The sequence below is a fragment of the Silurus aristotelis genome, assembly GCF_946808225.1.
Source record: "Silurus aristotelis genome assembly, chromosome: 13".
NCBI classification, from domain to species: Eukaryota; Metazoa; Chordata; class Actinopteri; order Siluriformes; family Siluridae; genus Silurus; species Silurus aristotelis.
The window spans coordinates 10,379,075-10,484,202 of record NC_139586.1 but is presented as its reverse complement, the minus strand read 5'-3'; the positions used below and the strand labels follow the sequence as shown (position 1 = coordinate 10,484,202).

The following is a 105,128-nucleotide window of genomic DNA, read 5'->3' as shown; positions in this document are numbered from 1 at the left end:
ATTTGTGCTCATTCAGCCACAAGGGTGTTAGTAAAGGCAGGTAGTGATGTAGGGTAAGGGTCCTGGGGTGCAACCTGTGCTCCAATTCTTCCCAAAGCTGATCAGTAGGGTTGAGTTCAGAGATCTGTAGCAGGCCACTCAAGATCTTTTACTCCAAACCCATGTAACAAAGTGTCATGCTGGAAAAGCTGTGTCTATTAGTTCTAATAAAGGGAATATTTTATGCTACCACATCCATAGACATCCTCTATAATCATGTGCCTCCAACTTTGAGGTAACAGTTTGGAGAAGAACCACATATGCTTGAGAAAGTCAAGTTGTTCACCATTTTCTTTGATATAATCGATACCCCAGGCCCTGGCCCCAGGCCCTGCTTAATCGGTTTCTCAATGCAAGACACACACAAAAAGACAGCTTAAGTTAATTTATTTGAACAACCTGAAGTAGTCTGGAGTTTTTGACTTTGAATGTGGCACATGAAGAAACAGATACAGGATTGGAGAAACACTTTTTTTAAAAACAGGAAGTAACACTCTTACTTTTCAGACTTAAGACACAAGGTGACAAACAAACACAACAAATGGCAATTTTCATGACTTGCCAGTAAAGGGAATCAACAGGAAATGTGGCACATCAGTAAAGACATGAAACAACATAAAAAAAACTATGAAAATATGAAAAATTGCAACGTACAGTTGACTTTACTGAACAGCCTCGTGATGGCATCGGAGCGCTTTTCACTGTGCAAGTGTGTGAAATTTGTGCACATTTAATGCAGTTTAGTGGCACTGAAGGGACAACACTCCCTTAATCAACACATATGTGGAAAAAAAGGTTTTTAGTGCTTGCTCTACAACAGAAAAGTGGGATTTCTGTATTCACATTAGGTAATATACAGAAATACAGTAGACACCAAAAATGCTAACTCTAATAATAATGTCTTTAAATATTATAAAATATCTGTTTTTATTATTATTGGGTAATCATCTAGTTTATTCCAAAAAACATGTGGATTAAACCCTGAATGCAAATACTGTTAATGTTGTGTAAATGACAGAAAAAAAAGAATATCAGTGAACCTCAGGGACAGGATTTCAGTCAGATGTCTTGGTTACTAGTTTATCTCAAGCCCTTTAAATTGGCAAAATGAAATTCTGATATTTTGGGGGGGCTGTCTCAGGAGATCTGAGATCAAAATCACAATAATCGAAGCAGGAAATTGTGGCAGTTTGCAAGCTGTCAATAATATGTTGAAGATAATGGTGTTAAAATCAGTTTTATGTTAGGTAGAAAAAAAGAATACATTATACACTGTATTTTATGTTACAAACACGACTGGAATTGGTGATTTAAGTTAGGAAGTGGGTACCCCTGAATATTCTACCCAGCTAAACCTGTTCATTATATCCGGCTTCACACTGTATGAGTCGACTGTATAGTATATTTGCGCACCCAGACTTAGATTTCATGTAGTCATTAATTTTCTGACAGCAACATTAAAAAGAAAAGTCAGCTCATGAAATATGTTTCCGCTGAAACATTTGTGATGCTGCTTAGCAAAGTTTTGGTGCTGAATTTCTTTGTATTTTTCTGTTAGCATCGTCACGGTGGTGTTTAATATCACAGAAAAACATTTCCACTGATATCAGTGCTAACATAAAGGAAAAGATTTCACTGTTATCACCTACAAGTAACAGAGCATTAGATCCTGTTCTTACTCAATAAAAGTAGTGCATTCAGCAAATTTTAAGAAACATGTAGGATACAGTGAACCAAAGTAAAAATGGACTAATTTTTCAATGTTGGAAGCAAAAAAATAAAATAAAAAAGAAACCGACTTGTATATGAATCTCTAACATGAATGAACATGATGTTAATTATAAGCATTAATATGCAAATCATTGTGTGTGGATTTCACATTGGATAAATATTACGTTTTAAATAAAATGGGGCTATAAATAATTTTTTTTTTTTACTTTTAAATACGTTTTGCACAGGAAATAGATCAAAACCTCTGGTCCTACATTTACATTTATGGAATTTGTCAGAGCCACATATCCAGAGTAAACAGAAGCGATTTATTATTAGTCTATAATAAAGACTTGGGAAATATACAGGGGTACCGTTGCTACATTCAAATGAATAATTATTTATATCCTGAGGTTATTAGTGTCATCGTTGTATCTCAAGCTAATATTTGGCATGTCTGTCACTTGTTCATTCATCTGAACAAAATGACAAAAAAAATTTTTTTTTGAAAATACAAATGAATGCTAAATTAATTCTTTCAAAGATAAATGAAACTTGTCCTAAACTAATAGTATGGTGTGGGAAAAAAAAAGTTCATAGACCCTGTTAGCTTACTATAAATATTATAATTTCCTCTATTGACAACATGTACATAATTAGAAGGAAGACTCTCTTTCTCAGAAGATCTCCTTGCTTTGTTAATAGACCCTGAAAAGGCAGAGCCATCATCAGATCTCTCTACGGTCACTGAGTGATCATTTCAGCCACTTGTGTGCTAGACACAAATACTTAGAAAATCGTAAGAAGCTAGGATTCAAAGGCTTATCTGGCAGGGAAAAACAGGAAATGTGTGTCTAATAGGTGAAATGAGGAGTTATCTCATTAGCGGGTGTGAAACCTGCTACAGCCACACTTAAGTTCATCACAGATTTAGGAGCAAATTATCGCTGAGACATCATGTCATTAGGACAACAGTGCCATGCACCTAGCTATGCACATTTCCATCTCATTAGTCTCAATCTTTTGCAGTGTGCTTGTTTGTTGTTTCAGGAGATAACGTCCTTTGGCACCGAGTCACAGAGCACTCAGGCTCTTCCTGAGGGCTCTCGGAGTCCGACTCGCCCTCCTCCTCCAGCGTCAGCTCGAACTGAAACTTTTCACTTGTTGAGGCTCCAATGGCACCGTGCGAGTCCTGTTCCTCGGGCGGGGGCGAGGGACTGTGGCGAATCATGCTCTGGTACCACTCGCGGTTGTCCTCCAGAGTGTCAAGGATTTCTTGTGCGTCAGGGTGGACGAGGTCAGCCCATGTCTCCCACAGAGGGTGTACGATGTAGTCAATGAAGCCAACCTTAACAAGGAGGAAAAATAGTGGTTAGACAATAATAAAGCTATTACTATTACAACAACCACTAATATCTAGTATTATTAATAATAATTAAAATATTTTTCATAATGATAACTAAATAGCAATAGCAGTTATTATTGATATTAATAACATGTATTATAATTGTATGTATTCCATTATTTATTATTATTATCATTGTAATGTAATTACATTATTACATACTAATATAATTATTTAACATATTTTTTAGAATACTATCTTCGAACCCACACATGTTGACCCTTAACCGATTATACTATGCAACCTGAACTCAAATAACCGATTCATATATTTCAACAACACCATAATACCACAAATGTCATCATTTCTGTAAAGATGTTTTTGAAGATTACTGTTTATATTCAAGGACATAAAGCTATTTATTAGAGATCTTTTCCAGTATTGTTTCCTCTTGTTCCCACATTTCCCTCTTTTTTAAAAATAAATCTCTCTATTAACTTTTAAAGACATAATGCCATAAACATATTTCAATATAGTGATTATTTTACGCTTGCAGCATTCAGGAACTAAGAGTGGTAGCTAGCTAGCTAGCTAGCTAGCTAGCTAGATAGATAGATAGATAGATAGATAGATAGATAGATAGATAGAAAAAATGCTGTAGACCAGCCTATATATTAACCACTTCATTGACCATGTTGTATTGTTACCTGAGACTTCTCCACTGAAGCAGTGTGCTTGTCACACATGGGGCTAATCTCCATGCCTTTGTCACGCTCCCGGTCACCCTGTGTGAAATACTCCACCATGATGCGGTCTGTCCACTGCCTGTAGATCTCGAGGGGCTTTGTCGGGTTGCTTAGGTCGGCACAGTGGACCATGTTTTGGAGAACCTAAAACCAAAGGATGGTGGAAACATAACCTTTTTATTTAAATCAGTGGAAGAAAGCTTTAAAACAACCTGCAAAACCAGAACTGTATTTTAGACCTGTATTCTGTCTGAGTAGTTGTCCAGCAACAATACTCCGAGACTGGTCACTTTCTTTGTCTCAACCATGGTCTTTAGGTCTGCCAGGAAATTCATGTGCTTGGACATGTCTGTGGCTAATACCTGAAAAAAAAAAAAGGCATAAATTAGATCATTTCAAATAAGTGTTAAGGATGTCAGCACACCACACAATTACACAATCACCACAGACTTCAAACATGGCCCTCATGAACTCCATCTCCCACACTCAACAACACTTTCAGTTACTGACTGCACACACCTGTGCTTAATCTCACACACACACACACACACACACACACACACACACACACACACACACACACACACACACACACAGAAGCTAAAATTAGAATCTAGTCCATTCACAAATTTGCAAAGCATAGCTTTGTTCTTGTCCTTGTACTCCTGACAATACCAGCCTGTTTATACTGTGATTACCATAAATTCTGTTTAGGTTCATGTTTCTAACCCAAACCAAGTCTAGTGCTTTAGATTGCCTAAAACTGTTTTTTTTTAACAATGTTTCTGCCTTATAATTTGGGTTAATAATTATTTACTTAACAAAAAAGTGAAAATATTAAATGTTGGTTGGTGTTTGTGATGGTCTATAAAAGTTTTTGGCGAAAACAATGAACAAAAACATTTACCCAAAATAGATATTTCTTAATAATATCCAAGCAAGTGAAAGCATCTTTTACATATATGTATGTATTTATTCTTTTCTTCTGTATAATTACTATAAAAGAACCAATAATCACTGCACTTAATCAAATCATAATGCTTTTAAAGTAAAATAATCTGCCAGTGCAATAGAACAATTTGAATCGATAATATAAAGCAAAATGGTCAAAAGCTTGAATATTAGCTCTGTTAACTATTATATAATATTATCTAATTTCCTATATTGCCATTTACTATGCACTCTAGTCTATAAACTGACCACATTTTGTGGTAAGTAAAAAAAAAAATAGAAAGACCAAAATGTGTGCAATGTGTGCAGCATTTCTTTGTCTTTTTCATGCTGTGGTAAGGGTGCAAACATTTATGCAATCAAGGAAGCACCAAATACAAGAAACATATGCTCAAGGTAACATTATGTAGATCAAACCGAGTCAAGCTCAAATCGTAAATCCGAATCTCACCATGTCGATGACCATCGTGCGCAGTGACTGCCGCTGCTTCTTGCTCAGGTTCTGAAAGATGTCACAGTTTTCTTCCTGTAGTAGTTTAAAGCCCACAGCCAGGTGGTGGTTCTCCAGTACAGATGCATCATTATACATCAGAGCCAACTCAGAGTCTGAAAAGAAAAGAAAGATTAATCTGAAAAAACTGCACCACCAAGGTATACACACTAAAATTACCTATAATTAAGCTACTTAGATGTGACCCATGAAACAAGAACACACCTTAGTAAGTAAGGGACATCTATGCTAATGGAAAGTTATCACTGTCATTGATAACTGACTGAGTGATAATTGAATGGATGACTCAAAGGATAAAAACAACGATTGATTTTTATTATATACAGATCTAGAATTCTGCTTGCTTTATTCATCATACACAGCAAAAGAAAGTTGCAACAAGAATACATTTACTGGAATTAATTTCATAAATAAATGCTTAGAGTGAAAAAGAGATCGTGTGTGTATTAGTGTGTGTGTGTGTGAATTCCTTGTGTCTGCGCCTTCACTTATAAGTAAGCTGTTGATGTGCCATTTTAGTTATATTTCTCATTGTAATGTTTTTTTTCTCCAGTTCTCTAAATCTTTTTTGTACAACAGACCATTTTCACCAAATAAGTTAAAAATGACACACAGAAGTCACATTATATAAGGTCATTAGGAAATGTTTAAAATAGCTGTCTTACTTTGTAGTTGTTTATATTTGCATTTACACTTATAGAATTGTGGCAGACCCTTTTTCAAAGAGATTTACTATTGTCTCATTTATACAACTATATCAGTTGAGGGATGAGGGCCTTACCCAAGGGCCCAGCAGTGGCAGCTTGGTGGTGCTTGGATTGGAACTCACGACCTTCTGATTAGAAGTTAAACCACTGAGCTACCTAGTTCTTATATGTCACGGTATTAATATAGAACAGAGATTAAACTGACCACTACTACCTGTGCTGTCAACAGTTCAACCTTCCAGCCAATCAGAACAGAGTATTTTGACCGAAACTTATATACCTGATTATGAATAATGTATTTGGAAGTAATTGTGCAGAAACGTACTGGTGTTAATGAGGAATTGGTTTGACACTCCAGGATGATCAACATCATGTATGGCACTCGCGAACAAAGCAGCCATGATTTCAAGGTCGGTGAAGACATCCTGGAATAAAGATCAAGTTAATGCTTATTGTTATTATTATTATTATTATTATTATTATTATTATTATTCACTGCTAAAATCTCATCTCTTTTAGTTTGCTCAGGAATAAGAGCTGAACGGAACCTCTAAAGCAGGTGAGGAGAGAAGCACATGTGTGGATTGCACTACGTCAGCAGCATGGATGTTATTGTGATAGGCGACATCAGCGTGGTAGTGGCCCTCTAATGTCATCATGAAGGTGATAAATGTGTCCACTGGGATCTTAAAGCCCTTCAGGAGGTCTCGTTCCTAGAAGAAAACGATGACACAGTGATGTAATAATATACACTGTCACTATGTATAGAGCAGTCAGTCAAGGTACTCAGGGAAGAGTAAAGTTTCATACCTGGAATATTGTGTACATTATAACTGTTAGTGGCCGATTCCCTGAATGCTCAGCTATTTTAAAGATATCAAGGCCCCAGCGATTGATGTCTTCTATTTCCTAGAATTAAAAAAGTCTGTGTTTAAATTAAATCCTTCATCATGCATGCATTTTGTATCAGCTTCATTATAGCTTATTAAGCAAAAGTATTGCGATTGGTCAAGTCTATTTGATAGGACTGTAACATGTCATAAGAATAATTTATTACTGTTATACACATATCATGGCATAGAAATTAGTGTTATTTGAATGATATAACAGTGCCATGATGACCTTGGTGGAGAATATCTCGATATTTGTCCTAATTGTTAATTACACTCTGTTGATACTGAAGACACACATAGCGACCAGCACACCATTGACCACACACACACCTCACACACACTGCCGTCTGTATTTGCTTTTGAATGGACTTAAGTATCAAATGTGAGAATTATATTTTAATCATTTATGTGATTCAGTGTTCCAGTCTCCTGAGCATCAGGCAAAAAAACGCTGGTGAAAACCTTGGGGTTACGCTTCAGGTCTATAGCAGGTTTGCATTTAACTTACAAATTCACTTTAAAATAACAAGGAAGTCTATGTTGTTCTGAAATTTAATGAATAATATAGTACGCATTAAAATGTAGTCAAAAAATGAATGCAAAAAAAAATAATAATAATAATAAAATAAATAAAAAATTATAAATAAATAAAACTAGATAAAATACAGGTAACTTCATTGCAACAATTTTACCACTGGTTTTAGTTGATCAAGGAAGTCTCAAAACATTTAGTTATGTTTTCCAGTTCTATATATTGATATGGATGAATGAAATTTGTTCATGCATTTTTGCGATTGTTCCTAGGATGTAATCTACTGCTGTAACACTAAACTTTGTTAAAAAAGGGCACTCTAGTCAGGATGTATGTTATGGCAAAATTTATGACAAATGTAATAACTTTATGATGCTGTTATAAACTCAAGCATTAACAAGTCATAACAGCATTTATAGTAATATAACATTTTACTAGTAAAAACTCTAATCTAAACTTTATGTTTAAAGGCATATGACATAAAAGGGAATGACATTAAACAAAATATCTTGGTCATGGCAGATACTGATCACCATAACTGGAGACAAAGAAGGCATATGAGTTTATAACTGGTAAAGTACTACTAATTACTTTGTCTTAAATCCCTCATTTAGTTTTTATGTGTGTGAATGGACTGACTTTCGCTAGCAGGCTCTCGTGCTCAGTGTTGACCCCAAATCGAGGGATGCGACTGGGGGCCAGGCTCGGGCTGTGCGTCAACTTCTTAACTCCACTGATTTGAGACATGGGACGCCGCTTCTTCTCCTTCTCCTTGAGTGGTGGAGACAGAATCTCCACATCGTGTGGTTTCTCTACACACCAAAGCGAATATACAACAATAGTTTGTGTGCTTAATCAAACATACATATATATATATATATATATATATATATATATATATATATATATATATATATATATATATATATATATATATTACTCCTTATTAAACCAAATAATATTAATATCAATGTAGTACCTTGAAATGACTAAGAGGGTTTTATTTATCAAATATCCTATCACATTATGTACAGATGCTCATTTTTCAGCGCCGGGTCCTGTTTATCACAACGTTACTTAAACCCACGCTACACACACAACACAGCCCAATAGCAATACTGTAGTCCCCATAGCAACAACAGGCAATGTGTTTAGGATTGTTTCCAACTTTTCTTTTGTTTTCTCCATCTACATAATTTCAATGCTACTTCACTGTTACACTCAGAGCAAACACCCATTTATAAAGCTGTTTTTATTATTCATTCAATCTTTCTTTTCGGCTTCTCCCGTTAGGGGTCGCCACAGCGGATCCTCCGCACGTTTGATTTGGCACATGTTTTTACGCTGGATGCCCTTCCTAACGCAACCCTCCCCAATTTATCCGGGCTTGGGACCGGCACTAAGAGTGGCTGGGGATGGTTCCCTGACCGGGAATCGAACCCGGGTCGCAGCCGTGGGAGCGCTGCATCTTAACCACTAGACCACCAGGGGACATTCAATCAATGCATTCAAAACCATTCACACATAAATCCATTCACACAAATGTTTTTTATCTGAAACCCTGATTTTCGAATAAACGATTCGTGTATGATGTTCAGTGTCTTACATGCTGACTTACCTAAAAATGTGCTTGCTATGAACTCGGACACTTGGTTTCCCGAGCGGCTCGTCTCTGAGAGCTGAGTAAGTTCACGGTTCAGCATTCTTTTAAACTGCACACAGGACACACACACAATGAATCAGTTATCAGCAATTACTGTGATTATTATTTCAGATAACTCCCAAGTACAATAAATTAGAAACAGAAATAAAAACCATGTAAAATAATAAATCACAAGGGTTATGTAAGGTATGTGACAGGGTGTGAAGTTACAGAAAAAAATAAAAAACTTTAGGCTAATGTGTTACAGCTCATATGCCATCAACTGCTTTCATAAATACTATAAATACTATGATTACATCGGTGTTATCAGTACTTATCTGGAGGGTAAAAATTTTTTTCTTATGGTTTCTTTCTTTTTAGTACCTGACACACTACATTTGACATGCAAACGTAAAAAACAACTTTTTTTTATTCAGTAGTCATTTTCTAGCAGATTTTTTTTTAAGCCTAATGGCAAGTGCATTTGTTTAAAATGGGTGGTCTGGAACCTACTAAAAACCCTGTCACAATGTTGACATTAAAGTCAACAAAAAGAGAGTGGACTGAACACACACACACACACACACACACACACACACACACACACACACACACACACACACACACATTCAAATGACAACTTTTATTGCAATTTCTACACAAATAATCTCTGCTAAACCATCAACTGTCTGCTTGTTCTAGTTAGTTTTGTGTCGTCTAGTGTTTAATTATGTTTTATGCAGCACAATTCTCCTGGAGGAACCTCGTTTAATTTGTGTACTTTACCAACTGTATAAGGTTGAAATGTAATAATAATAATAATGCCATTTTATTTAAATTGTATGCATGATCATTGTGTGTTCTAAACATGCAACTTAAGCCATAATGAGACACATAGAGGACATACTGTAGGTAGGCATCTCCGGTGCCATCTAGAGGTGGTACAATTTCAAAAAGTATAAATATATTTTCTGAGGGCTTTGAAGAAGATATATTGTGAAGGAATGACATTTTACTATGCAGCCAAAAGTGCTAGGGAATGGCTCGTGCACCAGTTAGGAAATTGGCAAAAATATCTCAAGATATTTCATTTGGTCTTCAAAACTTCAACACTGATGTTCTGATCACAGGGTCACTTATTTCAGGTTCAGTTCTCCTAGAACCACCTTGAATCGAATGTCGACTAAATTGCCCGAGCGTTAATAAATTAAAAGCACTCACAAATTCCTTAATACAGAAACAGGAATTCGAGCCACACATTCTTTATGTAGAGTATGATTAAATTTTTGACCCTCAGGTCTGGACTTGTTTAACTGAGTTGGATCTGATGCGGTTTTCAGTGGCACTCTTGGAAACACCATACCACTTAACACACATGAATGTTTTGCAGTTGCAGTGGCAACGCAGGTAAACAATAGCAGCAGCTTTGTGTGAAAACAGGACCCTCCATTCAGACAATACGGGCATTTGAGAGGACGTTAACTGCTCAATGAAATCAACAAGATGCCTGCATCTCTGCAGAGACTGTTATGTAATCAGGCAAGTGTACTATGAAAGAAAAGTCAAGTGAGGCCAAAACGCACATGCACGCACGCAGTCACTGATGCACACACGTACAAGCATGGATTTCTATACCCTAGACCCTCCAACATAAAAAAAAAGAAACATTGGCTGGTCTTTTCTCAGTCTTTAACTGTGTTCTGTTCACACTGTAGCCTCAAATTTATGTTCTTATGTCATGTTAATGTACAGAAAACAGTTGGATCTGATGCGGTTTTCTGTTGTTTTAGTCATCCACGTTTTATTTTTACCGAGATGATTTTCTGCTCACCAGTCAAGTAAAGAGTTACCATAGCCTTCTTGTCACTCCAAAGAATTTTGGTCCTTGTTTTCGAACATCTTGACCTGCATGTGCAGGATTTAATGCACTGTGCTGATGCCACATAATTGGCTGATTGAATAATTGCGTTACAAACGCCCCTGATATATGATTACACATGTATCCAAACTCATAACTCATGAAAGTCTTTTTTACTTACTATACTTTCTATTTCTAACCTTGCATCTCATATTAGAAAAGGTGGCACAAGTATAATGACGAGTCGACTTACCATTATTCACTTCTGACTTATTAGAGCGAAAGTGGCATCCGTGACATAAGAACACGCAACAAGCCATGCTGAGACTCTAATACTAAACAAATCTTGTGGAAGAACAAGTGTTAACGTATTATCCAACACAATCCTTTATAGAACAGGGCATGCAATCATATCATTAGCAGCTCAGAATTCCACTGTAGTCTGACAGCACATGTAATCCAAGCTGAATAAGTCCGGCTGCTCCATGCAGCAAAAAACAGAACAGAAATATACAAATTCCATGTATCTGCATTGAGGCAGCACATGTTAATGCTGGTCTTCTGGCAGTATGTGTATATACAGAAAGATAAGAGAGTATGATGCTTCCACAAGCTACATCCCCCTCCCCGGATTGCAGCACGCGCTAGAACTTCCAATCAGCTACTCCTGACAACAGAGGTCGAGCCAATCTGATTGGCTGGTGTGTACAGAGGGAGGTGTTTACATGCACATGGGGTTAGAGATGTGTGTGCTTTGCATACATAATGTGCATGAAATGGGCAGAGGCATAAATATGAAGAAAAAATCAGGGTAATTCTGTTTGTGATGGTCTACAAAAGAAAAAAAAAAAGAATCCAAAGCAGCAGAAAGGATAAGAACGAGAGATTAAAAGATAAAAAAGATATTAAAAGTATGTTCAATGAAATCAGGAATTTGTGAATTGCTACATAAAAATGTAGAGCATGTTTTGTAAACTGAATGGATTAAATGTGAAAAATGTTACCTCACAGACACACAAATGGCAGAAAAGAATTTAAGAAAATATATATAAAAATTTATCAACAGTGGTGTACAATTCAACACATTAATGGATCTCAGAAGAATCCACACAAAACGGTTAAAGAAATAATAAAGTGTTGTTCAATACATGTAATAAATTGCAATATTTTTTTAGACACATATATAATATGCACTTTTTTTGTGGTACTGGATGCCACAAGCTGAGATCACGATACAGGCTGTCTATTTTTAGTCTGGGGCTATAAATAGCATTTTTAGTACTACAGACAGAAACGTCGTGAAGTGGTAGGCTTCCATGACATTAGCTCTATGTCGCCGCACATTCACATTTCCAAGCACGAAACTTGGGAGTGTGTGTGAAAGAGTAAGTGTGAGTGTGAATTTGCCAGTACGTCAAATGAGGTGCATGAAAGTGTAGGCTTTAGCCGATATGAATGTAAAAAAAAAAAAAAAGACAAAAAAAATGTGTGGTGTGTCTTTACTGAACAAAAATACCTCCAACTTCATCTTTTTTTATGTTTAAGTTTATCCCATGTTTTCTTCAGTTAGGCTAATTTCCAATTCTCACCATTAACAAACTCTTTCCAGGGTGAAGACTTGCATGTTCAATGGTCACTCATTGGTGAACTGCAGGATCACATGATGGTTCTAAGACACTAAATGCCCTTTTTTACATACATAAGCTCACAGATGCCCATAATAAAAAAAAAAGTAGGAAGAAAATGAAATAGAGGATATGATACCTTATTGGAGGCCATCTCGCTGACTGAGTGGCGTGTTTGCAGGGTCTCCAACTGGTCCAGACACCAGTCAAGTTCTTCCAGGGTTTCAATAGCCAATTTCTGGCATGCCTCATCTGCAAGAGAATGGTCTTTGAGCATGGGACATAAGGTAAATCACTATTCCTAGGTATTTTATTAAAGCAGTAACACTCTTCATAAGGTTTCCAATGGAAATGGGAATACATGGTTCACCACTGTAATGCTAATGTGAATCACAGGGCATATAGGACTTAGTCATGCAAGACTTCTGAATTCCTAAAGTGTCTTTGTGGAGGAAACAAAGCCATGTGTGTGTGTGTGTGTGTGTGTGTGTGTGTGTGTGTGTGTGTGTGTGTATAGTATGTATATTAAATGTATATATTTATATACACATCTGTATTACCCAAATGGGTTCTAACAAATGTAAACTATTTAATAGAAATTTTCCATTTATGAAATTTTATTTAATCAATTTAATTGTGCCAATATAATCAATTACTCAATTTAAACATTATAAAAAATTAGATTTATTTTATTTTGATATATAAAATTTTATATATTATAATTATACTTATATCATTATGTTATATTACAGCATTTTTTTAAATAAAAAAGTAAACTGTTGATGCCCACAAATGTTAATAATAATAATAATAATAATAATAATAAACAGCATTAATAAAGAACAATTTTAATATGTATTATATATATATATATATATATATATATATATATATATATATATATATATATATATATATATATATATATATATATATATATATATATATATATATATATAATATATATATATACAGTGTAAACTGTTGATGCCCACAAATGTTAATAATAATAATAATAATAATAATAATAATAAACAGCATTAATAAAGAACAATTTTAATATGTATTATAATATATATATATATATATATATATATATATATATATATATATATATATATATATATATATATATATATATATATTAATCGAAACGAAACAGCATGTTCAGCATGTCTTGTAATTTCAGTTCACAATGAGACTGCATCTGAATATATTTATGGTTATAATTCAGTGATGATTTAAAGTTATATTCATTCGTTTGTGATTTTATTATTACTTCAAAATTACAATGCTTGTTAAAGAGAATATTGAGTTATTTATTTAAAGCAGTGTATTTGAAAATAATACTTTGCAGCCCTTTAAATTATACGTATGGATGTCATTTATTATTTATTAAATATAATGAATTTAATGGCTCTTGTTGTGCATGTGTTTTAGCTTCACACACAGAGCAGAGGTGTGAAAAACCTGACGGTACTCAATCTTCTCTTTAGGATTCTTTCACTTTTGTATGCTGTGCAGTTCACTGCGGTCAATTACGGTGCAATATTTTTACTCAAACTTAGTGGGCTTGTTTTCAAAATATGCTGTTTCCTTTTATATCTAGAACTTCATGCGTATCTACTGACCTGGTACACCCTGCTTGCACACAGTGGGAGGATTACTCACTGATGGCCTTCTGGTGGAAAAAAAAGGAAGTAATATGTATGAATGTATGAAAAGCCTTTGATTGTGTAGGAATCTGAAAAAGGATACATCATAAAATAAAACCAGACAATTTCTCTTACTTGCAACTTCCCCGATCCTGCAGATGAGTCAGTGCGGCAAAGTTGCTCCGCACTGTTCGCAAACTTGCCAGGACCTATGTGGAGAAACATCTATATGTATCATGTGCTCTAAAACCAATGATACACTGCAGTGAAACAGAAGAGAATTTCACTAACCTGTGCAAACGGTGTTACAATCATGTCTTCATGTCTGAAACAAGAGGAAAATTTTTTTTTTTTTACATTTCTGGGAAAGTAAATAAGAACAAAGCCCAATTTTGGAGTATGTTCCGGATCTTTTATAGTGCAGTCAGTTCTTAATACTGTTTTGGGTAACAGATTATGCAGAACATTGTCTGGCTGAGGTCAACCTCTTGCAGAGTTTATGTTCTATACATGAGTAATTTAGTATTACAGGAGGCCGACTGAACGGTAGCAAACTGTGACGTGAAGGTGAGATATCTGAAACACTTCAGTTTACAAGACATGAGTATTTTTTTTATACGTAAATGTACATCACTAGTTGGTCTGGTATTAATATAGTATAGTGTAAGTCAATGATCATTTGTACAACTAGCAATATGTTTGAAATAAACTTAGGTATATCTGAATATCAGCCATGAAAACTGAAGCTTGTATTGTTCCATCGGTGGTTCATGCACATAGAAATTATTCTTTGTACAACTAGGACAGAGTGAAGGTGCATGCATCATATAAATTCAGGTCACACATCCTTGACTTTTGGTTAGGACACACGGAGTTGAGGAAAAGGAGCATGTGAGTGGGTCTTGGTGACCGGTGGGGATGTCAGTAGATGGGAAGACACGTTTTTTAAAAACAATTTTGTTAAAGGAAAAATAGAGTTGCCACACGCTTATCTCACCGAGGCAGGCAACTGACTTCCCACTGTTTCAAGCCCTCTTCCCTTGAGGAAAAAAAAACAAAACAAAACAAAACAAAAGGAGTCTCATGACCTCACTTGGATGTTTGTGCAAAAAAAAAAAAGAAAAAAAAAGACACGGACGTCAAACTCAATGTCAACAAGGAGGACGAATAGGACAACGGAACGACTGTAAAATAAAACAGTCATATCTATTTGTTGACATATGAGTGTTTTTTTATATTTTCTATATATTACCCAATGCAAATTGCAATGCAAAGCATCAGCAAAGAACTAAGCAGAGTATTAATACTCACAGCTCACTGGCAGTGGAGGAATTTCGAGACATGCCTTTTGGCGAGATGTCAAAGTCAGAATCGGAGCGGTACAAGAAAGACTCGCGCCGCTGGCTGTGGGGGAAGTTACCCTGCAGGACCAGGCCGGAGCTCGGGCTGACCTGGGAGTCCAGCGCTCGTCCCACTGATGGTCCATTTTCAACATCAAAACTGCAACAGAGACAAAAAAAACCCCCACAGATATTATTGCAAACATGATTTTTTTTAGTAAATCCACATGATATTTAGGATAAAGGGCTTCACAGAAGTTCTTTCATTAGCACTAAGGAACAAAAATGGTAAAAAGATGTTAATATTCTTGTTAAGACATTAAGTCAAATATTAGCCGGAAAAAGTTAGGATCTCACTTTCTATACTTTATGCAGTATAGTTATTCATTAAATGACTTGCACAACAAACACATTGATGAATTTGTAAAGCTGCTCCTATTTTGTTGTTACATAACACTGCCTTTTTTTAAACCAGGATGGGTCATGTTGGAGAGCATGATAAATCTGTACACCTGTACGTTTGTTCGTACTGTACACTTTATATCACTTTATATACTGTAAATGTTCTGAATCCATTCATTTTGAGTCTAATTGATTCGAATGCTATAAAGTCACATTGTGCTTCTTCTCCATTAATGATGAGACCACACATCTAATGTGTCTTTAACTCTCATGTATGATCCACTGCTGGTGCCTGAGGTTAATCAGTGTGATGATCTGTATGAGGCCACTTGATTCCTGAAGAAAGTGAATGGCAACTGAGGTGCAAGCGAGAATTTAGCAGGCGACTGAAAGGGGACAAAGCAGCTTCCTGGCCTGCAATCAAGTCTCTTCAAAGACCTTTCTTTTCCTCTTCCATGGGGATTCTAATATGGCATTTAGATGGAATGTTGATCAGTGTCTCCTTGCGATGTGAAAAGACACATGGAATAACAGTGAAAGTCACATGGTCCCCCTGACAGGAGGGCTATAAATAACTTGTACAGAAGCTTAGGCTATTTATAGTCACTCAGGTGATGCAGGTTACAATTGTATTTGCAATGCAGAGCATCTCCTGAGTTTACATACATCCCTGCATGCAGCTGCATCACAAATATAACCTTCTATTTTAATCCTGTTGCATATTAGAGAGAAGTAGATAAAAAACAACAATGCCTTGTCTTGTAGCAGTTCAATTCACATGAATGTGAAAACAATCGCAATCTTGATTCACTACACAAGTACTCATCCTCTATAAACACTTGGTTTATCCACAAGAAAGACCATGGATTACCCATCAGTGCTCAGTCCATCTTCAAACCAAGCTGCTGCGACTTGATTGGCTTATTGGATAATTACATGGAGTGCACTTCCACAATTTTTTACACACTTCCACAGATTTAACTTCCCATGACACCCAGCAATCATGTCTCCTTACTTAAGCCTTATGGACCTCAGAAATTAAATGGGAAGATATTTTATTTATTTATTTTGGTGGACTGAATAATATTTCACAGCATCATGTCTTGAAACGTTATGTTTTTCCAGAGAGTACCAATGACTGTTTTAATCTAAATTATTATTATTATTATACTTTTGATCTTTATATATTCTTAGTGACTTCCTCTGGACATAAAACATACACTTGCAGCATGCACTTTTTTCTCATGCAGGCAGAAGCAGCCAGTCAGATATGAAACATGTGGAACAAAAGAGAGATACAAAGCAATTGCATGACTATTAGCACAGCTTGAGAACTTTTGTTGAGTTACATTCAGAAACTGAAATGGACTTCACTAAGATTATATTCCACAGAGCTACACAAAATAACCCGGAATACTAAAATACCAATTACCAATTCTTAGCATCTTGGTTGCTAATGGCAGAGCTTTAATGGATATTTAAGGACCTGATGTGAGAAAATATAAAAAACAAACAGTTTGCCTGTAGGATAGTGCTTCAGACCTTTAAGCTTCATTAATAACTGTTCTTTTAATGTAATTGTATATTCAGATACTGTAATATGAATATTTTTTCATCTATTAGAGAGCAAAAATTATTAGTTAGGTCTAGCTTTTTTCCTCACATCACAGGAAGTCACACATCTGAAGACATATTTCCTGTGTTAAAGGTGTGAGTAAAGCTTTTTTTTTGCAGCCTAGTGTAGACAAATATACCATATTGTATAATTGTATTCCTGTAGTCTAGAATCGACACGCCATAAATAGCATTAAAGAATATTTAGAAAAACTAAAGTAAGAGAACTTGAGCAGGAATCCAACATTATTAGTCCTGGGAAAAATGTAGACTTAGGTTTTATCATGGTGGTTTGTGTAAGTGGGCTTTTGTGAAAGCTCTGGACTGTCTTTCTAATACACATTTCTAAAACATGTACCATTCAGTACTTATAATCAAATCACATTTATTTTTGGACAGCTAGCAGAAGTAAATGCTTTATTTGGTGTCTTGTTAAATGGTCATTCAACAGGGTCGTTTAATAAGTTTAATACAAATTCTTCATTACTGTACTTAAGTAGATTTTTCTGGCATCAACCTATTTCTTGTCATTGCGGGGCTTTTTTAGTCTATCACTGGTGTATTTTCTCCTGGCTCTCACACACTACAGACGTAGACTAGTTTACAAAGCTAACAATGAGCAAGACTGAAGGCAACAGGAAGTATGGGAGTAACGTGGATGAGACAGAGGGAGTCAGCGATGTAAACATGACCGAGAACAGAAACTTTCCTGATCATCATCTTCTTTTCTCTGCTTGTGTTCTATATGGTGGATGTGCAGCCTGGATACATTCATTGGGTAACAAAATTTAAAGTTCGTTTAGTATTAATATATTAATCAGGGCTGTCAAAATGAACGCGTTAACGTAAATTCATTTTAACGGCACTAATATTATTAATGCACGATTAATGCAGCGCGCATTTCTGTTTGACCATTTTTATTAAAAAATATTAATAAATAAATATAAAAAGAGGCAAAATTAAAGCCTTCAGAGCAACACGTGTTTATTCACGACGTCCTTTCCTTACTAAGACGAATACTGCTTGTGTAAAATAAAGAAAACAGACAGGGGGCGCACTCTGCCATCTCTGTCATCTTTCTTTACAGACACAATAAAACATCCCGAATCTCAGTGAATTACATAAATTACAACAGCATAATTACTTAAAAAAATGTACAAGAATTTTTTGTCTTCATCCTCTGTGTTGAGTATGGTTTCATTATTAATAAACAAATTATGACATTTGCATAGATAACAAAATTTACATTTTGCATTTGCATACAGCATCAATATTGATTGACTGAAAAGAGTAATTTTTGAGTTACTAGATTCTTTTCTAGCACCCAATATGCCCATTGTTCTCTAAGATTCTTTAACCAAAAATATGTTTTTAATGACTCTCTATATATGTTTTTAGTTTTTCCTCAACATTCTGTGTAAAGTATGGTGTATGGTGAGGTATGTTCAGTATGTTCAGTATGTTCAAGAGCATTACTACAGCAGTATTTGTTAACATTCAAGGCAATGCACAAGTGTCAACAAGCATGTAATGTAAGAAAACAGAGTCATGGCTAGAAAATGGCCTTTTAGACTCTAAACAAAATAATATGTTCCAGCATATCATGTTTTTTTATTGCAAATGATTTACAGATACCAATGATAAACTATCTGATCCAAAGTATAACAAAGCACTGAGACGTTTATAAAAATCTACCAAAAAGTACTACATCCAAGAGTTAGCCTGTGACCAAAACATATTTAAGATGGACTATAATCAGCTGAAACAGGACATGGTCACAAAGTGTTCCTCAAAATGATGTCATTCATAACTTTAGGGCAATCTCTGTCATCTCATACATTGATCCTCCCTGCCAAAAAAGATATGCCAATACACAAATAACAGACAGGATGCCAGAGCAAAGACATCTGCTGCTAGATCCTCCAGTACATACTATTACACCGTATAATTAATGGCTTGAAGACCCCTGGCCATTACACCACAAGTGCTTTTTGAATTCCCACTGCAGATTTGGCCCAATTTTTTCTGTTATAATAACCTCAAGTCATCTGAAAAAGCTTTCTCTTACATTTTAAAGTGTGGCTGTAAAGGTTTTGCTCAATCTACCTTAAGAGAAATAATGGTCCAATGAGAACATTAGTAAGTGTTTAGCAAGAAATTCTTCTCCATGCCATCATGGTGCTTGCTTTATACACAGGAGCACTGTCATGCTGGAACAGGTTTGGGCCTCTAAGACTGCTAGACTTTTCTAGTGTATATTCATCAAAACAAATTCATTTTGTTGACTTACTATGGGAAAAATCTGAGGATGGAAAAATGAATTACAAGTCATAATTAGCCTCTGTGTATCGGCTACATAAAGAAAGAAAGGATTGATAAGATGGCGCAATCAATACGTTCTCCAGTGGTGGTCTGAGAAAGCTGTTGCACCGAGCGTGGCATAATTGAGGGTAGCGCTCTTCAAAATGAAAAGCACACAGGGACTTGTCCAGAGCGCAACTTCTCTCCCGGTTCCACTAGCCCCACTGCTGGGACTGATTAAGCTCTCAGCAGATCCAGGCTTTATTTGGAACAGAGTATTGATCCCAATTGGACAGCGTGCATCACTTGTCGAGCAAAAGCAATTAAGTAGCAAAGTGCCTGCCATGAAGGCTTAATGCACAGGCTGGGGTAAGAGTCAAGAGTGGAAGGAAAAGGGGACTGGCCTTTGATTTGGCCTACAGATTTGCGTTTAATAAGCACATTTCAATAAACAAGTGATTGGGACCTGGGGTGAAGCAGGTTCTACCACTTCCCTTTTTAATGAAGCACTTATAAGAAAAGGTGAACATATTAGCAAGTATCGTATTAGCACAGTCTCAGATCGCAAGACCCTAAAGAGTATAGTGAGGACAGCAGAGAAGATCAGTGGAGTCTCTCTCTCCTCTAGCACGGACATATATACATCACACGCTTCATCCGCAAAGCTAATTGCATTGTGGACGGCCCCACACAACCCTCTACCATCAGGAAAGAGGTTTTGAAGCATTCGGTCTCACATCAAGGCTATGCAACAGTTCATTCCCTTATGCCACCAGGCTCCTTAACACACTGACCTGAACTGGTACTGAAACTCACTCGCACACACTCACTCAACTGTGTATTACTAAACTGTTACAACCTGAACTCAAACACACACTCAATACTCATTTCGATTCACACACATCCATGTCTTCGGCACCACCCATATTATATTATTTTATTATAACTGTTTACATGCTGTTTTGCACATCTACTTGACTGCTGCTGTTGCCACTTTGCACAACCTATTGTGTTTACATTTTCTGTGCTTATTTACAAGTACACTCATGTATATAGTTCTCTTTTGCACATTTTACTGTATAACACATTATACAGTACAGTAGGTTTACTGGTGGTGCTATTTTGTGTTTTGTGTATCTGTCCTACACTGTCTTGTGTTGTCTGTTTGCACTGTCTTTTGTCTGTACAGTTATGTGGCTAAGACAACTTTAGTCCTTATCTCTACGTTTTGTTATGTAGCTCTATGTTGTCTGATATATATGTTTAGAGATAGCATTAATATCAATAAAGACCATCATCGAGTAACAGGAAATTAGAAATGTAAAATGTCGTTGGAGTAGGCGTATGATTTTACTCAAAGCAACTTTTTGAATACACCAACAGGTTTATTTTAGTCATCTTGTTAGGGTTACCAGAAAAGATGATAAACACTCATAAATGTATGTGTCTTCTCAGGAATTGGGTTAGCTAGCTGGTATGCATTATCTGCAAATGTGTTACATTAGGAAAACTCTGACTTAGAAATCCTGTCAGGTTAGTCATTTTCGCTAGCAGGGTTGCATCAGCAGCAAAGATTATACAATTTTAAAAATTTGATTAAAAAATCCTCTCAGTAATCGTGTAAACACGCACATATTAGCCTGGTGGAGAGGTGTGGTAGCTCAGTGGTTAAGGTGTTGGGTTACTGTTCAGAAGGTTGGTGGTTCAAGCCCCGGTATCACCGAGCTGCCACTCTTGGGCTCCTGAGCAAGGCACTTAACCCTCTGTGCTCCAGGGGCGCCGTATCATGGTCGACCCTACGCTCTGACCCCAGCTTCTGACAAGCTAGGATAAGCGAAGAATGAATTTCACCGTGCTGTAATGTATATGTGACAAATAAAGACTATTCTATATTAGCTAGCTAGCCTGCATTAGCAGCAAAGTTGATCAACTTTTAAAAATCTGATTTATAACCCATCCGCTCAGTAATCCTGACACATTAGCTAGTTTACAGTAGCTAGCTTGCCTGCTTATCAATAAAAAACCTTCTAAGAAAATAATTGAATAAATTAAAAGTGCATTGAAGCTATTTTGGTGACTCATGATAGCTTCTAAGATAGTTAAGAAGTAGGCAGGGCATGACATCTGACCAAAAAAAATCTTGTAAGGTCATATCACCAACTTATCAGATCACATCCAAATATAGGTATTGTTAGTTATAAATGCAAAACAAGAGCATACAAGTCATGATAGAATCTTTACGTACAATTCATTAAGCAAGCTGGATGCAGATGTTTGCTTAAAGAGCATTGCACCTAAACCTACATGAAACCGCCATAACCTCTTTATAACAACTAACATAAACAAACCTACATAAAATGTCTATAAAGGCTGGGCTGATTGATCATTAAAATGTCATGAAAACAAAGTTTGCAACTCAGTATTGTTCTGACACATACTTTAATGGTGATTAAATAAAAGGTCAAACCTCAAAACCAAATGGATTCTTTTTTAAAGTCGGTGGAAACAAACATAAACCTATCATTACTGTTGTCTTAGAATTTAAAAAGATTTGTATAATAAAAAAAAATAGTTTGAAGGCAAATATGATCTCATTTATCCACCTCCATAATGTGACGCTGACATAGAGAGAGTATGCAAGGGTACTTAAAAAAAGCCTTAATTATACTTAATAAGTATCTTAGTCTAGAATGAGCCACAACGTAATTCCACCATGGAATCTTTTTAGTAACTTGACAGGAAAACCTTATAGCATGTGATACAATATTTAAAATCATGCAATGCATTTTCACAATGAACTTACTTATACAAGTGCATTACACTTTATAACAAAGGATACAATGCATTACGAAATGTACTGCATAGAACGTATTTGAATTAATATTTGTAAAAACAGATACATTAATCTGTCCTCATTTTTTTTTTCTGAAAGCATATACTCTTCATATATAAATTATATTATATATTATATAATTTGTTTAAGTTGTATTCATAACTATAAATAATGTGAGACCTACATTTAACTAAAAAAGGTTTATATACAGTACAGACCAAAAGTTTGGACACACCTTCTCATTCATAGAGTTTTCTTTATTTTCATGACTATGAAAATTGTAGAGTCACACTGAAGGCATCAAGGGCTATTTGACCAAGAAGGAGAGTGATGGGGTGCTGCGCCAGATGACCTGGCCTCCACAGTCACCGGACCTGAACCCAATCGAGATGGTTTAGGGGTGAGCTGGACCGCAGAGTGAAGGCAAAAGGGCCAACAAGTGCCAAGCATCTCTCTGGGAACTCCTTTAAAACTGTTGGAAGACCATTTCAGGTGACTACCTCTTGAAGCTCATCAAGAGAATGCCAAGAGTGTGCAAAGCAGTAATCAAAGCAAAAGGTGGCTACTTTGAAGAACCTAGAATATGACATTTTTCAGTTGTTTCACACTTTTTTGTTATGTATATAATTCCATATATAATTCCACATGTGTTAATTCATAGTTTTGATGCCTTCAGTGTGAATCTACAATTTTCATAGTCATAAAAATAAAGAAAACTCTTTATGAGAAGATGAATGAGAAGGTGTGTCCAAACTTTTGGTCTGTACTCTATATATATATATATATATATATATATATATATATATATATATATATATATATATATATATATATATATATATATATATATATATATATATATATATATATTAATACAAATACATTGTATAATGTAATAAAAATGCATTGTAACATCGATATAACAGAAGTCATTATGAAAGCTGATGCACTGTTGGAATAAAGCTTTATAACTGTTTATGTAGGTTTAAAATCCAATGTCACTAAGGACTTGTCATTTCGCGATTTTTAAAAGTAAAGGTGTGCAAAAAAAAAAAAAAGTAAAACCGTTTGCAGGAATCTGCACCTTGCATAAGCGTCCTCTTGTTAGTTTAGCTGTAAAACTCAGGGCAAACATAGTCTTTGACCAGTGGACTACATGAAATGGTAGATTAAAAAAAATGCCTATAACACTTACTCACACACACACACACACACACACACACACACACACACACACACACACACACACACACACACTTATTTTTTTGAAAGGCGGTAAGAAAAGCTGTGACCACAAACGCCCGTGTCACTATGCACAGCTCTTGGACTGACGTCAGTAGCGGTTCGGTTTGCACTCATATCAGAGATAAACGAGCACAGCAGCATTGGATGCGCAAGAGATAAAAGACTAATGTCCAAGTATCAGAAATAATGTTTTATCTATTACGTACAAAACAAACTTCAACGAGACATCTGGATATATTTAAAATGGAATATTATGCTGTGATAGTCTTGCATGATTTCAGTCGATGGCTCTTTGTACAATAGTTAGTTGGCACACAGCTTTGGCCTTGTTTGCAGCAAAAAAAAAAAAAAAGAAGCTGCACATGTACATGAATGAAGAAATTCCATCAGGACGGACGCAGACTGCAAATGAAAAAGACAATTCCTGGTGCTCGTTCCATTCGTTTCCTGCCATTGAAAACTTACAATCAGTTCTTAAGGAATCTGTTCCCAAATAGCTCCTCTCAGTGTCATATTTGTACAACTTGGGCACAGGCTTCTTCAACAACAGGAAATGACACAAATGTATTTATAAGAAACCTATGCATACATATACACACACACACACACACACACACACACACACACACACACACACACACACACACACACACACACACACACACACATTTAAAGCACTAGTGTCTCTTCTTCTGAAACATAAACTACAATATGTAATATATAAATTCCGCATAATCAAATGTGAGAACTGAGGTCATAATTAAAGGAACATATTAGTTTTATTTATTTCAGGGGAACTAATTTTTTGTGGTTTGCTTTTGGGCCACAAATCTAAAGTGCTATTTTAAGAAAAACACCTGAGTACTAAACAACACACTTATCATCCAACTTAGGTTTTACACCTCTTTTAGTAAACACTGTAAGGAGAGTGTGTAAGTGTGGGGTGCAGACTGGGGGTTAAAAAAAAAAAATCATGTTTAGTTACACAGGTGTTCATCAGAAATATTTGGCCTACATCAATAAATCTGTTCATCGAGACCATGCTAATCTCGAGGGTCTGAGATCAAAAGAAACCCAACAGACCGAATATCCAAAACGGCAGACCAGATGGACTTTAACTCTATGGAGAGGAAGACACAACACAAGGTTGTAAAATCTGGTTAGAAATGGCAGGATAAGTCTCACTTCCTGCTTGTCCCTGAGGTCTTAAATTATTAGCTTCTTTATTACCTTATACAAAGTATATTCATAATGTACAGCAAGAACATATTTATGAAATGTAATTAATATAATTAAACACATTTATGCATATGTATGGGTGTGAAACCCTATAAAGACCTTCAAGAATTATATAAAGAACGCTTCTTTAGATATTGTGCCCAAAATCATCAGGTGCATTTATTACTTTATTGTCAAACAGAATCAGACCTTTCTTCACATTTCATTCATACCGAAGTCAACAACGCGCAGGCACAACTTGTCCAGAGTAAAAAAAAAACTAAACAGGAAAGAAGGTGTCTGGTTTCTGTGATCACCTGCTGCACTGTGTGTAAAAGCATTTAGTTTGTGCCCTCAAACACTCAGCTTCTACATTACACCATTCACAGAAAGCAGAACCGGCACAGCATGCGGTGCCGACGTTTGACATTCCGTGAAAGGATATTACCAGCGTTGAACTGCACATGCATTGCATTATTTTTTTTTATCCTGTGGTTTCTTTGGTTGAAAAAAAAGGAAATTAGGTTTTTACCGCCTGCGTTTCTGCAAGATGTCGATTGGACGGTTGACTGCGCATGGAGATCCATAGATGTTTCCGTTTCGGACTTTGAAAGCCCGGTCAGCAGGAGCGAGAAAGACACAGTTGGTTGGCAAACTCATAGTTCCCTTGGATTTTCGCTTTCTAGCACTTCTCAGGGCTTTTGTCCTCTGCTTGCACTCTTTAGCTTTTCCTTTCGTGTGTCCATGCCCTCTTGAAACCGCACATGGCTCCCGTCTCTGACAAGTCACCAATGAAGAAGCCAAAGTCGCATGAGTAATCGACTCCCTTTGAGTCAGTCCAGAAGCCTTGACGACGCTGAAAGTCTCTCTTGGTTCCAGCATTCATCCCTCGTCAAGAAAACCAGCCCAAATCCCTCGAGCTGTGCTTGCTGTCCCGAGCTGTGCATGTCACATGCTTTTTCATTCTCTTCCTGAAATTCGGCTTTTCATGCGATTCCTGCAGTAAGCCTATTTTGCCCCAAGCACAGCCCACTGCTTTACGTATGCAGCATGACATGCAGAGCTTCACAGAAAGATCTAACACCATTCAGGCAGAAGGGGTGTAAAAAAAAAAAAAACTGGTTTTCCTCCTTGCCACCGCTCTTCCTGTGTTATTGTGCGGGTCCATAGCGTTCTTGATCTTCACTCCATTTTCATGCTATTTCCTGCGTCCCCCTCTTTATCTCTCGCTTTCTTTTGCAGTTCTTATTCCAAAGATCCCCCCACCCACCCTAGCCTTTTCCCTCTCGCAGCTCAACTCCCTGGGCTGACAGCTGAACTCTCCCTGCCTGATATAGCGTATATGTGTGTCTGTTTGCGGCTGTGTGCACGTGTTTTAGCGTTCTTGAACCAGTGCCAGTCGAACAGTGAGGTCACAGCACTGAAACAGGGGGGAGGACCCACAGGATGAGAGGCTCCAGCCTTCCTGGAAAGTCTCCAGTGTTAACTCTTTGAAGAAGAAAAAAACCCCTCCCTTTTCTACTGCTGGGTAGAAAAGAGAATACAACACACACACATAGACACACACTATACACCAAGCCTAAACAAACGGCTCCAACAAAGTTAGTCTATGACATGGCCGGCTGCTTAACTTGGATCAATTATAAATCGATGCCTTCATTAAAATAAAAACTAACACCCGAGGCAGGTCACCTTCATGCTCATGTAAAATCATTGACTGGCAAAGAGGGCAGAAGTTGTGCACAGGACTGACTGTTTAATTACATTATGAGATTTTAGTTCCCCCGGGGCCTGAAATGGAGCTCTGCTGAGATTAGAATAAATATTTGCTTAGTCGGAAGTGTTAGTGGGGACTTGAAGGGTCGTCTTTCTCTCCTGCAGCTCAAAGCCAAACACATACTGGAGAAGGCAGAATGAGCAGATTCATACAGACAGCACAATGAACATGCACACACCATACCTTACATTGCACAAATGCCTTAAGTAAATTAAGTAAATACGACCAGAATATATTTATTTATTTACTATACATCTATCTTTCTCTCTTGTTCTCTCAACCACCACCTCCATCATTTGTCTTTACACTTCCTATTTATGACATATATATCATTTTTTATCCTGCTTCAGTGCTTCACAATTTAATGTACAATTTCTGATCAGTTGGCGTCCTTTATACCTGTTCTTGAACACTGTTTATCCCTTTCCCAAATATAATTCCTGTAATTGTGCATCATTATTTAGTTTATTTCTCATTACTGTATCTCAGTTCTGATGCTTCAGGGGGCAATAAAGATTCATACATTACTCTAGGAAGTTGAAAAGGTAAAACTAAACATGGCCAGTGGATACGGGTGAGTGTTGTCTGAGTGTATACAACTCAAATGATTTAAAACCAGTCAGCAGAGCTGTACTGATTAATGAGAGCTGTAAAAACGTTTCAATGTCTAAGGGAATAACGCCACCCAGTGGTCATATCTACAGCATTTTTTTTGGATTAGCCAGCAGCTGGGTAAAAGTTAAGAAAAAATTATTATTGTTGTTGTTATTATAATTATCATGATTAATAATAATAAAAATAATAATAATAATAATAATAATAATAAGAAGAATAAGAAGAATTAAAATAAATTCTTACTAGAAATGTTAATCAACAGTTCAGCCAAATTATTCAGTTATTATTATTTTTTTTTTTTATATTTTCTTTAATTTCATTTTAATAATTTTTATATAAAACTTTCAAAATTAGTAATAAAAAGATTACTAATTACTACACTGCTAATTGCTTGGTAAACTCTGATACTATACTCATTCAAAAACTGGGCTGTTTAAACCCGTCACAATCATGACACAGTATAGGAGATCTATGAAAAAATCTAATTAAACAACCCTAATTATATTAAGCCTGAGGATTAAAAACACTACAGGGAATGAAAAAATGAAAAACGATCCATTTATTTAACTGAACATGATCCAACACATGAACAAAAATATCTGTCAAATATTGGTCTCTTCCTGTTCACCTGATTAAAGGAAGAGAAGATATTACACAGCTTTTGACAGCTAAAAAAATCTGCATGGAAGAAAGTATTTTCTCTACAATTCTGCAAGCAACAACATGCAAAATATATACCAAACATTTTAAACAATTACTTTATTATTTCTAAATAAAGATTTGGTGGTTGTGGGCGTGTTCAACTGCTAGGGGGAAGCAAGTAAAAATATCATTTCTGTTTTTAACCATCCAAAATGAGTTTATTTTAATCCCCAATCTTTATATACAGTGAATTGCAATTATTTCCATTTGGATGGGGATAATTAGAGGGTTTCACAGTAATGAAAATGAATAATTATTCATTCACAAACTTGTGATTTTTTTTTGTAAATACATTTCCCAGATATATTTATTTTTAATCTGAACTCAATGCATTGGGCTCTTTTGAGCATAATCCCAGTCTTCTGACCAGACAGAATGTGGTGTATATTTTAAAGAACATTAATAAATATTTGTTATATAAATCATGGGGAGAAATTTTAATTTTTTATGTTTCTATTTTTACCACTACTATAATGCATAACACACCGACAAACAGCATCATAAATTATACAGGAGACAAAGGTTTAATATAAAGAAGACAGACAATCGTTTGTGGAAACCTACATATTGGGACATGTGTTAGTCAAAAGGATGTCCCTGATTAGATTACAGAGGAAAGTGAAAAGTAAACATGATAGTGAAAAGTAAACCTGATAGCCCGCTCAGAAATTTGTGCATTACATAAAATGAATTATAAATATAAAATAAAAGAGAAAATAAAAGAAAATTGGAGCAGATTTTAGAAAATATATTATATAATGATAAAGTGGTATTTAAAAAAACTTATGAGGTAAAAACTTATGCAATTTCATTTTAGGATTTTGACTTTTTCATTATTCAAAATCCAAATATGTTTTCATTTACTAATTAATATATACATGGTTTTTAAAACCAACACTAAATAGACACATAAACAAGATGTTGAAATCCACTTATTATCAATCACAATTCAACCAGAAGAGGTCAGTCAAAAAAAGACAAGCCGTCCTCAAACCAATTAACAGCACGACAATGCTACTGTGCATTAAACCAGCTATATGAAAATATTGGTTTATGTACTATAGAGCTCTGACCTCAACCCTGTTAAACACCTTGGGGATAAAATGTAATGCTGATGGCACTCTCGGCCCCCTCAACCTAACACCCTTGTAGGTGAATGAGCACAAATCTCCACAAGCACACTCCAGAATCTAGTGAAACATTTGTCCATATAGTGTACTACAAAGAAAAAAGCATAACTCAAATTTGTTAAAATCCACTCATGTCAGTAATCTATTTATATATACAGTGTACAGAGAGAGAGAAAGAGAGAGAGAGAGAGAGAGAGAGAGAGAGAGAGAGAGAGAGAGAGAGAGAGAGAAAGAGAGAGAGAGAGAAAAAGAGAGCGAGAGAGAGTGAGAGAGCACAGAATAAATATAATGTACACTGGATTTGTTCATTAGGGATCAATTGGGAGGTCAACCATGCGGTGACCCGGGATGGAGCATTGACGCAGGCAGACGCTGTAATCACACTGCTGCCTGCACTCTGGGAACTGTTCCAGACACTGGAGGATATTTTGGGACCAGTCACACACTCTGTTATCGTTTTATTAATTGCCCCCCTCCAGTACATGCTAAGTACAAGAAAGCATGAAAGCATCTGTGTTTGAGCTCTCAGATGATATCAGAGCATGTTTTGTAATGTGAAACGATGCGAAAGCTGGAACTCAGGCTACCTATATATTAACATTTCAGTTACACAGAGAGAAAGCATTTTGTCTTTCTTATAAAGACATACAAATATTCCTTTATGTTCCTGCCAGAAATGAGAATAGAGTGTACAGTGGATCAGGTATGAGTCAGGTATGAAGCTTGCAGGATAAAGAAAGAATATGTTCTTTAAAATGAATGTTCATCAATCATTCATTCATCTTTAGTAACTGTCTGAAATGTAATGTTGATCTACCTCAGTTTTTTTCTCCAGAGTTTTTTCAGTTTTATACTAAATTCCAGGCCCACTTCAGGTTTAAATCTGAATTCAGATACGGATATTTGGAGCAATATTTTTTCCCCTGGTCATTCATGCATTTAGCAAAACAAAGTGGCTCAAACTGACAGAAAGCCTACACTAATTCAAATAACCACTAACACTAGCAACCAGGGTGAGCTAAGAAGCATGTCAGAAAGCACAAAACACTGAACCTTGAAAAAACCTTGAACCTTAAATGGAGATCATTTCTATTATATTATTAATGAATTTTTCCCAGGTAAAGATTGGACATAGTGTGATCCATGGCTTCCACATGATGTGATCTGTATTAATCTACTATTATTAATCTTAATATTTCATTTCATTATATGATTTTTGTAAATTAAACATAAACATGGATTTGTAGATAAGCCTTGAAAAAAGCCTAGAACAAACAGTACATTGCTATTTACAGCATGTATCCCTCCCCCTCAGTGTTAGTGCTGTACCTGATCCTGATCAAATCAATTATAGCTGGATTTATATTTGTCAAGCCACTATAAATTCTCCTTTTAGTTTGTAAACAATACAGACATCTGTAGACCATCCAGTGGGGACTATCCAAATAAAGTAGAACGTAATGTTCAGGAGGGTTTTTATCTGATAGAAGGGTAAACGTGCAGCCTTAAGATCTTTATAAGGACAGAGTCGAAGCATTTGAACAATGGTGTGGAAGAAAACAGAGGCTGCTATCTCTTGACTAACTGCTTTCTCCCTCTCTCCCTCTTTCATTTTTTTTTTTTACTCTCTCCCATTCTCTTCAGCCAGACAAATAATATGAATCACTGTTGAAATTTCCCTTGAAAAAGTTTGGAAATACTTAGTAACCCTTATGAGCCTTTAATTCATGTCTGAGCAACGCAGTATAAGACATAAAGTATGATCCGTAACAATTATTGTGCATATTTGCTTTCCACTTGCCTTTCTTCATTAGCTATGGGACGTTTTTGTAGCAGAAGCCTGATACTCTAACCATAGCAGCTCGGAAGAAATCACTGGGTAATTATGTCGGAAGCTTGTCGTGCGCAAGTTGGTACACTTTAAGGCCTCAAAGCTTTGATGCGTTTAAGTCTGTGACATCAGCACATCTGGAGAAGATTAGAGAAGGAAATGGGATCTGGAGATTGAGAGAGAGTGGGTCGGCCTTTCTCTAAAAAAGGCCACATCTAAGAATAACCCATCTGGCTGTGGCCAGATTTATTAATACGTTTGCCTGTTTTACTTCAGGAGGAATTGAAAGATGGGGTGTCTACTACACTCTACAAAGTGTTTTGGGATTCCAGGTGGTCTAAAAAAAAGTTACTTTTTCCAAAGTGTGTAAAAGTTAAGCTTTAAAGGATACTTCTCGCTCTGTGTCTGGCTGTATAAACCAGTTTTACCCTTAAGCACGAAACCTAGGCAACGTTCTCCTATTCACAAAAATAAACCGAATAATTCATTGAAGTCCCATTAAAATGGCTTGTTAGCCATGTTTTGTTTCAGCATGCTGACACATTTTCATTTTAGGATATACACCACTTAAGCTAAATATGGAGTGAAGGGTAATAACGGTAGTTCTTGCTAGGAATAAGCTAATAAAACACTACTGATGCTAACCAGCTAGCAAACTTCTGCTTAAGCTTATAAACTGCTATCTATCTATCTATCTATCTATCTATCTATCTATCTATCTATCTATCTATCTATCTATCTATCTATCTATCTATCTATCTATCTGATCTATCTATACATATTTATCTATCTGATCTATATGTGTCAGCTGAATTGCAATAAAAAAAACTACAGAGCGATTATCAAAAAAAATTTATTACTTTTTTTTTTTTACTCTTCCCATCACAGCTACCAGTCATGGATTGTAAAAGCTAACAAGGGTTTTCTCTGAGATACCTTCAGTAGTTCATCGCTATCTGCCGTCTTACGCATACATGAGCTCACAGATGAGCAATATTAGATTTAGATTAGATTTTTGTATTTTGTTTTAGTTAGATTGAAGGTCTAAACATCCTTGGTTCAATCCTGGGATTCGGCATAGGGATTCCCCTTTTGATTACAGCGGCTTAGTCTGTGATCCCTGGTAAACTTGCTGCTTGCCAGACGACCCATTGTGTTTTTTCTTATTGCTGCACTTATTGCAGAATATGATAGTTATCCGCTGATTAAAAGTTTGCTCTTTGCTGGTGTAGGTTCCATGGTGTAATATTTGAACTCTGAATCCAGCAATCTGTGTTCAAATCTAGGTGGAACCTGCTAATCATTCATGTTTATCTTTGTGGGTCCATTAAGATAAACTGACTCCCCCGTTGTTTTGTTACACTGTTACAAGGTACAATTTTAGAATTCAAACACTTGTGAAATTGGAGAGATTGTAAAACTTTTAGTCTTGGCAGTGACTGCATTCACTTGCCATCTGACCCATATAATTGTGCAGCTGTTTAGTTAACACTTCTTGGTTCCATGGTGTAATGGTTAGCACTCTGGACTTTGAATCCAGTGATCCGAGTTCAAATCTCGGTGGAACCTTCCAGCTACCATTTTCTTGTAAATATAACCAATTTCTTTAGAAGATGAATACAAATCTTTTTTGAAATGTTGAGTCTGTGCATTTAAGCCACTCGATTGAAAGTGTTGAAATTTTTTTGTCAAGATGTAGATTGAGTTTCTCATTTGTTTCCAATGCAGTCATTTTTTTTTTCATTGGTTTAGCTTGTATATTGCTAGACTTATTATAGACAAAGTATTAGTGAAAGCTGCAAAGTTTTTACTCAAGTTATTGTGGGAAGATAAAGGTCTCAAAGTCTCTTTTGCATCAGGATTTTCTAAGTCAGTTTCTGAAATAGCTCAGTAGGGGAGCAACTGAAGATGTAAAGGTCACTGTTCCACACAGTTAAAACCATGTGCACCTTGACAGGAACTGCACGGTTGGAGAGCGTTAGACTAGACTTGTGAAAGTTTGTAGCTTCTTGCTTTATGTAAGTTGTAGGCCAAAATTAATGTCAATATGTACATAGGAAGAGTTTCAAAATTTTGCTTTATAAACTACTGACATTGCTTTTGTCAAAATAGGTCACTTGGAAGAGCATTGTACAAACTAAGCTTCCTTGAAAACTGTATTAATTCAAGCTTCTGTTTTTTAGTGGATGGAAAAGAACAGTGCTCACTGTAAATAATTCAGAAAACTTTTGGATCAAATGGTATCTTAAGGTCCCTGGTTCAATCCTGGCTTTCAGAATTTTCCAGTTTGGACTCTGAATCAGCAATCCAAGTTTAAATCTTAATGGAACCTATTAAACATTTGTTCATCTTTATGAGTCTATTAAGACAAACGGATTCCCCCATTGTTCGCCCTGTTTAGGTACACTTTCCTAATTCAAATGCTCGTTAATGTGAAATTAGAGAGATTCTGCAACTTTCGGTCTTAGCGTTGACTGCAATCTGCATTTAAGATACACGATTTAAAGTGTTGCAGGCAAAACTTTTATAATATTTTTTGCATTGGCCCAATTAATTTTTTTAACTATAAAAAAACTACACATGACTACAAGAGAAAGACAAATAATTAAATAATTTAAATAAGCATTAAAAAATCGGAATCAGAAGATCAGTGTAGGAGGAAGTGAAGAATTAATTGCTCAGACCCTTTACATGCTGATTAAATCATAGGAAATAAGTGTGACAGTGATGCTGAGCTAACTCAAACCATCATATCTCGACAAAAACATGACTTTATGAAAAAAATAAAATAAAATACAAGTCCAAGAACAAATATTTTCTCCTCATGCTTGTACATTCTTTTTGCGTCATATTTTTATCAGTTTGCATGTTCCTCGAAGTACAACTGTGGCACTATGAGAACTTAAAACAAGGGAATGGGACAACACTGCGCTTTGTGTAAAAAACAAAAAAAAACAAAAAAAAAAACACGAGCGCATTGGATATTCTTTCTTCGAATCTGACATCACTGCTGTTTTTTTGTCTGTGCCAGGCTGATAGTGGCACCGTAGTGTGTGTGTGTGTGTGTGTGTGTGTGTGTGTCATTATCCTAAGCAAAACCCTTCCCCCAATACAGCCCCAGACCCACATGCACAAACACCACAGGCGCTGACAGTAGACAAGCATTGATCTCCATCTCCACACAACCCATAAGCAGTAGGCACACAAAGCAAATGCAACTCTATACCAATCATCAGGCACATTTTTTGTCATATTAGACTTGGTTAACCAAATTTTACAAATGCAGTTCCTGAATATACATATACATATGTTTCTATATCAAACTCTAAATTTATAATTACACGTAACCAAAAGAGAAAGTCCTTTGTCATTGTTTGACACACTTACAATGACATAATTTGATGAAGCCATTCATTCACTCATGTGATTGTTTCAATTTATATCCACTTCAACAAGAGGAAAAATGACTAGTGACAGACGCTTCAAACCGCTGATTAACTGACGAGAACATATCAGACAAAAACATATCCACTAATATAAAAACCTACCCAATGCAGGAGTGTCTTCTTCGTCCAGAGCTGAAGTTAAACAGAGAACCTTTGCGGAATAACCGGTGGTCTTTGTGCATTGTTTAAATTTTTAGGCAGCCGCACGGAGAAAGAGCTTTATTACCAAACAAGTACAGACGTGCACTTTGCAGTGGTCGCCTGATCGAGGCACATTTTGTGAAGCTTACCCACCCACCAGAAAACACAAGAGAAGCACAAGGTCAAAAGAAGAATCAGCCAGGTAGTGTTTCCAAGTCTAGCCCCAATGACCAGAAGTGTTTCAGTTGCACTTTCTGTTGTGCTCCAAGATTTGCATGATGGATTTTAGGCAACTCCAAATTGAAGCAGCGGTCTCACATCGTCTCGTAGCTGTTGCAGGGAACTTTCTCAATGCAGAGCCTTTCCTTGTACAAAAACTTGTCAAGAATCCTCTTTTTCTTTTTTTCTCCCTAGGCATGTGATAGTGATGGGACGAAAAAGGAAAACCAGTATTTTTTGCATGGAGCGTTGACCTTTTTTTTCCCTCAGCGCAGGGAATTGCGTGATCCCAAGAGACGTCTCCTTGGGGTATGAGGTCCTGATAAATTTCTATATTTGTTTAGCGATGGTTGTGTATCCAGAGTTGGAATAAGAGTGAAGGGTGAAAAGCCTTGGATTATATAATGACAGGAAGAGAAAGGAGAAAAGGAGGCAAACTCATCCAGGACCAGTTGGATGTATTTGACATTTACTAAACTGAAGAAACACAGTAAGCCTAAAGCTTAGTGACCAGTCACACTGTATCTGTGTCTGTGAGCGGGTGTGTGTGTAAGTGTGTGTGTGTCTGTGTTCTGACTTGTCGGAGCCAGCACTGGGTGTCTCCTCTCTGCCTGCCTACACTGGCCCAGCCTAACACACTAAAGCATGCTGCATCCCCACGAGGCACTAGCTAAACACACACACACTTTTGTTTTACTTTCACTGGTGTAACTGATACCATGCTATACATTGTGTGCAAAATTATTAGGCAAGTGATTATTTTGACCATATCATCATTCTATCCATAATTTTTCAAGTCCAAGCTAAATAAAATTGAATGCTTATTGGATGTAATGCTTATCAGGTGATGTGTATTTGTGTTATGATGGAGGGTATGGCCTAAGGAGATCAACACCCTATATCAAGGTGTGCATAATTATTAGGCAGATTCTTCTCCTCAGGAAAAATGGGCCCAAACAGAGATTTAACTGAATCTGAAAAGTCAAAAATTGTAAAAAGTCTTTCACGGGGATGCAACACTTTTGAAAGATATTGGGGCGTGATCACAGAACCATCAAACGTTTTGTAGCAAATAGTCAACAGGGTCACAAGAAACGAACAAGAAGAAAAGACTCAAATTAACCGCCAAAGATTTAAGAAGAATCAAACATCAAGCTACCAGGAACCTATTATCCTCCAGTGCTGCCAAATTCCACAACTGCAACCCACCTGAAGTGTCAAGAAGTACGAGGTGTTCAGTTCTCAGAGACATGGCCAAGGTAAGAAAGGCTGAAACCCGACCACCTCTGAACAAGACACATAAGTTGAAACATCAAGAATGGGCCAAGAAATATCTGAAGACATATTTTTTAAAGGTTTTGTGGACTGATGAGATGAGAGTGACTCTTGACGGACCAGATGGATGGGCCCGTGGATCAGTAACGGACACAGAGCTCCACTTCGACTCTGACACTTCGATGCCAGCAAGGTGGAGGTGGGGTTCTAGTATGGGCAGGTATTATTAAAGATGAGCGAGTTGGACCTTTTTGGGTTGAAAATGGACTCAAAATCAACTCTCAGACTTTTTAGAAGACACTTTCTTCAAGCAGTGGTACAGGAAAAAACTGCATCTTTCAGGAAGACTTTGCAAGACAACGCTCCATCACATGCATCAAAGTACTCCACTGCGTGGCTGGCAAGTAAAGGCCTTAAAAGATGAAAAACTAATGACATGGCCCCCTTCTTCACCTGACTTAAACCCTATTAAGAACTTTTGTCCCTTCTTAAGCAGGAAATCTACAGTGAAGGTAAACAGTGCACCTCTCTGAACAGTGTCTGGGAGGCCGTGATTGTGGCTGCACAAAAAGTTGATTCTGACCAGATCAAGAAACTGACTGACTCTGTGAATGGAAGGCTTGTGACTGTTATGGAAAAGAAGGGTGGCTATATTGGTCACTGAGGTTTTCTTTTTGAAATTTCAGAAATATTTATTTGTAAATTTTGAGTTTGTTTTTTTATTCTTAATTTAACAGGTGAAAATAAACAAGTGAGATGGAAAAATCTTTTTTTTTTTAATTTAGTTGCATAATAATTCTGCACACTAATTGTTGCCTAATAATGGTGTACATGTAGATATTCTCTTAAGAAAGCCAAAACTTCACTTTTACTACTTAAATGTTCAGGTTTGAGGGGTTGTTAACATTTTGGATTGACCAAGACCACTGTAGTTGTACAATAACAAAATTTATCCTCAAAAATACAACTTGCCTCAAATTGTGCACACAGTGTAGAGCTCTACTGTACTTGAAGAAGAATTTATGAAAAAAAGGAAATGTCATCAAAAATGTGTTGATGCCTTGACTTGACACAAAAAACTTAATATCTCAAACATTCAATAATTTTTTATTGCTTCTAACAATAGACATACACTGTATAGACATAGGTTTGTGGACACCTGGCCACAAGATCTGTATGTGTTTTTTGAACATCCACATTTAGTCGCTATTTGCTGCTATATTTATCCTCCACTCTTCTGGAAAAATTCAACAGCTCCAAAATTCTGCTAGATTTTGGAGTGTGGTTATGTTAGTGAGATGTCCAAAACCCCCTTTTGAATCTTATGATCAGGTGTCTGCAATTTTTGTCCATACAGTGTGCAAGTAATTTTTTTCACTCTACACTTAAACCTTAACTTAACCAACAGGAAACATTTTAACTCGTTCGGATTTCTATAAAAATTGGAAGATCGGAAATATCATAGACGCTTGAAATAAAGAACAAAGATAAAGATCTAAAGGAATGAACAGTGCCAAGAATCATGTGTTTGATCCCTTATAGTTCCCGCCAAAAATAATCAGCAAACAGCTTTCCTCTGACACACTGAGCACATCCCAATATTCTGCTTACTCATTCCATTGGCATTGCTTTCAACCCCCTCTGAATCATCCTGTGATCAGGAAAATGCGTTGTTCTTTCGTGTTTAACTTGACCGCAAGAATATTAGTCAGTTAAACAGGTTTGTTAATGAACTCCATCTGATACACATATCTGATCACATAGCTGTATTTCCAAAACTTCTTAGGAAAAACGAAGTCATTCATATCTATATATATATACACACACACACACACACACACACACACACACACACACACACACACACACACACACACACACACACACACACACACACACACACATCCCCACACTCGCACGCATGTAATGCAAAGTTAAAAACTAAATGGTGCCATTACAACAGAAAGAATTAGCACAAAGATTTAGGAAAATCAAATTCAAATTCAGCATTGGTTCTGGACGTTCTGGAAAATGAAAAGGTAAAGGTATTTAAATGTGAAAACACATTTTAATGTGTAAATAACAAAATTACAACATGAAAAATTATATAGCCACTGCATGATTCACATTCACAACCACATCCAAGGATGGGCAGTGTTTATGATACATGTTTTTCAAAAATTGTATGTCAACATAAAATAGGATTTTGTAAGAGTGAATTTGATAGGATTGATGAAAATGGCTTTATTTATTTATATTTTGTATCAATATACTTTAGTGTTTTGTATTTTTGTAGGTTACTGTATACTGTAAAATACTTTGTAAGAAGTCTACATGATGACTTCAGAAAAATGCAGCCTCTGATTATTATTATTTTTTTTGGTAATGATATTTTGCCCAGATCAGAACATAAAATTGAGAAAAAGGTGGTGAAGGTAAGAAACGTGCAGATTTGACCATTGCCTGACACATTAAATATTAATATATTAATGATTAACGATCAAATGATTAATAGTTAGAAACTAGTTGCTATGAATACAGATGCCATCAGTGTCTTCTTATGAATGACTTGTTTGTCATTGAGTCAGTAATGCTGATGCAAAGTAGGTCCTTCTTTACGAAACACCAAGTAACTAAATTAGGATACAATTATAGGTCATTCGCAAACTGTTAAACATTAAACTGTTAGTTAATTTAAAACTAACCTTCATTTAGGAGATCCCAGGGATTATGTACGTGAATCTGTTAACTGGTTGCATATGTCATATTTATTGCGTGACTCAGACAGAGAAAAGCTGTTGCTATCAAACATTGTTTACTTAATCAACTGAGTCAGTGTGATGGTGAAGGAGATCAAATAGGCCAATTAAAGGAAAGTTTTGCAAAGAAATTTTATGCTCCCTTGTAAAAGTATTTTTTTAGTATTTTGCTAATACACTTAAAGTTAAGGTATTTAGTATTATATTTTAAAATCATCAGTGTTCTTTTCATCAGTGTTCGTTTGAGTTTGTCTGAATTTTCATGAGCTCGACTTGAGTGAAACTGCAGTGAAACTTATGTTCTGTTATAGGAAATTAGTTTTTATTAGCACTTTGTTAATTATTTTTCTATAATGGAACTTCTTCTTTTGGCTTTTCCCATTAGGGGTCGCCACAGCGGATCATCCGTCCTCATACCCCCCTGTCCTCTACATCTGCCTCTTTAAAACCAAGTACATCCATGTCTTCCCTCACCACATCCATAAACCTCCTTCATGGCCTTTCTCTTTTCCTCCTTCCTGGTGGCTCCATCCTCCATCCCACCTTGTCCCTAAAACATCCGACATGTGCTGTCCATCTAATAAACTCATTTCTAATCCTGTCCATCCTCGTCAATTCCAATGAAAACCTCAACATCTTCAGCTCTGCTACCTCCAGCTCCACCTCCTGTCTTTTACTCAATGCCACTGTCTCTAATCCATACAACATCGCAGGTCTCACCACAGTCCTACAAACTTTCCCTTTCACTCTTGCAGATACTCTTCTATCACAAATCACTCCTGCTATCACTCTTCTCCACCCACTCCACCCTGCCTGCACTCCTTTCTTCACTTCTCTAACACACTCTCCATTAATTTGCACTATTGACCCAGGAACCTAAACTCCTCCACCTTCTCCACCTCTTCTCCTGCACTGCCCTTCTTCTCATTCACACACATGTACTCTGTCTTACTCCTACTGACTTTTATTCCCTTTCTCTTCAGCGTGTACCTCCACCCCTCCAGGCTCTTCTCAACCTGCTCACTACTCTCACCACAAATAACAATATCATTCGCAAACATCATAGTCCAGGAAAACTCCTGTCTGACCTCATCCGTCAACCTGTCCATCACCACTGCAAACAGGAAAGGGCTCAGAGTCGATCCATGATGCAGTCCAACCTCCAATTTGAACCAGTCCGTCGTTCCCACTGCACCCTTCACTCCTGTCACACTGTCCTCATACATGTCCTGTACCATCCTCACATACTTCTCCGCCACACCTGAATTCCTCATACAATACCACAACTCCTCTGCACCCTGTCATACGCTTTCTCTAAATCCAGAAACACACAATGTAACTCCTTCTGATCTTCTCTATACTTCTATACTTGAAACTGACCTGTAGTGTTGCTGAGAATAGACAAGCTATTTCTTCTAAAGGCAACACTTCATAGGACATAAGTAGAACATTGAAAGTAGCCAGCTACTGAAAGACACGTTTAGCATTACTACAAGAGGTTTATCTTTCAGCCGGCACCGTTCAGGTTTTCTCCTTAGGAAGCAAGCGCTGCCTTTATCTTTCCTGACACTTGAGCTAATCACTGATAATAAAAACACTCTATTCAGAGGAAACAGTCTGTTGAGTGATTCTCCGGACTCAACTTGTTTATCCTGTTCAGAACATTTTACACATATCTAGCATGTTGTGTGATTTATACATATGTGCATTTCACATGTTCGTGTTTTGCACTAATAACTCCAATTAACTCCCTCAGTGTTGAGTTATTGTTCATATAAACAAGCTTGAGAGGTTTTCTCTTTCAAGGTAAAAAGTAAAAAATGTGCTTTATTTTTTTTAACATTATAATTATTAAGCTTTAGATAAATAGATTTGAGCTCTGCCCTGTAATATCTCGACCAGCTCTCAGTGAAGTTTAGCAATTCAAGTCTCTACAATGATCTTCCCATTTAAAAACCTTTTCCTATTACTTCAACATCACTTGCACTCAAGAGAAGAATCATAGCACAAATATATCTATCTGACCCCACCCTTCATGTCAAATCCAGGCATTCAATAAGCAAATGACTGAGAGAATAAACAAACAAATCTGTAGGCCTGTCTGTCTTTCACCTTGAAAATGAATATGTTAATCATCCACTGATATTCTGTTAATTCACAACTAAAATCTCATTGATCTGAAAGCTCTAACCAGTTCCTAATGAGATCTACGAGATGAAATGGATTTGCTCAAATCTCAACACTGAAGGTTTTTTACTTTAAATCTTTTGGCTTTTTCATTTCAAATGTTTTTTCAGCCATGTCTCCGATGACTGATGAGGACACTTGTACATAAGAGTGTGTAGTTGATTTGTGTGAGAAAGGCTCGGGTAAGATTTGTGTGAGAATGAGTCTGTATCTAAAGCCTGCATTTCCACAGCAGGAGAAACTATTTGTTAGGTTTCTAGGCCAAAAAACATATTCAAAAGAGTCATGATACTGCATTGATGGAAAAGATAAGAGAAGTATTGTTTCTATTATATCTTACTTTGATATGTACACACATGTTGGGAAAGACAGAAAGTTGCGTTGTTGCGTTGATATGATTTGCATATAGTATTCTTCACAATTGGTCATGAAATCTATGGAAAAAACCCTCTTATATAAGTTTCCACAGATACAGTTTATGTATACAGTTTATGAACAATGTAAATGTTTATATAAGGATCCGAGGGATGTCTGTACAATTGTACTCATCTGTAAACTGTAAACTTACACTGTCTCCAAAGACTGATGATGAGCCGCTACATTTGTCATTTGTTCATCTGTTAAAAGGCATAATATGAATATGAGAAATGATGTGTGGCTTTGTGAAGTCCAGAAAGCTCTGGTAGATTTAAATGTTTCTTTTTTTTTTATGGGAGAAAGGCTAAAAGCGAGTGATGATCTCTAACACCTAAGGCAGAAAAAAGGTCTGAACCTAAGATAAAAACAAAAGGCTCTTTTCTTTGCGCCACATAACAAGCATGTTGCAGAAACACGTCTTCTGCTTTTTACCAGCAGATTACCTAAGCAACACCACAGAGCCTTGTGTCTGTGAGCTTCCTCGTGATGCTCAAAGTTGCCTGATATGCAGAAGCGGACTGGCAATGTGACGCTGATCGAAACAAGGGGCCTACATATTTCAAATCAAATGATAAAGGTAACCAGAGAACACCAGCAAGCCAGTACCTGGGTGTATGGGCCAGAGTGAAGCGTCTCTGGAGAACAATGCTACGGTTCATCAGAAGTTTCCTGAACAGCAGAGGAGAGTTGCGTGGAGAGTTACGTGGAGACTGTTTGGAGTTCGGGGTTTCACACGGAGAACCTCCTGAGGATCTCGACTTCAGCTTCATGGCATGGGCTGCCATTACACAGCTGTCTTCTTCTTGCATCTCACTCATGGTCCAGAAGTTCTTTGAACTCCTCCAGGCTAGTCTGAACTTGACAGATATCCGGTATTCCCTAATATAATTCCCAGAAAGCCTGCACAAACTCAAACACGAATCCGCTCATTCCCCTGAGCTCCCATTTAAGCCTCACGATGGTCTCACCTCACTAACAGAGCTGCTGAGGAGATCTGACAAACACTTAAAAAGTGTAACTCATCACCTCCAATCCATTCCCTGGTTTTATTTACATTACAAGAGTTTGCTCCCTCCCCTGCCTAAATATGGCTAGACGAATTACTGGCTGCAGTTAGAGAAATTTAGGGAGGAGAGATGGTGGACAAGGCGAAAGGGGTGGCTTGGCCTGGAAGCTCGCAAAGGACTGCACGGTCAGAGTAAAGGAAAGGAAAAAAGTTCACTGCATAATCATTTCCTTTCTCAGCCTGTCCGTATATAAACATTAACCACCCCCCCATCTCTTCAGGGCCTGTAGCACTGTACTTTCCAAACCGCTGATCTGTCTCTGTCCACGACACACACTTTCTCTCAGACTATGGTCTAATGTGCCAGTTTGCCAGCAACAGACACTCATTTATTTAAAAATTGGGGGAAAAAGGAAAAAAAAAAAAACAGCTGCAGAGTCACAATGAAGTCATGTAAAAAGCATTCCTCAATTTTGTATTTTGCTCATATACAGTCAGATGCTGTTTTCTAAACTATAAGGCTTGATAAATAAGTTTTTTTGTTTTTCCAAATAAAAACAGTTATCAATACCTCCAAGGAACGGAATCATATTGTATTTCTCTCAGCCCTGAAACATTTAAGTATAAATACAAAGTTACAAAGATAATTTTGTATTTTAAATTTCCTTCTCATTTATTGCCAAAGAATGTTCCCATTAAATAAACAAATGGTGCACCCCAGGAATTAGACGTTTTTGCCAGCAATGTTTTGAAATAGCCATCTTAATATCATTTAACAAATTTAACAAATTTTTTTGGATTTGGACATTTTGATTTGTCCAGCTTCAAGAATTTAGCTTAAAAGGAGAAAATCTTGACAATTCCACATATTGAGAAAGTTAATGTATGAAAGAAGGATGAAAGGACCAAAGATATTTGTTAAAGTATGCTGAAATAAGTAGAACAGTAAAGTAGATCATACCTTTATAAAATTAAATATTAAATGTAAAACACACACACACACACACACACACACACACACACACACACACACACACACACACACACACACACACACACATGATTATGCAATTTAATCAATATAATGGAAAAGTAGTATTTAATTAATTTGCTTCATTTTTTGTATTACTTAACCAATTTAAAATTGTTTTAAAAATGCATGTAGACTGTCAAATGTTGATGATCACAAATGTTAAAAATAATAAACTGTGTTAATAAAAATAAAAAAAAGGCAGTTTTATGTTTTGCATTTCTTCCCCCTAACCGTACCAATAATAAGCCAAACTGTGACTTAAAATTAAAACTATGCGCATTGATAGTTTTATATTCTATGCTGTAATTTAAATAGTTAGTGTAAGTTAATGGGTTAGTTTGTATTTATTGGTGCTGGAGATGCATGGATGCACAGTTACCCATGAGGCAATTCAGCAGTGCGCTTTGAAATTTCAGCTAAAGCAACAGAGATGTTTGAACTCCCATAAGACTTTACCACGAGATTACAATATCCTTAGAGTTGATATATACTCTGGCTACCCCCGAACCGCATATAAAATACTTTACTAAAAATTTAATACTTCACTGGAGTCATTAATTTTCACACCTGGTTTTGAATGAATGCCCCTATATACACTTCATATAAACATATAGAAGCCACACAGAATGTGTAATGCATGACTAACAATAATGTGCGTTCTGGTCATAAAAATATACATACTTTAATAAAATTAATGAAAAATAAAAATTAAAGGTTTAAAATGAACATAAACTATTAAAGAAATTGTCTATTTCTATGTACCTTTTCAAACACAGCTGTTATGTGTATGTTTGCCAAACCCAACCAGCAGATGGGGCTCCCAGAGAATATTCCCAGCCTTACATAAAGCTTAAACACGTACACCAGCTCTCAGACTTGGCAGTGTGCACATACAACACACACACACACACACACACACACACACACACACACACACACACACACACACACACACACACACACACTACAACAGGGAACACAGTTTGTAGAGGAGCAATATTAACACAAAAGCTTTACTGTCTGAAGAGATAAGAAGTTCAGCACATTCAATTTCAGGCTTCACTGAAGCCTTCTTCTCCAACAAATCATAATTATATTGAATTTCTTATCTTAATTTTTGGTAATATGATTTAAATTTCAAATCCAATTTAATATATTTATGCTCCCCACCGCCGCCCACCCCCAGCCCAGCACTTAACATTTTAATCCGATGAACAATGTACACACTCGTTCCGATTGTAAAACACATTGCTCAAGTAAGATGGCAATTTTATTATGTAATGTGTCAATACATGAATGCTGTTCCAATGTTTTTTTTTTACATTTTATATGTGAAAATAAAGCAAAGTAAATTGTATTAAATTTCAAACAGCTCTTTGAGTATCTACAAGATTCAGGTTTATTTTACTTTGCCATTTCAGTGTTGTGTATACATACCAGACCACATAATTATCAATATGCTCTTGACTCCTTTTCAGGTGCATTATGGACAGACCAGTAAAGAAAAATGAGAACACTGACTCAGCCAGAAGCTGTGATCTGATTGGTTTAGTATACTGAGTACTAAAGTTCAGTAGCTCGAACCAGGATTCTCAAGGCCATTGCCGTAGAAACGCATTCTTCCCACTGCACATAGCCTCTAATTCACCATGCATCACAATGACAGAGATTTAGTCGGCAACACGCCTGCTTATGAATGATTATAGCAAAATTATTTTAGTATCATACAAAATCCCACTCATTCTTTAGGAGCAGCAAATCGACACAACATTGGTGAACTGGAGGAAGAGAGATATTTAAAGATTCATGTTTGCAATACTTTTTGGATGAGCAATAACATCTAGTGGTCCCCAACTAATGTGTATTTGTTTCCTGCCTTCAAAATTGCTTTTCAATCAAAGATCTTTATTTAAGGAGAGCCCATGATGCTCAGTGACATACAGTTGATGTCTAAGAGACCTAGAATGATAAAAATAGATCTACAAGTACAACTATAAGAAAACTAGAAATACTGTTATCTATAAGGTTGACCTTCTTGACCTTAGGACTAATCTTCATAGAAGAGGTGATGCATCTGTGACACCTGGCTATTTGCAATCGCTTTTAAATGTAATTGTTTTATTGTACAAATGAAATAAGGTGGATCACTGGAAAACACTGCCCTCTTGTGTGTGATTGCAGCTAATTCACATAACATTTATTGCTTTGAAGAAGACTTGTGTATCACTAAACCCGAGTTACCCCCCTCAACACACACACACACACACACACACACACACACACACACACACACACACACACACACACACACACACACACACAAACACACACATAGGGGGAGAGGAATAAGGCAGACCTAAATCCGTGCCATGACAAATTTGCTGCTGAGAGCAAAAGATTGTAATCAATTAGTCTCGAGCCACGGCTTAACAAACAGGAGGTCAGTATCTCGAAAGAACATTATGTTGACTGAAGTCAAACAGTGCCGCTGTGAGGGGACAAATGACACATCGCTGATCATTGTGGATAAACAACAACAGCAACTTGGAAGACACATACAAGGAAAGTGTCTCTTTTTGAATGAAAGATGTACAAAAAAGGCTACGATGTCTGATATGTCAGTTTTACCAGATACCAAAGCACCTGTAACAATACACATGTAAAAAATAAAATAAAATAAAAAAATATAGCAAATTTCAGAATTGGATTGCATCAAAACCCAATATGGTGATTTTTACACTAGGAAGAGTAATATATGGAATTATTGTGATGACATTACATTGGAATAATAAAATGAGGAAACGTATAAGCAGCACAAAATACATGAACATTAGAACTATTAAGATTCCTGCTATATCTACAGCTGTAACTACTTAACACACCAAATGTAACCTTGACTTTAATAATGAAATTAAATGCAATTAGGATCCGAGAATGACCAAATAATTGGGTCTTTGAATACAAAGAACAATTTTGCCACAATTGATTTAGGATTCTCAACCTGTGGTGTGATGATGAAACTATAACCAAGAGTATACAAAACAGATATTTTTGACTTTTTAAAGGTAATGCAATATTCAACTCGATTCATGACTAACTCCTTTTTGTCTTTCGCTTTGCTTTCCAGCTGGCTGATGTGTTCTGCTCTCACACTGGGATTTCATGTGCTCCCTGTTGTTCTGTGGCACCACACTGCCCACCGTCCTATGAGTCAGGTGCCCATGGTAACTATCGGTATCCGTTGGGAAGCCGCTCCCAAACAGACTCCGTTTCTGACAAATGGCTTAAATCACTAACGTGTTAGAACTCGTGCCCCTGTTGCTGAGACAAACTCTGTTTTTAGTTTAGTTGCAGGCGGATAGCTCAAACTTATTTTCTGGATCAGAGCAGTAAATTTGACTGGGTCTGAAACTGCCATGAAATCAACAACATTATCGACCTAGGTGATGGTTAAGTGCAAGTTTAAGAAGCTTCACTGATTTCTAGTTTCTTCTCTTTAGTGCTGCTGAGACCTCAGGTGCAAAGAATAATCCTGGAACATTGGGTGGTTTTCGTAGAGTCGATTTACATTCATCAAGCTAAAAGTTTGACAGGGTATATAACAGGACATCCAATTATGGTCACTTCATGCATGTTTATGCATGTCACTTCTGTTCATGTTGGTACACTTCAGCTAACTTCTCAAGAATCATTCACCACGTAGTTATAGACCTGCAGGTCACAGATGGCTATGGAGATGGCAGGTGAGTGCCCTGCTCATCAGAACCCATATTTATATCAGACACTTCCACTTTTAAAAGTCACTTTTATTCACTTTTTAAAGACATTTTTTAAAAAAAAGAACTGACATGCATGTATATACACACCAGGTAATACTCACTATCTATGGAATAGAGCGAAACATTAGTAGAAGGTCTCAAGTATGTAGAACTCTTGAGTATGTTGAGTCTTTTTACGTCTCTAAAACCTAGCATTTAAGTCATTTATTCTTTATTGTAGAAATGATATAGGTCAGTGCTACACTTTTTCCCGCAGGCTACTGTACACTTTGCCTGAACAACAAACATATTCATAACTATACATGTCCAGCATACCTGACACATTTGTCAGTTTGTAACATATCTGTACATTCATTTAAACAATCTTTCTACTTCTGTATTTGTATTAATGCATTTTTAATTGTCTGTTTTACCTATATTTTGTTATGATCCATCTTTACTGTGTAATTCCTATGTATGTCTGCACTATGTCTATACTTTCTTCTGCACTGGAAGCTCCTGTCACCAAGTCAAATTCCTTGTGTGTGTAAACATACTTGGTAATAAAGCAATTTTTGTTTATTCTGATTCTGATTACTTTGCTGTTATAATAGACCAGACTGTTTAGCTATATGGTTAGAAGTTTGGAGACACCTGACCATAAAATTGTTAAAACAATGTGCTATATGAACAGTCCATTCCTTTTTAGTTGCTATTATAATAACCTCCACTCTTCTGAGAAGACGTTCCACTAGATTTTGGAGTGTGTCTGTGGAGATTTGTGCTTATCCAGCCACAAGGGTGTTAATAAAGTCAGGCACTGTTGTAGTATGAGGAGGCCTGAGGTTCAGTCAACGTTTCAATTCATTTAAAAGGTTTTCAGTAGGGTGAGCTCTAGAACAGCTTAAGAACAGGGCACACAAGATCCTCCAACCCAACACATATAAACTAAATCTTCCTAGAGCTGACGTATTTGCTTTAGGACATTGTCATGCTGGAACATTTTTGGATCTCCTAGTATAAGTGAAGGGAAAATTTTAAGCTACAGGATCCAAAGACAATTGAATCCTTTTCAGTTTTAGCCTCCATCTTTGTGGTAATAGTTTGGAGAAGAACCACATAGTGCTGGAAAAGTCAGGTGTCCTCAATACTTTTGTCTTTTTAATGTATGAGAGCCACATCTACAGTTTTCTGTCAAACAGGGTTGGATATAAATGTTGATCAGTGTTTATTGTGAAAATCAATGTCAAAGATTAAGTAACAATAAGTTTAGTAACTGACCTGTCACAGGAGCAAGACTAAACACAGACTATATTACTTATTTATTTAAAGGAAGTATGCTGGGTCCCTGGTGGTCTAGTGGTTAGGATGCGGCGCTCTCACCGCTGTGGCCCGGGTTCATTCCCCGGGCAGGGAACCAACTCCAGGCACTCTTAGTGCCTTTCCCAAGCCCGGATAAATAGGGAGGGTTGCGTTAGGAAGAGCATCCAGCGTAAAAACATGTGCCAAATCAAACATGAGGATGATCTGCTGTGGCGACCCCTAATAAGAGAAGCTAAAAGAAAGTATTTAAAGGAAGTATGCTGATTAAAAATTATGATACAGGGATACCCTGTACATTGAGTCACATTGGTGTTTGTATTATTAGACATTTTATTTGTTTGCAATGGAAAAAATCCAAGTGTAACATAAAAATTTCACTGTTTGATCTCATCAATTTTTGACAGATAATTATTCACAATGTTGCACAATCTATACAAAATAATGTTCCAGGTTTTTCTAGTCATTCTGAACAAACAACCGAGGTAAAAAATAAAATAAATAAGGTGCAGATTTATTTCTGAATACATGTGCTAAGTCCTGTTTCTTCATAAATTCCCCAGGCATGGACACATTGCATTAGCAGTAGGTAAACGTGTCTAATCCTCAGTTCCACACTAGAACACCTTCAAGCCCACCCTGGGAATTTTAAGCTCATTTACAAGCTGCCACAGATTGTTAGAGGAAGCTGAAGTGAGTGCTCAAAATGCATTGTATAATATACGAACAAACCAACCCAAATACAATAAACATAATCTGTGGAAACAAAGCAAAAACCTACAGACTACAAGTGATGCTTTGGCACACAATAAAAAAGAAAAACTACAACAATATCTTGAGCGTGACAAACTACATTGTATTAGATTTAGATATGACATGTTAAGAGTTGATGGGTAGTGAGCTTCTGACACAAACAATGTAAAAGTTGTCATAATATAGTGTTTTATTTAAGGATATTGAGGAAACTTTCACGTCAGGTTCTTGCAAATCCAAATGCACCACTAGTTATGCAAAATCCCCACGATCAAATTGACAAATAAGGCTAATTTAAGTTTTTGCCACTAACCGATGCTTTATATAAGCCTCGTGGGCTTTTTCTTCACAAAGCAGGATGTCTGGCATGCTCTTGATTCATTACCACTGCCTGTTCCCAGAGGCTCCGAGACACACAGATTGCTTTCAGCATTCCTGTCTGCGCCATGTGCTCATGCTTGTACTGCATTAACTCTAGTGTTATCCAGCAATCTAGATGGGATTCGAAGTAGATGCTGAAAGCATACGGGAAGTGTTCACAGCGGTTTGCCTTTCTTTTTATAACACTTACAACCTAATAACTGAACTTTTGCGACCTAATGCATAGGAAGGGCATCAGTTTTTCAGTTCCCATATTAGCTGATGCAGCTGCAATTATGTTAAAATGTCAAATATTCCACATTGTCTCATGCAATCCAATTATCTTAATATTATAATTAGATTTTCAGTGCAACTATCTCATGCTTTAGTCCTTTAACAAGGGTTTTATAATTCTATAGAAATGTACTACATGAGCTATAAAGTTGGTAAAGAAAACTTTTATCAAAAAATTACTAATTGAGATTAGTAAATAATAATATAAATAATAGTAAATACTGCCGAACGAATCAATGGCACTCAGCTACCCAACTTGGAGGACATTTACAATAAACGCTGTGTGCAAAAGGTGAGGGGCATTATTAAAGATACCTCTCACCCCAATCATGGACTATTCACCCTTCTCCTATCGGGCAGACGCTACAGGTGCCTCAGAGCCGCACAGACAGACTGAAGAATAGCTTTATTTTCCTGTGGCTGTTACTGCACTGAACAGCTGATCATCATACAATGTCAAAATACACAACTGCATTGTCATTTTTTTTTTTTTTGTACTGCTTATCCATTATGCATTTTTGCACCATCTATAACTTATCACTGCATTACTGTATATTCCATCCATATTTATTCTGTATATACACTGTATCATACAACATTCATACTTCTAAATAACTATATGGTCATTTGAGCACATTATCTCAAAATCTTTGCACAATATATAGTACATTACTATATATACATATATTATATATACCTATATATGTATATATAGTAATGTACTATATATTGTGCAAAGATTTTGAGATAATGTGCTCAAATGACGATATAGTTATGTAATATAATACATATATTATATATATACCTAGACCCTTACGAGGGAAATATTAAGGTCCGTGACATCGGAGTGACGTGGGGCCGCCTTCCTGTGGGCTCACCACCTGCAGGAGGGACCGTAAGGGACGGTGCTGTGAGGATTGGGCAGCAGTCGAAGGCGGGGGCCTGCTTAGACTGTTTCCCCATGCGACCCGAATTACGGATAAGCGGGAGAAAATTAATGAATAAATATATATATCTACTGCACCTTCTGTACATTATTCACCCTCACCCCTGTACATATGGACCCCATACCCTTATTTATTACACTACTATTTATTTATTGTAAATAGGCCACTTATGAACTTCTGGATAGATGCTAAATGCATTTCATTGGCTCTGCACATGTACCTTGCACAATGACATGTAAATGTAATATAATGTAATGTAATGTAAATACCACTAATAGTAATACTTCTACTATTAATTTTTCTTCTACTATTGCTGCTGCTGCTTTTCTAGTATTAATTCTACCAGGGTTTGCTGGCATATAAATGGTACATTAACACAATGTTTTATTATTTTTCACAAAATTTGCTACAGACAAAGATTAAGCCCAAAATACTTCAAAATTTGTTGTGACACTTGGTCTGATTATTTGGGTTTGAATTGTTTTCAACCCATGTCACTGACGCATCTGTTTCCACGGTGCTTGAAAAGACTGATGCGAATCATATTCAAAAGTCTAACGGATGCAAAAGTGAAAAATAAATCATCCATTTTCTCCTCCTCGACAGGCCTAAAATATAAGCACATGTTGGCCAATCAAATTTACTCAAAATGGCCAATCACAAACAAAGGTTTTTTTTTTTTTTTTTTTTTCATCATAGGCATTACTACTTTGTGAATTCTGTATAACATGCCTTTTTATTTATTATTATTATTATTTTTTTTTTTGGGGGGGGAATAATTTAACAAATTGTGGGTCTGTCTTGAAGTGGATGAAATGTAGGAAATATATGCTTTTATTTATGTGTCTCAAATTCTATCATCGTTCGCTAAAGCTTGTATTATTATATATAATATATTATTATGTTATGCAAGCTGCCTAATGCTTAGGCTAGTTCTTAAAGTTGTGTGTTTTGGTGCTCTGCATCACATTGATCAAGCACATCAAGATGAGGATCAGAGGTGATAGCACTCTCAGCATTAGACAGCATTAGGCCTGTTTCTCTCTCATATCTCGCTCCCTCACTTCACTTCTTTTCTGTACATAAGACAGTCTCTTTATTGTGAATATGAGTTGGTGAAACCTTTCTGGAAAAAACAACCCTAAAATATTGCAATAAACATTAGAGATTTACGAGCAACACAATGCTCTTGGTTCCTGAATTTCTAATAATAGTTCGGCTGTATATTTTATTATGCCACATATGATTGAGCATTGATCAACCTTAATAATTCAGTTGCTGAGCTACTGATAGATATTTTGGATACTACAGAATTTGAGTACAACAACAACTACTACTACTATGACAATCACTACAACTTTGACTACAACTTGCTACAACAGTAATGCATTTATGACAATAAGTAACACTACTATGACAACGCTACAGCTGTACTAGTTCTAATATTATATATTATAATAATTTTGAGTACTTGTACTACTACTATGACTACTACTGAATTTATGTCCACTAGTTCTAATACTACTATCGCTCTTGCTACAACTATACATACTAGAACTACTACTATTACAACTAATACATTTATGAATACTAATACTACTACTACTTGTACTATGAAAACCCTTAAAACTATGACTACTACTACTACTACTACTGTTTCTAATAATAAAAATAAAAATAATAATGTGTTATTATTATTATTATTTTACAAGTTCTAGTACTACTACTAAACTGATAAGTACTAATACTACTACTATGACAACCACTGCAATTACACAATGAGTACTACTACTAAAACTACTACTACTACTAATACTACTACTAATGAATGTATAACTACTAGTACTACTTCCATGGCTGCTACTAAATTCATGAAAACTAATATTACTACTATGACAACCACTGAGACTACGAGTACTACTATTATTACTACTACTATTACTACTACTAAATGTGCTAGCACTATTCATACTTCTGCTACTTATAATTCAATATAAAAATTTAAATAAGTATTTAAGTTTGTCATATTAGTCACCAGCAATTAAGTATAACTCTACCTTTTAGGACATACAAGCAGGAAATTAAAAGATCAATGAAGAGAAAAACTTTACAACTTCCATTAGTGGTTCTATTCCATAAAGCCTATTAATAAAAGATGGAAAGGTCCTGATAATATGTTCTGTTGGGTTCTACAAGTTAAAGTCCAATATGATTACATCTGGTACATGATGGTACACTTTGAGACCAAACAGTAAAATTACATAGTATCCTCAAGAAAATGTATTCTGTATAGTAAATATGAAGAGTTATATATATAAAAAAAAAAAAAAAAAACTGGATTTGAAATTTAAAGCTAAAAAAGTAAGAGTGGAAGTGTATAAATTTTATAATGTAATACAATGTGGTCTTATTGACAAATAACCCTCAAATTAATCATTAAAAATCGAACTTCAACAATGATTTTAGGTGCCTTTTATTGCCTTCTAAAAAAAAAAAAAGCACAGATTATTCATTTGGTTTCCAGCAAATAGTTTAATGAGATTAATACCCTTTTTTCCCCTAGCACAGTAAACAGACTCTAACAGACACATCCTCTCACTACAAGCTGCTTAGCTGATATGATCTCAATTAATCTCATTTACCCCCACAGGGTAAAATGTATCTTTCAGATCACACTGTAAAGACAATAAAACACACATTCGGCCAATGTCATATCATGTTCTAACTCCAGTCATGATTTTTCAATACATTGACAGACCATCACATTTATACAAGATAACAGCAGATGACAGGAAACACTGCGTGATGTATGTGGTGAGAGAGAACGAAGTGGCAAGATGATCTTTTTATGGCAGGGTGCAGCTGGCTCATTCAATTAAGCATGATCAGTTATCAAAAAATGAATGGTAATTGATGACTATGTCACTGGTCTTGCCATTCCAGTCTTGGCTGTATATCAAAGAAAAAGAATAAAATAGATGAGAAGTATCTTTTTAGATACAGGGCTCTAGCTGGCATGTTACAAGATGCAGAGGAGGAAAAGGAAGTGTTTTTTCTGTAGCGGAGGATGGGGATGTGGTACAAATGTTCAGATGGTTATCTTCATTGCAGCATTTATCAGTAGAAATCTTATACACTGCTGAAAAAGATTTCTCTTCTGTATTATCTGTCTGCAAATAGCCAGCCCAATATTGTACCATCCTGATTTACAACAAAGCAGCCTTTGCTTATTCTATTATGGCTCTATTTGACAGGCGTAGAAAACACATTTATGGAAGGAATGATGTCGGTGATGTATGTGAGAAATGAGGCTACATTTGTAATCTTGTGCATTTATAATTTACAAAATCTATTTTAAACTGCACACTCACTGACCTATTAGTTGGAATTCCTGCACACTTGCCCAATCATGCAATTATTCAATCAGCGGTGCATTACTTTGAAGCATGCAGGTCAAAAGCTTTAATTAATGGTCACAATGTTGTGATCTTAGTGACTTTCTTTCTTTCTTTCTTTCTTTTTTTCTTTCTTTCTTTCTTTCTTTCTTTCTTTCTTTCTATCTATCTATCTATCTATCTATCTATCTATCTATCTATCTATCTATCTATCTATCTATCTATCTATCTATCTATCTATCTATCTATCTATCTATCTATCTATCGCATTACAAATTGCTGACACATGATTGGATAATTTCACAAAAGTCAGAGCAGGTGTTCCTAATAAAACGGCCTGTGGGTGCAGCTGGTGTTGTTATTTTTCTTTTTTATTTATTTTTTTATAAAAGTCATGAAAAATATTCACTTCAACCAAAATAATGAAACTGTTTGCATGAGTGAAAGAACAGCAGGATAAAAAAAAAAAAAGTGTATAAAAAGCAAATAGGCTTTAAAAACGACTTGTGTACAGAGCAAAATGTTCTCTCAGTCTGTTGAATGCTTTGCACAGAAAAACAAAAGCCTTGCTGAAGTGTGCGACCTCACTACAGCATGAGGAAGAGTACAGGAAACGATATGAGGCTTTCATAACTCAGGAAATGTCTTGAACCAAGAGTTAATTTACATTGAGAAATTTAGAAATTTTTTTTCACATTTACTGAACACTGAAATACTCTGCTTCATATTTATGCATACACATGCAGAATATATGAATTTATTTATTATTAAAAGAGGTTTTTTTTTTTAACTATAACTCATAGTGGTAATTTTTGTAACTTGTGGAAAGGTGGGATTGTGTGAAGCTGATTGCTAATACCTATTTTAAGGAGTTGCTTATATTAGCAGATGCCAGCCATGATTCAAAACACTTTGTACCCTGAGAAGCATGATTAAGATGAAAGTGGAACAAACCCGGCTTGAGCAAACCAGAAACTTCTAGAAAAAATAATTCCTTTGACACAATGTTATATAAACCTAATAAACCAGATCTATTAGAATGAATATAGTACCCACAGTATTTGGCACAGTTATTGAAAAGCAAGGTAAGAGCAATTAAAGGTTAAAAGAAACAACAATTATTCAAATAAAGATCTACAAGCAAGCCATTTCCTCTTAGCAATCTGTATAAACGTCCATCTTCCTGCGTTCACACTGACCCTTAGTCACTGCAGTTCAAGTCAAGTCAGTTGTGAAGAATTGAGAATATGACTTTGAGAATATGACATTAATATGACATTACAACACGCAATATTAGAGGGCTAAAAGATCTGTGCAAGTTAACTCCCATCCAGTAGTCTTCATTTACACACTCCAAAGTAGTCCTCATTTACACACCCCAAATTACAATCACACACAACAAATGGACCAAAGTTTGTGGACAAACGACCATAAGATTTGTTTGTTGTTTTTGAAAACACTTTTCCATTTTTTCTTCTCAATTGCTTTTATAATAATCTCTATTCTTCTGAGATGTTCCACTAGATTTTGAAGTGTTCTTGTGGAGATTTGTGCTTATTCAGACATAAGAGTAATGAAGGGTGAAGAGGCCTGGCTGCAGTCAGACTTTCCATTCGCCCCAAAGGTGTTTAATATGACTGAGGTCAGCGTTCTAAAGCAGGCCACTCAAGCTCTTCCACTCCAACCTAGTTTTTTCATGGAGTTGGCTGAAACGAACAAAACTAAGAAATACTTTTGAACTTGTGTGTAGTTTTTCATCTTTTATAAGTTTTGGTTTGCTTGTGCGTAAGTATAAGATTCCCTGTGAAAAGGATTAATTGGACAGGCCCTGCTCAAGGCAGTGAAATAATTTTTTAAAACAAATCAGAAACATTTGTGCCTGTAACAATGTTGAATTGACTTTGAAGAAGTCGGATACATAATTGTTTGATGCAATTGTTTTTAGTTCACTCATTTACTCAGTTCTCAACTCTTCATTCTGTAAATTTGATATTTTTTGCTATGTGGCAACAAGTTACTATATATTATTTATATAACCTGCTCTGGAAAATGATTACCGTAATTTCCGGACTATAAAGCGCACCCATATACAGTGAGGAAAATAAGTATTTGAACACCCTGCTATTTTGCAAGTTCTCCCACTTAGAAATCATGGAGGGGTCTGAAATTGGCATCGTAGGTGCATGTCCACTGTGAGAGACATAATCTAAAAAAAAAATCCAGAAATCACAATATATGATTTTTAAACTATTTATTTGTATGATACAGCTGCAAATAAGTATTTGAACACCTGTCTATCAGCTAGAATTCTGACCCTCAAAGACCTGTTAGTCTGCCTTTAAAATGTCCACCTCCACTACATTTATTATCCTAAATTAGATGCACCTGTTTGAGGTCGTTAGCTGCATAAAGACACCTGTCCACCCCATACAATCAGTAAGAATCCAACTACTAACATGGCCAAGACCAAAGAGCTGTCCAAAGACACTAGAGACAAAATTGTACACCTCCACAAGGCTGGAAAGGGCTACGGGGAAATTGCCAAGCAGCTTGGTGAAAAAAAGGCCACTGTTGGAGCAATCATTAGAAAATGGAAGAAGGTAAACATGACTGTCAATCGCCTTCGGACTGGGGCTCCATGCAAGATCTCACCTCGTGGGGTCTCAATGATCCTAAGGAAGGTGAGAAATCAGCCCAGAACTACACGGGAGGAGCTGGTCAATGACCTGAAAAGAGCTGGGACCACCGTTTCCAAGGTTACTGTTGGTAATACACTAAGACGTCATGGTTTGAAATCATGCATGGCACGGAAGGTTCCCCTGCTTAAACCAGCACATGTTTAGGCACGTCTTAAGATGGCACGTCTTTGGATGATCCAGAGGAGTCATGGGAGAAAGTCATGTGGTCAGATGAGACCAAAATAGAACTTTTAGGTCTTAATTCCACTAAACGTGTTTGGAGGAAGAAGAATGATGAGTACAATCCCAAGAACACCATCCCTACTGTGAAGCATGGGGGTGGTAGCATCATGCTTTGGAGGTGTTTTTCTGCACATGGGACAGGGCGACTGCACTGTATTAAGGAGAGGATGACCGGGGCCATGTATTGCGAGATTTTGGGGAAAAACCTCCTACCCTCAGTTAGAGCATTGAAGATGGGTCGAGGCTGGGTCTTCCAACATGACAATGACCCGAAGCACACAGCCAGGATAACCAAGGAGTGGCTCTGTAAGAAGCATATCAAGGTTCTGGCATTGCCTAGACAGTCTCCAGACCTAAACCCAACAGAGAATCTTTGGAGGGAGCTCAAACTCCGTGTTTCTCAGTGACAGGCCAGAAACCTGACTGATCTAGAGAAGATCTGTGTGGAGGAGTGGGCTAAAATCCCTCCTGCAGTGTGTGCAAACCTGGTGAAAAACTACAGGAAACGTTTGACCTCTGTAATTGCAAACAAAGGCTACTGTACCAAATATTAACATTGACTTTCTTAGGTGTTCAAATACTTATTTGCAGCTGTATTATACAAATAAATAGTAAAAAAATCATACATTGTGATTTCTGGTTTTTTTTTTTAGATTATGTCTCTCACAGTGGACATGCACCTACGATGACAATTTCAGACCCCTCCATGATTTCTAAGTGGGAGAACTTGCAAAATAGCAGCATGTTCAAATACTTATTTTCCTCACTGTATATACCGCACTCACTGAATTTGACAAAGATTTTTATTTTGAACATAAATAAGCCGCACCTGTCTATAAGCCGCAGTCTAGACTGAAACTAATGAACTTTACAAAGGCTTTAACGAAAGACAGTGTCTGTTACACGGTGTAACGGGTGAAATATGTTGCGCTTTCTTTAGGAGCATAGCGGTATTTTGGGAATAGCCTGCCGTCGCATTTTTCCGCTATTACTGCATGTGTGCAAGACTGAGGATTATGTCCTTATTATTTTCTGATGCTCATTTCTAAGTTTCTTTGACTAACCCGTAACGCTGTTGCCAAAAAAAATAAAAAAGCACAAGTTTTGGAAACCTGTCTGCGCTTATATGATTTCATTTGCAACTGGAGTTAGCGAGCTCTCCCATGACCCAGACTGATCGCATTACAACAGCTTCTAATCCATCTATAATCTATAATATCTAAACAGTAGCCGACCAAGTAAGTCATTGTTCACTGTCTTCCTCCTTCCTTTCACAACTATTTCTCTCGGGAGTTTATCTTTTGGCATCGTTGTGCCAAAAATTTTTCTCCCGATGCCGTGCAGCTCAGAACACAGGTGAGGTGCGTTTTTTTTGTTTTCGTTCAGAAATGTAATTGGTCTAATGTTACAGGGCTCAGTTTTTTGGCTTGAAGTTTGTAAAACCGGGAAAAACCCAGGAAAAATTCATAAATTAGTAGCTTCTTTGTTTAAGCCGCGGGGTTCAAAACGTGGGAAAAAAGTAGCGGCTTATAGTCCGAAAAATACGGTAGGTAATTATTATTATTATTATTATTATTATTATTATTATTATTATTATTTTGTCATTCCAGAATAATAATCTAGTAAAACTCTAGCGCTATAAGGCTGTTGTGCCAAATTATAGTACTCTTTTTATATATATTCTGTAAAACATGTTTATTCTTAGTTTTGCTATTGTATTCTCTATTCACAATTGAAAAAAAATTAAATAAAAAGTAACTAGAAGTTATCCATTGTTAATTGTTTATATATTCAATAAATAAATTTTCTTTCCTTTACAAAAAATGAAAAATGAATGTGCATGTTGTTTTAAAGCAAGAATGTTGTAAGGGTAACCCAGCTGCGGGGTTTTACTGTAAATGTATGCAAAAGTTTTAGTGTATGCAAGAACTAAAGAACTTATATATATATATATATATATATATATATATATATATATATATATATATATATATATATATATATATATATATATATATATATATATATAGAGAGAGAGAGAGAGAGAGAGAGAGAGAGAGAGAGAGAGAGAGAGAGAGAGAGAGAGAGAGAGTAGTGTATATATAGGTTTTTTTTTTTTACTGCTTTTCATAAAACATGTCCGCTGTTGTTTGGGCTTTAAAAGTTGATTAGACAAAACAAATGCAGCTTTACATCTTGGTTTAAAATGTGAAAAAGGCACAAGTAAATCCAGCCTAAGATGATTGCTCTTCATCCACATCCTCTTGCTTTAAAGGACTAAATAAAATAATAACGATTGTATCCAGACTCACATTCTACACAACTTGTTGGCACTCTATTTCCTATATTACATGATAAGATCTTGAGATAGATTGCATTAATGCAGATCATTAATGTTACTCAGGTTGATCAAATTTGCACATTTCTATGCTCCATCCGAGATGTTCGATCGTACAAATACTGCAAACTGCTTGGTTTATTTTTCAGACTGCGATCACTAATAATGACTTAATTTCTTTTTTCAAAACATCTGAACAATGCTTTTTAATTAATATAATATATCATGTATGAAAAGCAAACACTAACCAATATTATATTATTAATAAAGTAATAACATTATTCATATCATATCACATGATCTATAGCTGCTTTTATTCTCTTTGTACAAACAAATAAACACCTTCATTGTAGTCAGTAAAAGATGGAGATTGATGCCATTTCCATTGTTTTGGCATTGTTCTTTGAGAAAGGTGAGGTTAAATGTAAACTATGAGGTTAAAATAACGGCTTTCAGTTTTGTTAACACGATTTATACCCTTACAGGAAATCGAAAATGATCAAAAGTGATTTACTATAAAACTCTTACATAATTCATAAAACTCATTCAAAACCGCCAAAAATATTTTGCCTTGGAATGATCAGCTTTTGCCTTCAATGCTATCATCAGTCTTTAAATAATAATACATTACAACGTGTTATACTGAATATTGGTCTTTTTTTAAATACAAATGCCATATAGTTTGTTCTTTTTTTATTTCAACATTGATTTAATCAACCCTATCAGTCTTTCTCTGTTCATCGTTTAGTAAAATAACCTAGAGGCATGTGTTTCTCTTTTATTCCACAATAAACAGAACAATATTTTGGATCTGAAGATGATACTCGACTTCAGTAAGCTTAATGCAAACTATAATTAGTCACTGTCCTCCACTCTGATTGTTGTTAGTAAACAGATCTATAGCAAAAAGAGATCCGTAGCAACATCGACTATACCTAATCATAAATATATTTTGCTAGATGTAGGTTGAGGAGTAGGGTTCGAGGAAAAGTATATGCCTTTCTGGAAATTTAGCCTCGCCTGAGGACCTCAAGTGGTGCCGCTGCTCAATACGTTATAGAACGAATGACAGCAGGGAACCAGGAGGCTTCTGCCTCTTCTACTGTGAACAATCTGAAAAGATCTGTCTTGCCTTATGTACACCAATGCAGTGCTTTCTTAAAGAATAGTACTCACAAACCTAAGGAAAATGGACATCCATATAAATCCAATCACTTACAGACATACCATAATTATATATAATAGGCTATTGATTATTTTAGTAATCGAGTATTTAAACAATTATTCCATCGATAAATCAAATAATCTGTTATAAGTACTTTTTCCTTTATTAAAAACCAATACTAAATAAGAGGGAAAAATAAGATGGTCTCTTAAAATGAACAACTAATTTGCTTTTCTCTTTTAGAAAAATTTTAATTTTAATTGTTGAACGTACACATTGCACAAGAGTATCGGTGAAAACTAAACCCATTAAGTGCAATTAATTGCCATATTACATCAAAATACAAAATTCAAAAAGCCCCTCTGCATTCAAAATGAAATGAATGAAACTCATAATTATTCTCACTCACGTATTTAGTTATTTAATATCGTACAGTATTGTGATGTGGAATTCCTGTCTCCTGGAAAAGCTCCTGGAAATTTTTCATGCACGAAATCCGTGAATTTTTTGGCAGCTTTAAAAAGGTCCTCCACTACCTGCTCTAAACGGCCACTGCTTTATATATAAAAATATAACAATTTATTTCAAATTACTTGAAAAACAGTAACTGTACGGTGTTTTCTTTATGTTTTAGTTTGAAAAACTTTCTGACGTTTTCTTTGGCCTAAATCTTCTCGCCCCTCACTGTTTTCTTCCCGTTCCTCCATTTTTCCTTCTGTGTTTGTAATCGAATAACTCGAGTTACTCGAGGAATTGTTACAGCCCTAATATATAACTAACACCAATACTGTATATTGTATATGAGATGGCTCATGTGTATGCCAATGACCTCAAAATATTTCCTACACTTGGCCATATAGGAACTTAGTCATCTAGTGTGGGGGACATAAATGCCATGGGACTATAGGAATTCAGCATTAATACAGTATCTATATACAGTATATAAAAATCAGAAATTACATAAATAAATGAAGACAGAGCACCATGAGTCATGTCCATACACCTACTTCTGGTTCTCTGTGATTCAATGCTATTCAAAACTCAATGCCAAACAATCAGCACACATTCTTGCAAAAAAAGAAAAAAAAAGGGAAAGAATGTGAGTGTCTCCAAGTGTCTAGATGCAACAAACTATTTTGAAGGTAAAGACAAACAGGTGTCTTTACGCTGTACTTTTACCAGGGTGCATAAACGATAAGCGCCACTTACAAATGTGAGTCACAACCAAATTTTGTGGCTGAGGTTGGCACACACTTCTATTGTACTCGCGTTCCTTTCCCCTATTCTCTTGTAATGTTCAAATATTGTCTCACTCTGTAATGATCAGCGCCAAATCAACCAGTGTCAAATTATCAGCCGCAGTGTTTGCGTCCAGCTGCACTCTCCTTAAATAAAATAAGGGGAGATATAAATAGTAGTTCTCCTTGCTGCTGTAGAGACACCTTTAAAAGTAAATCAAATCAAATCAAATTTAACTGTTCTCTCTCTCCCACATACACACACTCACGTGCAAACATAAGCAGGATGACATACGGTAAAATACTTTTCATGACTATTACAGATATAAAGAAGAAAAAAGGTGATTGACAATATAGTATCAGCTGCATGTGCTGAAAAGTTATATAGCCATAAAGATATGTGCAGTTGATCAGAATGTGCATGGATAAAATATTTATTTTTACGGAGAAAGACAGAGGTAGGACGTATTGTAAAAATGGATTAGGTGTCAAAATGTAAGATGGAATCAAGCAACAAGGAAAAGTAACATGTTCTGATTGAACCTTGGATGATCAAAGTGTAATCATCTAAAGTCATCAATATCATCATATGACCAGGGCAAAGAAAGAAAAAGAAAAGAATAGAAGTATATTGAAGCAATGATTAAATATCGAAAGGCGATAAGTAAAAGGTGTTGGATTAATGGACTTATGCGATCTCGATAAGACCTGATAAGACAAAGCACGCACGTGTGCAGTAAATTATTTAGGACTTTGGTGTAAAAGCTCTGTAAGCACGGGACACTGCAGAATTTACCGTTTGTGCAGAGTTGATGGCCAGGACATTCGTGGCTTTTTGAGTCCGGGCCGGTGATTCTCCACAGTTTTGTTTCGGCTCAGGTAGCGCTCGGTGTCGGAGTGATAGCGCTGTTTGATGCGGATGTGAGTCCGCGGTTGTCTCCACAAATGTTTGGGTGGTTTGGCGGAACCGGCGCCTTCTCGAGTAAGCGCCGCGCACTCCATCCTTATTTTCTCCTCTGGTTTTCTCTTATCACCTCACTAAACCAAAAACAATGTCCTATCTGCCCGAGATTAGACTGTAGATGTACCGAAACTTAAATGATCGCCGCAAACGGAGCTGTTCACACGCGGATGGTGCTGAACATAAAAATAGAATAATAGAAAAAGTTGTCCTTCTCCACCAAAAAACAAAACTCGAGCTGATCTGCAAACAAGTAGCGCGACTAATATTTTATCCGATGACAAGTCTTTTTTACAGATGATCCGATCATCGGAAAGGCTTATTCAGTCATTTATAAGCTCTCTACTATATATCTATAATACAGTATCTCTAAATCACAGAGTGATGACAGAGTAACTTAGTGTTCCGCTCGGGGCTGAAGTAAGTCCTGTGATCTGCTCAGCTGAGAAACAAGCAGAGAAACTGAATCAGTGTGATCAAACTGACGCCCAGTCTGCATTACATCAGCATACGCACTAGCCCCCATCTGTGTGTGTGTGTCCAAGTGTGCACGTGTGCAGTATAGTGGTCGAGGTTTGTGCGTTTATACAATGTCGGTGTGGTCATGCAAAGCAAAGCAAAGCAAAGTAAAAAAATAAAAAATAAAAAAAATAAAATAAATAACACAAGATGTTCAAGTTCACAGTTCAATAACAATCCTTCAAGGTTTCATCCCCTGGAAGAACCCTTAAAGTTCTATGTAGAACTCTGTGTAGAACAGTTTTTTCTCCAGAAAATTAAACACACACACACACACACACACACACACACACACACACACACACACACACACACACACACACACACACACACACACACACACACACAGTCTTTATATATTCAATGAAACTCTAATAAACTCCATGGGGGAAAAGCAAGGCATTGCAGGGGTATGCAGGGGTATTTATATAGTGCAAAAGCAAAAAATAAACAAAAAAGCCTTTTATTAAGTAAAAAGTCGAGGTAATTTAGATTTTCTGTAATTTGTCCATTATACTTTATTCATTTTGTTTGTTGCTACAAGAAATTGAATAATAATAATTCTGGAAAAGTAAAACATTCACGAAATCAAAAAGTTTATTGTAAAAAAAAAACAAAGAATCACTCATAAGAACCTTTTCTGGTGTGCTTACATTTGAGTTAAATGCTAAGGGTCAAGGTTGCTGTTGTGGTGGAAGTAAAATAACACTCTTTTGTGTAGTTTCTAAAGGTTATTTTGGCATGCTTAAGGGGCTCTTAAAAAGCTTACCAGACAATTAAGGTGGAGTCACTGCGTCCAAAAAGGGTTCTATCCTGTCCTGATAATGAAACACTGTATTAGGGTTCTACATAGGCCCTTCTGTCTATGACACTTTTTGAAATGATGTTTTATTATTGTAAATAAATAAATAATTCATCAAATAAAAACTAATATATAAGTAAGCAAATGAAATGTTGTTTTTTTCTGTTTAAAAATGAGGCATAAAATTATGACATTATAACATTATGAACTGTAAGTGAATAACATTGATTATCTCTTCATCATGGCACCTGTAAGTGGGTGGGAGCACCAAGTGAACATTTTGTCTTCTAAGTTGGTGTGTTAGAAGCAGGAAAAATAGGCAACTATAAGGATTTGAGGGTCAAATTGTCAAATTGGGGTGGCTGAATGACTGGGTTAGAGCATCTCCAAAACTGCAGCTCTTGCGGTGTGTTTCTGGTCTGCAGTGGTCAATATCTATCAAAAATAGTCCAAGGAAGGAACAGTGCGTGGGGAGCAAAGGCCCATGTAGTCCAATGCATCTAATGAGCTACTGTATCTCATTGCTGAAGAAATTAAAGCTGTAAACGCTTGACGGGTCAGGACTGTTTTGGCAGTTTTGTATTAACACAATATTAGGCAGGTGGTCATAATGTTATGCCTGAACGGTGGCCATAATGTTATGCCTTTTAAGGTGTATAAATAATAATGCAAGACTGTACCCTAGTCATTTGAGCCATTATGTCCAGATCATTGTCTGTGCTATAGATCTTATAGATCTTATAGATCTATTGCTATTAAACACTAAACCCAAACAGCTAAAACATTGCCCAAGTGGGGGAAAAAGCACCTGAGAGACATAGCCACACTGTAAACTGTCTTGCTGACATTTCTCCGACTTAATCTCCCTGTCATTTGATCTGACGAGCAATTAACATTCATTTGAGTGGTGGTGGTGGTGGGGAGTTATGAAAACAGCTGCAAAACAAGCAATTCAGGCTTCCTGTTGTGCTCTGATCTGGCATCTGCATGTCAGATAGCCACTCCAATGATTCTGGACTGGCTGCTTTGCATCAACAAGCCACAGCCACAGTAAGTAATGTAATATATGGATGCATGCACAAAGAAGCGTGATAAAGGAGCTGATTTCTTATAATCTCTGTCAGTAAGAGATATGACAGACGTGACCCAACTGATGCTTGGCTGATCTCACAATCAGCTACTCTCAGGAATGAGTTTTCTACTGAATGGAATAATTATGTAGAACATTTGGCCTTTTTATTCATGTGTTCGTGACATTAAATGTAGATAGTGTGTGAGTCTGTGGACCACCAAGGGCCGTCAAGCATGTCCTGTGCTTATTTGTTTTTCTTTTATTAAAAAGGATCCAAAGCCGATGGAATTCTGGCTTCAAACATGTAATACACCTCGGATGGGATGCCAGTACATCACAGTGCACAAATCACACATACATTTACATCTAAGAGCAATTTAGCAATTGTGTGTGTGTGTGTGTGTGTGTGTGTGTGGAGCTCTGATCCAGAAGATTATACAATTGAATCCCAGCGCTGCCACTGGTGGGCCTTTAAACCACAACTGCATTATCTTTCTGAAGATCTTTTCAAATGTAAATGAACATTTTCCTGGAGTACTTTCATACCTTTCTATGTTTTCCAAAACAAATAAAGGCTCATTGCTTACATGTGCTTCAGAATAACCCTGTTTTGTCCCCTAAACTAATGTCTGCTTTAGACAAACAAACACTGCATAGAAACTGTAAAATGCCAGCCATATTTTGTGCTATAGACAGTAACTGACCTGGATTTACTGTTCATAACATCCAGATTTGGTGTCTCGAGGTTGGCCAAGGCTGATTTGTACAGGGCCTCGAGGTCCAGCAGCTTCTTGGTGTCCAGAATGGAGTGGCGACGTGACAGTGGAGGCAGCAGCAGCGGCCCCGAGAACCTTCGGCGCACAGCATAGTTTGGCCTGGACGCTGACTCTTGTACGCCAAAACCAAACGAGTCACGGCGCCTCTGTGGATGGAACACATAAACATAAATAATGACCAGATATCTGACTTGATTTTGTTTGTTTTAGTATTATTATAATGTCATTGTTTTTCAGTGATATTGCGTTGTAGTGTTAACAGTGAAAAAAGAATGTGTGTATTGTGACAAATTTATTTTTGAAAATATTATGTTGATATTAATATGGTTGTTCTAGTCTATAAACATTTCTATAGTACTTTTCCTCAGACATAAAATATAAAATGATAAAAGCATGTTATTATTTTTTTCCTTACAAAAAACAACAACATATAATCATCTATATTATATAGTATGAAAAGGAATAACACAGTGTGCACAGTGTGTAAAAAAGTTTTAAACACCTTAAAATAAGATTCGTATGAGCTTTTTAAATATCTTGTTTCACATTTACTCCCTGTTTGCCATTATGATAACCTTCACTCCTCTGGGTAGATGTTCCACTAGATTTTGTAATGTGTGGTTTGTAGAGATTTGTGCTCATCCAGCCACAAGGGTGTTAGTTTGTGATTCAGAGTGAGGAGGCCTGGGGTGCAGTCAGCATTCCAAATCCTCCCAAAGGTGTTTAATAGGGTTAAGGCCAGAGCTGTATCTTAAGATCTTTCACTCTAGCCAATGTAAGCCATATCTCCATTAAGCTTGCTCTGTGCATGGGGACATTGTCATGCTGGAATTGGTTTGAGTCGGCTAGTTCAAATTAAGAGAAAGACATCCTGTTCAACTTTGTGGTAACAGTTTGGTGAAGAACCATATATACTAAATATGAAAAAGTGTTCCAGTACTTTTGTCCATAAAGTGTATATTTACATTACAGTTTTTAAAATACACACAAAAAAGGTTCCTCAAGGCATCCTTGGATAGTTTTCATTTAAAGGGGTTCAACTTTAAACCATTATTAATAGGGAAACTATTTTCTATGAAATTCTATTTACACTGAAACCACTAAAATTCATTATAATGTACAAACCAGATTATAAGTGTGCACATGAACAAAGTTGTAAACTTAAATATTACATCTCAGTCTCTGCATGCAGAACAGACACTTCATGAGCAGTGGTTTTATGTCTTAAATGGAGCATATGCTTGATTTACCCATCATGAGTTGTAGTTGTCATGTAATAGTGGAGAGTAAACTAGTGGGTTGGTGCAAATTAACAAAAGATGGGGAGAAAATGAGAAAAAATAAAGAACATCCAATCACATTATTTTATTTAGTACAAAACCAGCTGCTGGGGAGAAGTGAATATAAACCACAGCTGCAAAATGCATTCAGGGTTTTTTTGTCATTGATCTTTCCCTTAGAAGGAAGTGTCTATAAGTATTACATAAAACAGAAGATTTTTCTAACAGATGTGTTCAACAGAACTCTCCACCGCCGTCATTAAAACACCAAATCGGGGAGTATCTTTTGGAAGAATGACAATTGTCACTCTAGTTATGAGACCTGTATAACCTGCACCAAACACGGCTTAATGCCACCGAAAAGCTTTCTTACCAATAAACTAATAAAGTGTATTGTTTGTTTTTAAATCGTTCTATAATAAATCATTTCTGTGTTGCTCAGATCTCCAAAGAAACAATACAATCCGACAGACAGTGTGGCCAAATCAAGACCCAGCCTGCCTTCACAAAAACTGTGATCACAGTTTCCCGGAAAAAAATTAAACAGGTTCCGACTGGCACACACATATACACACACGCTCTCCCAAACAAGGCGCTCTAACTTCCTTTTCCACATTGTGTCTCCACTGTGGGCCTCAGAGGTGTCAAACTATTAGAAAAGTGTTACATTACATACAGTAACGTTTCTTCAGAAGTGACAAAAGTAAATTTTGTGCCGCCTTCCCTTATTAGCGAGAGACTTGGGTGATGGATTATCTGTTATCTAGCACAAGAGTGAATATGCCACATACTGTGTAGTGTTTTTTCAGGAACTTCTGTTCACACAAAGGGTTTCATTTTGTTGTACATTCCTCTAAATAAAAAAACGTGACATTAAATGTGCAAAAAGCAAACCGTGTGTAATATTTTGGCTACAGCTGGTATGTTGACATATAAGCCTACAGGAGAGATCTGAACAGACGGTGGTTGTTTTCAGCCAAAACTGAGGTCAGCTTTATAAGGATATCTATCAGAACCGGTTCTTTACTATAAATCCCTGTGATGAAATATGTGCCAATTCAGTTTAAGTGGAAATGCTAAAGGACTTCCCTGAAGCTATAGGCTCTTTCCATACCTTTTAGACGTTTGATGACTCATGAAGTGATGATGTTGAAATAATATTTGAGGAAATGATTCAACTTTATTCATCATAAACAGCAATACAAGTTGTATTACTCATTTCACTCTAATATAAACATTAATCAGAATCAGAGTTTTATTGCCAGAAAAGGAATTTGTCTGAATGATAGAAGCTGGGTAAGGAATAAATAAATAAATAAATAAATAAATAAATAAATAAATAAATAAATAAATAAGATACCATTTTTGCTGCCTCATTGTGGAGTTTTATTGTTTTTGTTACTTTTGTTTGCTCGTTCGTCATGTTTATAGGCCTAAATGTCTAGATGTGCAAAATGCATTTAGACCTTGCGGTCTGCTTTTTTCTTTTCTTTTTTTTTTTTTATTGGGGTGATCGAATACAGTAGTAGAACCTTGCAAAGAAGACCACAGTGATGAACATACGTACATGACACACTTACACCCATGCAATTAAAGCAATCATTTATGTAATCATCCTTAGTAACTGCCTGGTCAGGGTGATTTTGGTTTAAAACTAACAAAAAATAATTTGATTATTTTTTCAAGCTAAATTTGTTAGAAAATTTCGCTGGTAGATATATATTAAAAACAACAGCACAATAGCACAACATGCTGAATTAGGAAACACCAACTTTAGGTTTAAATCCAAGTAACGATACGGATAAGAATATCCAGAGTTCAAAACAGTTACAGACAGTGGTGTACAGATACGGCTGGATTCACATCCAGGGTTTTACTGGATTGATTGTGAGAGAACAATTAAAATGGCAAAGAAAACTCAAAAGCATAATGCAGGCCCAAGGTCAGGTGATTGGCTGACAGACACCACAAGGCAGACCTCTAAATAATCAGTGGCATCAGCAGTGAAAACCAAGAGTAAGAAGTCTCTGCAATGACAGGATGAAAACCCCTTTTATATATTTAGATATATAAAAGCGATATGGATCATGTAACTGGTTATCTAACATAGTTCTTGGTTGTACTGAGAATTTCGGAAAATGGTGGGGAAGCGGAGTGCGATAAACTGAATATGTGAAATTTCCCCACCGATTCCCAGCAAAAAGAAAATTCTTCATCGGTCATTAGAATAAAACCTGAACAACACCCAAGTCCTACTTAACCATCAAAACAACAATCAACTGTTAACATTTAGCAAGTCTTTCCAATGCTGGAGGAAAGTTTATTTTTTCCATGAAACTCAACAGCATGTCTTTACCGCTCTGTAACCTAAAATAATAGACCAGGTATATCTACTGGGGTTCTGCATGGTATAGATTTTCTTTTTTATATGTAATTCTGTGTGGGGTTAGGCCCAATGCTTGAAATCTAGTACAAAAGCAAATATGAATATATTATCAGCATCAGCATCAGGGGTTCTAAGAAGACACAAATACATATATAACTAGGAGATATGGGTTGTGATTTGAATTTTGTAGGACACAAGCAGTGTCAGAAATGCATGCACAGTCTTAATTTATCCTTAGTACTTGCCAGGTCAGGGTCACTGGGCTTCAAAACTAGGCTACTAGTTTTAATAAAATCACAGGCAAGTTTACAAAATGACAACACAACAGGTTTAAATCCTAATATAGATATGAATATCAATATCTGGAGCACTATACAGTTACAAATAGTGATGTACTGAGCTCGATTCAAATACATCCTAATGCATTTTAAAGTTTGATTTGAATCAATAGTATCAAATAACTGCTTAAGAATATATCCTAAGCAGGCATAAAAAATACATCCTAAAATAACATCTCTCTAGAGAAAATGAACTCAAATTATGAACTTGAGTAATACAGCTGCAGTTAAGAAAATGTCAGCACCAAATTTGAAAGCTATCCTGACATTTGTACTTCCCCAATGTTTCCAGTATACTAATAGAGTTAAAAAAAAAAATACAGATATAGACATATGGAGTGTACTTGTGTATCCCTACATATAACCATATATTTTATATAAAACCTCTAAGAATATGTCAGGTTCAGAATATGTGTTTAGATCATCTGCCTGTTTGGAGGGTGAAGCCACTGGAATTGAGTAGTAAGGATCACACAACTTTGCTGAGTTTTAATTGCACATGTTACAGTGTGTGGCAGAAAGAAACAAAAGAGGGAGAGAAGAGAGAAGAGAGAAGAGAGCAGAAAGAGAGAGAGAGAGAGAGAGAGAGAGAGAGAGAGAGAGAGAGAGAGAGAGAGAGTTGTGTGTGTATTCTAGCCACTCTTAAGCTGAAAAGCAAAATGAAAAAGTGAACATGTCTAAAATAAATAAATGTTTTGTTATACTGACACCAGCCTCCAATTTCCTCTTTTTCAGACCCATCAATCTCTCCACACAGGTTATTCAAAGTGTCCTGGTGTTCATCATGAACAAACCCAAAACACAGATTTGATTCTATGCTTTCTGTTTGGATATAAGGCACTAAAAGGCAAGTGTTAGTCTAATGCTATATCACATTTATCCAGGTATCCAATCTATTACCCTTTACCATAAAGCGTTATTATCAGTAGATGCGATTCAGTTTTACAAAAGCTCAATTCAGTATGCATTTATCTTTAGATCTACAAACTCTGCAAACTGAACATTTACACCAAATTAATGGCAATATTATAAAGCTAACGCTGCCCCTTTGTTGCTTTTGTGTTTGTAAACCTATTTGTATTAGTTAGTATTTGCATTAAATATTCAGGACTGACCTACTTGAAAGCCTCTCTTCAACACAAATTTATGAAACAAGCCTGCTGTGGAAGAGTCACCACAGAATGGGGACTAAGGTCTGACTGTGCCTCCATCTGCTCAGCAATAAGGCTCAAGAAACATGCATTTTAGATGCCATGAGTTCATTTGATTTGGGGGCAGCCAGAACACCTGCGAAAAAACAGAAATCCTTGACTGACACAAAGCAACTGTATTTTGTTTCCGAATGCTGAAATGGTTTTTACTGTTGAATTCTGCAAACTGAGTGGGCCAAGAGGTGTTGATTAATTTTCTATAAAATCAGCCAAATCTGCTGAGTGTGCATGTTTTATTACACTGTCTTTTTTATAGTAACAGTTCATTCACATGTATGTTGAATATTGCACATAATCCATGCCTAATAATAAATAATTTAACAACAATAAACAACAATTACAAGGTAATATTTAACTACACTTACTATGGCCAAATGTATGTGAACACACCTTCCCGTGGTCTCACCACCTGCAGGAGGGGCCGTAAGGGACAGTGCTGTGAGGATTGGGCAGCAGTCGAAGGCGGGGGCCTGCTTAGACCCCGCGACCCGAATTACGGATAAGCGGGAGAAAATGAATGAATGAATGAATGTGAACACACCATTTTCCCTGATATACTGTATTTCCACATTTGAGGCCATTGCACTGATAGTGAGCAAGGTCTGGGGTGAAGTCAGGGTTCCAGGATTTATGGAACAACTTCATGTCAGAGGTGTTCATTGGGGTAGAGAGATTAAAGATTTTCTACCCCCGCCTCAGCAAACCATGTTGCCATGTTGCTGGCTTTGTGTAAATTACAAAGAGAATCCTCACTAGAAACACCACCAGCTGGTGGTGCAATGGTGAGGTCTACTAAACAGATCACCAGGTCAGCACATCCCAGCCTGCAGGATATCTATTCCAGGTGGTGCAGGACCAGAACAGGAAAGACTTTAAAGGAACCCACACACCCCCAAATATAGACTGTTTCAATGGCTGCAGCCTGGAAAACACCTCCACAACCACATGGCCAGGACTACGGGATTAAGAAGATGAATTGCCTTTCCTCAACTCATCACCCTGAACTCATGACCACCATACATACCTATTAATATAAATCTGTTTATCATTTGCATACTCTTTTTCTAACCTCTACATCCATTATTCTATTGTCTGCATAGTCTATATGTTGTCTTTGCATTGTGTCTCATTTTACTGTCACATTTCAGCGTACCTGATACAAATGCACATCAAATAAACCGTGGAATCTTGAATCACTAGTTTTGACAGCTTTTCTCTGGATGCTGTCTTGTGTTCATGGCCGTTAAAATTAATTTGAACCATTTTTAACTGTTAGCATTTACTTGTGTATTTTTAATTACAATAAATATATAAACATGTTCCCTTACGAGGGTAATATCAAGGTCCGTGACGTCGGAGTGACGTGGGGCCGCCTTCCCGTGGGCTCACCACCTGCAGGAGGGACCGTAAGGGACGGTGCTGTGAGGATTGGGCAGCAGTCGAAGGCGGGGGCCTGCTTAGACTGCTGCCCCCGCGACCGGAATTACGGATAAGCGGGAGAAAATGAATGAATGAATGAATGAATGAATATAAACATGTTTTGGACTGACCTTTGAATGTTTTTTCCTAATGTTTGGAAATTTTAAAAGGGTACCAATTAATGTAAAGTTATGATGACTTAATAATAAATAAATTAAAAAATAAGGAGATTGCATTTATTGTAAGATATAGTTTTGGCATAGTTTGCTGTCAAAGTTGGGGTCATTTTGTAATGTTTGTTTAACTAAATATATACAATAACTTTCTTTTTTGGGGGTTATATACATTGCTTTAATATATTATTATTCTTCAACTTGATTTATAGATTACAAGAAATCTTTTGGTATTAGTTTATACATCTCCAGATACATCCCTCTCTCTATTCTGTTTGTGCTGTGAACTCCACTCCACATGGAGCCTCAGCAGGGATCTTCATTAAATGTCATAGTCAAAACAGATTTGATTAAAGACTAAATGAAAGCCATTACAACGCAAATCAGCATGCATTAAAAAAACAAGACGCTATCAGTGTTTGAAGAGTTGTAATGATTATTAACAAAAAATATTCAAAAGATCTGGTATGTAACAGTTAATTAATCGACATTAATCTGATTGCTTTGCTTGTTCCTCGGATTTGAAGTAAGACCCTGCGGGTGTGATTATGTTCATTATCATCGGAGATATGTTTCAGGTTCTGATGATGATGATCGTGGTGATGATTACTCTGCTTTTCACTTGATTGAACTGCTTTTAGAACTGATAATGGAAGGAGTAAGCATATATAAACATAACATTGCATTCTATTGTAGGATAATAATTTACAACAAGGTATATAAAGTGTCTTGAAACAAAGGAAATATATTTTAAACCATTTTCTTTTTTCATCTTCTCCCGCTTATCTGTAATTCGGGTCGCGGGGGCAGCAGTCTAAGCAGATTCCCCAGACACTTCTCCGTGTCCAGGGATCGGGCTGTCAAGGCCCCCGCCTTCGACTGCTGCCCAATCCTCTCAGCACCGGTCCCTTACGGTCCCTCCTGCAGGTGGTGAGCCCACGGGAAGGCGGCCCCACGTCGCTCCGACGTCACAGTCCTTGATTTATTTTTCTCGTAAGGGTCCCCTGGAGCATAGAGGGTTAAGGGCCTTGCTCAAGGGCCCAAGAGTGGCAGCTTGGCGATACCGGGGCTTGAACCCCCGACCTTCCGATCGGTAACCCAGTGCCTTAACTGCTGGAGCCACCACTCCCCCCTTTTTTTATTATTTAGTATTTCTTATAAAAACACATTCCTAAATGGTTTAATCAGCAATGATAACCAATTTGTAAAGTATTTAAAAAATGCCATGATATTTGATTACACAGCAAAAATGTTTGGTGGAATGAAATAGCTATATACTGTGGACAAAAGTATTGGGATACCGGACTTCTCCAGCCATATGTGTTTCTTACCCAAAATGTTACCACAAAGTGGAAGGCACACAATTGAATTCCGGGAGCATTAAATTGTCCCTTTACTTGAATTAGGTGACTCAAACCTGTTCCAGCATTAAATTACCCCTGTGCACAAAGCCAGCACCATTAAGTTATGGTTTACATGGGTTGGAGTGGAAGATCAACCCTATTGAACACTTTTGGGATGAATTGGAACGCTGTCTGCACCTGAGGCCTCTTCAAAATACATCATGATCTGATTTTACTAAAACCCTTGTGGCTGAATGAGCACAAATCTCCACAAGCACACTCTAGAATCTAGTGGAACATCTTTCCAGAAGGATGGAGATTATTATAACAGCAAATGGGGCCTAAATCTTATGGTCCACAAACTTCCTCTATATAGTGTAATATAAATGAAGTCCATCGCATACACCATTTGATTGTATTTGTTATTTTTGCTAACAACGTGACACAATAATTGCTTTGTCAGGAATCGTCTTCCTCCTCTGTTTTTGTGTTTCTTCTTTACTTGACTGGTCTAAACAAATAATAAGTAATCTCCATCTACATCTATAAAGTAGGTGTTGGCTGCTTGCTTGGGACCTTTGACATAATGCTATTCAATGTGTAATGAGTGAGACTGTTCGTATCACGTACGCGTGACTCATTTTGACTTCGGCAGCACCGTACTCTTTTCAAAAGCAATCTGCTGTGTGAAACTCACTGCCACACTGACAAATTTCCAATATGTTCCTCAGATGAAAGCAAAGTCGTAAGGCAGCTCTTAGAATCTGCTTCGAGGATTTACGCTGCATATTTCATCAGGTTTAACAGCTGGTGCATCTTCAACTAGCTAATTATTTATTCGTTGTTGACTTTCCTGACAATGTGGCATATTGCCGAATATTTTCTTGAGGTGTTCATTTCAGGTTCATTCATTCTTACAATGCAGGAAATTTAAGGCAGCGATGTGTGTGTGTGTACTCTGTACTCGGCTTGTATGGGGAACGTGATTGTGTGTAAGTACTTCATGTGTTTGAGATAAGCTCTTTGTTTTATGACAGCGTGACTCCCTTCACCCACAACCACAGCAAACTATATTCTTACGTGTGTATCTGAAAGAAAAAAAAAAATAGCTCTTTGCACTCATAAAACAAATTCTTTACTTTACAGTTGTTTTTTTGATTTTAGGTAATAAACAGGGCTTTTACATGGGCAAAGTCCGACTACATGCTTGATCTACATGATGACTTACTCATCACTTAATTACGTGGACAATACAAAGTTTAATTCTGAACCTGGTCACTTTATTTTCATCATTACTTTATTATTTTGCTTTCGCTTGGCTTCATATGATTGAAATTGATTTGTATGAATTAAAAATGGTTGATGGACTCAGAAGATATGGGTTACCTCTGAAGGCAGACGAGAAGACATCGACACAGACTTCTCCCTCTATGTTGCCTGAAAAAACAAAATTCAAGCCATGAATAACTCCAGTCACTTGATAGGGGGTCAAATTTGCAAGATCCAGGGCCTAAAGGTGTTTCTGTCTTATCAGTGGGTGTCATAAAATACACTCATGAGTGCACTCAAGTGTCCAGCGCTCTGACGCAGATTTATACTATCGCATGTAGTAATAAAGAGAGTCAAGGCATAACCGCACACACTCTGACTGCTGCAGAAGGTGGGAGGGAACGGCAAAGATGCCGTACCTTGTTATTTTGTCGAAACACGATATGGATCTGAAGCAAGCCACCCTCCCCCTTTGCCTTGAGAAAATATTCAAGAATGCATGAGCCAAGCGCTTCCCTCAGGAGGCAGCCGATAACATTGTGATGAAGGATCTTGAGTAAACAATGGCGTGCTCATCAAGGCTCAATTATGACATCGAACGAATAAGTGCCCGACCTGCTTCCGGCTCCTAACTCACAATGTCTTCTAAATTGAGTGCAGTGACTTGGAAACCTTTCATAGTAATTGTTTAATGGTCCTCCATTAAACAGACACATCATTTCTTTTTTTTTTATTATAGAATTACCGTGCTGAAATTAGGTTTGGGAAAAGTAAAAAAAAAAAACAATCTTTTCTGATTACAGTTTTGGAAGAAATAAAAAAATTCTGTCATTTGCAAGTACATAAAGTAAGCCTGCCATTATAACTTCTAGGAACTGATACCTTACTGTTTACCAAGTGCTAATACTTACTACATCTACAAAGCAAATATTGCACAGGATGCATTTCTGAAGATTATCTAACCGTGTATTCATGACGCTATAGACTACATTCAAGGGTTCTTCCTGTAGTTCCACTGGTGCCATGAGGTTCTACTTAAACACAATACACTAAAAATCAGGTTTATAGGAGCAATCTTATGCACCGCATGCATTCCAGATGTAAAAGTAGTTATTATTTGCAAATGAAGACACATGCTACATGTAAAAGTTCCTTCGGATAGTAACAAGTGTGCAAATGGCTTCTACTTCCACAGTATATTCATAACAGCAACATTATGCATTACATTCTTTACAGATATTGCATTAGAACTGATTTTTGCTCATTTGTATACAGACTACATTTGCATCCGATTGCAACAAAAAATATATAGATATTCATAACAGCAATGTTACACCACACATACATTTCAGATGGAGAACATTCAGGGGTACTAGAGGGGTACCACTTGCACCCTAAACACTACAAGCAAATATGTTTTAATGTTATGCAACCACGTGCATTCCAGATGTTGCATTTAAATTGCAATTATACATATATATTTTTGCAAATGTATTTATATTTTACACTCAAGACGGTAATAGGAATGGTTTCAGTTTCACCAAAAGGGTTCTACACGACCCTATGTGCCTTTATGAACACTAATTATGTGTTCATAAGAGAAACCGAACAAATACGCATGTTGGGTTTTCATCGTGGCAGAAGAAAACCTCTGAAACAGGAATGAATGAAGGAATGAATGCTGGATTTTGAGTTCACACTATCACCCTTTAAATCGAATTTATAATCTGGAGATCTGTAATATTTCATTAAAGTTCTCGACAGGAAATGTGTAAACTATGCAAGAAGAAGAAGAAAACTCGGAACTTACTTTACAGCTCGGTCCTCTGACTTTTTTCTTCTTTTTTTTTGCGGTGATGAAAATCTTGAAAAGAGGCGCAACAAAGTTGTCGGTCTTCTCCTTCTTGTTATCTTTAGCGGTAAAAATTTCTAGTTGGAGTAGCTGGAAGACTCACGGATTGATCAGCACACTGGCGCATTATGTCTTTCTGTATGGCTATATATATGTATTTATGTATGTATTTATATTGAGTCTCCGCGGCTGCCTTGCTGTCAAACTTCAAACTCAATGCAAAAGTTCACTGCCAGTGACGCTGATGTGGTCACGTGGCAGGAAATGAGTAACACCAGATGTAAACATAGTACACGCGTTCCATTGAGCTTACTTTCATACAGCCTTCAGCTGTGGTGTTATTGTTGATCTGTTTTAGGTTATTTCATTTCGAAAGCTTACCATGACAATATTTAATAACGGACTCTAAAACAAACAAAATAAAGGGTTTAGTACTTTGTCTGGGCGTGTATGTTTTTGTTCTCCCCCTCCATCCTGTCCACAGTAGTTGATTGTCCTTAGTAACAGCAAAATTAGATCCAGATGTGTCCTAGTGCTGTTGTAGCTCCTGGCTCCTGGGGTTGGGCATTTTGTGCCTTCTGGGATGCTTTTCAGCTCACCACGTTTCACACACGTGCTGATTTGAGTTACTATAGCTTTCCTGACAGCTTGAACCAGTCTGCCTATTATCTAATTTCTATCTAATGTATGTATATATTATATATTTATATATTTTAAAGCAGTGGTGCCTAGATTTTTCATTTGAAAAGCTAAAAAACCCAAACTTGATTAAAAGCCATTAGCCAAAAAAAAATAAATAAAAAAATCACATTTACATTATACCAGGGGTGTCAAACTCAATCATAGAGGGGGCCAAAATTAAATACTGGGTCTAAATAGAAGACCAAGCACTGTCAATAATTAATGAACAATAAGGAATACAGAATAAAGTGAAAAAATAAAACAGTAAGTAAAAGCAGTACATTCTGCTATCATGCACTTATGCCTCAGTAGGATGTTTGCCATTGTTTCTTGTCTGTCAGTCCATTAATGTTTAGGGATCAGTTCTGTTCTCTCTGAGGATAGAGTTAAAAACTCAAATAAACTACTCACACAGGTATGTACTTTCAAGCATGCAGAGTGTTTGAGCAGCCTGTAGGCAGAGAGGGGGCATCGTTTTCAGGAACGAAGCGTAAAAACTGTGCAGTGCGCACAGAGTCAAACTTTGCCAGTTATAATAGAAACAGAATAGAATACAATGGATCTGTGGGCTGGAAGTGCCCCATGTCCTTGGATTTGACATGTCTGCATTATACCAAACATTATATTGAAATTATATCAGATGAGAATATATTCTTCTCCTTTATGATTTCATAATTTTGTAAAGCAAACAAATAAACAAATACATAAATGAAAACACCCTGTAATCTGCTCAACTAATGCAATTTTATTTTTAAAAGTTCTAGTTCAGTGAAACTTATAGTTTAATGAGAAACAATCCAATTTATTTCTACAATAGTGTGTAATGACTAATAGAGCTATTTAGTTACTTCCAATGAAACATGAGATAGAGAGCTAGTACAATAAGAGAGAAGCTAGTCCATAATGTCCATTTTTTTTTTTGGGTCAAAGGATCTTTGGCCCATGTGCCCTAATTTGGGTATCTATACTCTAGAGAGATTTGCAGTTTCTGAAATGCTCAAACCAGTTGAGGTCTATTAAGGGTGTACATGCTTCAAAATATATTGAGGAGGTCTGGCAATGAAAAGACCACAAGGTCACATTTTCCTCCTATTCATTATGCTAGATGGGAACACAAGTTGAAGCTCTTGACCCATATAATTTACACTGCTGCAGCCTAATTGCTGATTGGATAACTGCATGGAAGAGCAGGCGTACCTATTAAAGTGGCTTGTGAGTCTATGTATAGTATCACTAGGCTTAAAAATAATATAAAATTTATTTTTGACAAAGAGTGGTTCAACTGACAAATGCAAACGTCTGAAAATGGGTATTTATATTTTTTTATTTGAATTAGGTTTGTAAGGCAATCAGAACAATGCGCTCTGTTATGAATCTGTTTTACAGAAAAATATTATATGGACAAAAGTTTGTAGACACCTTAACGTAAGATTTTTCTGTGCTTTGTGAACATCCCATTCCATGTCTGATCCCTATTTGTTGGTATATTAATCGCCACACTTCAGAAAATGTGTTCCAGTACATAGATTGTGCTTGTGATTTGTGCTCATTCAGTCACACGGGTGTTTGATATAAATGGTGTGAAGGCCTGCGGTGCAGTCTGTGTTTGAATTCATCCCAAAGGTGTTCAATAGAGTTTAAATCAGAGCTCTAAAGCAGGCTACTCAATATCTTCCACTTTTCTAAAAACATATCTACATGGAACTTACATTGTGTCCATAGGCATTATAATGCTGTCTCCTTTTTTATGTCAAGGGAAATTTAATGCTACCATATGCAAAGACATCCTAAAATAAATTGTGTTCTTCCAACTTGTTTGTGAAAGCTGTAAATGTCAGGTGTCCGATCTTGTGTATATACTGTAGATTTCTAATTTATATTTAATATTTCTACGTTTGTCTCTAATGAGTGACTCAGAGATGACAGTGTTGAGTAAAAAGTCCCTATATGGTATAATGAAGAAACCTTGACAGTAAGCAGTTTGCAGAAGGAAACTCATCCTTATCTGTATGAAAGCAGATAATGTGACTATAAAAATGTGTCATTCTTGAAATACAATTACAGCATTTGTCACAAGCCCTTATTTAAGACAATGTGCAATTATATATTTTACCAAACTGAGCTGTTGAGAGTAAAAGACCATGCCTAGGGGGGCAAATGCAGCAGCTTGGCAGTGCTGTGGTTGGAACTCATTTGATCAGGGGTCCAACGTCTTAACCACTAAGCCACCACTTCCTTATTCAATATAGTCAACAAGTACAATACTGTTAAAAGGAAATGGTAAGCATTTGAACAACTTAAGGGTATAAGTAATTTCTAAATTCATTATAGTTTTACATTAAAGTCTATTGTATTGCATTGTTCATTAACTGTTCAATTACAAAAACTGCAGTTCTGAAGCGATCCAAAAAAGAAAAACAACATCCACAGCCATCTTTAGAGTTTTTATGAAATACTATTTACATCAATCTCACTTTTAAACTTCATAATATGGACATACGGATATAATTTAGAATAGAGAAATAAATCCACACCATGTTCATTTTTTTAGGTAACAGATACAGTACATGCCCTATATACATGTACCAATATTATACATCTAACCCTAAGAGAATTGCTTCATTAACAAAGAAAATACAGTTTAGTACCCTTTCCCTAAAAGAGTGTGCACCCAAACAAATTATTTTTACAAATTCCTAAGATGAGTCTTGATTGTCTATTCATTTATAGATTTGATTGTTTTGTTGTTGGTTTTCTTTTGTGTATATTTTCTGTATAAATAATATCCCCACTGTGCACCACAATGCCTATTAAAAGGTTTCATTACAGTATGCTTAGAAGATATTTTTAATTGTTATGAAGATCAGTCCTCAAAAAACACCATCTTTTCATTTTCCATTTTTTTTCTTTGACCCAAATGTATATCTGACCTTTGTTTCATTCATATTCAGTAAGCACTGTGTCCTGGCCAGAGCTGGAGTCTATCCCAGGTCAGTGTGTGAGTTGGGAATACACTCTGGGTGTGACTGCGTGTTATCACAGGACACCTTACACACACACACACACACACGCACGCACCTACGCACGTACACACACACACACACACACACACACACACACACACACACACACACACACACACACACACACATACACACACACCTAGGGGCAAGTATGAGTCATTAATTTACTTAAGGGCATGTCTTTGAGAGATGGGAGGAATCTAGAGCCCCCTAGAGGAAGCTCATATGGAGACGAGGAAAAAAGAAGAATCCTGGCTGTAGCAACACCACCCTAGTTAATGCATTGAGAATATTAAAATAATGATTTCTTAGTAAGTTCAAAGTACTCGAAGCTACAATGAAGAAGGTACTTAATGAATTATAGCCTCGCCAACCCTTGCACTCATGACAACCAATAGTTTTAACAACAAATAAAGTCTAGAAAGGGAATAAATATATAATGGGCAAACATGTAAGCCAAAAAAAAATGGCATGAGGCAAAAAATCATGATGCGCACACTCCCATGATCCCTCTGTCTCCCTCTCACGCCCAAGCACACATATCATAGTGGCATGCTCTTAGGATCGTGTGACATATCCAATACAATCGCACCTGATATTAATTATTTCTAATTTTAAAAACATGTCTGATGTGTAATTACATAATTACACATTTGAACAACAATGCACTACATGTTCCACTTAAAGCAGGACTCCATCCAGTTTCCAGTATGCATTCTCATGAATGATTGTACAAATGATATAAGTCTTCAAAGCATTATTTATTTCGGAGGGTACTGAGCAAATGGTGCATCCTCATTCATCTTGTTCTGGTGGGAGTGAGAGAAAGAATTGATAAAAAAAATATAGAAAAGCATCTGGCAATGCTAAGTGATTGACAGACGCAATACTCAAGAGTATAAGCAATTAATAGCTCACCATAGGTAAATCATCCAGCCTTTCAAACTCTGAACTTTTTTGGCAGTTCGTGGCGATCTTACTGATTGCAACCACAATCACCAAAGCCAAAATAATAAAGAAAATGGACAGGATGGCCACAAGGCCTGGGTTCCTCGCCAAGGTGTCTTCTCCATTATTACTGGAAGCTGTAACAGTATATAAAGTTCATAATAATGTGTTATAGCAACAATGGGGAAGCTGTCGATCCTGATTAAATACATTACCTGAACTTGGGGTCGTGTTCAGGTTTTCTGTTGAAGCACCTGTCTTGCCAGATTCTACAGTAGATGATAGGAGGGGTTTTACTGAACTGCTTTCAGTTGTCCTTAATGCAGTGTTTCCACTGTCCTGACTGTCCATTGACGTCATTTTGGTCTTTTCAGTGGTGGTGATCGTGCTAAGTGAGGGTGAAGATGTGGTTCTTAGATCGATGCTTGTTTCAGGAGATGTGCTGTTTGTTGTATTTACTTCAGTCAAACTCTGACTCACTGTTCTTGAAAAATTTGTTGTAAAAGTAGAGCTGGTGGACATTGTTGTTGTGCTGGGTGGATGGGGAGTTTCAGTGGTGGACTTGTTTTGTCCTGTATCTTTAGTTGTTGGCAGAGTAGTCGATTCCCCTGCTGATTCTGGTTTTGCGACAAAGATTGACAGTGCAGTGTTTAATTCCACAGTTAGCTACTGAGAAATCCTTTAACATTCAGTTTTATACCACAGTGTCATTGCATTTTAAAATCTGATTAGTCAGAATGTCTTAATCTTTTATAATGGCAGTTACTACACTAGCATGAATGAGCTGTCGTTCATGAGATATTTTAATATGTAATTGTTTCTATATTGACAGCTCATTCACAGGTATGCCAGATGCTCCAAATAAAACAAAACTCAATATATGCCATTTTTGGCAGACACCCTTTTTCCAGAGCAGCTTAAAATTATCTCCAATTTATACAATTGTGCAAGACCCCAGAAAAAGGGTTATGGGGGTTGCTCTAGAGCCAAAAAGAGGCATCATAACTAACAACTTTCCAATCAAAAGTCTAATATCACAACCACTGAGCTACTATTACACTAACATGTAAATAAATTATTACACTACCAATATTACACTAAACTTTTAACTGTGTAAGTAAGATGATTTTGTACTTTCCTGTTAGAGAAAGAAAAGAGAAATTGAGGTTGGTGCTGAGTGACTTTTTTTTCTTTTTTTTTTTTATAGCTATAGCTATAAAGTAAAAACAGGAACTAACTTGACTTGTGGCTGTTTCAATACATTAACAGAACAAACAAATGTTTTCAACTGTAATGTCAGAATAGTAATGATTGGTAAATTGTTATGGAATAAATGGGATAAATGTTTTTAAATAAGTAAACTTTGCTGCTATACAGCAGTTATGACCCAAACATGGATTATTTTTCAGCACATCCTATTTTGTGTTCCTTCCTTAGTTAAAGTTAAAGTAGGTAAGCTTCTTGGTGTAGCACTACATAAAAAAAAAAAGTACATTCTCCCCCCACCCCCCAAAAAAGTATATTTACATCTTACAGGCTTTTTACAGTGATGGGCTTCTTATGTAAGTTGCTCAGAATTCCCTTACATGTTTTAATATGGCATTCATTTCTAACAAGCAAAGTTAACTTTACAGTTATCATTAAACATATACAATGTGAAAAAGAACTCAAATTACCAACAAATTTATTTCTATAATTAATGAGAAATACTGCCAAAATTCACTATTTCATATTTTTTAATCTTTTACACTAATGATTTATTTGTATCCATACCGGAAATCCTTGATTTGTGCCATTCCAGAAGCAGTATAACATTCTCATTTCCAAAATATTTAGCAGACTTACCTTGTAATATGCTGAATGCAATGATTAAAATTGTGCCCACATGTATCACTTTAGCCATATTGTTACGGTATAGCAGCAGCAGGACTAGCAAAAGCAGCAGTGAAGCAACTTGCCAACTGATATAATCAGAAACCACACTTCTAACAGGATGTGGCTGTATAGCAGAGGTGTGGTTTTTTCAACAGGATCATATCAATAATATCTCACTCTCCTTAGTCAATGTTTGCTTTGGTAGACTTTATATTTAAAAGAGGGATCAAGATGTTATACGTCATGCTCAACAAGGCTGAAATGGCTAGTCTTTAATGTAAATATTAAAAAAGAGAAAAAAAGAAAAGAAGTGTAACATAATGTAAAAAAAATCTGGGAAATCTAATCATAATTGATTTATGTAACAGTTCATTTTTTATAGCAGGGAATGAATAATTAGTAGAAGCTGTTTGAACTCTAAAACCATAATCATCAAAATAGAGTTGTACAATTTACAAATGAAAACATACCCCCTTTTAAAATTTCTGAACCATTCTACATTAATAATGTGTAGGACAAAAGCATTATAACATTCACACCAGCTGATTAAAAATAAACCAGACTTCCCTGTATTATGATAAAAACAATAGTTAAAACAGTAAAGGCAGCTAACACTTGAGCTATTTTAAACAAATTGAATTGTGCAAATTAAACAATGAAGCAGAATATCAGCCGAACAGACTCACTCTTAACTGGCCTGCAGTCCAGACCTTTAAACAAATTGAAAACATTTGACAAATCATGAAACAAAAAATACAACAAAGAAGACCCATGACCTTTAAGCGTCTAGAATTCTGTATCGGACACAAGAACATTCCTTGCCCAAAATGTCCAGCAACTTGTTTCTTTAGTCCCCATATGTATACAGGATTAAAATAAAATTTCCTCGGTTTAAACATTTTATATGTTTTTCTGTGATCTACTGTAAATAAAAATGTATCGCAAATCATTGCAATCTTTTTTTATTTCTATTTTACACAGCATCCCATCCCAATAATCTACTAAAATAAGATGATTTTAAGCTTGAAACAAGTAAATCAAATAAAAATTTTAGCTTAATAATCATAAATTTGTTTGGAAAAAACCTGACAGAAATAATATTTTTGCATACGTTAGTTTAGTCACCATTTGCTTTGGTATTTTATTGATCCTTTTAAGAAGGATCAAGTTGTTATGCATCATGATACAGGTCTACAGTGGCTTGTCTCTGTGCCAATAAGTAAAAAAAAGAAGAACCTAGAAAAGTTACATCACAGAATATCAAATGAATTATTAGTAAATGCTTTTAATGTTGCACCCAGCACATATCCACATGAATTATGAGATATTTATTGTATTAGATTAATCCAACCAGGACACCCTAGGCCGTAGGTGGATGATCGACTTTGTGGTCGTTTCATCTGACCTGCGGCCGTATGTCTTGGACACTCGGGTAAAGAGAGGGGCGGAGCTGTCAACTGATCACCACCTGGTGGTGAGTTGGATCCGATGGCGGGGGAGGAAGCTGGACAGACTCGGCAGACCCAAGCGTACTGTGAGGGTCTGCTGGGAACGTTTGGCCGAGCCTCCTGTCAGAGAGATCTTCAACTCCCACCTCCGGCGGAGCTTTGACCAGATCCCGAGGGAGGCCGGAGATATTGAGTCCGAGTGGACCATGTTCTCCACCTCGATTGTCGAAGCGGCCGCTCGGAGCTGTGGCAGTAAGGTCTCCGGTGCCTGTCGAGGCGGCAATCCCCGAACCCGGTGGTGGAAACCGGAAGTAAGGGATGCCGTCAAGCTGAAGAAGGAGTCCTACCTGGCCTGGTTGGCTTGTGGGACTCCTGAGGCAGCTGACGGGTACCGGCAGGCCAAGCGAACTGCAGCCCGGGTGGTTATCGAGGCAAAAACTTGGGCCTGGGAGGAGTTCGGTGAGGCCATGGAGAAGGACTATCGGCTGGCCTCGAAGAGATTCTGGCAAACCGTCCGGCGCCTCAAGAGGGGAAAGCAGTGCCCCACCAATGCTGTTTACAGTAGAGGTGGGGAGCTGTTGACCTCAACTGGGGATGTCGTTGGACGGTGGAAGGAATACTTCGAGGATCTCCTCAATCCCGCCGTCACGTCTTCCATTGAGGAAGCAGAGGCTGAGGGCTCAGAGGCGGACTCGTCCATCACCCAAGCTGAAGTCACCGAGGTAGTAAAGAAACTCCTCGGTGGCAGGGCACCGGGGGTGGATGAGATCCGCCCTGAGTACCTCAAGTCTCTGGATGTTGTGGGGCTGTCTTGGCTGACACGCCTCTGCAGCATCGCGTGGCGGTCGGGGACAGTGCCTCTGGAATGGCAGACCGGGGTGGTGGTCCCTCTTTTTAAGAAGGGGGACCGGAGGGTGTGTTCCAACTATAGGGGGATCACACTTCTCAGCCTACCTGGGAAAGTCTATGCCAGGGTACTGGAGAGGAGAATACGGCCGATAGTAGAACCTCGGATTCAGGAGGAACAATGTGGTTTTCGTCCAGGCCGTGGAACACTGGACCAGCTCTATACCCTCTACAGGGTGCTGGAGGGTTCATGGGAGTTTGCCCAACCAGTCCACATGTGCTTTGTGGATTTGGAAAAGGCATTCGACTGTGTCCCTCGCGGCGGCCTGTGGAGGGTGCTCCGGGAGTATGGGGTCGGGTTTTCGTCTTTGCTCTTTGCAGATGATGTTGTCGTGTTGGCTTCATCAGACCAGGACCTTCAGCATGCACTGGGACGGTTTGCAGCCGAGTGTGAAGCGGCTGGGATGAGAATCAGCACCTCCAAATCCGAGGCCATGGTCCTCAGTCGGAAAAGGGTGGCTTGCCCACTTCAGGTTGGTGGGGAGTTCCTGCCGCAAGTGGAGGAGTTTAAGTATCTTGGGGTTTTGTTCACAAATGAGGGAAGGGTGGAACGGGAGATTGACAGACGGATCGGTGCAGCTTCTGCAGTAATGCGGTCGATGTACCGGTCTGTCGTGGTGAAGAAGGAGCTGAGCCGCAAGGCGAAACTTTCGATTTACCGGTCAATCTACGTTCCTACTCTCACCTATGGTCATGAGCTCTGGGTCATGACCGAAAGGACAAGATCCCGGATACAGGCGGCCAAAATGTGCTTCCTCCGCAGGGTGGCTGGGCGATCCCTTAGAGATAGGGTGAGAAGCTTAGTCACTCGGGAGGAGCTCGGAGTAGATCCGCTGCTCCTCCACATCGAGAGGGGTCAGCTGAGGTGGCTCGGGCATCTGTTCCGGATGCCTCCTGGACGCCTTCCTGGGAAGGTGTTCCGGGCGCGTCCCACTGGGAGGAGACCCCGGGGAAGACCTAGGACACGCTGGAGAGACTATGTCTCCCGGCTGGCCTGGGAACGCCTTGGTGTCCCCCCGGAAGAGCTGGAAGAAGTGTCTAGGGAGAGGGAAGTCTGGGCATCTTTGCTTAGACTGCTGCCCCCGCGACCCGGCATCGGATAAGCGGGAGAAGATGGATGGATGGATGGAGATTAATCCAAAAGATTGATTTAATTTGTCAAAATTCTAAATATTTGTATTTTTTTAAATGCATTTTTTTTTCAATGTAAGACATGTATTATAAATCAAAACTGTATGAATCTTTGGCACAAGGTTTAAAAGCACAAAAACAGTATAGTAAATAAACTACATAGTACATATGTATTATATAGGAAATACACAAATTCATTACTTCTGTAACTGAGTTTTAGCTTTGTTTAATGTATAAATATTACATTTGGCAAAAAAAATATCAACTATGCATCTACAAAAATTCAGATTGGTTTAAATTTGGTGCATTTTTATTTTCTTTACAAAAAAAATAATAAATGCATTTAAATATGCTAAATATCTCACTTAAGAATAATTCCATTTGCTCACAGTTTCCTTCTTTCACACGATGCAAGATAATGAGCCACACACCCCATTAGTCTGTTCTTGGACACTTTTCAATCTATTTTAAGTACCTAAAATAATGTTGATAATGTAGGACAATTTAGTGTGTAGTGTATAGACTTTCAAAGCATTCAGTGGGAATAATGTGCTGTACACATTTACCTAGACCAAAGCTTTCATAGTTGTTAATTGGAGCTATTTCATGGTTTTATCTCTTTTTTTGCAGTTTACCAATCTCCAAAAGGTCACTGTGTCATCATGACTGGTGTGAACTGTATTTCGACGGAAGGCAGATAAAGCTAATTGTTCTCCTTTCTTTGTATGCAGACATTTCACCTTTTTGGCATGCAAGGTACCACTGCTTGAACTTCTTGATGAATAGTAACGCATCTTATTTTATGGCTGTAGACTTATCACCAGTAAGCATGAGTAATTATAGCTTGGCAGCATGGAACAGTATTTACAATAAAAAAGCTGCAAAACAACATCCCAATGACCCACATCATATTATAGCGTGTCTTAGATCTTTTCTTATCAGTAATATTTTAGGCAGCTTGGAACCAGCTTTTTAAAGGTAGTGTAGGGTCATCTCTGAATTAGCAAGGCTGTGTATTTGTGAGTAAAGTGAGTAAAGGGTGAGTAAAGTATCTAAAAGATTACTGAATAGATCATTCAAGATCTGTAAGCTATAAAAACAGAAACTAACCTGAAATTTTTAAGTTATCAAAAAAACAAATATAATTCACAGTCAATAATTTCACAGTATCCTACCGGTTAAAATGGAAAATGCAAACAGGAACTTATGCAGCTTATAGGTGAACTTGCAATATTTGTGAAAGTATTTCTTAAATGTACTGTATGGTTTACCGCAGGAACTTCTGCATGCAAAGCAGACATGATGATTCATGTTAAAGTGGAAGGGCCATACATGTTGAATGATCCACTATACAATCTGCTTATAAAACAGATGGCTCCACTGTGGATCCAACCCAGGACCTTCTGAAGGTGAAACACACATTATTCCCACCATTCCACAGAACTACATGTAAGCAAAGGTTTTTAAAACCATATATGTTTGAAATGCAACAAAATACAGGTTTGATTAATAAAGGTGAGTAGAGCAGTTGTTATAAACCCAGCCATTATGGATGCACAAGCCAGTGCACTCTTAGTGCCGGTCCCAAGCCCGGGTAAATGGGGAGGGTTGCGTTAGGAAGGGCATCCAGTGTAAAAACATGTGCCAAATCAAATATGCGGGTCACAAATAACAATTTCATACCGGATCGGTCGAGGCCTGGGTTAACAACGACCGCCACAGGTATCGTTAGCCGACAGGGTACTGGTGGAAATTGGGCTACTGTTGGCCGAAGGAGGAGAAGGAGAGGAGGAAGACGTCTACAGAGACGGCAGGGAAAGGAGCAGTGTAGGAGACTAGAGGTTCGGGTTGGTACGTTAAATGTTGGTACTATGACAGGTAAAGGGAGAGAGGTAGCTGATATGATGAAGAGGAGAAAGGTAGATATGCTGTGTGTTCAGGAGACCAAGTGGAAAGGGAGTAAGGCCAGGAACATTGGAGGTGGGTTTAAACTGTTTTATTATGGTGTGGATGGAAAGAGAAATGGTGTAGGGGTGATTCTGAAGGAAGAGTACAGTAAGAGTGTAGTGGAGGTGAAGAGAGTTTCTAATAGGGTGATGATTGTGAAGGTGGAAGTTGAAGGGATGATGATAAATGTCATCAGTGTTTATGCTCCACAAGTTGGCTGTGAGATGGAGGAGAAGGAAAAATTCTGGAGTGAATTAGATGAAGTGGTAGATGCTGTACCTAGGAAAGAACGATTGGTGATTGGGGCAGACTTTAATGGGCATGTAGGTAAAGGGAACAGAGGTGATGAGGAGGTGATGGGTAGGTATGGTTTTAAGGAGAGGAATGTGGAAGGGCAAATAGTGGTAGATTTTGCTAAAAGGATGGAAATGGCAGTGGTGAACACTTATTTTAAGAAGAAGGAGGATCATAGGGTGACGTATAAGAGTGGAGGAAGGTGCACACAGGTGGACTATGTGTTATGCAGGAGATGCAACCTGAAGGAGATTGGAGACTGTAAGGTGTTGGCAGGGGACAGTGTAGCTAGACAGCATCGGATGGTGGTCTGTAGAATGGTTTTGGAGGTGAAGAAGAAGAGGAGGAGAGTGAGGACTGAAAGAAGAATAAGATGGTGGAAACTGAAGGAGGAAGACTGTAGTGTGAGGTTCAGGGAAGAGGTCAGACAGAGGCTCGGTGGTGGTGAAGAGGTGCTGGATGATTGGGCTACTACTGCAGGAGTGATGAGGGAGGCAGCTAGAAAAGTACTTGGTGTGACATCTGGAAATATAAAGCAAGACAAGGAGACGTTGTGGTGGAATGAGGAAGTGCAGGAGAGCATAAGGAGAAAGAGGTTGGCAAAACAGAAGTGGGATAGACAAACTGATGAGAAAAGTAAGCAGGAGTACAAGGAGATGCGGCAGCAGGTAAAGAGGGATGTGGCGAAAGCCAAGGAAAAGGCATATGAGGAGCTGTATGAGAGGTTGGACACTAAGGAAGGAGAAAAGGATTTATACCGATTGGCCAGGCAGAGGGGCCGAGCTGGGAAGGATGTACTGCAAGTTAGAGCAGTAAAGGATAGAGAGGGAAGTGTGTTGACTAATGAGGAGAGTGTGTTGAGAAGGTGGAGGGAGTATTTTGAGCAGCTGATGAATGAGGAAAATCAGAGAGAGACAAGGTTGGACGATGTGGAGTTGGTGAAGCAGGATGTAGATAGGATTAGTAAGGAGGAAGTGAGAGCAGCGATTAAGAGGATGAAGAGTGGAAAGTCGGTTGGGCCAGATGACATACCGGTAGAAGCGTGGAGATGTTTAGGAGACATGGCAGTGGAGTTTTTGACCAGGTTGTTTAACAGGATTTTGGAAGGTGAGAAGATGCCTGAGGAATGGAGAAGAAGTGTGCTGGTACCGATCTTTAAGCATAAAGGAGATGTGCAGTCTTGCAGTAACAACAGGGGAATTAAGTTGATCAGTCACACCATGAAGTTATGGGAAAGAGTAGTGGAAGCCAGGCTGAAAGAAGAGGTGACCATCTGTGAGCAACAGTATGGTTTCATGCCGCGGAAGAGCACCACAGATGCCTTATTTGCATTGAGGATGTTGATGGAGAAGTATAGAGAAGGACAGAAGGAATTGCATTGTGTATTTGTGGATTTAGAGAAAGCGTACGTCAGAGTGCCAAGAGAGGAGTTGTGGTATTGTATGAGGAGGTCAGGTGTGTCAGAGAAGTATGTGAGGGTGGTGCAGGACATGTATAAGGACAGTGTGACGGCAGTGAAGTGTGCAGTAGGTACGACAGACTGGTTCAGGGTGAAGGTTGGACTGCATCAAGGATCGGCCCTGAGCCCTTTCCTGTTTGCAGTGGTGATGGACAGGTTGACGGACGAGGTCAGACAGGAGTCTCCCTGGACTATAATGTTTGCGGATGATATTGTGATTTGTGGTGAGAGTAGGGAGCAGGTTGAGAAGAGCCTGGAGAGGTGGAGATATGCGTTGGAGAGAAGGGGAATGAGAGTCAGTAGGAGTAAGACAGAGTACATGTGTGTGAATAAGAGGGAGGGGAGTGGAGTGATGCAGTTGCAGGGAGAAGAGGTGGAAAAGGTGGGGGAGTTCAGGTACTGGGGGTCAACAGTGCAAAGTAATGGAGAGGGTGTTAGAGAAGTAAAGAAAAGAGTGCAGGCAGGGTGGAGTAAGTGGAGAAAAGTGGCAGGAGTGATTTGTGATAGAAGAGTATCTGCAAGAATGAAAGGGAAAGTTTATAGGACTGTGGTGAGACTGCGATGTTGTATGGATTAGAGACAGTGGCATTGAGTAAAAGACAGGAGATGGAGCTGGAGGTAGCAGAGCTAAAGATGTTGAGGTTTCGTTGGGAGTGACGAGGATGGACAGGATTAGAAATGAGTTTATTGGAGGGACGGCGCATGTAGGATGTTTTGGTGACAAGGTGAGGGAGGCGAGATTGAGATGGTTTGGACATGTGCAAAGGAGGGACATGAATTATATTGGTAGAAGAATGCTGAGGATGGAGCCAACAGGTAGGAGGAAAAGAGGAAGGCCAAGGAGGAGGTTCATGGATGTGGTGAGGGAAGACATACAGGTAGTTGGTGTGAAAGAGGCAGATGTAGAGGACAGGGTGGTATGGAGACGGATGATCTGCTGTGGCGACCCCTAATGGGAGCAGCCGAAAGAAGAAGAAGAAGAGCAGTTGTTATAAAAAAGAATGTTTGCTACTGTATTTACAGTTGTGACATCAATAAAAATAAATTAATATGGCTAGCTGTTTAACATTTACTAGCTGGATGCAAAGCTCCTGCCTCACTAATTAAACATGTGACCCTGTACTTGAACCAAGAACAAAAACCTGAGGCTGCAGTGGGTACAGACTTTCAAAAAAAAATGTATAATTACAGACTGAAAAAATCTTGATTTCTGTTCTTTCAATTTGCCCTGATAAATGGTTGACTCCATAGTTTAGTGGTCGCATGTAAGTTTGTTTTTCCAGTGAAACATAAAACATTTATAGAAAGGTAAGGTTGGGTAGAGTAGTTATGATTATATATAAGCTTACTAAGCTGTAGAAACAAAATCAGTCAAAAATTTTGGAGTTGAAATACATAATAATTCATTTAAAGCAGTTGTGATGATAGTATTCTCTACTAGAGCCAGTCACACTATGGACTGTGCCAGTGGGTTCCGGCATGGGTTGGGATAGAATGTAGTTCCTGTACTCATGTGCCTTTGCATGCTTTATTATGCTCCTCATTAGCATTGAAGACATCCAATTATTCCTCCAACCCTTTAGTTCTGCAAAGCCTTCAAATCTGGAAACAATTTAGAAAACATTTTGGTTTCCAGGCAGCATCAGGTATGTTTCCTATATATAAAGATCCTTCCTTTCTACCCTCTATTTCAGACAGATCCTTTGCATTGTGGTTTAGAAGGGGCAATGTAAACATTTATGATCTTTTTCAGGAGAATACATTTGTCACTTTTTCCTACTTGTCAGAAAAATTCAACCTGCCTAAAACTAATTTTTATCGATATCTTTAAGTTCGTGATTTTATAAGAAACATGTCTTCTCCTTTCCCTTATGCACCTCCTAAACAAGAGATTGATCGAGTTTTAGATTAATTATTTCACAGATGAGGAATGGTCCAAGGCCCTTGGTTGTGTACATACCTCCTCTATATGTGCCCGTCATTCGTTAATAAAGTTTAAGTTGTTGCATAGCGCGTATTGGACAAAGGACAAACTATCTAAAATTAATTGGTTTGGATCCAACTTGTAATCGGTGTCGGCAGGCTCCGGATACTCTTTATCATACTTTTTGGCTTTGCCCAGCCTTGACTTCTTTCTGGACATCAATTTTTAAATCAATCTCTGAATATTTCATTTTAGATATTAAACCATGTCCCCTAGTAGCATTATTTGGACTCAACCCCACAAATCCCTTCTTGTCATCCTCACAGTCAAACATGCTCGCCTTTTGTTTAATAGTAGCAAAAAGGCTTATATTACTGAACTGGAAGAATCCTCACCCACCCAGTTATTCTCATTGGATGCATGACCTGTCGCAGTTTATTCAAATAGAAAAGATAAGATTTACAATACTTGGTATTACGGAAAGGTTTTACACCACCTGGCAAACATTCTTATCACATTTAAGAAGAAAAGAAACAAGAAAAAATAGGTGAATTAAGGGGAAGGAGAGGAAAGGGGAGGAGAGGATGAGGAAAGGAAAATTAAAAAAAAAGAGGAAAAAGGATAAAGAGTAAAGAAAGAAGGGGAAGGAAAAAAAGAAAAACACGTTTAGAGGTAGGATAGTGAGAAAATCCTGTTCTCTTTGTCTGGCCTTCTTGAGCTCTTTCCCTTGCCCCTGACTTTTTGATAGCTAGGGAGAAGAGGAGGGAAAACATATTTCTTTAAGATTGTTACTTGGGTGTGTACTTAGGTACTTAAGTGTACTTACTATGTACTTAGGTGCAAATCTTTATTTTATTTTATTTTATTTATTTATTTATTTTTATTTTTATTTTTATTTTTTTATTTTTTTATTTTTTTATTTATATTTATTTATTTTATTTTTTCAGTTTTATATATATATTTTTTTTTCTTTGTCTTGTTTTTGATGCTCACATTCATAATTGTGTTTATATGTATAACTTAGAAAGAGGAAGACCAATTTTTTGTTGATGGCCTAATCAACCACTGTTTTATTGTCCTTTTCGCTTAAGGGTCTTTCTGATTGAATTGCATCAATAAAAAAAAAAGAGTTGGACTAAAGCAGCTATGATGGACGCAAGACTATGGAAGAAGTTGCTCAAAGTTGCTATTTAAATATAATATGTGTCTAATATGTAAGATACTGTTGATTAATGCAGGGAAAATCTTGAAAATACCTGACACCTGTCAAGTGAGTGTAAAGTGTATAGTGAAAGTAATTAACTTCTTATTCTTTCGGCTGCTACCTTTAGGGGTCACCACAGCAGATCATCTGTCTCCATACTAGAAGGCCAAATAAGAGGTTTATGGATGTGGTGAGGGAAGGCGTGCAAGTAGTTGGTTTGAAAGAGGCAGATGTAACGGACAGGGTGGTATGGAGTTGGATGGTGCACTGTGGCGACCCCTAACAAAAGCAGCCGAAAGAAGAAAAAGAAGAAGAAGAAGGTTATTTGTTTCTCAAAGAGTTTTTTTTTTATTTTTATAAACAATCAATTTAATATAATTCCATTGTAAAAAAAAAAAGAAGAATTTACAAACAAGTGTAACTGATCAACCTTTTAAAAAACAAAAGCATTGCTATCTTTTTTTATACGTCTTTATAGCATGGTTCCACTGGAGGTCAAGACCAGGAGCTTCTGCTTTTGGGAGAGATGTGACAACCACTAGACTATGGAACCACATGAGCTTTGGTCAAAGGTGACAAGGGGATGGTTGACAGAATTAAAGATGCAAAAGTAAAAGCACTAGTATCTATATAATTTAGTCCCAATTAAGTTAATATTCATAGAGAACAAGTTGCATTCAGCTAACACCTTCCACACTCTGCAGGTTGCAGCATTTCTCTTTGGGATAGTAAAAAGCAAGAATATGTGAGTAGAGAGAAAGAGCAACAATTGAATTCATCTGAATTCTTCAAAAACATGGATCATACCTATAATGATGACGCAGTGACCTTTCAGTGGTTGCTAAACTACAAGAAAACCTGCAGCAGTTTCAATTCAATATCTCTGCTCCAATATTCACCCTTACTGGTGACAAACACACAAACATACCCATTTTTTGTTGTGTTTACTCAGTGCTTTCTGTGTGTATAGCAGACATGATGATTGATACACTATGGAACCAGTTGCTTAAAGTTTGAAGTTAGACATGCGTACGTCATACGATAATGATCATTCATGCAAAATCCTGCCTGATGAGGCACAGCCTGAATTTTGTTTCTTCTTTTACTGGAAATAAATGTTTTTGTTTTGTTACTCAAATGTATGGTTCCACAGGAGATAACGTCATAACTACAGCAATATGGAACCGGAAATGTTTAAAGCGGAATCTTAATGTTAACGTTAGTGAAATTCTTGAGAATGCCAGTGGGCAGTTTGTTCATGGACTACATTTATTGGCAAAAAATACAATTATCCATGTAAAATGTGTGGTTCAACTGGGGATTGAATGTAAAGCAGATGTGATGACTATGGAAGCAAAGATAAGTGTTCTATTGTGGAATGTGAATCCAGCTAGCATAGTTATTGTCACCAGTATACCCTACTGGTGACAAATACATAATCTTACTTTAGTACTGTATGATCACTACACTATGGATACAACTATTTGATATAAATTTGCATACATTGTGTAGGATAATTAGAAAACTAATGTATGGAAATCAGGAAAATGCCTTTAATATAATCTAACCACTTTTACAGAGTGAGACACTGGCTGTCAGCTTGTCTACTCTCTTCTGGATTGAACCCTGGACTTTCTGCATGTAAAGCAGGACTGAGAATAACCAAACTATGGAAGCACACATCACAACAAAGCCTTTATTAATGAAGAAAATATTAAAAAATGTCAAGTATCAAGATTTCCTCTCATGAATTACAGTAAATTACAATATGTGTGCACACTATAGGTGGTGGAACGAACTTCAATCGGATGCCTGAACTTCAATTTGTCTAAAAATAAAAAAAAACAACCTCTTTCAGCAGCAGAAACTTTTTCACACCACTGTAGGTGCGAGAACATAGAAGAGACATACTGTAAAAGCTGTGTGGTAATGAGGTGCTGGTCTGTTTTTGGCTTAGTAGGCAAGTACCAGTGTTTTAAATCTGAATCAGGCATCTACAGTAGACCAGTGGATGGAGTGTAGCAGTAGGATGGTGTGGGAAAACCTTGCATAAAGAAGGCTGATCAGCTGCAGAAGTTGAATGTCTTGAAAAGGCAGTCCTGCCAGGAGCGAGTTCCAGTGTTGAACAAGCACCTGAGTGGCCTGTGTTGGAGTAGGGTTGAGATAAAAAAAAAAAAAAGAGCTAATCCCAATTGCCTAACTGTGGTTATTTATGATGCTAAATGTATGCCTTGCATTATATATACAATCCTGTGGGAAAATGGCCCTAACAACAAGTAATTGGTTAAATTAAATAATTGTCATTGAAAATGCATATAAACAAATAAATCTTGCATTTAAATGTACATTTTATTTGCATTTATTTTCTAAAGGTCATTTTCTACCATTAAATTAACCATGATCATACTGCTTCCATCTTACATACAGTATTGCTCTACATGCAAACATATAGGATACTGTTAATTAGTGAGGGAAAATTGTGAAAACACCAAAGTATGAAGCAGTGAAAACTTTGCATTAACTTATACTTGGAGACCCAAACCTGTTCCAGCATGGCAATGCCCCTGTGCACAAAGTCAGCTCCTTAAAGATATGGTTTACATGCTTTGAAGCGGATGATCTTAAGGTGCCTGCTATAGAGCTCAGATCTCATCCCTACTGAACACCTTTAAGGTGAATTGGAACACTGACTGGACCCCAGATCTCCTCCCCTACATAAGTACGTGCCTTTCATAATACCCTTGTGGCTGATGAACACAAATATCCACAAACAGTGACCTCCGGCTCAATCACTCAGCCATGTTTTCCTTTACTCATTTCCTACATTTTATTTTCATTCATTCATTCATTCATTCATTCATTCATTCATTCATTCATTCATTCATTCATTCATTTTCTCCCGCTTATCCGTAATTCGGGTCACGGGGGCAGCAGTCTAAGCAGGCCCCCGCCTTCGACTGCTGCCCAATCCTCACAGCACCGTCCCTTACGGTCCCTCCTGCAGGTGGTGAGCCCACGGGAACATTTAATTTACATTTAAAAGCTAAATCCTGTCTACACTTCAAAGGAAAGAACAATATAAAATATCTGGGCAGAGTTTGCTCTGGTTTCTTTTTGACTCCGATGAACCCAAAGTGCTTCATGTATTTTGTCACTGCTTCACTGTTATAAACTTCTTCATTTCGATCATCGTTGTCCTTGTCATTTTCTCTTACAAAATCTAGTGGAACTGCTTTCCAGAAGCGTGGAGGGAATTATAAGAGTAAATTAGGACTAAATGTGGAATACAATGCTCAAAAATCACATACCATATTTATGACTAGGTGACCCAATACTTTTGAAAATATAGTGTATATATGTATGCATGTATGTATGTATGTATGTATGTATGTATGTATGTATGTATGTATGAATGTATGAATATATGTTTATTTACTTACAAGCTTTTGTCATTGTTTCCATAGTGTAGTGGCAATCACCTCTGCTTTATAAATGTAATGTCAAAAGAGCAAGCCCCAGTAGAACTTGACATGTTTAACATGAACAGTTTTACCCTTGCCACAAATTAGTAACAAGACTTCATGACCTGCCATTTCAGCATTTTTAAGATTTTCCCTAATTAATGAGCAGTATTCTAAAATTTGCTCAACATAAAATATTAAGGTCAGCTATATGTTGCCACTAAGATTGTTTAATAAAACCTCATGAACATTAGCATTATTAGGGTATTGCATGCAGAAGGTTCAGGGGTTTGGCCCCCAGAGGGATCATGCATTTGAGAAACAAAGCAATAAAAGAAAATGAAAGTGACCTTTTGCATGCAAAGCAGGTATGGTGAGTACTACTGCAATGGCTCATGTGTCAATTAAATGTGCATGTATGTTTTAGGATTCTGTTCATTAACAGGAAAAAAATCGTGAAAATCCTAAAATCTCCTCTCTCCTGATATTTATGGAGAAGGTCACCGTTCGTGTTCTTCTAAAATCTGCCTCTATTGGTCTGGTTTATATTACCACTTCATAAAGTTATCCACCTGTTCTCTGTTCTCCAATGCAGAGGCTAACCAGTAGAATAATACATATATATTTATGGATACAATTAACAAATCAAGGGAATATCTTGAAATTTATTTTTTAACATTATTAAGATTTTCTCTCGTTAATGAAGGCGTTCTTGGCTAATGTGAGGTTCCATAGTGCAGTAGTCATCATATCTGCTTTGCTTGCAAGCTCTTCTAGGTTTGATCTCCAGCAAAAGCATGCATTTGAGATACATTATCAAAAAAGGTTATAGAAATGTGTTTGTCACCGTCAAAAGTGATTATTTTTATGTACACTATTTGCAGTTGTAAATCCAAGATCAAATTGTAAGAACAAAGAATTCTTCTTACTCTAACTTTGTGTTCAAGTCCTTTCCACACATCCATGGCTTTAGTACCACTCACATTACATCACTTCATTACCATACACTGTTTACATGCCGTTTTTGCACATCTTTTCTGAATTTGCTGCTATTGCTCTTTTGCACAACATTTTGTTTACATTTTTTTGTTACTGTTCACTTTACGTCTTTTACACACCACAGTGTGCAATATACAACAGGTTTGCAGGCGCTATTTTGTATTTTGTGTATTTGTCTTACACTGTCTCGTGTCGTCTTGCACTGTTTGTACCAGGTTGCCTACGGTGCCCTTTCTTGGGCAAAGACACTCACTAGTCCTTAACCCTGTGTTTTTTGTGATTGTTGTTGTATGTAGCACCAGGGTTCAGGATTGAACATTGTTTCATTTCACTGTGTAATGCGTTGGCTATATATGGTTGAAATGAGAATAAAAGCTTTTTGACTATGACTTGACTTGAAATGCAGGGTTCTGCTGGGGATTCAACCCAGGACCTTCTGTGTACAAAGTACATGTGATTACTACACTATAAAACCAGCTGTGAAGGGACTCTATGTGTATCTAGCTAATAGGATACTGCTAATGTTTATGTTTTTTTTTTCAAGTCTTAGTACTTTTTTATGTTTATCTTTTTTTTTTGTTCCACTATAGGCATTGAACTTTATATGTTTTTTGTGGGGTTTTTTGTATAATAAGAATAAGGATAGCTGTTATTTGTCACATATACATTACAGCAGAGTGAAATTCTTTCTTTGCATATCCCATCTTGCTCAGAAGGATGAGCCATAACATAGCGCCCCTGGTGGCAGCTAAGAGTGGCCGCTTGGTGATACTGGGGTTTGAAGCCCTGACCTTCCATTCAGTAATTGTTGTTCATAAAAGTTTGTTTTTACAGCTGAATTAATTTGTAACCCTGTGCAAATAAATTATCACCATTACTCATGACAAACATACCAACTTAAATATTTTTTATGATGTTTCATAAACATGTGGTTTTATTAGTTTTCCTCCTCATGCAAAGCAGACATGATGACCACTACACTGAGGAACCCCCTAGTGGGTTTGAGATAGACAGAATTACTTTTTAGCATTCTTTATAATGATTAAGAAATCATTATTATTTTAAGCCTCAACAGCATAAATAAGCAGAAATAACTATTCAGGCAACATTTTTTCAGATTGCAACTATCCAGTTTTGTAAAGCTTGTACCCTCAGCTTTCTGTTCAGTTTACAGGATTTAAAGTACAAGGTATTTTCAAATACTGCAGTACATGATTAATTTATTAATAAGAGGAAGATTAATCATCATCATTGATCCTCGTAGAGTGGCTAAGAGGAGCGACTCTAAAAAGCTGTAAAATCAGTTTCCAGCCAACGACCCTGCTTCAGTGAAGAAAGACCTGAGAGACATGGTGCAGTCATAAAAACCTGGAGCTTAACACGCTCAAAACAGTGAAGATTATTGTGGATTTTAGGAGAAATCCACCACACTCCCCCCACTCACTATTTTGGACACCACCATCTCTCAGGGCATGTAGTGGGACAATCACATTGACTCCATTGTTAAAAAGGCTTAACAGAGGATGTACTTCCTTCACCAGCTTAGGAAGTTCAACCTGCCACAGGAGTTGCTCACACAGCTCTAATCATCGAGTCTGTCCTGTGTACTTTAATGACTGTCTGGTTTGGCTCAGCTACAAAATCAGTTTAGGACAGTTTAGACAGCTGACAGGATTACTGGTGTCCCCCTGTCCAATTTTCAAGAACTGTATACATCCAGAGCAAGAAAAAGGGCTCTGAAAATCGTTTTGACCACTACACTATGGAACCAGCATGTGAAGCAGTGGTGATCACAACCACACAAAGGTTTTTATAAAAATAAGAAACACACTCTTACATAATATTTGTTTTACAGTAATCCCCCGTTTATTGTGGTGGTTACATTCCAAAACTGCCCGCAATAAACAAAAAAACGAGATAAATGTACACCACACCACAAATGCTATTTTATGTATACAGTACTGTACTGTATTAACATTTTACTTCATTTCAATATTAATGATTATGTTTTGATTCATAAATTTCATTATTTAAACATAAAACTCCATAAAAACAATTCCCTGTAAGTTTGTTGGTCAATCGCGCTACCAGGAAAATCAGCTATATTAATTAGATATGTAGCAAAAGCAATTTCACGATAAACCGGGGGTACGAGATTCAAATTGCAGTAAAGCGGGGGATTAGTGTATACATAGTTCCACTGGGAGTCAAACACAGGATCTCCTGCAGGGTAAAGCAGAAGTGATAAATCACTACACGATGGCTTTAAATTAATAAATTTTCCCACTGTGGGACGAATAAAGGTATATCTCATAAAGGTACAAAGGTATATCCTTACACGCAGAAGGTCCTGGGTTTGACCACCAGTGAAGCCATGCCTTTGAGGCTCTGATTCTACTTCTGTAATGCTTTTTGTCCATTGCAGTTACAAGCGCAATGCAGTAACATACAAAACTGTTTATTTATTTGCAGAATTGAGTAAAAATATGTGGGAAAATATTAGCTTTCTTAACATAACTGGTGATTTATTGTAAATAAACCTCATTCACATTTGCATTGTTTCACTGGAGGTTGGACCCAGGACCTTCTGTGTGTAAAAAAGCGGATGTGAGGACCACTATACTACTATACACTATACAGTTTGGCCCTCGCTGTATTTAAGGCCATCTTGAAGGCGGAGTCTCTAAATTTTAGTAGCGCATGCACCTTGGCGGTTATCCATGGCTTCTGGTTGGAGCATGTGGTGATGGTCTTGGAGAGGGTCACATCATCGATGCACTTGCCGATGTAGCTGGTCACTGATGATGTGCACTCCTCCAAGTTTAAGAAAATCGCTGTTGGTTGCTGCCTCCCTAAACATGTGCCAGTCAGTGCATTCCAGTCCTGCAAAGCGGCTTGCAAAGTCCACATTCTGGTGAAATTTAGGGAGCACAGTCCTGGGATTGAATCCACTGTGTTGTTTTTTTTTTTTTTTGTAAATTTTGCTAGCTTGGGGGTTTCAATATAGCGGTAATGTATTATGTGTTACCAGCCAGAGCAGCCCCTTTAAGAAGGTAGCAGATGTCGGTAAGACATGTGACCGAGGCAAGCATCTTGACATGCATCAAGAGTGAGTCATAGACAGATATGGTGGAGAGAATTTGGTAATTTTTCAAAATAAAACATTGTTCAGAATCAGATAATAAATAAAACGAATATAATGTAAGTTATGTATTGTTTCTGTATGGACTGGTACCAATTGTCCGTGGGGACCACTGCACTAAAGTAGACTAAAGAACTTGTAATCCTGTCAACAAAAAACAGAAATCTTAGGGGAATGTTGGGAACAAGTTTCCCAAAACTGTGTAGTTGCAATATGGACAGTTTTTACCTGAATCGATATTTCTGATCATTTATGCTGTTTAGTTGACAGTGTGATTTGATAGTGTAGTGGTCATTACGTCTTTTTTACACGCAGATGGTCGTGGGATCAACCCCCAGTGGAATCATGCAGATGTCAAACATGAATGAGGTTTATTTTTTGGTTACCATTTAGAAAACTAAAATATTCCCACAATTTTTTTTACTCAATTCTGCAAATAAATATATATTTATAAAATGTGTGTGTTTCTGCATTGTGCTTGTAACAGCAATGGACAAAAAACATTACAAAAGTAAAAATAGTGGCTCAAACGCATGGCTCCACTGGGGGTTGACCCAGGACCTTCTGTGTGTAAAGTAGACATGATGATTACATTATGGAACCTGTAGCTGAAAAGGTTGATGTTTCAACTTTCAACTTTCAAATTTCTCACTGACTCAAATGTCACACGCAACTCCACTGTTTTAAGCGTGTTAAGCGCCAGGATTTAATGACTGCACCATGTCTCTCAGGCCATTCTACAATGAAGCAGGATAGTTGGCTGAAAACTGATTTTCCAGCTTTTTGGACTAGCTCCTCTTAGCCACTATATAAGGATCAATGATAAGGATTAATCTTTCTTATATTAATGAATTAATCATGTACTACATTATTTAAAAAGCACTTAAATTCCTGTCAACCGAGAACGCAAAGCTGAGGGTACGTTGGGAACAAGTTTTCCAAAAGTGTATAGTTGCAATCTGGAAAAATGTTGCCCGAATCATTATTTATGCGTCATTTATGCTACAGTGGACCCCTTGTGGCTCCATAGTGTAGTGGTCATCATGTCTGCTTTACACACAGAAGATCCTGGGTTTGACACCCAGTGGAACCATACAACTGGCAAACCTGAATAAGGTTTATATTTTTGTCACAAATTGTTACTTAATCCTGTAAATAAATAAACAGTTGCTGTTGTGCTTGTAACAGCAATGGACAAAAAACATTACAAAAGTAAAAATAGTGTCTCAAACGCATGGCTCCACCGGGGGTTGAACCCAGGACCTTCTGCGTGTAAAGCAGACGTGATGACCACTACACTATGAAACCTGCAGCTGAGAGGGCTGATGTCCAATGTGCATTAATAGAAATATCTCTTTTAAAATCTCAGTGAAAAAATATTTATTAAACTTAGAAAACTCACTGACTTAAAAGTCACTGTTTTGAGTGTGTTAAGCTCCAGGTTTTTATGACTGAACCATTTCTCTTAGGCCTTTCTACACTGAAGCAGGGGTTTGGCTGAAAACAGATTTTTACTGCTTTTTAGAGTAGCTCCTTTTAGCCATTGAATGAGGATCAATGATGAGGATTAATTTTCCTCATATCAATAAATCATGCACTACAGTATTTGAAAATAACTTGTAATCCGGTCAAACGAGAACAGAAAGCTGAGGGTACATTGGGAACAAATTTCACAAAACTTTATAGTTTAAGAGCACATCTGGTTCCATAGTGTAGTGGTTATCACATCTGCTTTACACGCAGAAGGTCCTGGGTTCAAGCCCCAGTGGAACCATGCAGCTGGCAAACCTGAATAAGGTTTGTGTTTTTGTCACCAGACATGGTAAGAAAGCTGAAATTTTTCCCACAGATTATTACTCAATTCTGCTAGTAAATAAACAGGTTGGTGTGTTTCTGCATTGTGCTTGAAGAAGCAATGGTCAAAAAGCATTACTGAAGTATAGGCTCAAGGGAATGGCTCCACTGGGGGTCGAACCCAGGACCGCCTGCTTGTAAAGCAGATGAATGACAACTACACTAAGGAACCTGATACTAAGAAATTGCCATAAATAGAAACATCTCTCTCAAAATCTCAGAGGAAAGATACAAATTAAACTTAGAAACCTCACTGAATCAAATGGCGCCAGGTTTTGCCCAAAAATAGTTTAAGCCATGCAAATGAGTTTATAACTTTTGCTGACATTACTGAGTAAAATGGCGCTTCATTAGAAGACCACACACAGTAGGCTAATGACCACCGAGTGACAGATCCCCAGCATCTTAATGCACTTAATGCAAAAAAAACCCAAAAAACAGGTTGCATCATGAGTGATTTATCACTTCTGCTTTACATGCAGGAGATTCTGGGTCTGACTCCCAGTGGAACTATGTATACACTAATCCCCCGCTTTACCGCGGTTTGAATCTTATAGCCCCGGTTTATCGTGGGATTGCATTTGCCATATAACTAACTAATATAGCTGATTTTCCTGGTCTCACGCCGATAGCACAATAAACCAACAAACCAACAGACCAACAAACTTACAAGGAATTGCTTTTATGGAATGTTTATTAATCAAAATATAATCAATAATTATGAAATGAAGTAAAATGTTAATACAGTACAGTACTGTATACATAAATTATCATTTGTGGGGTGGTGTCAATTTATCGTGTTTTTTTCCCGTTTATTGCAGGCAGTTCTGGAATGTAACCACCGTGATAAACGGGGGATTACTGTAAATCAAATTATTATGTAAGACTGTGTTTCTTATTTTTATAAAAACCATAGTGTGGTTGTGATCACCTCTGCTTCACATGCTGGTTCCATAGTGTAGTGTTCAAAATGATTGATCCGTTCAATGATCCTTTCAGCTGTCTATACATGTTTCTACATTTTGCTTGTAACAGCAATGGACAAAAAGCATCACACAAGTAGAATCAGAGGCTCAAGGGAATAACTCAACTGGGGTCGAACCCAAGAGCTTCTGCCTGTAAAGCAGACGTGATGACCGCTACACTATGGAACCTGCAGCGCAGATGGTTGATGTTTTATATATCAATTGCAAAAATATTTATTACACTTGGAAAACTCATTCACTCAACTATCACT

General features: G+C 37.1%; 1 protein-coding gene across 12 annotated transcripts; it reads right to left on the bottom strand.

The window, feature by feature from the left end:
- Positions 1 to 409: 409 nt before the first annotated feature.
- LOC310735591 (3',5'-cyclic-AMP phosphodiesterase 4D-like) lies at positions 410 to 84,247 on the bottom strand. 12 transcript variants are annotated; one of them, XM_083558509.1, is made up of 22 exons: positions 84,093 to 84,247; positions 82,463 to 82,864; positions 82,218 to 82,384; positions 81,393 to 82,108; positions 77,554 to 81,354; positions 75,861 to 75,911; positions 66,253 to 66,470; positions 15,526 to 15,714; positions 15,212 to 15,253; positions 14,506 to 14,539; positions 14,350 to 14,423; positions 14,191 to 14,240; positions 12,699 to 12,811; positions 9,053 to 9,146; positions 8,074 to 8,246; positions 6,820 to 6,918; positions 6,558 to 6,722; positions 6,335 to 6,434; positions 5,243 to 5,397; positions 4,080 to 4,202; positions 3,802 to 3,984; positions 410 to 3,097 (listed from the first exon to the last, which is right to left on the bottom strand). In XM_083558509.1, the coding sequence occupies exons 6-22, from the start codon at positions 75,882 to 75,884 to the stop codon at positions 2,765 to 2,767; spliced, it is 2,169 nt and encodes a 722-aa protein (XP_083414635.1). In that variant the 5' UTR covers positions 75,885 to 75,911; positions 77,554 to 81,354; positions 81,393 to 82,108; positions 82,218 to 82,384; positions 82,463 to 82,864; positions 84,093 to 84,247; the 3' UTR covers positions 410 to 2,764. The 12 variants fall into 12 exon arrangements, with proteins under 12 accessions (XP_083414635.1, XP_083414634.1, XP_083414638.1 ...); XM_083558508.1 differs by having other exon boundaries at positions 77,554 to 82,108; XM_083558512.1 differs by lacking the exon at positions 15,212 to 15,253 and having other exon boundaries at positions 77,554 to 82,108; positions 84,093 to 84,246.
- Positions 84,248 to 105,128: the final 20,881 nt, after the last annotated feature.

What these genes read in the sequence shown, in the direction of transcription:
- LOC310735591 (XM_083558503.1), bottom strand. Translation starts at nt 26,049, where the DNA reads ATGCTGGAACCAAGAGAGACTTTCAGCGTCGTCAAGGCTTCTGGACTG. An exon ending in GCGAGATGGCCTCCAATAAG is followed by an intron (nt 9,147 to 12,698) that starts GTATCATATCCT and finishes TCCTGTGTGCAG; the next exon opens with TTTAAAAGAATGCTGAACCG. An exon ending in GCACGATGGTCATCGACATG is followed by an intron (nt 4,203 to 5,242) that starts GTGAGATTCGGA and finishes TTTTTTTTTCAG; the next exon opens with GTATTAGCCACAGACATGTC.